This window comes from Coregonus clupeaformis, chromosome 2, assembly GCF_020615455.1.
Source record: "Coregonus clupeaformis isolate EN_2021a chromosome 2, ASM2061545v1, whole genome shotgun sequence".
NCBI classification, from domain to species: domain Eukaryota; kingdom Metazoa; phylum Chordata; class Actinopteri; order Salmoniformes; family Salmonidae; genus Coregonus; species Coregonus clupeaformis.
The window spans coordinates 25880788-26024966 of NC_059193.1; the positions used below are offsets into that span (position 1 = coordinate 25880788).

At 42.5% G+C, this 144179-nt stretch overlaps 6 protein-coding genes and 1 pseudogene across 13 annotated transcripts in view; 3 read left to right on the forward strand and 4 right to left on the reverse strand.

Moving 5' to 3' along the window:
- The first annotated feature begins 12810 nt into the window (after window positions 1-12810).
- Window positions 12811-17507, forward strand: LOC121532203 (probable G-protein coupled receptor 101). The gene is made up of 2 exons (XM_041837993.2): window positions 12811-13810; window positions 14561-17507. The coding sequence occupies exon 2, from the start codon at window positions 14671-14673 to the stop codon at window positions 16015-16017; it is 1347 nt and encodes a 448-aa protein (XP_041693927.1). The 5' UTR covers window positions 12811-13810; window positions 14561-14670; the 3' UTR covers window positions 16018-17507.
- A 7785-nt stretch (window positions 17508-25292) lies between these two features.
- Window positions 25293-54176, reverse strand: LOC121532210 (transmembrane 9 superfamily member 2). The gene is made up of 17 exons (XM_041838006.2): window positions 53904-54176; window positions 50360-50427; window positions 44643-44736; window positions 44270-44397; window positions 43859-43988; window positions 42618-42745; window positions 41988-42099; window positions 41790-41869; window positions 40900-41005; window positions 40082-40214; window positions 39770-39889; window positions 39468-39525; window positions 39188-39347; window positions 38821-38972; window positions 38565-38676; window positions 33272-33443; window positions 25293-26320 (listed from the first exon to the last, which is right to left on the reverse strand). Exons 1-17 carry the CDS (start codon window positions 54036-54038, stop codon window positions 26253-26255), a joined length of 1956 nt encoding a protein of 651 aa, XP_041693940.1. The 5' UTR covers window positions 54039-54176; the 3' UTR covers window positions 25293-26252.
- A 5460-nt stretch (window positions 54177-59636) lies between these two features.
- On the forward strand, window positions 59637-64811 carry LOC121532215 (RNA-binding motif protein, X chromosome). Of its 4 annotated transcripts, none has more exons than XM_041838020.2 (10): window positions 59637-59736; window positions 60465-60590; window positions 60914-61020; window positions 61120-61273; window positions 61466-61606; window positions 61717-61831; window positions 61958-62074; window positions 62167-62258; window positions 62809-64538; window positions 64671-64811. In XM_041838020.2, the coding sequence occupies exons 2-9, from the start codon at window positions 60482-60484 to the stop codon at window positions 63123-63125; spliced, it is 1152 nt and encodes a 383-aa protein (XP_041693954.1). In that variant the 5' UTR covers window positions 59637-59736; window positions 60465-60481; the 3' UTR covers window positions 63126-64538; window positions 64671-64811. The 4 variants fall into 4 exon arrangements, with proteins under 4 accessions (XP_041693954.1, XP_041693981.1, XP_041693973.1 ...); XM_041838047.1 differs by having other exon boundaries at window positions 64450-64538; XM_041838039.2 differs by having other exon boundaries at window positions 61493-61606.
- A 343-nt stretch (window positions 64812-65154) lies between these two features.
- LOC121532234 (rho guanine nucleotide exchange factor 6) lies at window positions 65155-101208 on the forward strand. 5 transcript variants are annotated; one of them, XR_006661989.1, is made up of 23 exons: window positions 65155-65564; window positions 68222-68305; window positions 72127-72211; window positions 83458-83576; window positions 83884-84088; window positions 84234-84286; window positions 84433-84527; window positions 86274-86369; window positions 87065-87187; window positions 87949-88087; window positions 88368-88427; window positions 90945-91091; window positions 92003-92089; window positions 92197-92278; window positions 93068-93183; window positions 93469-93657; window positions 94619-94639; window positions 95720-95813; window positions 96667-96753; window positions 96981-97080; window positions 98271-98325; window positions 98502-100862; window positions 100907-101208. XR_006661989.1 is itself a non-coding variant. In XM_041838059.2 (22 exons), the coding sequence occupies exons 1-22, from the start codon at window positions 65400-65402 to the stop codon at window positions 98622-98624; spliced, it is 2325 nt and encodes a 774-aa protein (XP_041693993.1). In that variant the 5' UTR covers window positions 65155-65399; the 3' UTR covers window positions 98625-101208. The 5 variants fall into 5 exon arrangements, 3 of the variants coding, with proteins under 3 accessions (XP_041693993.1, XP_041694001.1, XP_041694010.1); XR_006661988.1 differs by having other exon boundaries at window positions 98502-100848; window positions 100888-101208; XM_041838059.2 differs by having other exon boundaries at window positions 98502-101208.
- Window positions 101209-102499: 1291 nt separating this feature from the next.
- LOC121532251 (CD40 ligand) lies at window positions 102500-108562 on the reverse strand. The gene is made up of 5 exons (XM_041838087.2): window positions 107593-108562; window positions 106700-106834; window positions 106561-106582; window positions 103572-103658; window positions 102500-103181 (listed from the first exon to the last, which is right to left on the reverse strand). Exons 1-5 carry the CDS (start codon window positions 107773-107775, stop codon window positions 102814-102816), a joined length of 795 nt encoding a protein of 264 aa, XP_041694021.2. The 5' UTR covers window positions 107776-108562; the 3' UTR covers window positions 102500-102813.
- A 15493-nt stretch (window positions 108563-124055) lies between these two features.
- LOC121585927 lies at window positions 124056-132814 on the reverse strand (annotated as a pseudogene).
- Window positions 132815-142163: 9349 nt separating this feature from the next.
- LOC121536608 (transcription cofactor vestigial-like protein 2) overlaps window positions 142164-144179 on the reverse strand; it is a 2714-nt gene continuing 698 nt past the window's right edge. Inside the window, exons 2-4 of the mRNA XM_041844013.1 lie at window positions 143428-143639; window positions 142706-143101; window positions 142164-142434 (exon numbers count right to left, since the gene is read on the reverse strand). Of these exons, the coding sequence (XP_041699947.1) occupies window positions 142397-142434; window positions 142706-143101; window positions 143428-143620 (627 nt within the window). The 5' untranslated portion in view covers window positions 143621-143639 and the 3' untranslated portion in view covers window positions 142164-142396. The remainder of the gene's footprint in view (window positions 142435-142705; window positions 143102-143427; window positions 143640-144179) is intronic.

The window sequence follows — 144179 nt, forward strand, 5'->3', positions numbered from 1 at the left end:
CCAAAGATTTTCTATTGGGTTCAGGTCTGGAAACGGGCTAGGCCACTCCAGGACCTTGAGATGCTTCTTACGGAGCCACTCCTTAGTTGCCCTGGCTGTGTGTTTCGGGTCGTTGTCATGCTGGAAGACCCAGCCACGACCCATCTTCAATGCTCTTACTGAGGGAAGGAGGTTGTTGGCCAAGATCTCGCGATACATGGCCCCATCCATCCTCCCCTCAATACGGTGCAGTCGTCCTGTCCCCTTTGCAGAAAAGCATCCCCAAAGAATGTTGTTTCCACCTCCATGCTTCACAGTTGGGATGGTGTTCTTGGGGTTGTACTCATCCTTCTTCTTCCTCCAAACACGGCGAGTGGAGTTTAGACCAAAAAGTTCTATTTTTGTCTCATCAGACCACATGACCTTCTCCCATTCCTCCTCTGGATCATCCAGATGGTCATTGGCAAACTTCAGATGGGCCTGGACATGCGCTGGCTTTAGCAGGGGGACCTTGCGTGCGCTGCAAGATTTTAATCCATGACGGCGTAGTGTGTTACTAATGGTTTTCTTTGAGACTGTGGTCCCAGCTCTCTTCAGTCATCTTATTGATCAACATCTCAACAAACCCAATTATTACCCAATTATCCAAGATGAAATTAGGTGGTGTGCCCAGTGGGTACATTCAAAACGTTGAGAGGATATACTCAGGAGTTTAATACTGCAGCAATGAATGGAAGGTAGACTGGATTTGTCTACCTTCTGCTACTCTCAGCCACAATTGATCTCTCTGCGAATGTGTTTATTTTGCTTGATAAAGACAAAGCGATGGGGTTACAACCATTGATGCAGCAAATCCAAAACCTCCTTCCCCTTGTCCGCCCAATCAACCATTGATAGCATCCAGAGGTGGGACAAAGTCATTGTTATGCAAGTCACAAGTAAGTCTCAAGTCTTTGCCCTCGAGTCCCGAGTCAAGTCGAGTCAAAGATGAGGCAAGTCCCAAGTCGAGTCAAAAGTCAAAGCCATCAAGTCTCAAGTCGAGTCCAAAGTCCTACATTTTAGTTTCGAGTCATTTCAAGTCCTCTTAGCAAGCCTTTGCAAGTCATTACAAGTCCTCGTAGCAAGTCTTCTCGAGTCATAAGGCGCAAGTCCAAGTCAAGTCACGAGTCATTGATGTTAAAGTCCAAGTCGAGTTGCAAGTCTTTGTACATTTTGTCGAGTCGAGTCTGAAGTCATCAAATTCATGACTCGAGTCTGACTCGAGTCCAAGTCACATGACTCGAGTCCACACCTCTGATAGCATCTCTCTCTCTCTGGCCCTTCTCTACAAACGCAGAGAGCTGGGCCATTACTCAATGATGCCAACTCTACAGCCCTCCATAAGGCTACATGCACAAGGTTAAGGAACACAGTTACACAGATATTCAAAGTGCTTTTACCCTGCATTTGTTTCAAGAGGAAGGAATAGGGAAAAACAGCAAACTGTAATCCACTCTAAATACCTCAACGGGAGAATACTAAGACATTTTAGCGTGGGCTGCGGCTGTTAAACATATGCATACATAACATATTGGGGCTGGGGACCCCCTGCCAGGGCCAAGAACCACAAAGCCTCTCTAACAGGAATACCTCTGGGATCGCTAATGATTAATTAGCTTGTGTCATTAAGTCAGGCAAATGTCAACCTAGCTTCCTGGGGAAACTGTCACACCACGTGCACTACTCTGCAAGCACCGGGGAGCCGAGCCCAGTTAACAAGGCAAACTCTGACATCTAGTGGCCAAATACTAAACTACATCTGTTTCTGCCAGCTCTCATTCACGTTGCGCTGTAATATGGTTACACTCAGTCCTCCGTTTTCCTACTACATAGAAATTCTACCAAATGTAAAAACTACAAGCCATATGCACTACAATGCAGCAGCAAGAGAGACACAGATGCACCCGCTGGACTAATCTGGTGGAAAGAAGCTTGCTACAGTTAACATGAGGAGCAGGTGACCTTTGACCTGGAAGCGCCACTCACTCCTACAGTGACGCATTATTACTGTTAGACTGGGACCAACAGACACATAATGGTGCTATGTGGTGAGCCTGGCACTATCATAACATTAATAATACATATTACTTATACACTTAAGCAAATATATCAGGATTTTTTTGGGCTAAAGCTTATGTCGATTAATGGAACAAATAAATCCAAATATTTTTTGTTAAAGTACAGTAATGTTGTGTTTAAATCCAGAGCTTATACTGATTGTTCTTGAAAGTATTCTTACCAGGTCTCCAAAATATCAGCTTGGTTTTGAGGTTCTGCATTTGAAGACTTATCCAGGGTCTGAGTTGAACTGCCAGTGGACCATTTGAAAAAGTTACCGATATTCATGCACCAAGGCCTTTCTTTCTATCTACTAGCATTGGACCTGTTTCGATCTGTCTGCTCTACCCATTGTATCCCTATGTCGCTATGAGCTGAACTGCAGGCTGGTGCTGGCCGTCTGGCCTGCTAAGACTGGAGTTCAACAGAGTGTGAGAAGATGGCCCCTCGTTTCTAAAACATGGCGAGGGGTATGAGGAGGTAGCTACGGAGAGGCATTAAACATACAACTTAGACAAGCTTAACTGGGGACACACATCCGCCCACGCGTACACACACACCACTCCCTCATGCACACACACGCCCCTCTCTCTCTCACACACACACACACACCTCTCTCTATCTATCTCTCTCTCTCACACACACCCCTCTCTCTCTCCCGCTCTCTCTCTCACACACACACCTCTCTCTTTCTCGCGCTCGCTCTCACACACAAACACCATTCTCTCCCTCACTCACACACACTGCTCTCTCTCTCTCTCTCGCTCTCTCTCTCTCTCTCTCTCTCTCTCTCTCTCTCTCTCTCTCTCTCTCTCTCTCTCTCTCTCTCTCTCTCTCTCTCTCTCTCTCTCTCTCTCTCTCTCTCTCTCTCTCTCTCTCTCTCTCTCTCTCTCTCTCTCTCTCTCTCTCTCTCTCTCTCTCTCTCTCTCTCTCTCTCTCTCTCTCTCTCTCTCTCTCTCTCTCTCTCTCTCTCTCTCTCTCTCTCACACACACACACACACACGCCGCATGAACACACATGCACATACAAAGGCACACCTGTCAGTGCCTTTCCACTGCGTGAGCACGAGCAAAGAAGTCTGGCCCTCCCTCGGGCTCTCTGTATGAGGTCATCTGTTTTATATAAGAAGAGCAATTCAATCCCCCCCTTTCTCATCTACAACCCTGAAATAATGGCATGAGCAATTTCACATTTATGCAATGCATGCAGCATGGATTGTTTCTCTCTTTCTCTCTCTCCCCACTCTATTTCTCTCTCTCACGCTTCTCTCTTTCCCTCTCTCTCTCTCCCTCTTTCTTGCTCTCTCCCTCGCTCACGCGTACACAGAAGCTTAAAAAATGCAGGAGCCTGAATCTGACCCATGTGGCGTCGGTGTGGCCACAGTCCCCGATCTGTCTTTGTGACTCAGGCAGGTTAAAGCTCTACCATGGGTCTATAGATGCAGAGAATGCATTTTCTCTGTCATCCATTTGTTGCTGCTCGTAGTCTAAGAGACCTCCTGAAGTCAGGAAGCGTAAAGTGGAACGTGTGTCCTCAGTGTGCTGTTTGTGTGCATTGGTGTTATGAAAGACAGCAGTCTACACTGAGTGTACAAAACATTAAGAACACCTGCTCTTTGCATGACATAGACTGACCAGGTGAATCCAGGTGAAAGCTATGATCCCTTATTGATGTCACCTGTTAAATCCACTTCAATCAGTGTAGATGAAGGGGAGGAGACATGTTAAAGAAGGATTTTTAATCCTTGAGACATGGATTGTGTATGTGTGCCATTCAGACGATGAGTAGGTGCCAGGCGTGGAAGTAGGTGCCAGGCACACCAGTTTGTGTCAAGAACTGCAAAGCTGCTGGGTTTCACACGCTCAACAGCTTCCCAGGTGTATCAAGAATGGTCCACCACCCAAAGGACATCCAGCCAACTTGGCACAACTGTGGGAAGCATTGGAGTCAACATGGGCCAGCATCCCTGTGGAACACTTTCAACACCTTGTAGAGTCCATGCCCCGACAAATTGAGGCTGTTCTGAGGTCAAAAGGGGGACTGAAACTCAATATTAGGAAGGTGTTCCTAATGTTTGGTACACTCAGTGTATATCCATTTTCTTGCTAAGTCTCTGTGTGTGTTTCTTGTGTGTTTCTTGCTCAAAGGGGGCGGCCAGAGGCCTAGCCAGGAGACTGCTCGTTGTGCTGGTGTGTTGGTCTGTGACGTCCATTTCCAGGGAAGTCTGTCAGATAGAAAGATTTAATTAAAGAGCCCTTTGCTCCAGAGTGGTCCTCTCTTTGGAACCCTTCCCCACAACACTGTTTGTCTAAAATTAATTAGCTTGGTGCCTTTGGTGGCGGAGCGGGCGGATCCTCAATGGTCAATGGGAAGAATCGTCTGTCCGTGAATGGAGGCCTCCCATCTAAGAGGACACTTTATTTTTCTACACTTGAGGTTTGTTGTCTTTTGTGACCATTATCCCATTCACCATTTGCTTTCATGCAGCTGTGGCCCCACTAAAAAACTCTTTGTGCTTGCTCCATGAATACGGCGAATGTGTCCATGGCAGGTAGCCCTTATAGCAAGTTAATCTCCCGAAAGAGCCCCATACAAGTACTTTTAAATTCTCCCTTGGCCACCGAGGGCCGTCATCAATCGGGCACTTCTCTCCTTTGTGGGCAGGGCCCACTTGCGTGAATGTGAAGCGCGGCCGGTGACAATGGCTGCCAAGTGTGGCGAAGTAATCACCTTCTGGGGAAAACACAAGTAATTACTTCTAAACTGTTTGGGCTCTGGAGACAAACGCCATTGTGGTGAGCAGAAGAAGTGAATGGGTCCTTTTCAGGGGCAGTGGTGTGACGGTCGCTCTGTGAATCTCCTGATTATCTGTTTGCTTATAGATACAGCTCTCTTTAGCCACAGCCCCTCACAAACACTGTAATGTGTGTGTGTGTAATTGGGTAATTTAGAGTGATCAACTTAATGTTTAGCATATTTGGAGTTTCTGTAATAAACATCATTTGCAGTGTTCTATTTGTGACCAATCACATCTGATATTTTTCAGAGCTGATCTGATTGGTCAAAATACCAATTAGTGAAATAAAAGATAAGAATTGGGCTGCCAGTGTAAACGTCGCTAAGGTGTGAGTTGATGGTCACTAGACTTGAAGCTGAATGTTATGGATTATTTTCATGAGACGACACTGGCACAGGTTGAGAGCAGTTAATGACGTGTCCACAATAATCAGCTTTCCAAATGTAGATCTGTCTTTGGGTGATGTTCCCATTTATTGCATATAAAAATATACATAGTTCCAATACAAGATATTACCATATAAAAGGTGATGATGAGTAATCTATAAGCATGTTCCTGTGGGACAGTAAGAACCATATGCCCTTTCCTCTCACGTAATAATAGATATACAGTGGGGAAAAAAGGTATTTAGTCAGCCACCAATTGTGCAAGTTCTCCCACTTAAAAAGATGAGAGAGGCCTGTAATTTTCATCATAGGTACACGTCAACTTTGACAGACAAATTGAGAAAAAAAAATCCAGAAAATCACATTGTAGGATTTTTTATGAATTTATTTGCAAATTATGGTGGAAAATAAGTATTTGGTCACCTACAAACAAGCAAGATTTCTGGCTCTCACAGACCTGTAACTTCTTCTTTAAGAGGCTCCTCTGTCCTCCACTCGTTACCTGTATTAATGGCACCTGTTTGAACTTGTTATCAGTATAAAAGACACCTGTCCACAACCTCAAACAGTCACACTCCAAACTCCACTATGGCCAGGACCAAAGAGCTGTCAAAGGACACCAGAAACAAAATTGTAGACCTGCACCAGGCTGGGAAGACTGAATCTGCAATAGGTAAGCAGCTTGGTTTGAAGAAATCAACTGTGGGAGCAATTATTAGGAAATGGAAGACATACAAGACCACTGATAATCTCCCTCGATCTGGGGCTCCACGCAAGATCTCACCCCGTGGGGTCAAAATGATCACAAGAACGGTGAGCAAAAATCCCAGAACCACACGGGGGGACCTAGTGAATGACCTGCAGAGAGCTGGGACCAAAGTAACAAAGCCTACCATCAGTAACACACTACGCTGCCAGGGACTCAAATCCTGCAGTGCCAGACGTGTCCCCCTGCTTAAGCCAGTACATGTCCAGGCCCGTCTGAAGTTTGCTAGAGTGCATTTGGATGATCCAGAAGAGGATTGGGAGAATGTCATATGGTCAGATGAAACCAAAATATAACTTTTTGGTAAAAACTCAACTCGTCGTGTTTGGAGGACAAAGAATGCTGAGTTGCATCCAAAGAACACCATACCTACTGTGAAGCATGAGGGTGGAAACATCATGCTTTGGGGCTGTTTTTCTGCAAAGGGACCAGGACGACTGATCCGTGTAAAGGAAAGAATGAATGGGGCCATGTATCGTGAGATTTTGAGTGAAAACCTCCTTCCATCAGCAAGGGCATTGAAGATGAAACGTGGCTGGGTCTTTCAGCATGACAATGATCCCAAACACACCGCCCGGGCAATGAAGGAGTGGCTTCGTAAGAAGCATTTCAAGGTCCTGGAGTGGACTAGCCAGTCTCCAGATCTCAACCCCATAGAAAATCTTTGGAGGGAATTGAAAGTCCGTGTTGCCCAGCGACAGCCCCAAAACATCACTGCTCTAGAGGAGATCTGCATGGAGGAATGGGCCAAAATACCAGCAACAGTGTGTGAAAACCTTGTGAAGACTTACAGAAAATGTTTGACCTGTGTCATTGCCAACAAAGGGTATATAACAAAGTATTGAGAAACTTTTGTTATTGACCAAATACTTATTTTCCACCATAATTTGCAAATAAATTCATTACAAATCTTACAATGTGATTTTTTTCATTTTGTCTGTCATAGTTGACTAACAGGCCTCTCTCATCTTTTTAAGTGGGAGAACTTGCACAATTGGTGGCTGACTAAATACTTTTTTTCCCCACTGTATTTTATATAGCGCTTTTCATTACAAACAAGAATCTCAAAGTCTCTTTCAACACAAAATAAACAAAAAATGATTTAACCTGTGCCAGAGACGATGAGTCGAAGCGAGACGGTCGGCTACGCCCAAAATCTGTCCACACAGATTAAGCAGACTTGGCCCGCTTAACACTCATAGCTTTAAGCAGACCAAGTGAGGAGTTTTTGTATGGGGGGCAATGAGAGTGTCGAATTTGGTCAAGATAAAAGTGAACTGCTATTTTGAAAGGTGAGGCTTATTTGATCTAATAGAAGTTTCATAATATTTAGGTTGTTACGATTCTATTGATATGTTTTCTACAAAAGATAATTGGCGAGCTAGAATGTTCCCACCTGAACTCGCCTCCTCCCGTCTGCCTTTCGCCTTTGCAGACATGTATTTCCATTGTTAGCGCGGTCAGTTGACCATCTTGTCAATATAATAGACCATCTTTGCCTGTGCTAACCCTTCCTGGGCCTTTTCTCAATTAGATATGCTCAACTCCTGTGTCCTCTCTTCTCCGTCCTCGCTCGCCTCCTTTTGAAAACAAAGGTAATTGAGGAGAGGGTACGTGGACGAAAATGCGCCTGTATGAAATGAGACTCTCCTCCACTCACGCGTCATCAGGCAAATGACTTTTACCGTTGTGAATCCCAAAATAAATGTGTAAAGTGATAAAACTAATGAAGTTAGTTGTACAAGACATTTTATAGATAAAAGGATAAGTATAGCATTTTGTTTTTAAGCGTGTGCATGGTTTCCTCTTCCAATAAAACAAAAGCTGATTCAAAGAGGGTGTGGCACATTTCAAAACTCTTCCATGAAGGACTCAGGTAGGATCCAGATGACTATCCTCGATGAAAGGTGGCTATCGAGGACGAGAGGACACCCTTCCATTCACCTACTAACCAATTGACATCTACCCGACCACGGATTCCAGGTCACGGAGGAGAGAGGACGGAGTAGAGAGGGTGAAGGACTGACTTTTTCCCAAATGAGAAAAGGCCCTGGTCACCTGTGCTACCTATATACACGTGACCAGTGACCCTTGACCCAACATGTAGTGCCCTCTAGTGTACAAAACAAGTTAAAACATCCCTGGACAGACAACCTACACAACACATTAAATGACACATAAGAAAGCCAAACGGTTCCTATACCATATATCTGTTGATAGTGATTGACGCCAGACTGGATGTACAAGGACACACTAATTATTCACTGTTGTATTGTATTGAATATATACAAGAGGCTGGTGTTTACAGAACAGTTGGTGCTGTCTGATTAGGATATGAAGGGAGTGCTCACAAAGGGCTAGTTAGACTCGTAATAAACCGGATGGATGTTTGATTGACTTTACCAACGACTGCTCTCCTTTGTGTGTGTGTGTGTGTGTGTCTGTGCTCGTGTGCCTGACCCCCGATGAACAGAAGTTCATGGAATTTTCCAAGATGAGTAAAGCAGCTTTGCAATTCACTTCACACTACCTCACTTAAAATGTATGGGAACTTTTTCATACAGTACTTTTTCATTTGCTTTCCATAATTATATATTATATTTCTAGTTGTCCTAATGAATTGTCAATGTAAAATGTAACTTTGCATACAGTGGGGGAAAAAAGTATTTAGTCAACCACCAATTGTGCAAGTTCTCCCACTTAAAAAGATGAGAGAGGCCTGTAATTTTCATCATAGGTACACGTCAACAATGACAGACAAAATGAGAATTTTTTTTCCAGAAAATCATATTGTAGGATTTGTAATGAATTTATTTGCAAATTATGGTGGAAAATAAGTATTTGGTCAATAACAAAAGTTTCTCAATACTTTGTTATATACCCTTTGTTGGCAATGACACAGGTCAAACGTTTTCTGTAAGTCTTCACAAGGTTTTCACACACTGTTGCTGGTATTTTGGCCCATTCCTCCATGCAGATCTCCTCTAGAGCAGTGATGTTTTGGGGCTGTCGCTGGGCAACACAGACTTTCAACTCCCTCCAAAGATTTTCTATGGGGTTGAGATCTGGAGACTGGCTAGGCCACTCCAGGACCTTGAAATGCTTCTTATGAAGCCACTCCTTCGTTGCCCGGGCGGTGTGTTTGGGATCATTGTCATGCTGAAAGACCCAGCCACGTTTCATCTTCAATGCCCTTGCTGATGGAAGGAGGTTTTCACTCAAAATCTCACGATACATGGCCCCATTCATTCTTTCCTTTACACGGATCAGTCGTCCTGGTCCCTTTGCAGAAAAACAGCCCCAAAGCATGATGTTTCCACCCCCATGCTTCACAGTAGGTATGGTGTTCTTTGGATGCAACTCAGCATTCTTTGTCCTCCAAACACGACGAGTTGAGTTTTTACCAAAAAGTTATATTTTGGTTTCATCTGACCATATGACATTCTCCCAATCCTCTTCTGGATCATCCAAATGCACTCTAGCAAACTTCAGACGGGCCTGGACATGTACTGGCTTAAGCAGGGGACACGTCTGGCACTGCAGGATTTGAGTCCCTGGCGGCGTAGTGTGTTACTGATGGTAGGCTTTGTTACTTTGGTCCCAGCTCTCTGCAGGTCATTCACTAGGTCCCCCCGTGTGGTTCTGGGATTTTTGCTCACCGTTCTTGTGATCATTTTGACCCCACGGGGTGAGATCTTGCGTGGAGCCCCAGATCGAGGGAGATTATCAGTGGTCTTGTATGTCTTCCATTTCCTAATAATTGCTCCCACAGTTGATTTCTTCAAACCAAGCTGCTTACCTATTGCAGATTCAGTCTTCCCAGCCTGGTGCAGGTCTACAATTTTGTTTCTGGTGTCCTTTGACAGCTCTTTGGTCTTGGCCATAGTGGAGTTTGGAGTGTGACTGTTTCAGGTTGTGGACAGGTGTCTTTTATACTGATAACAAGTTCAAACAGGTGCCATTAATACAGGTAACGAGTGGAGGACAGAGGAGCCTCTTAAAGAAGAAGTTACAGGTCTGTGAGAGCCAGAAATCTTGCTTGTTTGTAGGTGACCAAATACTTATTTTCCACCATAATTTGCAAATAAATTCATAAAAAATCCTACAATGTGATTTTCTGGATTTTCTTTTCTGAATTTGTCTGTCATAGTTGACGTGTACCTATGATGAAAATTACAGGCCTCTCTCATCTTTTTAAGTGGGAGAACTTGCACAATTGGTGGCTGACTAAATACTTTTTTTCCCCACTGTATATGTTATATGCATGGACATCAAAAAGCTCTCTAAGTTATATGTATACTAGATATACTTAATATGCCTAATACATTTATGATGAGGCAGCGCAGTGGTAGATTTGACCCAATTGTTGAATAAGGTCATGTAGTTTGATGTATGAAGCATGTGGATTGGCAATGTGAAGGGAATGTTAATCATGATGATTTGGAGATCAGTGGTTTAGAAACAGAATGATGTGTGGGCTGTGTTTGTAACATTGTCACACACTTCCCTATGCATAAATTGTTTGATAAGTGCTAAGTTAATATTGGATATGAAATCTTTCGATTTTGGTCATTATTTGCATTAATCCACTGAATTAAGATGAATGTAGTGATGTATGGTGAAACAATTACTATAACTTTGAAATCAGTGAGGCCCCTCCAAGCCACACCAGTGTAACTCAAGCTAGCAATAAAACCAGATTAAAAACCAGATAAAATAACACCTTAGTGCACAAATAGGACTGTGAAGAGACACAACCATTTTATATATCTTGTATTGTAATTTTCACTGTATTATTTATTAGACCTAGATATTGTGTGTATGTACTGACATGTAGGCTATGTGTGATATTTTAAATGTATGTAGTTCAGTCCTTGACTAACAATGTTCTGTACTATGTATTATGTCATGTTTCATGTGGACCACAGGAAGAATAGCTGATCCTTTTGCAGCAGCTAATGGGGATCCTAATACCAGAAATACCTTAAATCTGATGAAATGTCTCAATTTCAGCACTAGATGGCAGTATAAACCCACACTGTTATGACGGTTCAAAATCAGTAGTATCACTAAATGAATGGTGCACTCAAAATCTGTTCCTTCTTTCCAACTGTAATAAGACATTTCCTCACATACTACCCACTCACCATGGTTGTAATGTTTGACAAGCCATTACTACACAGAACCTTTGATGACTCAATCTTCATCTGACAAAAGGCCGGGGCTCTGTGACCAAACACAGACCTTGATCCACACCATACATAGAGGTAGATTCATTTTTTATTCACTCACCTATTTGTTCTTTACACATCCAAAGGCAGTAGCAGCTGAGCCTGGTCTGAAGTATCATGAGTGCCCAGCCTCTCCCTAATATAGCTCTACCTCATCAGACCGGTTCACATGACATCTTGATTTGATCTCATCAAGGAATCCCTTTCAATGGCTGATCAATAGGTACATTAGTTCTTCAGATCAACAGTATGCATGTTGGGGACTAAATATCTTTCATCTCCTCTCTCTCTTCTCGCTGTGGTTCCCTCTTCCAAAATGATCCTCTTAAGGTTATTTTTCAACACTGTGACTTTCTCCTTTGAACCGCCTCCTCACCGCCAAAGGTTATAATGAGCACTAGTTAACAGCTTGTGTGCGAGAGAGAAATAATCTTAGGGGCCCCACAACTGAGTAGTATTGGCTGGGGGGCTCCAGGGAGAAGGGGGCCCTTCCTGCGCAGTGTGTGAGTTGCTCTTGAGGGTGTCCCTGACAGAGCCACAGGACCAGGGTGTAATCCCACAGGCCGCTGCAGGTTCCGCAGGACTTCCTTGGAACCAGGGGCCATTGTGCCTTAAGGAGGAAGATGAGGAACGTCTTCCTATGGCCACCAGCATTTAATATGCAGTCAAATCTAACAGGGAGTGCTTACTCAGCACTTCAAAGGACTCAGCACTACCTCTGAGCTCTACGAACAATTATTTCAACCTCAGCTTGGTTTTTGCTCCGACATGCACTGTCAACTGTGGGACCTTACATAGACAGGTGTGTGCCTTTCCAAATCGTGTCCAATCAACTGAATTTACCACAGGTGGACTCCAATCAAGTTGTAGAAACATCAAGGATGATCAATGGAAACAGGATGCACCTGAGCTCAATTTCGAGTCTCATAGCAAAGGGTCTGAATACTTATATAAATAAGATATGTTTTTTATTTTTAATACATTTGCAAACATTTCTAAAAACCTGTTTTTGCTTTGTCATTATGGGGTATTGTGCGTAGATTGATGAGGGAAAAATGTCTTAGGATTTTACTATCAAACCATTTGGCAATGATTCAAATAATTAAACATAGATACAAGGTTTATAAACTGATATACAAAACAACAATTGACACATCAATCTGTTCTTTTCAATTTAAACTATTATATAAAATTCTTGCCACAAAAATAATACTCAATACATGGGCTATTGAACAGTCAGCCCTGCACCGACTCTGCGACGAGGAAACAAAATCAATAGATCTCTTTTGGTACTGTCCTTCGGTGGCTCGTTTATGGGGTCAGGTCCAGGAGTGGTTGTTAAGTCATAATGTCTGTGTTCTGATGGACCTACAAACAGTATTGTTAGAAGATTAAAAAAAAAAAACACCATAAATCAATGGGAAACATGACTATACTCTTAGGTAAAGTATTTGTTTTTAGGGCAATCTCTGTAGAAATGGTACAAATAGAGAGCTTCAAGACCCTCGTAAGACATCACAGTAAAATAGAAGGATGTATTACAAAAGGAAATAGTAAAAGGGTTGTATGCTGGGAAAGATGGGTTAGTCTGTGGACATCGGAATGTTGGAATTAAGATTAGTGTACTGTATATGTGAGTGGAAGTGGCTGTAATTAGCAGCAGAAGAAGTGTTGTTGTCAGTTAGTTTGCGCCAATCAGGGGAGGGGTGGTAGGGTTGGGGGAAAATAAATAAACAGGGTGATTAAAATTGAAGCAAACAATTAGTTTGATAGAACCCAAAATCTATCTGGAATGTTGAAGCTGATCTATGCAAGATGCAACTGTGGATATTTCTGAGGGGTGCAGGTTTAGTATAACTTTATTCCAGTAAATTACTAACGTCTGATTAATTACTTTTGTCTAATGAAATTACTGTCGTCTAATTTGGTCACAGGAAATTAACATTTAGAGTATAATGCTCAATGAAACACTGAACTACAATACCAGGGAAAAGCCTGTTTGATACTTTGATCTAAATCAGGATTGCATTATGAATGTAGGTGCTCTTGGGGGGGACTTGTAGCTTCAAAAATAGCCCACAGTGTAACCAAAAGTCTTTGCATTTTGCGCAAAGAGAAAAATTGGGAAATAAATGTTGCTGATTACAGATGAACAGCTCTCACAGCGCAGGTGTCGTCCGTTTCATGACAAGCTCGAATAGACTGTGTGTAGGCTAACCAGAATTCCATAGCCCATTACATAAGGAATGCTTGATCTGTCATGAAAATAAACGGTAAAGGGCTGTGGAGATTATTCTTGTCCAAATAAAATGCCCCTGCTGAGTGATGACAAGAAGCGTATTCCGCTTGAGCCGTAGTGGGGCTGCTGCCATTGACGATACCGCGGTGCCTAAAATGGGAGCGCGGCGAAGCGATGAGAATCGAACGGTAGCAATGGGGGAACCAGCGCACTGGTGCTGAGGAGAACGGAGCATCATCACCGACCAAAACACCGCAGCCTTCAGCATCTAAACCAAACCCGCCCCCAAACAAAGGAAAGATGGCCATTTCAAGGTAAAATGTTTGTTTTGGCAACAGTGAAGAGTAGACGATACAAAATCAATTGATTGGGAGCATCAGTGAGCAAAGATGAACAATGGAATTTGAGATAAAAAATAAAATAATCATTTTCCTTCTCCATTTCAAGTCGCCTATGTAAAATACTGTTATATTTATTTGCAATGGAAGTGGGATATCAATTAATAACACTGTCGTTAATTTTGTGAGAACGTGTTTGGTGATTGGGGCTCAAATTTGCACAGGTTTCTGTTGACAGATAATGAAATGCACAGGTTTCTGTTGACAGATAATGAAATGCACAGGTTTCTGTTGACAGATAATGAAATGCACAGGCACTCATACTCTCTTTACTGGTCTAATGCAGCTGTTACAAAAGAGCCATGGCCATAGGTATACAATGCAGCTACAGTGGGGTCTGAAATGATTGACACACTTGATAAAGATGAGCAATAATGAATGTATAAAATACATTATTCAAAAACGGAGCTATATTGTATGCAAAAAAAAAAAGAAGGGAAATTAATGTTATTTTATACTAGATTTTGTTTAACAAGTAATCATTATTTTCTCAAAAAGGTAGGGGTCAAAATTATTGACACCCCACTGTAAAATGAATGAATTGATAGTGAAATGAATCAGCCTGAACAATGTAGTCCTCTAGAATTAGAGCGTACATGATGTTTAAAAGCAGACAAACCTCAGTTTGAGCTTGTGCTTTTGTCTTCTTTCATCCTCTCCTTCAAGATGAAAACCGACTGACAGAAAAAAGGACCTGTGAGACATCTGGTGGAAACGGTAAAGGCTGTCAGAGCTACAGTCACGCATGCTGTCTCCCCCACCCTGCCAGCTTCAGCATGCCCACCTCCGAGGCGCAAGGTGTGGGCAGTAACTCCAGCACCGTGCCATGGGATCCTGGTTCCTCTGGTCCTCCTGGCCCCACAGACTGGCCGTCGGTGGCCAACAGCGTGGTGAAGATCGTGCTGATCTCAGCCATCGTGTGTGTGTCTCTGTTTGGTAACGTGGTGGTGTTGTTGGTGTTCCAGAGGAAGCCTCAGCTCCTCCACGTGGCCAACTGCTTCGTGCTCAACCTCCTCCTGGCAGACCTGCTCCAGACCGTGCTGGTCATGCCCTTTGCCATCGCTGCCACCGTACCCGGTGTGTGGCCCCTGGACGCCCGCTTCTGCCAGGCCCTGGTGGTGCTCATGCACCTGTTTGCCTTCGCCGGGGTGAACACCATAATCGTGGTGTCGGTGGACCGTTATCTGGCTATCATCCACCCGCTGTCCTACCCTACCCGCATGACCCCTCATCTGGGCACCAACCTAATCGCCTGCACCTGGGTGTTGAGTCTGCTCCAGAGCACGCCGCCCCTCTATGGCTGGGGAGCCATAGACTTTGACCGCAGGCATAACGTGTGTTCTGTGGTGTGGTCCTCCAGCCTGTCCTACTCAGTCCTGGTTGCCACGTTCTCCTTCGGGCTGCCGGTGCTCATCATGCTGGGCTGTTACTGGATGGTATTCAGGGCAGCTAGGAGGCAGAACGCCCTGGTGCACCCCATCCAGACCCACTCTAAGTCCCAGTCCAACCTGCCTCCGGATCCCCAGGCCCCCTGCCCTGGCAGCCCCCAGCGCCCACCCCAACAGGCACCCCCACCCCTGGACTCCTTCTCAGCCGGGGGGTACCCCATCCGTGGCAGGCACAGACGTTTCCACTACCACTGCAAGGCAGCCCGGGTGGTGTTCGTAATCATGGCCTCGTACATCCTGAGCATGGGACCTTACAGTGTTCTCAACACAGTCTCCATTCTCTCCAGTGCTGCTGTGCCTTCATGGCTGGCCTCCCTAGCCCTGGTCCTCTTCTTCTTGCAGTGCTGCCTCCACCCATACATCTACGGCTACATGCACCGCAGCGTGAGGAAGGAGTTCCTGGCCCTGCTGTGTGGTCCACTCTGCAGGCAGGGCCATCCCTGCCACACCTCCGCCCAGGACAGCTGCTTCACCATGACCGACGGACGCTCCACGCACCACAACCTGCCCAGCCTGGCCACCCGTGTCTGCCCCCTCCGCACCTGGGAGGAGGGCACCACCACGGAGGCTACCTCCTCCTCCCCCACCACGGATAGGAGGTCCAGGGACAGCCGCAAAGAGACCACCAGCCTGAGCTCTGAGAGAGAGCTCACCGTTCACACCACCACCAAGTAGAACAGTCTACAGAGAAACAGCCAGGGAGATGGGTTGACTTGTCTTTCATGTGGCAGTTTTCCCCTCCAATGAAGACATCATGGTTAAACTTGAGATGATCTGCCTTCTAGTCTACTGGGTTGTCCATTCTGACATTGTCTGTTTGTTGTGATACGGGGTTGTTGTATTTTTGATGGCTAGATTGACCAAGTAATGATTATTTGCCATACACATGGTTCCAGGAAAGGAATTGCGACCTGAGTTGCAGTATTTTCCTTGAAAAGCCATTGTTGGTTCTCCTATTGTTAGGTTCAGGTTGACGGGTCATTGAAAAACATGTGTCTACTGTTATGTCTACGAGAGTACTAGACAGGGTCACCGAAGTGTATTTATTGAACATTTTGTGCATTCAAAAGTATTTTTTTTAGATGGTATTAGCCGTTGAGAAATATAAAGGGGGGGTTTCTAGAGGGAATCTCTGTCAAATTGCCACGAAATAGATCAAATATTATCATATCAACTTGAAATAACATGCCACAAATGTATGTGACTGTGTATTTGACTGTTGTAAACGTTGCTACAGAACACAGCTTAGTATGTGTATCTTCTGTGGGGAGCATTATTAGAATGTGCTAACCGTTACCACTCACCCTGCCCATAGTGTATAACACGTGATGTCAAGGAAGAGATGACAGAGGGACCAAAATGACCAGTGATTCATGAATCCGAATCACTAGTTTAGCACCAGAATCATCACCACTAGCTACCCATCATAAGCACAGCTGCCTTTCCTCTGCCTTTCCCAAACAGCATCTCATCTAGCTAATATCCCCCATTGATCTGTGCCCCATGATTCAGTCAGTCTAAGCAGCCTGCCAATCCAGCCAATTAATTCAGGGTGTTATGGGGACTGTGCACTGTGGAGTGACCATGCCTGTCCTTGAAGCCTCTTGAGCGGGTGAACACCACTCTCTCTGCCCCTGAACCATCTGGTTCCCTTTCAAAACACCTCATTAGTTGAGCTGTGCAGTGTCTCATTGACTGTTCCCCTCCACTACCAAGTGGATGGCTCTACCAAGCCTTCTGAAAGCTACACTGTTCATGTTTGCCTTAGCCAGTTTTGCCCTCTCATCTCAGAGTTTCAAAGGAGGCTGAGAGCTCTCACAAACTCCTGTTACCTGTACGCGGCCATGCATCTTGGTAGGGCTCCACTGACTCCATATCAGCTCACTTAGCTTCTGTAAAGCGTAGATAGTATTAGAATACCATATCGGTATAGGTGTTACGTTATCTTTTCACTTTATCAGAGCATAGTGCATGAAGGTCAGACTACTAGTCGATATGAAACAGGTTACAGTGTACTGTAAACCCAGTACTATAGCTACACGTTATTCATTTTGAGACCTCTGAAAATACTGATGGTCTAAAACTTTCAACATAGTACATTTACATACAATGCATTCGGAAAGTATTCAGACCCCTTGACTTTTTCCACGTTATGTTACAGCCTTATTCTAAAATGGATTCAATTGTTTTATATCCCTCATCAATCTACACATAATACCCCATAATGAGAAAACGAAAACAGGTTATTAGAAATGTTTGCAAATGTATAAAAAAACAAAAACAGAAATACCTTCTTTACATACAGTGAGGGAAAAAAGTATTTGATCCCCTGCTGATTTTGTACGTTTGCCCACTGACAAAGAAATGATCAGTCTATAATTTTAATGGTAGATTTATTTGAACAGTGAGAGACAGAATAACAACAAAAAAATCCGGAAAAACCCATGTCAAAAATGTTATAAATTGATTTGCATTTTAATGAGGGAAATAAGTATTTGACCCATCCGCAAAACATGACTTAGTACTTGGTGGCAAAACCCTTGTTGGCAATCACAGAGGTCAGATGTTTCTTGCAGTTGGCAACCAGGTTTGCAAACATCTCAGGAGGGATTTTGTCCCACTCCTCTTTGCAGATCTCCTCCAAGTCATTAAGGTTTCGAGGCTGACGTTTGGCAACTCGAACCTTCAGCTTCCTCCACAGATTTTCTATGGGATTAAGGTCTGGAGACTGGCTAGGCCACTCCAGGACCTTAATGTGCTTCTTCTTGAGCCACTCCTTTGTTGCCTTGGCCGTGAGTTTTGAGTCATTGTCATGCTGGAATACCCATCCACGACCCATTTTCAATGACCTGGCTGAGGGAAGGAGGTTCTCACCCAAGATTTGACGGTATATGGCCCCGTCCATCGTCCCTTTGATGCGGTGAAGTTGTCCTGTCCCCTTAGCAGAAAAACACCCCCAAAGCATAATGTTTCCACCTCCATGTTTGATGGTGGGGATGGTGTTCTTGGGGTCATAGGCAGCATTCCTCCTCCTCCAAACACGGCGAGTTGAGTTGATGCCAAAGAGCTCCATTTTGGTCTCATCTGACCACAACACTTTCACCCAGTTCTCCTCTGAATCATTCAGATGTTCATTGGCAAACTTCAGGCGGGACTGTATATGTGTTTTCTTGAGCTGGGGGACCTTGCGGGCACTGCAGGATTTCAGTCCTTCACGGCGTAGTGTGTTACCAATTGTTTTCTTGGTGACTATGGTCCCAGCTGCCTTGAGATCATTGACAAGATCCTCCCGTGTAGTTCTGGGATGATTCCTCACCGTTCTCATGATCATTGCAACTCCACGAGGTGAGATCTTGCATGGAGCCGCAGGCCGAGGGAGATTGACAGTTATTTTGTGTTTCTTCCATTTGCGAATAATCGCACCAACTGTTGTCACCTTCTCACCAAGCTGCTTGGCGATGGTCTTGTAGCCCATTACAGCCTTGTGTAGGTCTACAATCTTGTCCCTGACATCCTTGGAGAGCTCTTTGGTCTTGGCCATGGTGGAGACTTTGGAATCTGATTGATTGATTGCTTCTGTGGACAGGTGTCTTTTATACAGGTAACAAACTGAGATTAGGAGCACTCCCTTTAAGAGTGTGCTCCTAATCTCAGCTCGTTACCTGTATAAAAAAGACACCTGGGAGCCAGAAATCTTTCTGATTGAGAGGGGGTCAAATACTTATTTCCCTCATTAAAATGCAAATCATTATATAACATTTTTGACATTCGTTTTTTCTGGATTTTTTTGTTGTTATTCTGTCTCTCACTGTTCAAATAAACCTACCATTAAAATTATAGACTGATCATTTCTTTGTTAGTGGGAAAACATACAAAATCAGCAGGGGATCAAATACTTTTTCCCTCACTGTAAGTATTCAGACCCTTTGCTATGAGACTCGAGATAGAGTTCAGGTGCATCCTGTTTCCATTGATCATCCTTGAGATTTTTCTACAACTTGTTTGGAGTCCACCTGTGGTAAATTAAATTGATTGGACATGATTTGGAAAGGCACACACCTGTCTATGTAAGATCCCACAGTTGACAGTACATGTCAGAGCAAAAACCAAGCCATGAGGTTGAAGGAATTGTCCGTAGAGCTCCGAGACATGATTGTGTCGAGGCACAGATCTGGGGAAGGGTACCAAAATATTTCTGCAGCATTGAAGGTCCCCAAGAACACAGTGGCCTCCATTCATAAATGGAAGAAGTTTGGAACCACCAAGACTCTTCCTAGAGCTGGTCGCCCGGCCAAACTGAGCAATCGGGGGAGAAGGGCCTTGGTCAGGGAGGTGACCAACAACCCGATTGTCACTCTGAAAGAGCTCCAGAGTTCCTCTGTGGAGATGGGTGAAACTTCCTGAAGGACAACCATCTCTGCAGCACTCCACCAATCAGGCCTTTATGGTAGAGTGGCCAGACGGAAGCCACTCCTTAGTAAAAAGGCACGGCAGCCCGCTTGCAGATTGCCGAAAGGCACCTAAAGACTCTCAGACCAAGAGAAACAAGATTCTCTGGTCTAATGAAACCAAGATTGAACTCTTTTGCCTGAATGCCAAGCGTCATGTCTGGAGGAAACCTGGCACCTTCCCTACGGTGAAGCATGGTGGTGGCAGCATCATGCTGTGAGGATGTTTCTCAGCGGCAGGGACTGGTAGACTAGTCAGGATCGAGAGAAAGATGAACGAAGCAAAGAAGAGAGAGACCCTTGACGAAAACCTGCTCCAGAGCGCTCAGGGCGAAGGTTCACCTTCCAACAGGACAACGACCCTAAGCACACAGCCAAGACAACGCAGGAGTGGCTTGGGGCAAGTCTCTGAATGTCCTTGAGTGGCCCAGCCAGAGCCCGGACATGAACCTGATCTAACATCTCTTGAGAGACCTGAAAATAGCTGTGCACCGATGCTCCCCATCTAAATTGACAGAGCTTGAGAGGATCTACAGAGTAGAATGGGAGAAACTCCCCAAACACAGGTGTGCCAAGCTTGTAGCGTCATACCCAAGAAGACTCGAGGCTGTAATCGCTGCCAAAGGTGCTTCAACAAAGTACTGAGTAAAGGGTCTGAATACTTATGTAAATGTAATATTTTAGTTTTTATTTTTAACAAATTTGCAAAAATGTCTAAAGACCTGTTTTTGCTTTGTCATTATGGGGTATGATATTTGTTCCCTTTATTTTTTTGAGCAGTGTACAAATGCGCACATATCGATTCGGAAATGTATTGCTCAAAGCCATGGGATGAATGTACAGTCAGGCCCTATAATAATTATTGGCACCCTTGATAAAGGGCCGCCTGGAGTTTGATAAACGGCATTGGATCTTGGTTTGGAACTGGTGCTATGACCAGATGACATGAAAATAGAGCTCTGGTTACGCACACCAGTGGTGGGTTTGACGTTGGAAAAACAGAAACATATGCAGAAAAGTACCTCATACCTATGGTAAAATATGGTGGTGGATCTTTGATGTTATGGTGCTATTTTGCTTCCACTGGTCGTGGGGCCCTTAAGGTTAACAGCATCATGAACTTGACCAAGTACCTGGACACTTGGCTGCAAGTGGATCTTCCAGCGAGACAATAACCCCAATCAGTAATCAAAATCTACAAATAAATGGTTAATTGACCACAAAATCAACTTTTTGCAATGGCCATCTCAGTATACGTACTTGAACCCCATTGAAAACCTGTGGTTTGAATTGAATAGGACAGTCCATAAGAGCAGACAAAGGATATCAAGGATCTGGAAAGATATTGTATGGAGGAATGGTCTAAGAACCCTCCCAACGTGTCCTTCAATCTCATAAAACATTTTAGAAAAAAGTATGTTGTTATCCTCGCAAGCAGAGGGTGCTAGATTATTGAAAACAGGGATGCCTTTATTTTTGTTAATTGTATTAGTATAAAATAATTTCCCAATGATTTTAACATACAATATAACTCAGTATTTTGTATTACTTATTTTATACAGTCTCTCTCCCTCCCCCCTTTATCAAGGGTGCAAATAACTATGGACCTTTTGTTGTCAGCAAAAATGTCTAAAGACCTGTTTTTGCTTTGTCATTATGCGGTATGATATTTTTTTTTTGGGGGGGGGAATCAATTTTAGAATAAGGCTGTAACGTAACAAAATGTGGAAAAAGTAAAGGGGTCTGAATACTTTCCGAATGCACTGTAAATACACTGCTCAAAAAAATAAAGGGAACACTAAAATAACACATCCTAGATCTGAATGAATGAAATAATCTTATGAAATACTTTTTTCTTTACATAGTTGAATGTGCTGACAACAAAATCACACAAAAATTATCAATGGAAATCAAATTTATCAACCCATGGAGGTCTGGATTTGGAGTCACCCTCAAAATTAAAGTGGAAAACCACACTACAGGCTGATCCAACTTTGATGTAATGTCCTTAAAACAAGTCAAAATGAGGCTCAGTAGTGTGTGTGGCCTCCACGTGCCTGTATGACCTCCCTACAACGCCTGGGCATGCTCCTGATGAGGTGGCGGATGGTCTCCTGAGGGATCTCCTCCCAGACCTGGACTAAAGCATCCGCCAACTCCTGGACAGTCTGTGGTGCAACGTGGCGTTGGTGGATGGAGCGAGACATGATGTCCCAGATGTGCTCAATTGGATTCAGGTCTGGGGAACGGGCGGTCCATAGCATCAATGCCTTCCTCTTGCAGGAACTGCTGACACACTCCAGCCACATGAAGTCTAGCATTGTCTTGCATTAACAGGAACCCAGGGCCAACCGCACCAGCATATGGTCTCACAAGGGGTCTGAGGATCTCATCTCGGTACCTAATGGTAGTCAGGCTACCTCTGGCGAGCACATGGAGGGCTGTGCGGCCCCCCAAAGAAATGCCACCCCACACCATGACTGACCCACCGCCAAACCGGTCATGCTGGAGGATGTTGCAGGCAGCAGAACGTTCTCCACAGCGTCTCCAGACTCTGTCACGTCTGTCACGTGCTCAGTGTGAACCTGCTTTCATCTGTGAAGAGCACAGGGCGCCAGTGGCGAATTTGCCAATCTTGGTGTTCTCTGGCAAATGCCAAACGTCCTGCACGGTGTTGGGCTGTAAGACAACCCCCACCTGTGGACGTCGGGCCCTCATACCACCCTCATGGAGTCTGTTTCTGACCGTTTGAGCAGACACATGCACATTTGTGGCCTGCTGGAGGTCATTTTGCAGGGCTCTGGCAGTGCTCCTCCTGCTCCTCCTTGCACAAAGGCGGAGGTAGCAGTCCTGCTGCTGGGTTGTTGCCCTCCTATGGCCTCCTCCACATCTCCTGATGTACTGGCCTGTCTCCTGGTAGTGCCTCCATGCTCTGGACACTACGCTGACAGACACAGCAAACCTTCTTGCCACAGCTCACATTGATGTGCCATCCTGGATGAGCTGCACTACCTGAGCCACTTGTGTGGGTTGTAGACTCCGTCTCATGCTACCACTAGAGTGAAAGCACCGCCAGCATTCAAAAGTGACCAAAACATCAGCCAGGAAGCATAGGAACTGAGAAGTGGTCTGTGGTCACCACCTGCAAAACCAGTCCTTTATTGGGGGGTGTCTTGCTAATTGCCTATAATTTCCACCTGTTGTCTATTCCATTTGCACAACAGCATGTGAAATGTATTGTCAATCAGTGTTGCTTCCTAAGTGGACAGTTTGATTTCACAGAAGTGTGATTGACTTGGAGTTACATTGTGTTGTTTAAGTGTTCCCTTAATTTTTTTGAGCAGTGTACAAATGCGCACATATCGATTCGGAAATGTATTGCTCAAAGCCATGGGATGAATGTACAGTCAGGCCCTATAATAATTATTGGCACCCTTGATAAAGGGCCGCCTGGAGTTTGATAAACGGCATTGGATCTTGGTTTGGAACTGGTGCTATGGCCAGATGACATGAAAATAGAGCTCTGGTTACGCACACCAGTGGTGGGTTTGACGTTGGAAAAACAGAAACATATGCAGAAAAGTACCTCATACCTACGGTAAAATATGGTGGTGGATCTTTGATGTTATGGTGCTATTTTGCTTCCACTGGTCGTGGGGCCCTTAAGTTTAACAGCATCATGAACTTGACCAAGTACCTGGACACTTGGCTGCAAGTGGATCTTCCAGCAAGACAATAACCCCAATCAGTGATCAAAATCTACAAATAAATGGTTAATTGACCACAAAATCAACATTTTGCAATGGCCATCTCAGTATACGTACTTGAACCCCATTGAAAACCTGTGGTTTGAATTGAATAGGACAGTCCATAAGAGCAGACAAAGGATATCAAGGATCTGGAAAGATATTGTATGGAGGAATGGTCTAAGATCCCTCCCAACGTGTCCTTCAATCACATAAAACAGTTTAGAAAAAAGTATGTTGTTATCCTCGCAAGCAGAGGGTGCTAGATTATTGAAAACAGGGGTGCCAATAATTTTGTTAATTGTATTAGTATAAAATAATTTCCCAATGGTTTTAGCATACAATATAGCTCAGTATTTGTATTACTTATTTTAATAATAATAATAATAATAAGCCATTTAGCAGACGCTTTTATCCAAAGCGACTTACAGTCATGCGTGCATACATTTTTGTGTATGGGTGGTCCCGGGGATCGAACCCACTACCTTGGCGTTACAAGCGCCGTGCTCTACCAGCTGAGCTACAGAGGACCAGATTTTATACAGTCTCTCTCCCGCCCCCCTTTATCAAGGGTGCAAATAACTATGGACCTGTCTGTACATGTACTCTGACCCTGGTCTTAAGGAACCAAGACTGTTTAAAAAAAAAAAAAAAAGTACTTCAAGTGTAATTGTTAAATCTAAAGCAAATTCATCTGAGAGCTCATCACAGAATTGTTGGCTAACAAACTGGAACACGGTGCCGATATAGTCGTTACAGTAGTGTTATTTTCAGCAGTGGTTCATCTCTGCTGTGAGTGGAAGTCCTTCAGCAAGTGTGATCTGTATGCATGTTGTTGAGAGCCTGAAGTGTGTTAAGTATGAGTGAAATAGACTTGAATGCTGAGAATCTCAATTTTCAGCCATTTTGTTTAAAGGTAATTGACCTGGAGTGCTAGTTGACAATCAAACATCAAAGGAAGGCAAGAATCATCACCGACACCATTGTAAAGTATTGTGTGATATGTTTCCTGTTGAACATGTAATATAGTGACACTAAAGTAAATAACAGAATGTTTTATATGCAGTACTTCTTTAAAAACTAGACATTTGTGAATATTTCTATTGTGCTTAAAAAAACAAAAACATTTCCAACACGGTCCGAGGATGCTTGTGTACAGTTCATTTATAAAAATTAATAAAGCGTGAGTTTCAACAATGCTGATCAGAACTCCTTCAATGCAACGGCAGTGAGATTGATGCTTTGCCTTTAAAAGGGGCAATCCGGGATTTGAAAAACAACAAAGCGGTCACAACGCCACTTATGTTGGTAAACAGCTGGGCATGTTATATTTAAGCAATAAGGCCCGAGGGGGTGTAGTATATGGCCAATATACCACGGCTAAGGGCTGTTCTTAGGCACAACGCAACGCGGAGTGCCTGGTTACAACCCTTAGCCGTGGTATGTTGGCCATATACAACAAACCCCTGAGGTGCCTTATTGCTATTATAAACTGGTTACCAACTTAAATCAGAGCAGTAAAAATATATGTTTTGTCATACCTGTAGTATAAGGTCTGATATACCACGGCTGTCAGCCAATCAGCATTCAGGGCTCGAACCATCCAGTTTATAATCTTCAATAATCAACGGCTGTATCATAAAAAAAATTATGGATGTACCAATCCCGGATTGCCCCTTTAAAGGTGGGAAATTATTCAATGATGTCAGTCACCAAGTTCCATCTGAGAGTATAGAGAACGTGAAGATGCATTAGCTTTAGTTTCCAGTTAAATCAAATGTATTTATTTGTAAAGACGTTTTCACCTTAGGTAATGACCCCGCACTAATAAATAGAAAAAGCAGCAGGATTTTTAGATCTAGTTACAGTAAGTTACCTAATAAGAAATAAACGTCTAAACGGTTATACTGTAATGCATATGTATCATCATCATCCACCAAGGTGCTTTCTCCTGTGCCATGTGAGATGTTACAATACATACAAACAAATCATATCAATGAGTCATAAGCTTGGCCTTAAATTTCCACTGTTATAGCAAATTAATCTACCATAAAGATGTGCTTCTAACTAGGTTCTTATTTTCATATAAACCAAAATATAGCCATAAAAATAACAAGAACAAACAGATTTCATCATGGCTGGGTCATAGTTATACAGTATCCATTGCTGTAAAACGATAGTACAGGTCATTAATGGTTAGGATTCTACAGCCCGTCTTCACCTCACAGATATAAAAACAACAAACCCCAAACATATAAAGGACAGTTCCATATAGCTGACATTCTTTAAATATCAACATTTATATATTCTCAATACAGCAGAGTTGGTGAAAAACAAAAATAGACGTTTGGGTTTCTGAGAATATAAAAGCTAAATAAAATAAAGATCTTTTTTTTTTTACATTAGAAATGGAAAATAAATGCATTTCGGTTCATCCTTCACCACCTTCCCCTAACCAGTCGCCCGCTAACTTAGATCTTTGGAACTCACCTCGGAGATCAAGGTGCAAGTCAAATCAAAAACGTCAATTAATGTTAGACAGACGGTAAAAGCTAAAATAATTACGACAGCAACATATCAAGTTTGAGGGCCTCTCCTCTCCAGATATTTTCTGAGATATGTGATGTTTCAAGTCATTCAAAAGGGCTTCCTTTCCTCAAAGCGGTCACTGTAGAAGCTCTGCACTGTGAGAGCAGGGAGTCCGGCCCTCCATCCGTTAGTCCACCTTGACCACGCTGTAGATTTTACTTACAAACCAGAAGCAGGCAAAGAAGCCAATGGTGCCTGAGGAGGAAGATGGGGGGGGGGATTCTTAAGACACAGTACTGCTGTATACAAAATAAACACTGTACATTACACACTCAGTATAATACAGTGCCTTCAGGAAGTATTCATACCCCTTTAATTATTCCACTGCTGTAACAGCCTGAATACAACATCGATTAAATATATATATATTTTAATCTCACCCATCTATACACAATACCCCATAATGACAAAGTGAAAACATGAAATACAGACATCTCATTTACATAAGTATTCACACACCTGAGTCAATACTTTTTTCATTTTTAATTTAATCTTTGTAGAAGCACTTTTCGCAGTGATTACAGCTGTTAGTCTTTCTGGGTAAGTCTCTAAAAAGCTTTCCACACCTGGATTGTGCAACATTCCCGTATTATCCTTTTCAAAATTCTTCAAGCTCTGTCAAATTGATTGTTGATCATTGCTAGACAACCATTTTCAGGTCTTGCCATTTATTTTCAAGTCGATTTAAGTCAAACCTGTAACTCGGCCACTCAGGAACATTCAGTGTCTTCTTAGTAAACAACTCCAGTGTACACTAGATTTGGCCTTGTGTTTTAAGTTATTGTTCTGCTGAAAGGTGAATTAATCTCCCAGTGTCTGGTGGAAAGCAGACAACCAGGTTTTCGTCTAGGATTTTGCCTGTGCTTAGGTCCATTGTTTATCCTGAAAAACTCCTCAGTCCTTCATGATTACAAGCATAGCCATAACATGATCTATGGAGAGTGGTACTCAGTAATGTGTTGTGTTTTGCCCCAAACATAACACTTTGTATTCAGGACCAGAAAAGTATTGCTTTGCCAAAAAAAAATTCAGTATTACTTTAGTGCCTTGATGCAAACAAGATCCATGTTTTGGAATATTTCTGTGCAGGCTTCCTTTTCACTCTGTCAATTAGGTTAGTCTTGTGGAGTGCCTACAATGGATGTTGATCCATCCTAAATGTTCTCCTATCACAGAAATTAAACACTCTTTTAAAGTCACCATTGGCCTGATGGTGAAATCCCTGAGCGGTTTCCTTCCTCTCCGGCAACGGAGTTAGGAAGGACGCCTGTATCTTTGTAGTGACTGGGTGTATTGATACACCACCCAAAGTGTAATTAATAACTTCACCATGCTCAAAGGGATATTCAGTGTCAGCTTTTTTTTTTTTTTTACCCATCTATCAATCGAGCCCCACAGTGGAGGTGTCATAATACCCATAAAACCTAGCAGTCAAACAGGGAAATGGCTCTAATCATTTTCCCACCATTAATTTTTCCCCATAGGGAATTTTAGAAACACTTAAAATACAGGACTGTGTTTTGTGTAGGCTTACCTTGGCGTGCCGTTTTGATAAGCATGTAAATCTTTCTCGGACAAGGTGACTTATCAATATAGTCGGCTCCATTTACTCTATGCTTCAAAAATGCTAATTAGCGTCAAAGTAGACATCACGCAAGACTACAAATCCCTGCAAGCTCCTGCACATCATCTAGCTGACACCTTAGCTAACACATAGTGTACATTTAAAACATGCACAAGACAGTTCGCATAATTGTCAATTTAAAGAAATGTTGCCAATTTATTCATTACTAAATGTATCTAACATTGGATAGTTAATCCAGAGATTCTTAACTTTGCCTCGATTCGGCAGTCTAGTCCAGATCATCATGTCATTTGTAGTTCTTTATGATAGCCACATTAGCATTTCATTTTTGGGAGGCAAATACATTGATAAAAGACCTTGTCCTAGAGAGATTTACACGGTTATCAAAATGTCACGCCAGGGTAAGCCTACACAAAACACAGCACTTTTTTTCTCCAGTGTTTCTAAAATACCCTATGGGAAAAATGAATGGTGGAAAAACGATTGGAACCATTTCCTTGTTTGACCGCTAGGTTTTATGGGTATTATGACTCATACTGTGGTACTCTATAGGTGGCCTTCTTTGCGAGGCATTGGAAAACCTCCCTGGTCTTTGTAGTTGAATCTGTGTTTGACTGTTCAGCCTGTGTTTGACTGTGTTTGATCACTGCTCAACTGAGGGACCTTACAGATAATTGTATGTGTTGGGTACAGATTGAGGTAGTCATTCAAAAATTGTTAAACACTATTCATGCAATTTATGTGAAATGTTTACTCCTGAACGTATTTAGGCTTGCCATAGCAAAGGGGTTGAATACTTATTGACTCAAGACATTTCAGCTTTTCATTAATTTGTGAAAATGTCTAAAAACATAATTCCACTTTGACATTATGGGGTATTGCGTGTAGGCCAGTAACAAAAAAAAAACTACATTTCATCCATTTTAAATTCAGGCTGTAATTTAGCAAAATGTGGAAAAGTAAAAGGGGTGTGAGTACTTTCTCAAGGACTGTACATACATTGCACATTACACCCATGTCATACAAACTGTACACGTCTTTTACAGCCACATACAGGTTGCTGCCAAAATAAATGGAAACACTTGAGAAATTACGGATACAAAGCAGATGCTTCCACAGAGGTGTGGTTCCTGAATTAATTAAGCAATTAGCATCCCATCATGCTTAGGGTCATGTATAAAAATGCTAGGCAGGCCATTATTTTGGCTACCATGGCAATGCCCCCCCATAGGATGACAATGACCCCATCCACAGGGCACGAGTGGTCACTGAATGGTTTGATGAGCATGGAAACGATGTAAGCCATATGCCATGGCCGTCTCAGTCACCAGACCTCAACCAAACAGAACACTTATGGGAGATTATGGAGCGTCGCCTGAGACCGCGATATCTATCACCAACAACAAACACCAAATTATGGAATTTCTATAGGAAGAACGGTGTCACATCCCTCCAATAGAATTCCAGACACTTGTAGAATCTACACAACATGACCAAAGGTATGTGGACACCTGCTTGTCGAAGCTGGTCGAACATCTCATTCCATAATCATGGGCATTAATATGGAGTTGGTCCCCCTTTTGCTGCTATAAACAGCCTCCGCTCTTCTGGGAAGGCATTCCATTAAATGTTGGAACATTGCTGCGGGGACTTGCGTCCATTTAGCCACAAGAGCATTTGTGAGGTCGGGCACTGATGTTGGACGACTAGGCCTGGCTCGCAGTCGGTCTTCCAATTCATCCCAAAGGTGTTCGATGGGGTTGAGGTCAGGGCTGTGTGCAGGCCAGTCAAGTTCTTCCACACCGATCTCGACAAACCATTTCTGTATGGACCTCGCTTTGTGCACAGGGGCATTGTCATGCTGAAACAGGAAAGGGCCTTCCCCAAACTGTTGCCACAAAGTTGGAAGCACAGAATAGTCTAGAATGTCACTGTATGCTGTAGCGTAAAAATTTCCCTTCACTGGAACTAAGGGGCCTAGCCCGAACGATGAAAAACAGCCCCAGTCCATTAGTCGTCCTCCACCAAACTTTACAGTTGGCACTATGCATTGGGGCGGGTAGCGTTCTCCTGGCATCCGCCAAACCCAGATTCATCCGTCGGACTGCCAGATGGTGAAGCGTGATTCATCACTCCAGAGAACGCGTTTCCACTGCTCCAGAGTCCAATGGCGGCGAGCTTTACATCACTCCAGCCGACGCTTGGCATTGCGCATGGTGATCATAGGCTTGTCTGCGGCTGCTCGGCCATGGAAACCCATTTCATGAAGCTCCCGACGTACAGTTCTCGTGCTGACGTTGCTTCCAGAGGCAGTTTGGAACTCGGTAGTGAGTATTGCAAACAAGGACAGGCGCTACAGCACTCCCGTTCTGTGAGCTTGTGTAGCCTACCACTTCGCGGCTGAGCCATTGTTGCTCCTAGACATTTCCACTTCACAATAACAGCACTGACAGTTGACCGGGGCAGCTCTAGCAGGGCAGAAATCTAACGAACTGACTTGTTGGAAAGGTGGCATTCTATGACAGTGCCACGTTCAAAGTCACTAAGCTCTTCAGTAAGGCCATTCTACTGCCAACCTTTGTCTACGGAGATTGATTGTGTGCTTGATTTTATACACCTGTCAGCAACGGGTGTGGTTGAAATAGCAGAATCCACTAATTTGAAGCGGTGTCCACATATTTTTGTATATATAGTGTATGCCAAGGTGCATTGAAGCTGTTCTGGCTCAACGCCCTATCAAGGCACTTTATATTAGTGTTTAATTTATTTTGGCAGTTCCCTGTACATACATTATACGGTACATACACCGAGTATACAAAACATTAAGAACATGACAGACTGCCCAGGTGAATCCAGGTGAAAGCTATGATCCCTTACTGATGTCACTTGTTAAATCCACTTCAAAATCAGTGTAGATGAAGGGGAGGAGACAGGTTAATGAAGGATTTTTAAGACTTGACACAATTTAGACTATCGTGTATGTGTGCCATTCAGTGGGTGAATGGGAAAGACAAAAGATTGAAGTGCCTTTGAACTAGGTATGGTAGTAGGTGCCACGCGCACCGGTTTATGTGAAGAACTGCAACTCTTATGGGTTTTTCACGCTCAACAGTTTACCGTGTGTATCAAGAATGGTCCAACACCCAAAGGACATCCAGCCAACTTGATACAACTGTGGGAAGCATTGGAGTCAACATGGGCCAGCATCCCTGTGGAACACTTGACACCTTGTAGAGTCCATGACCTGAAGAAGTGAGGCTGTTCTTGAGCGCAAAAGGGGGTGCAACTCAATATTAGGAAGGTGTTCCTCATGTTTGGTATCCTTAGTGTATATTGCACACTGCCCTTTCAAGAGTCACGTAAGGACACTGAACTGGTAAAAACTTTGTGAATTTGTAGTCGTGCAAGCATCCACATCAGCCTATTGAAACACCTGGGTAACGCAGAGGACATGGGCCCGTGGCTTTTGAACGTGCTGCGGTTTCATTTACACAGGGATGATTTCAGCAGTGAGGCACACGAAACAAAGGAGAGGACCAGAAACAAAGGAATAAAAAACTACTGAAAGAGCACAGGAGGACAGGCTCACAAAATAACCCTGTCTTACAGCCACCCGGCTCCCTATCACTCAACACCACCAAATTGAGCTCCTATTGAAAGAGGGGGCTGGAAACAATCAGATGAAACCACAAGTCTGCCAAGGCAGTAGGCGACAACCATGAAGACCCTGAGCGAGAGAATGAAGATATTTTTCATTGGATTTCTTTTCGGTAGCGATGATCTTCTGCCAGCCCATCCCAATACTGCATATCCCAGTCTTAAGACAGGGGCCGACACTGCTCCGCCGATATAGGCTACATCTGGCCCTTAAGACTGCAAATGCCTATGATTTTGACTTGATTTATTAGGATCCCGCTGCTATGAGAATGTCACCATAAGACCATAGGTCTATATTATATTTCGGGAGAGAGAGAAACTCATTGCTTCAGTGGTAGTTTTGTATTGACTTTCTTTAAATTGTGTCCTAGGTCACGTTGTGTGTGTGTGTGTGTGTGTGTAAGCAAAGGCCAGACGGGGCCAAAGAATGTCATTACCACGTCAACCCGGTCCACATCACAGTAAGGACAGAGGGAGTGAGGCAGGTCTGTTCACAGTAGCCTTGTTGTTGTGTGTGGATGCCCAGTAAACGCCCACATTGCTCTCCTCCTGGTACACAGCTATATATTTCGAGTGCCGGCGAGGGGAAGTTGCCATAACAGCCGTAGTCAGGGATGCTGGTGCATCTATTAGAATCCATGGCAACCGGTAAATTGGGCGCTGCCTCACGTTTATTTTCTAGGAGACGAAAGCTACCCCTCTCACTAAAACCGATACCTATAAGAGGGCTAACCATAAATCAACTAGTACAAGCAGCAATGCCTAAATAAGTCTGGTATTCGTTTGCTGATGACCTAAATCACACGCGTGCTCCGTTTTAACAGCGCTAATAATAGCTCAAGTCCAGTCAAATGTCTCACTGAGGAGACCGGGGGAGGGTCTGCTGACCTGGAGCTTAACTAGAATGTATTGAATCAGGTTTGATGAACACTATCCATGAACATATATAATTTATGAGCAGGAACATGGAGAGGTGGCCAGAGAGCATGGCTGAGTGCTGTTACGCCACAGCTCCTATGACCAGCTCTTTTCCATGAAGCAGAGTGGGAGGAGTTTACAGTGTGTAACACGGTCTGTCTGGCCTTCCTCCCTCCTCTCAGCATATGAATGAGCTGCTCAGTGCCAAACTTGGCACAGGAACCAGGAAGAGGGAAAGTCACTAAATACAACCGATTTAGAAGACTGATTTGTATTCCTCTGCCGTATAAATTACCACATTAAGACTACAAACTACCGTTCATTTACCATTAAGATTAAGCAAAAATAATAGCCTTTATTTGGTCTCAGTTTCAAGGATCCACTCCAGCATCTCCAATGAGACCTCTTTAAGATGATGCTAAAACAGGTAAAAGTCTGTTTAAGTGCATTAAGCACAGTGCAGCTGTACTGCCAGTAAAACTAGAGGAACCAGAGGTGCGACACCTGTCACGGGGGGGTTGAGCAAACAACACTTGCGCAATACTAGTGTATTCCTAGGTCCATGTCGTCACTGGAACAGGATAGTAAACATTTACTAGCATTCTAGTAAATGTGTACAGGGATGGCTGAGCAGTCCCTTCTGATGTTAATCAACCAGCTTCTTCAAACACTAAGCGATTTCCATTCCGATCCCCACATCCTTCTCCCTCTGGTATAGTCTTTACAACACAATGCCTCTGGGACAGATCGCTACTCCAGAGGATTTGTCACCGCCATTCATAAAACTGCAAGCAGCATGTTCCCACCTACTGTAGGTACTTAGCGTTGAAGGATGGGTGGGTTAATCTCTCGTAACCATAGTCCATGAACAAACAACAGGACGGGTCTTTGCAAATAATACAAGCCAATGCCATTGAGATGTACACCGACCTGTTTTAGTATCACAGTCAAAAACCTTGCTTACGCAATGTTCCCAGTTCACTCACCTGTGAAGAGGAAGAATATGAGCACCATGATGGCGGTGTAGCCAAAGTAGAGGATGGTGCTGGCAGCTCCAACGATCTGCAGCTTAGAGAAGAAGTAGTGGACTGCGTAGACAAACAGGTAGACCGCCGTGAAGCCGCTGGTCAGGAATGAGCGCCACCACCAGTGATAGTCCTACAGGAAACACAAGGTTAGGCTACAGACATTCTGACTGACATTCTGATTTTAAAATACTTTCATTACTTTTGCCATTATGGTTGAAACAGTTACCCTGGAAAATGTTTGTAATGGTGTTTTATTTTTATTTATTTTTTTTATTTTTTTTCGGGGGGATGGATCAGCTTAATATTGCAGATAGATTGTATCTTCTATCAATGTAATTGTCTGCATCACTTCCAATCCCCCATGTTTTTTTTATTTTTTATATATATATATATATTCCCCTTTATTACTTTTCAACCCCACCATCCTTTCCCTACTTGGAGTAAATTAGTGAACAACAACGTCCAGGCCTCTACTTCCGGTCTATACTTACTATCTACACCTTATGGACAGAGTTAATTTTACAATAATTCTATATCTATATATATATATATATATATATATATATATATATATATATATATATATATATATATATATATATTTATTTATTTTTTTGCTCCTGAACTTCTTCTACTCTCAACCTCTCCGATCATTTTCATGATGTCCATCCGGTTTGCTTCTAAATGCCATATCTTTCTAACTGTGCTCTTTCCCAAAAGCTCCCAACATACAACCTATATACTTATTATGGACACAGTATGCTTACATTATTAGCTATCTTTGTTATTATTTGTTGTTATTTGTTATTAGTCCCATCCTTCAACTCTATTCAATACCTCCCATCTATCTCTTAACACCATCCATATAGGATTTCTATTTGCCATATATATTTCAACCATACTGTGATGTTTTACAAAAGTTCTGAACCTTTCTATTCTCATTGCTTCTACAGATTGTGAATTAAAAATAAACATTTTTGCTAAAAGTATTATTATATTATTGATTGATTGACTATGACTTTTCAGATCACCCAGTAATGCTATCTGCAAGGTTAGTTCCAGGTAAATATTGCAATCCTTTAGCCATTCCTGGACCTGTGTCCAAAAACAAGCTACAAATGGACAGAACCAAAACAAATGATCTAATGATTCTATCTCTTCACAGCAAAATCTGCAGAGCTGGGAAGATTGTATCCCCCATATAAATAACATTCTATTGGTAGCAAGAATTTTATATAATAATTTAAATTGAAAGATTCTAATTTTTGAATCCGGTGTCGTTTTTTGCGTGTCAGTTCATAAACACTATGCCATGGGATCGGTACGTCAAAGATCTCTTCCCAACTATTTTGCAATCTATATGGGACTGCTGTCAATCCTTTGGTCCTTAAGTGAAACTGATATACTTTTTTATTTATCACAGTTTTCCTTAACCAATTATGTTCTTTAATGCAAGGCCGACAGACAAGTTCCTTACTTTCTCCCCCCTTCAACTTTCCTCTTCCACTTTTGCGGTAAGGCTGCAATTATTTGGTTGTAATTTTGGGTAGAGCAGACATTTCCATATGTTTTTGTTAGCTGCATGTGCGACATAACTCCACCAGTCCTACCGATGATATCATTTACGAAGATTATACCTTTTTTAAACATTCTGTCAAAAAATAAAGGTTTTTTGTCAATTAGTATATTTGAATTTAACCACAATATTTGTTGCATTATTTGTTCTGTCGTTTCTGGAGGATTAAATTGAAATTGCAACCAACTTTCTATGGCTTGTTTTAGAAATAGTGACATTTGGGAGATTATTTCCTTTTCAAATAACTGAAAGTGAGAGGTTGTAATCTGAATAAAGGGAAAAAGGCCTTTCTTGAACAGTGGGTGAGACAATCTTACTAATTTGCTTGAGAACCAGTTCGGATTTAAGTATAACTTTTGGATGACTGAAGATTTTAGTGATAGGTCTAATGCTTTAATATTTAATAATTTCTGTCCTCCGAATTCATATTCATTATATAAATATGCTCTTTTAATTTTGTCTGGCTTGCCGTTCCAAATAAAATTGAATATTTTTTTCTCATATAATTTAAAAAACTGTTTGCTAGGCGTAGGCAAGACCATAAGCAAATAGGTAAACTGGGATAATACTAAAGAGTTAATCAGGGTGATTTTTCCACAAATTGACAGGTATTTTCCTTTCCATGGTAGTAAGATCTTATCTATTTTTGCTAACTTTCTATTAAAATTTATTGAAGTGAGATCATTTATTTCCTTTGGGATATGTATTCGAGTATATCCACATCACCATCAGACCATTTTATTGGTAAACTACATGGTAATGTAAAAATTGTATTTTTAGTGATCCAATACGTAATATAGTACATTTGTCATAATTTGGTTTTAATCCAGAGAGGTTAGAAAATGTATCTAGGTCCTCTATGAGGCTGTGGAGGGATTCTAGTTGTGGATCTAAAAGAAAACATGAATCATCTGCGTACAATGACACCTTTGTTTTTAAGCCCTGTATTTCTAATCCTCTGATATTATTATTGGATCTGATTTTAATAGCTAACATCTCGATGGCCACAATAAATAGATATGCCGATAGTGGACAACCTTGTTTCACTCCTCTTGACAGTTTGAAACTTTCTGAGAAATAGCCATTATTTACTATTTTACACCTAGGGTTACTATACATGATTTTGACCCATTTTATAAGAGATTCTCCAAAATTGAAATGCTCCAGGCATTTATATATAAATTCCAGTCGAACTTTATCAAATGCCTTTTTCGAAGTCTGCTATGAATAGCAGGCCTGGTTTCCCATATTTTCCATAGTGTTCTATTGTTTCCAATACTTGCCTTATATTATCTCCAATGTATCTTCCATGTAAAAAACCTGTCTGATTAGAATGAATAATATCCGACAATACCTTTTTAATTCTATGCGCTATACATTTTGCTAGGATTTTTGCATCACAACACTGAAGTGTAAGGGGCCTCCAATTTTGTAAATGGACTGGATCTTTATATTTTCCACTTGTATCCTGTTTCAGTAATAATGAGATCAGACCTTCTTCTTGAGTGTCAGATAATCTACCATTTACATAGGAGTGGTTAAAACATGCTAATAACGGTCCTCTTAGTATATCAAAAAGGTTTGGTATACCTCGATTGGTATGCCATCCAACCCTGGAGTTTTCCCAGACTTAAAGTCTTTAATTGCATCCAGAAGTTCCTCCTCTGTAATTTCACCTTCACATGAGTCTTTCTGTGTGGCTGTTAATTTGACATTATCAATAGGAAAAAAATCTCTACAATTAGCTTCAGTTAGAGGAGATGGAGGCGACTGAAAAGAAAACATATGCTTAAAATACTTTGTTTCTTCCTTCAAAATATCATTAGGTGAATTATGGGTGACTCCGTCAATTGTAACCAGTTTCATTAAGTTCTTTTTGGTAGCATTCCTATGTTGAAGATTAAAAATGAATTTTGTGCATTTTTCCCCATATTCCATCCAGTTTGCTTTATTTTTATAATATATTACACTTGATCTTTCTTGAATAAGTTTTTCCATTTCTTTTTGTTTTTCCTCTAATTTATTCTGAGCCTCTATGTTACAGTTTTTATTGCCATCTATCTGTTCTGTTAGACTTTCTATTTCCTTTCTTAGTATAAACTCTTTTGACCTAAATTGCTTTTGTTTTCGAGATGAGTACTGAATTGCATGGCCTCTAAAAGGCACATTTAAAGGTGTCCCATACAATAAGGGGATTCGCTGTACCTATGTTATGTTGGAAAAAGTCAGTTATAAATTCCTTTGTTCTAATTATAAATAAATTATCATCTAATAGGCTTTGATTAAATTTCCAATATCCTCGCCCACGTGGAAATTCAGTCAGAGTAATGTATATGCCTATTATATGATGGTCCGACCGCATTCTGTCCCCTATCAACACTTTTTTTTACTTTTGGTGCCAACGAGAATGAGATAAGAAAGAAGTCAAGACGACTAGCTTGATTCAGTCTCCGCCATGTATATCTCACTAGATCAGCATATTTAAGCCTCCATATATCTACTAGTTCTAATGTATCCATGACATTCACAATTTCCTTAAGAGCATGTGGGTGATTGTTTGTGGTGTGATTTCCTTTTCGGTCCATTGAGCTATTTAAAACAGTATTATAATCCCCCACCATAATAATATTGTCTTGAGTTGCTTGCAGGCTTGATAATTTATTATATATATTGTCAAAGAATTGTGGATCATCATTATTTGGTCCGTAAAGGTTAATGAGCCATATCTGTTTATGGTCCAATACCATATTTAAAATAATCCATCTACCTTGCGTATCTATTTGGACAATTTGCACATTCGGATCGAAATTACTATTCATTAATATCATCACCCCTTTTGAATTTCTTTGCCCATGGGAGAAGTATATTTCCCCCATTCTTTTTTCCACGCTACTTCATCTCGAATTGTTGAATGAGTTTCCTGTATACAATAGATATTATATTCCTTCTCTTTGAGCCATGTAAATATTGTTCTTCTTTTGTTATTATCAGCTAAGCCATTACAATTATAACTGGCTATACTTATTTCACCATACACCATAATGAGATACAAGTTTCAAGTCTATTTATCATTATATATGTTTGTAAATTTACCAATAAAAAATAGCGTAATGATTGAGTGTCCATATAGCTGTACCGTGATATTTGCATTGCTACGGAGTAACCCTTCAATTGTTCTCCACTAATTCCCCCGCTAAAGCCCCTCCCCATCCCAAGTTGAGCCGTCATCCCAGTGATCAGCATCCCCCCCACGTCCCTCCGTATCCCTAAGGCCCCGAGAGGCCAGGACCCATCCATCGAAAACAGCACACAGTGCCACCCACAAAACAGAAGCAGGTTAACCGCCAAAAGCATTTCCAATGCTTTCACCTCTATATATATATATATCTATATAACTATTTTTTTATTTTTTATTATGCATATCCTATTTTCCATCATTATCAATTAATATGCGTAATAATGTCGGCAGTTCACGCATAGGATTCTAACATATAACCAGGATTGCCATTGTATTACATTTAATTCATTGACAAGCAATTATTATCCTAGCAAATAATTGTTTGTAATGGTGTTTCCTAGTACACCATAATCCACATTTCAGTAATTTACACCTATACGTTTCAGTAGGTCATTATTCTGAGAGAAGGCACCGGGAATAGAATAATTTCCTCTCACCTCTGCACACAAGTGGAAGTAGCATAGCAGGATGGTGGCCTCAGAGCAGGTGATGAGGAGGATGATGAAGACCAGGAAGAGGAAACCAAACATGTAGTACATCTGGTGAGACCTGGAACAAAAAGATACAACATTGAACTAACTATTACATCAAATCAACGTAGTCAAACAAGACTCCCAGTAGGCGAGTTGCTTCTACCAGAAAGCTAAGACGCAGACAGACGGTCGGACAGGTGACAGACACATGGCTTCCTACCAGATGCTATTGAGGATGAAGAAGAGCTGGATGAAGATGCTGCCGAAGGGCAGGATGCCCCCCATGACGATCCCGGGGACAGGCTTGGTGAAGAAGGACTGTTCTGGGATCTGTCTGGGGATCTGGTTGGTTCTCACCGGCTGCTCAATGGCCTGTAGAATGGCGCAAGAGAGAGGGGTGGCAACTCATCAAGAAATGGAAAATGGTACGCCATATTAGAAAGGGCTGACTTTTAACGTGGACAAAATATCAGGGCCCGTATTCATAATCCATCTCAAAGTATTGTGCTGATCTAGGATCAGTTTTGCCATTTAGATCATAATGAATAAGATTTCATGGACAGAGGGGGATCTGATTTTAGACTCACAGGTTTCTTGAAGCCGAAGTAGGCACCGATGAAGGTGAGGGGCACGGAGATGCCAAACCACAGAGCTAAGATGGCCACCAGCGTGCCAAAGGGGATGGCAGCCGACGACCCTTCCACCCACAAGATCAAGTTCATCAGGAAGAAGTCTGCAAACACAATCCTGGGGAAGGGAGAGAAGAGGAGAGGGAGAGACAGATGTGAAGCCTCTGTACATATCTCCCTGTTAAGGAGAATGTCAAACGAATGCAGCTTTGGATGTTACAGTATACAGCTGACCTACCCTGGACACAACAGTGCTGTCAACAGGACATTGAGCTTCCATTTCTCACCACCGAAAGCTGAGGACACACAGGGAAATAAGGGTTAAAATCATAAGCTATAAGCAGGGCATACAGAATAGAGTCTATTCAGGCAGAAATACATTTCTAACTGAATGGTTGGAGGGAATCTCATACTGTCCAGATAACTGTAGGCCTGAAATGACAATGATCTGATTTGCATTCATATCGTTCCTTTCTCAAACTCAATCTTATTAACTTAACTCACATGTGGCTCGTTGAGGAGTATGTAAATGGGGCTTACTCTTATAGAGGCGTGCTGACACGTATCCTGCAGGGGTCCCCAACAGAACCCACAGCACCACAGAACAGGTCATAAGAGCCCCCCGGTTAGCTGGAGACAGGAACCCCAGGCAGGCCAGGACTAGAGGAGTCAAACCGACGTCACCATCACTACAGAGAATGCTACCACTACAGTAATACTACCACTATTATAAACTCTTCCCGATAGGTCATGTAGACTTGAGTTCATGTTGAATAAACCATCTTCTGAAGATGCTGTAATGCATTGTGATTTTACGTTGCTTATTAAACCATCCGAGGAAGAGTTACTTACAGAGGGTGATGAAAGTCATGATGAAGATCTGGGTTCCCTGGCCGAGGAACACAGAAAGCATCATGCCCTTCGTAGGAGGCCTGAACACATCCCCGTGCACCTGCTTCCACCCAGACTCCTCCTGAGCATCATCCTGTTGGGTTAGAGTGCACCACAATCAATCAGAACCAAGAGAATGGTGAAAGTTATGCATATTCAAATTGCTTCGTTACGGATCAGCCAATCACCAAGAGTGAGTCATTATCCTATCTTCCAGCTCGTCTAACACCTGCTAGTGTAGCAAAAACCACATGAAGACACATGACGTTACCATGTTAGCCAATGGCTGTAAAATATGGTGCAGACATGAACTCTCAGTTTAGCCCAAATGCAGCTGTAAATGATGGCCTTCACTACACCACATTTTAAAGGTTTACAAGTTATGACACTTCAAGAGGTAGCTCCCAAAAATCACACCACCATTCCCCAGTTGTGCTCAAATGGCTTTCGATAAGCTTACATAGAATATTAATGTTCCTTGTGGTGGTGGAGCCTTTATCAAGTCTTTCTGTGAATGTGAAACGTTACAACAAAGGTTTCATGCTTGTGGTTCGGCAACATACAGAACACAAATGACTTTTGGCAGATTAATCCTCTGCCTTGTCTATCTGCCCCATTCACTCCTGAAGGATTCCTTTGCATACAATAGAACACAATTGAATAATCTGGTTATTTTTCTCTGTACGTGAACTTGGTTTCATACTATCCTATAGTTTGACAGTCAGAGAAGTGAGATGGTAAGTGAGTGTCTCAAAGAGCTGCTGTGTGTGTTTCTTTACCTGGTCCACCTGGTTGTACCTGGCGATGTCCTTGTGCAGGGTCCTCAGCATTATCATAGCCACCATGCCAGACAGGAAAAGCACGATGACTAGAGAGTTCATGATGCTGGAAAGAACACAAGCCATACACCATTAACATGACTCACAGCAGCAGAGGAGCACCATATTCTAATCTACTGTATAACAGCACTGGAATGGGAATATTTAACATGACTAAAGTTCCTATTACATTTAGAGTGATCAACACAATGTTTAGCATATTTGGAGTTTCTGTTACACACATGATTTCCAGTGTTCTATATGTGACATTTAAGGTGCAGGTTGATGGTCACTAGACTAGATGCTGTATGTTATGGATTAAAATCATATCTGTTGATAGTGATTGACTGGAGGTACACGGACCGAGGACTTTTGATTATTATTGTATGACACACTGATTCTGTAGCAGCTGACAACGTCACTGCCTTTTGGTTTTGACTTCATACAAGTCTCTCAGGCTGGTGATTACAGAACAGTTGTCTGCTGATTAGGATATAAGGAAGGACTTCCTCAGAGAGGCTGGTCTTTACAGAACAGTTGCCTGCTGATTCGGACAGAAGGAAGGGCTTCCTCAGAGAGGCTGGTGTTTACAGAACAGTTGCCTGCTGATTCGGACATAAGGAAGGGCTTCCTCAGAGAGGCTGGTGTTTACAGAACAGTTGCCTGCTGATTCGGACATAAGGAAGGGCTTCCTCAGAGAGGCTGGTGTTTACAGAACAGTTGCCTGCTGATTCGGACATAAGGAAGGGCTTCCTCAGAGAAGGCCTGTTAGACATTCTCTACTTCTGTGCTGTAAGTCCCTTAACAGGGCTGAGTGTTGCGAGACCTAACGTACCTGAGACCTAACATACCTGAACCACTGGATGTTGGTGTGAGGCATGGAGACCAAAATGTAGTCCCATCTGGAGGCCCACTTGATGGCATTGTTTTCCTGTGAATTAAGAAATTATTATTTGTGAAAGAGACTACTTTAATGCTTCTATGAACTATGCCATTTCCCAAACACATTCATATGGTGTACTTGTACGTGGTTAAATATTCTAACGTACCTCGAAGGTGACAGAGTAGGTGTAGGTGATTTTCACGTCACTGTTAAACAGTACAGGAACCTCCATGGGACGGCCTTCACATGTCGGTTTGTCAGCACCAGCATTGTTGAAACTGTCAATCACACATAAGATCACTAGCTACAACACAAAACCCTATCAAAAAGTATTATAAAGGTGGGGGCCTTCCAGTGCTTCATATGAAACTCTGCTTGTCTATACAGATGAGTGCTAAAACTGAGAATTAAATCAAACATATTCATAAATCTGGTTTAATGGATTGGATAATTGCCTGAAGTTTGGACATTTGGAAATCAGGCCATAACAATTGAAATGACAACTCATTTACCAAATGATGCTTGGCAAATTTAATTTATGCATGCCAGATACAGCAGTGCAAAAAAGTAGGAGTTTCGGCCTCCTCTGGTGAAATGTGGAAATTACACTGATTAACAATAAAATGAAACAAACATACGTGGCCTACAGTTGTTCAATGAGTATAGAACAGTGCATATTCATGGACACCTATGGAAGCACCAGCGACAATAAGTTAAAGTGCTGCTAATGAAAATGGAATAAATCTGCTTATACATCACCCGATTTACACTCCATCTGCCCATCTGAAATTCTTACCTCTTGGGCTCCAGTGTGGCTGCCACCAAGCGAGCTCCTCTCCACCCCTCCCCCTCCCCATTGTGGTAGGTAAGTTTGATGTCCACGTGGTTGAAGACGTAAAATGTGTCCTTCTTGTTGAACTCACCCTGAAAGACATAAGATGCCAGTCAATTACCCCAGATTACATAGTGCATACATGCCCTCGTAAAACTGACTATCCTACCGATCCTTGACTTCGGCGATGTTTTTTACAAAATAGCTCCCAACACTCTACTCAGCAAATTGGATGTAGTCTATCACAGTGCCATCCGTTTTGTCACCAAAGTCCCATATACTACCCACCATTGTGACCTTTACGCTCTCGTTGGCTGGCCCTCACTACATATTCGTCGCCAAACCCAGTGGCTCCAGGTCATCTATAAATCACTGCTAGGCAAATCCCCGCCTTATCTTAGCTCATTGGTCACCATAGCAACACCCACCCGTAGTATGCGCTCCAGCAGGTATATCTCACTGGTCATCCCCAAAGCCAACACCTCCTTTGGCCGCCATTCCTTCCAGTTCTCTGCTGCTAATGACTGGAACGAACTGCAGAAATCTCTGAAGCTGGAGACTCTTATCTCCCTCACTAACTTTAAGCATCAGTTGTCAGAGCAGCTTACCGATCACTGCACCTGTACACAGCCCATCTGTAATTAGCCCACCCAACTACCTCATCCCCATATTGTTATTTATTTTGCTCATTTGCACCCCAGTATCTCTATTTGCACATCATCCTCTGCACATCTACCACTCTAGCGTTAATACTAAATTGTAATTATTTTGCACTATGGCCTATTTATTGCCTTACATCCATAACTTACTACATTTGCACACAGTGTATATAGATTTTCTATTGTGTTATTGACTATGTTTTGTTTTATCCCATGTGTAACTGTGTTGTTGTTTTTAAATCGCACTGCTTTGCTTTATCTTGGCCAGGTCGCAGTTGTAAATAAGAACTTGTTCTCAACTGGCTTACCTTGTTAAATAAAGGTGGACAAAAATACTAAACACAACTACATCCAAAGCAGGTTATCATTAGTGCTATTATAAAACGGCACAGCTCAGTCATGGTCCAACCTAATGGTGTTATTATATTACCATTTCACAACACAGCCTGGCTTGAACTAGAATTGGCATAGCTGCAATCTCTGGTGTTATCAGATAGATGTTGGGCAACCATCCTGTGTGTGAGATATTGTAACAGTATGGCTCACATTGATGACACAGGCATCTTTAGGCCGCCCCTCAGAGGTGATGAGGCAGCCAATGGGAAATCCAGGATTGCAGTATTTCTGACTGTCTTCCACCTCATAGCACCAGGTGACTGGCATGTTGTCAACAATCCTGAAAACAAAAACACACACATTTTGTTAAACCCAGTTAAAAACACACGCTCTCTAAATAAACTGGAAAAGCCCTGCAAGTGATTTAGTTGAAACAAATCTGTCTCCCGTTCATCCATCTCGGTCTAACCAAATGCTGTGCAAAAATAGTGTTAACATGTTGTATAGGATTCGTATCATGCTAAGGGGCCCTACCTATGCTTGGGGGTAAGCAGACCCATTTCTGTAGAATTACCTACAAGTATCTCAACCTATTGATGAGAAGGAGAATGATTAGCTCACCAATGGTGCTGGTAGTTCAACTGCATTCCTCTCTTGAGGAAGTCCAGCATGTTCTTATCCTCGGTTTTACCCTTCACATAGGTTTTGGTGCACAATTTCTGGCATTTCTCGTCTTTTTTGAATGAGAACTGAGGGAAAGTGAAGAATTAAAACTCTTGACACTGCCATGAAGAGTAAGACATACTGGGTATAACAGGAAGAACAGGGCAGTCAAGACAGATTGAATAGCCGGTCTTGCCTGGAGAGATTGAGCAACAGAAAACAATGGAATACAATACCTGAAAAGCTGGGCCCAGAGGACCTTTAGGGTAATTAAATCCTGGTGGTAAATGCCAGACTATCAATGAAACCTGTGATGACAGAGGTCCCCTACCTTGTATGGCGAGGTCTCAATTCTCTCGCCAAATAGCACCTGGCCCAGGTTCTCAGACGGTCTCCTCTCCACGTTATCTGTGCAGAAGTCAAAGCTGTGAAAAAAATTGTTGAGAATGAATGTGCAATGATCCAACAAATGTAAGATAAGGTAAAGACAGAGGCCTGTACCAGTCAGAGCTACTACCAAAGTTTTTATAGTAAATGAAAACGGAAATAAAAAATGTAAACTAATCATGAAGATAATTTTGTACAATTTAATAACGAACAAACCCGTTTGAAAAACTGAAACTATACTGAAACTATTATCTTGGACTCCAAAACTAACTCAAATAAAAAACATCATAATTACGTTCAGTTTTAGTATTTTCTTTTAACTGTGGCCAAAATAGAATGGGGTTTTGAAGCTTCTTTGGGTTGTTCCACCATTTCGGTGCCTTTTAAGTAGTGTAATTTGTTAAAAAACAACATTTGATTTCACCTAATTTTAACATTGTCAAAGAGCACATGCTCAACTCCATTAAAAAAAATTATTACAAGAGGTTAAGAAAAAAAAAGAAGACTAGTAGCATAAGTGCCTATTAAGTGCCAAATAAAGTAACAGGGTTGACGATTTCATCTTCAAAATCAGCCATAAATCCCCTTGGAAGCTTATTGTGTGCAACAGTTAAGCTTCATAAAAATATACAAAACTTAAAACATTCTATGGGTAACAGGGTTGATCTGTTATGCTCGACCCACTTAGTTTTCTACCACAAAATGGCAAAAAGAGTAGAACTAGCTCACCTGTTTTTACTCAATAATTTCACTATTAGATGTTCAATGTTTCTTTTGGTAAAAAATATTTTTACCATATTAAAACAAGAGTTCAGTTCACGTAAAAGGATTGTCCTTAAAATGAGGGGCAGATCATGAAATCACTAAATCACATGAAATAAATAATAATCTTTAGAAATTACTGTCAAAGCAACAAAATAACTAGGGCTATACAAAGATGGTGTAAACTTGGAGAAATTTACATGGGTTAAAATCTTTCTAGAAGTAACAGAGGGTGCATGGAGGGACATGTCAAAATGCTGAATTTTGGCACTTTAGCAAGTATTTATTCATATTAAAAATATTTATTGAATTCTCAATGTGGTCTATATTAAATGGCACTTCATTTAATATAACAGGCTTTTAAATTCAATATTGGTGAACAATTTCTACTTAAAATATCAAAAGGGACACAAAAACCACTCATCTCGTGGAACGGCCCTTTTAGGGATTTTCAAGCTACTGAATCTAGCCGGTAAATGCTGCCTGGAGATGGCGGCGATGTTTCAAATAGGACTAGTTTGTGAATCACTATCACTAGCTAACAGGAAAATGTGTCTAGGTAGCAAACTTTATTTATTTTTTTATTTTAGGGGGGTAGATCAGCTTTAATATTGCAGATAGACAATTATCCAGGCTCTGTCATAGCCGGCCGCGACCGGGAGACCCATGGGGCGGTGCACAATTGGCCCAGCGTCGTCCAGGGTAGGGGAGGGAATGGCCGGCAGGGATGTAGCTCAGTTGGTAGAGCATGGCATTTGCAACGCCAGGGTTGTGGGTTCGATTCCAGTATAAAAAATAAAAATGTATGCACTCACTAACTGCAAGTCGCTCTGGATAAGAGCGTCTGCAAAATGACTAAAATGTAAATGTAAATGTACATTGATGGAAGCCACAATCTGCATCATTTCCAATCATATATAAACACACACTACAGTGCAAAAGTTTGGGGTCACTTAGAAAGTTCATTGTTTTCGAAAGAAAAGCAATTTTTCTGTCCATTAAAATAACATCAAATTGATCAGAAACACAGTGTAGACACTTATGTTGTAAATGGCTATTGTAGATGGAAACGGCAGATTTTTTTATGGAATATCTACATAGGCGTACAGAGGCCCATTATCAGCAAACATCAGTCCTGTGTTCCAATGGCACGTTGTGTTTGCTAATCCAAGTTTATCATTTTAAAAAGGATAATTGATCATTAGAAAACACTTTTGCAATTATGTTAGCACAGCTGAAAACTGTTGTGCTGATTAAAAAAAGCAATAAAACGGGCCTTCTTGAGACTAGTTGAGTATCTGGAGAAACAGCAATTGTGGGTTCGATTACAGGCTCAAAATGGCCAGAAACAAATCACATTCTTCTGAAACTCGTCAGTATTTTCTTGCTTTGAGAAATGAAGGCTATTCCATGCGAGAAATTGCCAAGAAACTGAAATATTCCCTGTCTTATGTCAGTTAGGATCACAACTTTATTTTAAGAATGTGAAATGTCAGAATAATAGTTGAGAGAGAATGATTTATTTCAGCTTTTATTTCTTTTATCACATTCCCAGTGGATCAGAAGTTTACATACACTATATACTCAATTAGTATTTGGTAGCATTGCCTTTAAATTGTTTAACTTGGGTCAAACATTTCGGGTAGCCTTCCACAAGCTTCCCACAATAAGTTGGGGGAATTTTGGCCCATTCCTCTTGACAGAGCTGGTGTAACTGAGTCAGGTTTGTATGCCTAATTTGCTCGCACACGCTTTTTCAGTTCTGCCCACAAATGTTCTATAGGATTGAGGTTAGGGCTTTGTGATGGCCACTCCAATACCTTGACTTTGTTGTCCTTAAGCCATTTTGCCACAACTTTGGAAGTATGCTTGGGGTCATTGTCCATTTGGAAGACCCATGTTGCTTCAATATATCCACATAATTTTCCTTCCTCATGATGCCATCTATTTTGTGAAGTGCACCAGTCCCTCCTGCAGCAAAGCACCCCCACAGCAAGACACTGCCACCCCCGTGCTTCACGGTTGGGATGGTGTTCTTCGGCTTGCAAGCAACCCCCTTTTTCCTCCAAACATAACGATGGTCATTATGGACAAACAGTTATATTTTTGTTTCCTCAGACCAGAGGACATTTCTCCAAAAAGTATGATCTTTGTCCCCATGTGCAGTTGCAAACTGTAGTCTGGCTTTTTTAATGGCGGTTTTGGTTTTGGAGCAGTGGCTTCTTCCTTGCTGAGCGGCCATTCAGGTTGTCGATATAGGACTCGTTTTACTGTGGATATAGATACTTTTGTAACTGTTTCCTCCAGCATCTTCACAAGGTCCTTTGCTGTTGTTCTGGGATTGATTTGTACTTTTCGCACCAAAGTACGTTCATCTCTAAGAGACAGAACACGTCTCCTTCCAGAGCGGTATGATGGTTTCGTGGTCCCATGGTGTTTATACTTGCGTACTATTGTTTGTACAGATGAACGTGGTACCTTCAGGCATTTGGAAATTGCTCCCAAGGATGAACCAGACTTGTGCAGGTCTACAATTTTTTTTCTGAGGTCTTGGCTGATTTCTGTTCATTTTCCCATGATGTCAAGCAAAGAGGCACTGAGTTTGAAGGTACGCCTTGAAATACATCCACAGGTACACCTCCAATTGACTCAAATGATGTCAATTAGCCTATCAGAAGCTTCTAAAGCCATGACATCATTTTCTGGAATTTTCCAAGCTGTTTAAAGGCTCAGTCAACTTAGTGTATGTAAACTTCTCACCCACTGGAATTGTGATACAGTGAATTATAAGTGAAATAATCTGTCTGTAAACAATTGTTGGAAAAATTACTTGTGTCATGCACAAAGTAGATGTCCTAACCGACTTGCCAAAACTATAGTTAGTTAACAAGACATTTGTGGAGTGGTTGAAAAACAAGTTTTAATGACTCCAACTTAAGTGTATGTAAACTTCCGAAATCAACTGTACATATACACACACACACACCACACAGTGCATTCAGAAAGTTCAGACCCCTTGACTTTTTTACAGCCTTATTCTAATATGGATTAAATTGTTTTTTTTCTTCTCATCAATCTGTGCTGTTGAAACTTGTGAAACACAGACATCTGTTCCAGAACAAATTTGAACCAATCATGGAGGTCTATGTTTGGGCCAAAATCACTAACTGATTGGTAGGTCTACCACTACTTGTTCCTCTGAACTTACATTATGCTCCCACCCCATGGGGGAGAGAAATTAGAAAATATCTTAAAGATATGTGGGTTTTTGTTAACGGAATTTCAAGGCACAAGGCAATGTTTCTTCAACTTACAGAAGGCAGAAAATATTATCCTGAACTAAATAGAAGTGTTGCTGGATTTTTCATTAGGAAAATGTGGAGCTGGACATTTAACAGGCAGTCTGGGCTCTGGCTGGCCCACTTAAGGACATTCAGACCCCTTAACTTGTCCCGAAGCCACTCCTGCGTTGTCTTGGCTGTGTGCTTAGGGTTGTTGTCCTGTTGGAAGGTGAACCTTCACCCCAGTCTGAGGGCCTGAGCGCTCTGGAGCAGGTTTTCATCAAGGATCTCTGTACTTTGCTACGTTCATTTTTCCCTCGATCTTGACTAGTCTCCCAATCCCTGCCGCTGAGAAACACCCCCACAGCATGATGCTGCCACCACCACACTTCACCGTAGGGATGGTGCCAGGTTTCCTCCAGACGTGACGTTTGGCATTCAGGCCAAAGAGTTCAATCTTGGTTTCATCAGACCAGAGAATCTTGTTTCTCATTGTCAGAGTCCTTTACGAGCCTTTTGGCAAACTCCAAGCAGGCTGTCATGTGCCTTTTACTGAGGAGTGGCTTCCGTCTGGCCACTCTCCCATAAAGGCCTGATTGGTGGAGTGCTGCAGAGATGGTTGTCCTTCTGGAAGGTTCTCCCCCGATTGCTCATTTTGGCCGGGCGGCCAGCTCTAGGAAGTGTCTTGGTGGTTCCAAACTTCTTCCATTTAAGAATGATGGAGGCCACTGTGTTCTTGGGGACCTTCAATGCTGCAGAAATTTTTTGGTACTCTTTCCCAGATCTGTGCCTCGACACAATCCTATCTCGGAGCTCTACGGACAATTCCTTCGACCTCGTGGCTTGGTTTTTGCTCTGACATGAACTGTCAACTGTGGGACCTTATATAGACAGGTGTGTGCCTTTCCAAATCATGTCCAATCAATTGAATTGACCATAGGTGGACTCCAATCAAGCTGTAGAAGGATGATTTAGGATGATCAATGGAAACATGATGTACCTGAGCTCAATTTCAAGTATCATAGCAAAGGGTCTGAATACTTATGTAAATACGTTATTCTATTTTATGCAAAAATTTCTAAAAACCTGTTTACACTTTGTCATTATGGGGTATTGTGTGTAGATCGATGAGGGAAAATTTTAATTTAATCAATTTTAGAATAAGGATGTAACGTAACAAAATGTGGAAAAAGTCAAGGGGTCTGAATACTTTCGGAATGCACTGTATGCCTTAATTTCGAAAAAATATAGACTCTTAGCTTTTATTTGACATGCTCTCATGATCTGGAAATGACCTCCCACGCATGCTTTCGGTCACGAACACTAACACTAAAACTGAAACTAAATAAAAAATAGCCAATCAGGTCTTTAAACTGAAACTAAACTGAATTTCAAATAAAAATCAAAGATTAATTAATATTAATATGTCATTTAGCAGACGCTTTTATCCAAAGCGACTTACAGTCATGCGTGCATAAATTTTTTGTGTATGGGTGGTCCCGGGGATCGAACCCACTACCTTGGCGTTACAAGCGCCGTGCTCTACCAGCTGAGCTACAGATAGAAAGAAAAACTAATACAAAAACACAAAACTATAATAACATTGGCTACTACTTACACGTCATATTCATATGGCAGAACTGATTCCACTGAGTCCAAGCGATTCACAAATAGCTGGATGAGAGTCTGTAAGGAAGGAGAGAGATGGTCATACAGGCATGTTGCCTAATAAATCAGAGTGATATGACTTACTGGGATACAGTCAAACAATGCACTGCAAAAACCTGGAAAGTTTCCATACAAGCAAAAGTGTTAAATAAAATTATATTTGAACTTACTCTGCCGATTGTCCATGGGGTTGATCCTTAAGATGGTCGAAATTTGAGACAAAATATCCACAGGAAAGTATTATTTACCTGACTTTTTAGAGGGCCGGTGCTGAAGTTGAGATTTCAATTAACTGGCGCATGCACTAAACCATATAAACACCTGCAAGACTACGGCTAGTATGCATTGGTCATGTTGATAAACTATTATTTCTTCACATTATAAGCGCAGCAATACGCACAAGGCAGTAGACTATGGGCGAATGTTCGGCCCATAATGCAATTAGTGGGAAAACAACTGTCAAAAGGGCACCGCACATGCAAGTCATGTAATCACATATATATGTGCAATCGGCAGAGTAAGTTCAAATTTTTTTTTTTTGTAAACATTTGTGACAGACAACAGACGTTTCAGGGTTTTTTCTATGTAAATGCCACAATCGGGACTAATAGGCATACTACAGTGCAATGACAAGGGGGTCGTTCCACTTCAAAAAGCACAAGAAAGAGGATTTCGACACCCACCATCTCAGGGGGTCCGTGGGTGGCTTTTGGACATTCTTTTGGATTCCAAATGTCTTACTCATTGATAGGAAGAAGTTTGGTCCTAATCGGATGTTGGATACTATATTTATTGAATATTATCTGAATCCTGTACATTTCAATGGCCAATTTAGGTGCAATCAATTAGCTTAATTTCTCAAAGATCAAATTAAAAGTCAACAAAATAATGTTTCAGGAATGCCAATCTTACCTGTTCCTAACTACAGAAATGATTTCAGAACAATCTGAGATGGTGGGTGTCATGGCTTGCTGAAATAACATGGAACTACTCAAGTGAAGACGTGGATCATTACTGGGTTGTCAGTATTGATATTGTTGTCAACCATTATAATCTGTATCATTATAAACTACATAGGGGCCTGACCTTCCAACTAAATAACTTACAATATGTATTCCATTCATTATTCTAGCTACAGACTCTGCTAGTTACCTATAGCCTAACTCAGTGTTTCCCAACCCTGGTCTTCCAGTACCCCCAACAGTACACATTTTTGTTGTAGCCCTGGACAAACACACCTTAAATCAGCTCATTGAGGGCTTGATGATTAGTTGACATGTTGAATCAGGTGTGCTTGTCCAGGGTTACAATAAAAGTGTGTACTGTTGGGTGTCCTCGAGGACCAGGATTGGGAAACACTGGCCCTAACTTACGTACAACCAGACAATCTTAACAGACTTGTTCGTCAACCTTATGTAAAGATATGAATGCATTGCATGTCTCATGTTTGTGTAGTACAGGGGTAGGCATCCCTGTTCCCAGAGTGCCGTGCAGGATTTTTTATCCAACTAGGCACCAAGCCTGACCAACTGAGCTAATTGATCAGTTCAGTGATTGCCTAAATTCAAACACACCTAGTCTTCCAGGTCGGTTCAATCAAAAACATGAAGTGCCTGTGGTACTCCAGAACCAGGGTTGCCTACCCCTGGTGTAGCCCATTCATAGATGCTAACTACCACTAGCATCTATTCATAAAGGTATCCACTTGCCAGGGAAGTTTTGTTAAGAGCCGACACTTGTTCTGAAAGTTAAAGGCCCAATGCAGACATTATTATCTCAACATCAAATCATTTCATTAAAGGTGCTACACATAGGATTTTTTTGAATCTTTGCATTGTTATTTCAGAAAATGTCCATAATATATGTGGTGCTAATAGTGGATTGATAGTGTTTCACAGTATTACTTATTGTGATTGGCTGTGAAATTTGCCTATTGATCTCTCCCGCTGGCATCGGTTGTCAAACTGGGAAAGCTGTTCTGACTTTGTGGCCGTGTGTTATCTAGTGGAAATCGCTCTACACTGTTCTCTCAATTTCAGTTTATGTGAGACAACAAGCACTGAACAGTGTAGGGAATCATTGTACCATCTTTTCAATAACAACAAATATCATTTTTACAGCTGTTTGAAGCTGGTGAACCAAAACGAAAGTTACCAGTGGTTTTGGCGAATATCATGGCCAATCACAACACTGGCGGTCAAGTAATATTGTGAAACTATCGTTCCACTATTAGCGCCAGATACATTATGGACATTTTCTGAAATTGCAATGCAAAAATTCAAAAAGAAACATGTGTAGCACCTTTAAGTACCTTACTGTGATTGTTTTTAATCAAAATTGTCAAAAAATAGCTTCTTAGTTAGAGCAATTTCTCAAGCAAGAATTTTCCTAGGACTGTCTGGGAGTGGACTGAGTGGTGAGGGGAAAACTGATAATTAGCTGTTATTGCCAGAGAGGTTAGGAACTCTCTTATTGGTCTATTAACTAATTTACCACATGGTGATGTCACCATGGAAGGCCAAAACTCGATCCCACCAAAACAGGCTGAAATTTCAGGCAGACCTTTGAAACAGCTCTTACTTACACTAAAAGTGCATAACATTTGCACAGTATTATTCCAACCTCAGTGTGGTGATAAACACAGGAAAATCACGTTTCTGACCGCACTAGGCCTTTAACACGCATATTTTGCTGTATGGTTTTGGAAACATAAAAGGACCTTCTTTCATATCAGCCAGAAATAACTTTCTAAAAACAAAAAAGGTTAAATTACTACACACCCTTTATAGGGGTTATGGTTCCCACATGGTCATATCTCCATGTTACAGTGCTTGTTTAAGGAAGACAGAGGCGACCGCCTGTGTTAATTAGCCATCTAGCATGCGGAAACACCTGTACCCTTAGCATAACTGGGGAAGAAGTATAGTTCGTCGGCTGGAGGTACACAGCCATATGATATCGATCTGTACAAACCTGCTACAGTAACGTTAACTGTATATTTTTTATTTCTCACTTATATAAACTTTAAATTCCATATGTTTCGAAAACGTTATCGCAAGTGGTGATTGACGTTTCTAAACGTTAAAACAGAGTATCGGGATTGTAGTTCACATGGTCCCACCGATAAGCGGTTCTTATAACTGAGAACCCTTGGGATAAGGCAGAATGCCTTGGGTTCTCAAGAGTAAATGTTTTGTAGCTAGCTTACTAGCCAGCCGTGACGCACAAGTTGCTAATAATGTGAACAACTTCAAATCAAGACTAGTTAGCAAGCTAGCAACAATTGGTACGCTAAAGTTTGATAGTTTAGCTAGTGAATAGTTTTGGTGCTAGCGCAGGAGTATCTCTGGTGTCACATGACTAGCAACTAACCCCCTAACTAGCTAGCCAGTAGGAGTATGAAGGAAATAGAACTAAATACAAATGTAACATTAAAAACTTCCATCTGAAAAGCGTTAATCCTTCGAAGAAAACCACAAAATGTGTAAATGTACCTGACAATCGTCACCTCCTTTACCGTCTTCACAAAAACTCACTGGGGCTATACCCGGAAGGTAGAATCCTGAACAAGTACTGAAGGCAACTAACGTGAACACAAGTACAAAATCCGTGTCTATCCGCGTCTTCATTATCCCAGTTTTGTTGGTAATTTCAATTCACCCGGTATGTAGCTAGTTTCGTTTTTGTTTCTGCGAGGAAAAATAACGTTAGCTAGCTTGTCGGCCAATTGATCTTAGATAATTAGCTAACATCCAACACGTCGTCGTCTTCTTCTTCTATGATATATAATGGCGGTCCGCAAACCAACGTTAAAGGTGCATGCCGCCACCTACTGTGCTGGAGTGTGGTCGATTACGGTTTACAACATTTCTAAATCCTCCTACCTAACTCAGTATAATATAATAATAATATGCCATTTAGCAGACGCTTTTATCCAAAGCGATTTACAGTCATGCATGCATACATTTTTGTGTATGGGTGGTCCCGGGGATCGAACCCACTACCTTGGCGTTACAAGTGCCGTGCTCTACCAGCTGAGCTACAGAGGACCAGTACTTCTGAGAAAATAAAAAAGAGCCCTACTAACTTCTAATAGCCCATCCCCCAAATCCCTTCCAAACCCGTCCAACCTCAATGACCCTACACTTCAATCTTTCCCTCTCTTCAACATACTTACAACAATATACAGTCATGGCCAAAATTGTTGGCACCCCTGAAATTTTTCCAGAAAATGAAGTATTTCTCACAGAAAAGTATTGAAATTACACATGTTTTGCTATGCACATGTTTATTTCCTTTGTGTGTATTGGAATAACACAAAAAAAAACAGGAAAAAAGCAAATTTGACATAATTTCACACAAAACTAAAAAAATGGGCCGGACAAAGTTATTGGCACCCTTTCAAAATTGTGGATAAATAAGTTTGTTCCAAGCATGTGATGCTCCTTTAAACTCACCTGGGGCAAGTAACAGGTGTGGGCAATCTAAAAATCACACCTGAAAGCAGATAAAAAGGAGAGAAGTTGACTCAGTCTTTGCATTGTGTTTCTGTGTGTGCCACACTAAGCATGGAGAACAGAAAGAGGAAAAGAGAACTGTCTGAGGACTTGAGAACCAAAATTGTGGAAAAATATCAACAATCTCAAGGTTACAAGTCCATCTCCAGAGATCTAGATGTTCCTTTGTCCACAGTGCGCAACATGATCAAGAAGTTTGCAACCCATGGCACTGTAGCTAATCTCCCTGGACGTGGACGGAAGAGAAAAATTGATGAAAGGTTGCAACGCAGGATAGTCCGGATGGTGGATAAGCAGCCCCAAACAAGTTCCAAAGAAATTCAAGCTGTCCTGCAGGCTCAGGGTGCATCAGTGTCAGCGCGAACTATACGTCGAAATTTGAATGAAATGAAACGCTATGGCAGGAGACCCAGGAGGACCCCACTGCTGACACAGAGACATAAAAAAGCAAGACTACAGTTTGCCAAAATGTACATGAGTAAGCCAAATTCCTTCTGGGAGAACGTCTTATGGACAGATGAGACCAAGATAGAGCTTTTTGGTAAAGCACATCGTTCTACTGTTTACCGAAAATGTAATGAAGCCTTCAAAGAAAAGAACACAGTACCTACAGTCAAATATGGTGGAGGTTCAAAGATGTTTTGGGGTTGTTTTGCTGCCTCTGGCACTGGGTGCCTTGACTGTGTGCAAGGCATCATGAAATCTGAGGATTACCAAAGGATTTTGGGTCGCAATGTAGGGCCCAGTGTCAGAAAGCTGGGTTTGCGTCCGAGATCATGGGTCTTCCAGCAGGACAATGACCCCAAACATACTTCAAAAAGCACCCAGAAATGGATGGCAACAAAGCGCTGGAGAGTTCTGAAGTGGCCAGCAATGAGTCCAGATCTTAATCCCATTGAACACCTGTGGAGAGATCTTAAAATTGCTGTTGGGGAAAAGGCACCCATCCAATATGAGAGACCTGGAGCAGTTTGCAAAAGAAGAGTGGTCCAAAATTCCGGGTGAGAGGTGTAAGAAGCTTATTGATGGTTATAGGAAGCGACTGATTTCAGTTATTTTTTCCAAAGGGTGTGTAACTAAATATTAAGTTAAGGGTGCCAATCATTTTGTCCGGCCCATTTTTTGAGTTTTGTGTGAAATTATGTGAAATTTGCTTTTTTCCTGTTTTTTTTGTGTTATTCCAATACACACAAAGGAAATAAACATGTGCATAGCAAAACATGTGTAATTTCAATACTTTTCTGTGAGAAATACTTCATTTTCTGGAAAAATTTCAGGGGTGCCAACAATTTTGGCCATGACTGTAACAACACATGCTCCACCATTTCATCGACCATACACTCCAGACAAACCATTCACATGCTTGGCACCAGATGTAATGACGAGTTCAATGTACAATGTCCTAAACGCAATCGAGCAAACACCACCTCTTCCTTCCTAATCTGACCTTTGAATCTTGGTCCACCAACCTTTCTTTGGATGGCATATAAATGCTGGCCCTTGTGCTCAGAGTCCCATCTCTTCTCCCACACATCTATCAAAATGGCTCTGGTCTCACATTTGGCTTCACCTCTACCCAGAGGAACATTAACATCAATTATATCTCGTTTCAAAGCTCTTTTGGCTAACTGGTCTACAATTTAATTCCCTTCCACACCCGAATGTGCTGGGACCTAGCAGAAGCTCACTACTACATTTACATTTACATCATTTAGCAGACGCTCTTATCCAGAGCGACTTACAAATTGGTGCATTCACCTTATAGCCAGTGGGATAACCACTTTTTATTTTATTTTTTATTTTTTTTTGGGGGGGTGTAAGGGGGGTGTAGAAGGATTACTTTATCCTATCCCAGGTATTCTTTAAAGAGGTGGGGTTTCAAGTGTCTCCGGAAGGTGGTGAGTGACTCCGCTGTCCTGGCGTCGTGAGGGAGCTTGTTCCACCATTGGGGTGCCAGAGCAGCGAACAGTTTTGACTGGGCTGAGCGGGAACTGTGCTTCCGCAGAGGTAGGGGGGCCAGCAGGCCAGAGGTGGATGAACACAATGCCCTCGTTTGGGTGTAGGGACTGATCAGAGCCTGAAGGTACGGAGGTGCCGTTCCCCTCACAGCTCCGTAGGCAAGCACCATGGTCTTGTAGCAGATGCGAGCTTCAACTGGAAGCCAGTGGAGTGTGCGGAGGAGCGGGGTGACGTGAGAGAACTTGGGAAGGTTGAACACCAGACGGGCTGCGGCATTCTGGATGAGTTGTAGGGGTTTAATGGCACAGGCAGGGAGCCCAGCCAACAGCGAGTTGCAGTAATCCAGACGGGAGATGACAAGTGCCTGGATTAGGACCTGTGCCGCTTCCTGTGTAAGGCAGGGTCGTACTCTTTGAATGTTGTAGAGCATGAACCTACAGGATCGGGTCACCGCCTTGATGTTAGCGGAGAACGACAGGGTGTTGTCCAGGGTCACGCCAAGGCTCTTCGCACTCTGGGAGGAGGACACAACGGAGTTGTCAACCGTGATGGCGAGATCATGGAACGGGCAGTCCGTCCCCTGGAGGAAGAGCAGCTCCGTCTTGCCAAGGTTCAGCTTGAGGTGGTGATCCGTCATCCACACTGATATGTCTGCCAGACATGCAGAGATGCGATTCGCCACCTGGTTATCAGAAGGGGGAAGGAGAAGATTAGTTGTGTGTCGTCTGCGTAGCAATGATAGGAGAGGCCATGTGAGGATATGACAGAGCCAAGTGACTTGGTGTATAGCGAGAATAGGAGAGGGCCTAGAACTGAGCCCTGGGGGACACCAGTGGTGAGAGAACGTGGTGCGGAGACAGATTCTTGCCACGCCACTTGGTAGGAGCGACCGGTCAGGTAGGACGCAATCCAAGAGTGAGCCGCGCCGGAGATGCCCAACTCGGAGAGGGTGGAGAGGAGGATCTGATGGTTCACAGTATACCATACTACACCCATTCTCTCAATTCTCCATAATAACATTAATACCTCTAATAGTAGGTCACTCCTATTAGATTTACCAGATGATAAACTATTCAATACAGACAGAGAATCTGAGCATACTATAATTCTAACAGGTTGTACGTCCTCCACCCACTGAAGGGAAACAATTATCGCCAACAGTTCAACTGAGTATACTGACAGTTCATCTGTTAGTCTTCTACATATCTGCACATTCAATTCAGGAACGTAAACGCCTGCTCCTGTGCGCCCACTATCTGGGTCCTTGGATCAATCTGTGAAAAGTGGTAAAAACGCATAAAACTTCTACCAATGTAATTGTCAACCAGTTTCCCTATTTCATCCGCTATCATCACAGAAGGGCCAACCTCCAACTCCTCAACCCACTCTATCAGCAACCTGTCCAACAAAAACCACTGCCTTGTCTACTAGTATACATCCAACACGTCATTAATTTGGTTGTCATTTCCCCCTTCTGATAACCAGGTGGCGAATCGCATCTCTGCATGTCTGGCAGACATATCAGTATGGATGACGGATCACCACCTCAAGCTGAACCTTGGCAAGACGGAGCTGCTCTTCCTCCCGGGGAAGGACTTCCCGTTCCATGATCTCGCCATCACGGTTGACAACTCCGTTGTGTCCTCCTCCCAGAGTGCGAAGAGCCTTGGCGTGACCCTGGACAACACCCTGTCGTACTCCGCTAACATCAAGGCGGTGACCCGATCCTGCAGGTTCATGCTCTACAACATTCGGAGAGTACGACCCTGCCTTACACAGGAAGCGGCACAGGTCCTAATCCAGGCACTTGTCATCTCCCGTCTGGATTACTGCAACTCGCTGTTGGCTGGGCTCCCTGCCTGTGCCATTAAACCCCTACAACTCATCCAGAATGCCGCAGCCCGTCTGGTGTTCAACCTTCCCAAGTTCTCTCACGTCACCCCGCTCCTCCGCACACTCCACTGGCTTCCAGTTGAAGCTCGCATCTGTTACAAGACCATGGTGCTTGCCTATGGAGCTGTGAGGGGATCGGCACCTCTGTACCTTCAGGCTCTGATCAGTCCCTACACCCAAACGAGGGCATTGCGTTCATCCACCTCTGGCCTGCTGGCTCCCTTCCTCTGCGGAAGCATAGTTCCCGCTCAGCCCAGTCAAAACTGTTCGCTGCTCTGGCACCCCAATGGTGGAACAAGCTCCCTCACGACGCCAGGACAGCGGAGTCACTCACCACCTTCCGGAGACATTTGAAACCCCACCTCTTTAAGGAATACCTGGGATAGGATAAAGTAATCCTTCTACCCCCCTCCCCCAAAAAAAAAAAAAAAAAAAAAGATATTGTAAAGTGGTTATCCCACTGGCTATAGGGTGAATGCACCTATTTGTAAGTCGCTCTGGATAAGAGCGTCTGCTAAATGACGTAAATGTAAATGTAAAATGTCATTAAGAAGTGGGCGGGACGATAAGTTTGATTGGTCAGTCTTCCAGACTCTTGGCAAATATATTTATTACTAACCCTCCTTGTTCTATCTGTGCTCTTGGTCTTCTCTAACGTCATGTAATTATAAATTTTGCAAGCTACCTAGCTATAACATTATTACTGTTCCATGCTGTCAATGTTCTATATTTGTATGCTCATTAGAAAAAAAACAAAAAAATATATATATATTTTTTCTTTAAACAGCAGGAGGCAGTGGTTTTACTCTTTGCTATGTTGATTTTTCAGACCACCATAGAAGAAAATACATGGGTTGCCAGCTACTTCCGGATGCGTGATAGCGCGTGATCATTATAAATTGACATCCATCGTTTCGAATTTTTATTGATGCGCCAGCGCGTTGTGGAATTCGGAGGGGTAGGTGTCAGACACTACTCAAATGTGTTTTGTGCACAATGGCTTGTCTGTTTTGCAGATAGTAAATAGCCAACTCACGTTAATGTCTGATAAAACGCGATACATTTATGCATGCACGTATGTTTTACCGACCGACTAACAGCTAGCTAGCCTCAAATGAACCAGTCGCCATTTTGAGTTTTGTTGAAAGAATCCACAGTTTCGTCCGGTTATTTATTGTTAAATGCGTGGTTATTGTTCATTTACTAATAATGCACTTGGACTGACATAGTCCCACGTGGTTATTTTTCTGCAAACTAAATAGTTTGTAAAGCAGCTAACTTGCCAGGTAACTTGAACTAGCATAACTGATGTCCTGGCTGGATGGAATGGGCGGAGATACTTTGTTTGAAAATGTTAGCTAGCCATTCATTCCCATTTCGACGCCATTTTGTGCTGCATGTTAAAGCTTAACCAAAGATACGTTTCACTTTCTAATGTACAATGTTATTGTAACTTAAGTAGTTAACGATAGCTACACAACCATTAGCTTGCTAGGCACCACGTAGACCTGAATGAAATATTAAGCTAACCAAAATGGCTAACGTTAGCTAGTTAACTGTAAGTTTCGAAACCGAGGTCAGGAGGTAGGACACAGTTTTCCCAAACATGCTTTAGTCCAAGCACGCTCATTTGTGTTGCACAACCAGTCGATCTGGTGGCTCAAAACTATTATTTTCTCTTATTAGGTTAAACCGACGCAAATATGGCAGAGGCCGACCGACCAGGGAAGCTCTTCATCGGAGGCCTGGACACTGAAACTGACGAAAAGGCCCTTGAGAAGTATTTCAGCAAATATGGCAGAATAGTAGAAGGTACATCATTGTTTTTAAAGATGTTGGCTAACTATCAAGAATACAACTAAATGGATTGGTGTTACATGACAATAGTTATGTCCTGATGAAGACATTACTCTTGCTATAGTATGAGGACTGTTATATTCTAGAGCACATAACTTGTGCGTATCGGAACCGCTTGGATCTCAAGTATAAGCATTTGTGAATAACATAATGGTTTTGATAATCAATGAGCTGGAGAAAACACCAATACCTCAATTCTGAGCATCAGTTCAGATTAATATTTTGTAATCTAGTAGACTTTCTGTGTCTGCACTAAATATATATATTTTTCTTTCCAGTTCTGTTGATGAAAGATCGGGAAACAAATAAATCAAGAGGTTTTGCTTTTGTGACCTTTGAGAGTCCGGCAGATGCAAAGGATGCTGCGCGTGAAATGAATGGGAAGGTATACAGTTGTGCATTATGGTGTTTTTATCTACTTAAATGACCCTAGCGTCTGTAGCTTGTGTACACTTCTAATGTTCACTAAAATCTCTTTTAAAAGTCGCTTGATGGTAAGCCAATCAAGGTTGAACAAGCTACGAAACCTACGTTTGGACGCGGCCCACCACCCATGCATCCACGCAGCCGTGGTCCCCCTAGAGGCCCTCGAGGATCTAGAGGAGCACCAAGCGGAATGAGGGGTCCACCATCCAGAGGTACCTTTGCAGAAGTACTCACAGCAGTTGTTGTATTTGGAATTTATGAATAGTCTTATTGAAAAACCACTTACATTGGGATATGTACGTAGCCTATGAAACTGGCATTGGTGTCTTTTGAATTGACTTTTTCACATTGTTTTGTGAGTGCTGAGCTTGCCATTAATATTTGCATTTCTTGTCTGCCAAAAGACTACTATGATAACATAGGGATTGTAGAACCCTTTTTCAAAGGGATTTCATCCAGAGGACCCCCACCACTGAAGAGAGGACCTCCGATTCGTAATGGAGGCCCCCCACCCAAGAGACACGCTCCTTCTCCTATGGGTAGACGTAAGTGTGAAGATCTCTCTTGAACTTATTGGTATGAGGACTGACTAACCATGTAGTGCCACAAAGACTTCTGTTCTCCTGATGATTACACAGGATCTTGTTTTCTTTAGCTCCCATGTCCAGGGACAGGGACCCCTACGGCCCACCCCCTCCCCGCAGAGATTCGATGTCCAGAAGGGATGATTACCCATCACCAAGGGATGAATATTACAGCACAAAGGACAGGTGGGTTTGCCCATTCAACAAATATATTACTACCCGTTTGTGGTTGGCCACACATTCTTAATGTTACTTTTTAAAATTTGTTGCATTGCTTATTTACTCAAGTGGCATGTTTTCCCATTTTGACAGCTATTCTAGCCGGGAATATACAAGTTCCAGGGATACAAGGGACTATGCACCACCACCAAGGGATTATCCCCAATCCAGTTCCCGCGATGAGTATGGGTCAATGTCCAGGGGCTACAGGTATATTTATGACTTGTGACTCTAAAGATTGGGTTAGGTTTCCGTTGACATGAATATGATGTAACGTTACACCATTCCATTCCTTTCACCAGTGAGCGTGATGGTTATGGTGGAGGCCGGGAACCTAAAAGCTATATGGAGCGCCCTAGTGCAGCCGCCTATCGAGAGCCCTATGGTGGTTACGGTAAGATTGACCACTTAAGTATAATGGAGAAAAGTTGCTATAGTCTCCCACAACCTACTCAATGTGCCCCTGGGAGCTGGAGACCTTACATGCACCACAAGAGTCGATGGAAACGTCCAACAAAGCCTCTTAACCATTCAATGATCATTCTACAGTGTCACAAAATACTCCCTCAAGGAGTCATGCTCATAAATCTGTTTTTGTAGGGTGAAACGACCCTCACAAAACCATCAAGACCTCACTGAGAAACTGTTACCAATGTGCGATTCTAACAACTGGAATTCTAAAAGGAAAAAGCAGCTACTCAACAAAACCATGGCATGCTGAAAGGGGTTTCATTGCGTATTTTATGTTCCCCCAAGCTTGGATAAATAATCGCAGAAAGCACCTAAATGTTCAGTGTTATGTTCAGATCCCTAGCATATTGGAGATAAAAACATATAGTTGCAATTGATAGTCATTAAGAAATACTCACGGGAAACATTGGCTCATAATTCAGCAAAATGTGTGAAGTGAAACTTGCCAATTACCTGACCCATTGACCCTGCAGGTAACTCACGCAGCGCCCCACCCTCAAGGGCCCCCCAACCATCCTACAATGGCAGTGGCGGAAGCAGTCGCTATGACGACTATGGCAGCAGTTCCCGGGATGGCTATGGCAGTCGTGAAAGTTACCCCAGCAGTCGGAGTGACCCATACCCCCCTAGCCGTGGTGAGCGAATGGGCAGGCAGGAGCGGGGGCCAGCACCCCCAATCGAGAGAGGCTACCCTCCTCGTGACGCGTACAGTGGCTCAAGTCGCGGGGCGCCCCGTGGTGGCCGCGGAGGCTCAAGAGTCGATAGAGGAATTGCCCGCAGCAGATACTGAGATGGACTTGGATATGACATCAAAGCGACCGTTACATAATGCGTGCTCAATCACTACTTGTATAGTGGGTGGAAAGTTGGAGAGGGCGAGAACTAGTGATGTCAAATTCCATGGACAAGCTTAGGTTTTGAGATGTTTATCCTCAGCCTGTCAATTAATTTTTGTTTTAAGTGTTAAAATTACTTGTTTTATATTTCCCCAGCCCATGTGATGGTATCATTGCCAAGTGATGCGTGTTTAGTTTTCGTACATTTAGTGCTGTTAAGTCCTGCTATGCCCTTGGATATGGCTTTCCTATACTAATAAAGTTTTTAACCAAAGTTATTTTCGCAACACTAATGGATGTTCAGACAAACTATTACATGAATGTACACCCAGCGCACAGCTACAAGTTCTGTCCACTATAGAGATCAATTGAGATGCAGACATTTCAACTGTGACGCTTGTAGATTACATTTAACAGGCCTGTACTTTGCATTGTCCAACCAGTTGTCGGAGGACAACGCAAATGTCAATATCAGTGTAGGTTTCCCTCAGTGGAAATGGAGCCATCGCCATAAAGCCAAACAATGCTGGCTTGCAACGACCTTACCAAAGACCAACAACCAAACGCAAGAGTCTTTTCAACCCGACTGATAGTGTCAACAGCTGGTAAGCAAAGCAAACCTATTTGTTTCTCGTCTGTTAAATGAATTTCTCATTACCGTGAATTGCAGTCTGCCCAAATGGTTAGTGTGGAAGACTGGATGCCCCAGGGAATGAAACGAATCAGCGTAGTTCAATTGAAGTAGCTTTTTTTTTTAAAGTATAGTCTTTCGTCTACCAAATTTTAATTGCAGCAACTTAAGGAATTATATCTGGCTTGATAAATAACGAATTTGCCACTAAACCTATGTTACGGGTCAACATCTAACTTCTCAACAATGCGCAGAATCACAAAAGGAGATCACCTTTGCCGGATTTTTTTTTTTTTTACTCATCCCCCAAAATGTTTGGCAATTACTTTTTTTTTTACTGAGGGGCAATGTTCATAATAAGGAATCTTACATGTTTTTGTGTACAGTGGATTTCATTTTATTTTTCTAAGTGCCATAGTCAAAGATGAAGCTTGTCTCAAATGTCAAGCTTGTCCCAATTCTCAAAAATGGAGACGACTCGGAAGAGCAGCCATGTCCTAACAACCAAGCTGGAAAGTGAATGGGAGCGAGAACCAAATCGGACCATTGCCTTATTTGAAGGGGATACTGGAGGATTGGGGTATACCAATTATTTTATGTAATCTAAAAGAAATGGCGGGACATTAATTTATATTTTCTTGTTACAGGATGAGCAAACTTCTGGAACTATTGCTGATTTAAAGCCTTCCTGTTGGATCCAAGTTGACGTTGGACCATCGCACAGAGAACCGAACGTGTATGTCCAGCAGACCACCACCAATTCAGTGATCAAGAGTTAATAACTTGTGAACATATTTGAATATGGATAGCTATATGTAACATTTTAAAACTTTGCTTAATAGTTGGTGTATTTGCTTCACTGTTCCAGGTACCTGTGTTGAGCATGTGATGGCACCGCTACAAGTAGAACCAAGAGTGGCGAGCGGATGCATGGACAGAACTCTGGCTGAGAAATAATACTTGAGACTCATACTATCTCTTTTCGCCAATAAAAATGTTTTACTTGGAATTTTGTGTTTGTCATTTAGATTTTTGTTTGTCATTTGCAGAGGTGTCATTTGCAGACTGTCCTGAACAGAGATGGTTAGCCACTGAGTGGTTAGAGATTATATGGTCCCCAAAAGCAAAATAACTTTATTCCTGGAGTTTTGGGAGTCCATGGAGATGTTGGACAATAAATTTAATGCAGATTCCGTTCTGTTTGCTGAGCCACTATTGTGGTCGCCATTTCCTACAGCAATCTATTGACTATGGAATGTGTCCCTTGCCAAATATGGTGACGCCCATCAGATAACATGATTTGTCTGTTTCCTGATGTTATTGCAGTGGAATTGGAGGCACAAAACACTCAACCATAGCTCAGAATTCACCGCCAATGTCTCGTGTGGACAGACGATAAATGATTCCATAGGATGGTAACCCCCTTCATCGATATAGGTATTGCCACAGTGCTTGTTATTAACCAGTAGGGGAACCCAGTACTAGTACAAACGGCGTTTTGACAAGCAGAAGTGTGATACGGATGTTAACATTTTGATACGGAGTTGTGGAATTTGGCGCCTTCGGTGGGGATGCATAAGGAGGGTTAATTGGAACCATGAACCCAGAGGAGCAGACAGTAACGTGGCTGATATCGTTAGGGGTGCTTAATTCACCCAAGAAGAACATAGCTGACCCAGAGGAATTTCTGAAAATCTCTCTGAAAGATGGGGTCGTCTTGTGCAAACTCATGGAGCGGCTCGTGCCCGGCTCTATTCCAAAGGTAAGCACATTGTTACTGCGCTATTATCAGTGCGACATTGTAACAGTATGATAACGGAGGAGAAAAGTAATATTTACAAAGTCAACAACTCTCTTGAACGGTGAGAAGAAAAAACACTGGCAACGCCTCTCGAGGGCAAGGGAGGGGTTGTTTGAATAAATTACCAATATTCGTTGGAGAAATTGAATGTGACTTCAATAGTCTAATTTGTTAAACACGTTTGGAATACATTAATGTGCAACATGCAACTTTACGATGAGAAATGTATCAATAATGTAAAAGACTGCTGAACTCATAGGTTTGCATGCATTGCTTACTTCCTGTGAAGTGAAAAGTGTTTCTGCGTTTTGAAAATGACTAAACAACTCAGTTTAGCAAACTATAATGTTCCAAAACACAAAGATAATTATGTAACCAAAGATGCTTATATATTCAGGTTAATGCACATTATACTATACAAAACCTGTGCATTTTTAGCAGGTAGATTTTTTTACACTTCGGGTACCAGACTGTACCAGAATGTATTTTGTACAGATCAGCTGAATCCCAGCTGTAAAACAAAGGAACACAATTTAACAGGCTACATTAGGCGGATTTTTTAATTTTTTAATTTCACCTTTATTTAACCAGGTAAGCCAGTTGAGAACAAGTTCTCATTTACAACTGCGACCTGGCCAAGATAAAGCAAAGCAGTGCGATAAAAAAAACAACACAGAGTTACATATTGGGTAAAACAAAACATAAAGTCAAAAATACAACAGAAAAATAGAAAATATATATACAGTGTGTGCAAATGTAGCAAGTTATGGAGTTACGGCAATAAATAGTCTCTCTTCCAAATTAATTGTAGGCTATCCAATTTAAAACTGATGTTTGTCACTGACTATTAAAAAAAAAATGTTTGCCATCACATTCGATTAGGCTGAGCCGCGGGGCACCGGTCTATGAAGTGAACTGGGAAAAGCTGTGAAGGAGGAGCGCCTTTCTCAAATCGAACGGTTATCTGCGCTGTTCGGTCATATTGTCAACAAGGCAGCGTGGTGAATGGTCCAGAAACATATATACTTTAACATAAAAGCAATCACTTTTACATGCGAAAAGAATCCTACTCATTACACCACGTGCTTAATTAGGTCACTAATTAGGTTCCGACTTCGGCTTTGAACGGGGCACCTGGCTCACGCCCGGGAGGCAGCCCGGTTCCAAAACGAATGCAATCAACTTTCACCCAGTGCAAAACACCCCTACCCGGGCGGCCGGGCCAGATTGGCCATGTACTCTTATAATCTCCACCCGGCACAGCCAGAAGAGGACTGGCCACCCTTCAGAGCCTGGTTTTTCCTAGCCACCGTGCTCCAACATCTGCATTGCTTGCTGTTTGGGGTTTTAGGCTGGGTTTCTGTATTGCATTTTGTGACATCTGCTGATGTAAAAAGGGCTTTATAAACACATTTGATTTAATTGATGGTTTCCACTATTTACCACAGCCACAAACTCAAAATTGGCTAAATCGTTTTAAAAAATCATTCGAAAACATAAATACGCATTTTGGTCTTTGTTTAAGGTTAGGCATAAGGTTATCTGTGTGGTTAAGGTTAGGTTTAAAATCACATTTTAAGAAAATAAGTTGTACAAATAGGCGGGGTTTATGACTTTGTGTTTGTGGTAACTAGTGACGTCCCAGATTAATCGATTCCCCTCATTTGAGATATATCCGAGAGGAAGAGGCGAAGCAACAGGTATAACTGGGCCCAAAATCTGGTTTCCCCAGCAGGTGACGTTTTGGTTTAGTTTTTTTCGCTCACCAAGCGAGTAGTTTTTGTATGGCGGTCAATGAGTGTCGAATTTGGTCAATAAAAAAATGTAATGCTTATTTACTACGTGCTGCTTATTTGGTAGAATAAAATGTTGTTACGAGTGTACATCCCCGCAACTCTAAGAAAAAAACACTTTATATCGGCGTTGTGCCTGTTGTTCACGCACGTATCTGCCCTCTCATTGGCTAGAATGGTCCCACCTGATCTTGCCTCCTCCCAATTACCTTCCATTTTTAAAGATATTTATTTTCATCGTTAGAGCGGCCACCTCAGTATCTGTTCAATATAATGGATAATCTGTGTGTATAAATGAAATGCAGCGAGAGGTCATCGTCACTTCCTCCTCAAAGGTTTGCTTCCTGGTGCGAGTGCGAGTGGTGGGTTTATTGCTGCGTTCAAGACAACTGGGAACTCGGGAGGGAAAAAATATAGTCAAATCGTGACGTCAGTGATATTTAGATCGAAAAGTCAGAGCTCTAGGAAGATGCGAGTCGGATGACCATTCAAAGCAAAAAAAAATCCCAGTCAGGGCTCGTTTTTCCGAGTTCCCAGTTGTCGGGAACGCACGGAAGTTCGATTGAAAGATTTCCGAGTTCCCAGTTGTCTTGAAAGCGACACAATATGCTTGAAAGAGAGGCGTCGGAAGAGTCCACCTTTACTTTGTTAAACTGTAAGATATCAACATTCGAAAGGATACAGTGGATTGTGACTTAGTTTATTTTCCTATCTTGAATTGTCATTTGCGTCAACGCCTATACTAGTATTTAAATTTTTAAAAACGTTATCTATATCTCCAAGGTAGGCTATATTTTTATATATTTATTTTATGTCTGTTTTTAGTACTGTCAGGATCCGAGAAACGAAGCCGACTGCATCGCCAATATCAATGAGTTTTTGAGAGGATGCACATCCTTGAAAGTAGAGGTAAGTCATTTCAAAGCGCTTGGTTGGTGATGATCGTTTCATCTCTTCTATATTGCAATGTTTTGCTTTGTTTTATGATAATGTGTTTGTTGTGGACATTTTGACTTGAGTTCCTTGCTGAATTCTTGTTTCTAGCTTTAGTAAACCGTTTCGTACAAACAACAATAATACATTGCAGTAAGGGTTTACTTATTTGAGAACTGGTCTCATAGCTGAGAATTCTCAACTCCACGATGTACATATCTGTCAGCTGAGCAATTCGAAGCCGTGATTAGAAAATAATACTGCATGATTGTGGCAATAAAGTCAACACAGGTTTCAGTCAACAAAATCTTAACTTTCCTAGAATTGTTTTGCTGTGACTTCACCATAGATTGTTTTCCTCTGCAGGCAGTATGTTTTTGTGACATGGATCTTGATTGCCATGAGGAGTGGGTTGCCCTCTTAAGCAGGCATGCTGTCAGTCAATCCCACAGAACACACAGACAGACGGGGTTGTTGATGGGCCTCAACTAAGACTGCTTATGGCTTGAATAATGCCGCGTTCAAGTGCTAGTCGGAACTAGTAAACTCGAAAATGTCAGACTGGTTGAATGTGGCACGTGTATAACTACAACTAGTTAGCAAGTCGGACATTTCAGTCTCCTAGTTCTGACTAGCACTTGAACGCTGCATAAGGCTCCACTGTCTACTACTGATTGAGCAGTGTGCATTGAGCAGTATGCATCACATTGCTTGGTAAACAGCAATAGGAAATCTACCTGTTCTCCCTACCTTTTTTGCAAGCGAAAATTAACCCCACTTCAGCCACGTGACATTGATATTTACAGTGCATTCGGAAAGTATTCAGACCCCTTGACTTTTTTCACATTTTGTTACGTTACAGCCTTATTCTAAAATTGATTAAATTAAACATTTTCCTCATCAATCTACAAACAACCCCATAATGACAAAGCGAAAACAGTATTTTTGATTCGAAATTGAGCTCAGGTGCATCCTGTTTCCATAGATCATCCTTGAGATGTTTCTACAACTTGATTGAACATGATTTGGAAAGGCATACACCTGTCTATATAAGTTCCCACAGTTGACAGTGCATGTCAGAGCAAAAACCAAGCCATGAGGTGGAAGGAATTGTCCATAGAGCTCCGAGACAGGATTGTGTTGAGGCACAGATCTGGGGAAAGGTACCCAAAAATCTCTGCAGCATTGAATATCCCCAAGAACAGTGGCCTCCATCATTCTTAAATGGAAGAAGTTTGAAACCACCAAGACTCTTCCTAGAGCTGGCCGCCCGTCCAAATTGAGCAATCGGGGGAGAAGAGCCTTGGTCAGGGAGGTGACCAAGAACCCGATAGTCACTCTGACAGAGTTCCAGAGTTCCTCTGTGGAGATGGGAGAACCTTCCAGAAGGACAACCATCTCTGCAGCACTCCACCAATCAGGCCTTTATGGTAGAGTGGCCAAACGGAAGCCACTCCTCAGTAAAAGGTACATGACAGCCTGCTTGTAGTTTGCCAAAAGGCACCTAAAGACTCTCAGACCATGAGAAACAAGATTCTCTGGTCTGATGAAACCAAGATTGAACTCTTTGGCCTGAATGCCAAGCGTAATGTCTGGAGGAAACCTGGCACCATCCCTACGGTTAAGCATGGTGGTGGCAGCATGATGTTGTGGAGATGTTTTTCAGTTGCAGGGACTGGGAGACTAGTCAGGATCGATGGAAAGATGAACGGAGCAAAGTGCAGAGAGATCCTTGATGAAAACCTGCTCCAGAGCACTCAGGACCTCAGACTGGGTTCACCTTCCAACAGGACAACGATCCTAAGCACACAGCCAAGACAATGCAGGAGTGGCTTCGAGACAAGTCTCTGAATGTCCTCGAGTGGCCCAGCCAGAGCCCAGACATGAACCCGATCGAACATCTCTGGAGAGACCTGAAAATAGCTGTGCAGCGACGCTCCCCATCCAACCTGACAGAGCTTGAGAGGATCTGCAGAGAAGAATGGGAGAAACTTCCCAAATACAGGTGTGCCAAGCTTGTAGCGTCATACCCAAGAAGACTTGAGGCTGTAATCGCTGCCAAAGGTGCTTCAACAAAGTACTAAGTAAAGGGACTAAATACTTATGTAAATGTGATATATCAGTTGTTTTTATTTTTAATAGATTTCTAAAAACCTATTTTTGATTTGTCATTATGGGGTATTGTGTATAGATTGATGAGGCAAAAAACAACAATTTAATCAATTTTAGAATAAGGCTGTAACGTAACAACGTGGAAAAAGTGAAGGGGCCTGAATACTTTCTGAATGCACTGTATGTCTGCATTTATTATAGCATATTCTGCAGAAACCACAGTAAAGGATTCTCTCCCTCAGGCTTAATAACATATTTCCAGCACTATGAGTGATGATGCAGATAATAAGAGAGTGATGGAAGTCCTTTCCTTTCCTATGCAGTACAGTGACTGCCGCGCTGGACAGTCAGTCATGCATTTTCCTCCCCAACCTTTAGAAACAGTCCTTTCTGGTCTTGAATCACATAAGTTGGTTTGTTTATTTTTTTAAAAAAGTAATTGAGTCAGCTGCTTCAAGTCAAGTGGTTCGGGGGGAGAAACGCTGGCTGGTCTGTTATGGTTTGGGAGGTCCCTTCTGCTTTCATGCAGCGATCGCACTTCTCCTCCATAATTAGGCTTTGCGGCAGTGCAGGAGCTCACGTCCGTAAGGATTTGGAAAGCCCCTGTACAATGTGTCATCTTGACTTTTTCCGGACCATTGCAGTTCATACTCTGGCCAGTCACCCTCTCTCACTCCATTTTTCTTAACCATAGCCAACATATGCACATGGGGCTGTCATGTGACTGGACAAATACTACATTCACACAACTTTCACTTCTGTTCCGAGATGCAGAAATGGGAAGCAGCAGCGATGGCTTGAGGGCTAACTTGACGAGTTATGGTCGACTACAGTATAGTTGAATTTATAGAGCCTGAGCCTATAGTATTATTATTTTTATAGACATCTACAGTAAGATACAGTTATAAAGTCTGCGTCACATACTAACCAGGCCCACAAGTTTGATTCCTGTCATATGTTAGCTTTAGATGTCAGATTGTTTAACTTTTATGTCACTGTTTTAGTGTTTTTATCCATGCTTTATTTCTCTGTAGATGTTGTTGTCAAAAATGAACAAGCAACAGATTGATACATGTCAATATCACACACTGCCTCAGTCTGTCGTCTTGACATGGTTACCAGAGAGGTAAATGTATTGTGATGGTCTTTTCAAAGCTGAAGCGTGGCCTATGCATGAGTCAGTCATGGTCGCTTTGGCTCTGAATGGCTAGATGGTGAACAGATGCCTCGTGCCCTGCTACCCAAACTCTATATTTAAGATGTTTTATTTAAAATGTGAAACCTTAGCCGCTAGAGGAAAGTGGATAGCTAGCTGTCTGTGAGGCCGGGAGACAGAGAGCGAGCGAGCAAGTGCTCGGTGTGCATCGAAGGACAAATGAGGAGAGAACAGTCTGTTTTGTTACCAAAACCACTTGGCCACGAAAAATATGGGTCACATTCAACATGTCTGCTTTTATCTCCGTCTTCTTGTGTGTAAGTCACATCCCATTGCGTGTTGTTGCCGGGCTGCAGTCAGGATTCTGTCTGTCTGTGTGATAATCAGCCAGGCAGTATCTCCTACATCTGTTGCTAATTATTTTATACCTACTTCTTTTCCTCTGCTGTTTTTAGTCAGTCATATGATGAGCCAGGCATTTTGCTTTTGAATTGAACGTTTCTTCTTTGTCGGTCTCCTCTCCTGCCAGGGATTTGAACCAGAGTGCCTGTACACTGGGGAGAACTTTAACAAAGTGCTGACCACTCTGCTGGGAGTCAACTTCGCCACCCAAGGTAAGTCTAATGACTGTATTTATCTGCTCTGGGTCTTATTCAGGAGGATGCAGAGCCACAAAACAGTCGGATAGAAATGCACTGTGTAAAACAGACATTCATACTCTACACATTATCTCTATTTCTATAGTTATGGTTGTAAAAGTTGTACCCCACTGAATAAGACCATAATGGGCTTAAGGTTTAGGCACAAATAATATTTACTCACCTGCCTTCATTATCATGCAATATTGTAATCATTGACATGTATGCTACGTTTACATGACTAACCTGTCCTCTGCCCTCACACTGTAAGCTCTAGTAGAAAACTGAAGCATTGTACAGCTACGTATTAGTGTGTCAACTGTGCAGTGCTGAGACTCAGAATGACCACATTCAGCATTGTCGTTTAAAATACTGTCTGTGTGTGTGTGTGAACTGAACATGCGTGTGTCATTTTTAGCTGGATTGCTCCCAGTAGGCCTCGTGAATCATAAAAGGTGCCCTGTTCAGACAGCTGGCATGGCTGTGTCTCTGTTTCTATGGGCTTCCTGCAGAGTGCCATATTTACTATGATGTTTACCATGGCTGTGTCTCTCTGGTTCTATGGGCCTCCTGCAGAGTGCCATATTTACTATGATGATTACCATGGCTCTCATGTCCTACTGAACAGGCCTTTCTCTTTTCTGTAACATTGCATTAGAAGACACCTGGCTGAGCTTGAATAAGACAGTTGTAAAAGGGGAATTTACATGGCAGATAGCTCATTATCAATATGATGAAATGGTATCTCACGTCAAAGCAACAGTGCAGCAAGGCTATAAGACATTCACGTGCTAAATGGCAACCTGACACAGTCACTCCAGTCCATACGCTGTTTGTGTATTTTTGCTAGCGCAAAGCTTTTGCTGCTAATTCCAAAAGCTGTCAATGTCTTCAAAGCCATCACTTGACTGTATCCATTAGTCTCGTTATCAGTTTGAAGTTGTCTTAGCGCCAGTCCTCATCAGAGAGCGTCGATGCTACAGGCCACAGCATGAAGATTGGACCAGAATTTCTCGCTCGCTCTCTCAGCTTGATATGGAAATCGAATAGAGTCTGAGAGGGCCAGAGGCCCTTTGCCAATCTTCAAAATGTCTAGTGCTGTTGATTTGGACTGGGTTAGTCACACGCTCTTTAATGGGTACAAGAAGAGGATTCTCTCTGTGTTTCTGCTTATCATGATCCTCAGTACTGTGTGTGTGTCTATCTGTTTCTTTGTCTCTCTCTCTCTCTGTGTGATTGTGTGCACGTTCCGACAGTGCAGCTGCTAGAAGCATTGGTGGCCAGGTCAAGAGGAGGGAGCTGCTGACTACAGTACAGGGCTTGTCTGGGCATCTCACTGCATGTGTAAAGAGATGTGGAGTACATGAGAACCACCTTACCGCTAAGAGAAATACAAGCACTTCTACTATACTGGCCTGCCGTTTTCGCTCATTTGTCCCATCTGCAGTTGTAAAGTGATTGGGAATGAGGGTGATATCAAGGTTGGCATTGACTCTTGGCGGTGCTCTAGAAATAGTTGGCTGCACCAATATGGATATACAGTTGAAGTCGGAAATTTACATACACTTAGGTTGGAGTCATTAAAACTTGTTTTTCAACAACTTCACACATTTCTTGTTAACAAACTATAGTTTTGGCAAGACGGTTAGGACATCTACTTTGTGCATGACACAAGTAATTTTTCCAATTGTTTACAGACAGATTAATTCACTGTATCACAATTCCAGTGGGTCAGAAGTTTACGTACACTAAGTTGACTGTGCCTTTTTAAACAGCTTAGAAAATTCCTGAAAATGATGTAATGGCTTTAGAAGCTTCTGATAGGCTAATTGACATAATTTGAGTCAATTGGAGGTGTACCTGTGGATGTATTTCAAGGCCTACCTTCAAACTCAGTGCCTCTTTGCTTGACATCATGGAAAAATCAAAAGAAATCAGCCAAGACCTCAGAAAAAGAATTGGAGACCTCCACAAGTCTGGTCCATCCTTCGGAGCAATTTCCAAACGCCTGAAGGTATCACGTTCATCTGTACAAACAATAGTACGCAAGTATAAACACCATGGGACCACGCAGCCGTCATACCGTTCAGGAAGGAGACGCGTTCTGTCTCCTAGAGATGAACGTACTTTGGTGCGAAAAGTGCAAATCAATCCCAGAACAACAGCAAAGGACCTTGTGAAGATGCTGGAGGAAACCGGTACAAAAGTATCTATATCCACAGCAAAACGAGTCCTATATCGACATAACCTGAAAGGCCGCTCAGCAAGGAAGAAGCCACTGCGCCAAAACCGCCATAAAAAAGCCAGACTACAGTTTGCAACTGCACATGGGGACAAAGATAGACAAAGATAAACAAAAATATAACTTTTTGGCCATAATGACCATCGTTATGTTTGGAGGAAAAAGGGGGTTGCTTGCAAGCCAAAGAACACCATCCAAACCGTGAAGCACGGGGGTGGCAGCATCATGCTGTGGGGGTTCTTTGCTGCAGGAGGGACTGGTGCACTTCACAAAATAGATGGCATTATGAGGAAGGAAAATTATGTGGCTATATTGAAGCAACATCTCAAGACATCAGTCAGGAAGTTAAAGCTTGGTCGCAAATGGGTCTTCCAAATGGACAATGACCCCAAGCATACTTCCAAAGTTGTGGCAAAATGGCTTAAGTCAAGGTATTGGAGTGGCCATCACAAAGCCCTAACCTCAATCCTATAGAAAATATGTGGACAGAACTGAAAAAGCGTGTGCAAGCAAGGAGGCCTACAAACCTGACTCAGTTACACCAGCTCTGTCAGGAGGAATGGGCCAAAATTCATCCAACTTATTGTGGGAAGCTTGTGGAAGGCTACCCAAAATGTTTGACCCAAGTTAAACAATTTAAAGGCAATGCTACCAAATACTAATTGAGTGTATGTAAACTTCTGACCCACTGGGAATGTGATGAAATAAATAAAAGTGGAAATAAATCATTCCCTCTACTATTATTCTGACATTTCACATTCTTAAAAAAAAGTGGTGATCCTAACTGCCCTAAGACAGGGAATTTAAACTAGGATTAAATGTTAGGAATTGTGAAAAACTGAGTTTAAATGTATTTGGCTAAGGTGTATGTAAACTTCCGACTTCAACTGTATGAATGGAGTGCCCTCCAATTGTTAAAGGAGAACTCCGAACCCCCAAGGCACACCTGTCATTCTATATTTGGACACGGCTTTCTTGTAGCCTACATGGAAAATATGTATTATCAGGTCTAAAAGGTTTAATAAAAACATGATCCTGGTGCTTTTTCCCCCAGTAATTTCCAGACACTAGCAATACCTCTGCCAATCTCTCTTGATCAATTCTCATTATAATATCTAGCTAATCCTGCCTTCCATATGGTTGGTTCTCTATCAAAACATGTATAAATAGCTTGGTGAGATTAAATAAAGGTCTTACTTCGGGACACTTTCCCTCCTTGGAAAGTGGATTTAGACTCGGTACCAGCCGACAAGCATGCACAGGTATCATGTAAAGTCATGTGTTGGCTCATTTAGAAAGTATTCGCTGTCACCTCCCAACATCGATCCAAGTATTGATCTAATACTGTGTTGGCTCAGTTGTAAAGGATGGCTATGGGTCCACATATACTGAACAAAAATATAAATGCAGAATGCAACAACTTCAAAGATTTTACTGAGTTACAGTTCATATAAGGAAATCAGTAAATCAAAAAATTTCTTCTTTTTTTTTTTCTTCTCCCCACCTTTATTTAACCAGGTAAGCCAGTTGAGAACAAGTTCTCATTTACAACTGCGACCTGGCCAAGATAAAGCAAAGCAGTGCGATTTAAAAACAACAACAAAGAGTTACATATGGGGTAAACAAAACAAAGTAAAAAATACAACAGAAAATATATATACAGTGTGTGCGAATGTAGTAAGTTATGGAGGTAAGGCAATAAATAGGCCATAGTGCAAAATAGTTACAATTTCGTATTAACACTGGAATGATAGATGTGCAAAAGATGACGTGCAAATAGAGATACTGGGGTGCAAATTAGCTAAATAAATAACAATATGGGGATGAGTTAGTTGGGTGGGCTAATTTCAGAATGGCTGTGTACAGGTGCAGTGATTGGTAAGCTGCTCTGACAACTGACGCTTAAAGTTAGTGAGGGAGATGAGTGTCCAGCTTCAGAGATTTCGGCAGTTCGTTCCAGTCACTGGCAGCAGAGAACTGGAAGGAAAGGCGGCCAAAGGAGATGTTGGCTTTGGGGATGACCAGTGAGATATACCTGCTGGAGCGTAGACTACGGGTGGGTGTTGCTATGGTGACCAGTGAGCTAAGATAAGACAGGGATTTGCCTAGCAGTGATCTATAGATGACCTGGAGTCAGTGGGTTTGGCGACGAATATGTAGTGAGGGCCAGCCAACGAGCGTACAGGTCACAATGGTGGGTAGTATATGGGGCTTTGGTGACAAAACGGATGAAGTCAAGGATCGGTAGGATAGTCAGTTTTACGAGGGCATGTTTGGCAGCATGAGTGAAGGAGGCTTTGTTGCGAAATAGGAAGCCGATTCTAGATTTAACTTTTGATTGGAGATGCTTAATGTGAGTCTGGAAGGAGAGTTTACAGTCTAACCAGACACCTAGGTATTTGTAGTTGTCCACATACTCTAGGTCAGAGAGAGTAGTGATTCTAGTCGGGTGGGCGGGTGCAAGCAGCGTTCGGTTGAAGAGCATGCATTTAGATTTACTAGTGTTTAAGAGCAGTTGGAGGCTACGGAAGGAGTGTTGTATGGCGTTGAAGCTCGTTTGGAGGTTTGTTAACACAGTGTCCAATGAAGGGCCAGATGTATACAAAATGGTGTTGTCCGCATAGAAGTGGATCCGAGCGTCACCAGCAGCAAGAGCGACATCATTGATATACACAGAGAATAGAGTCGGCCCAAGAATTGAACCCTGTGGCACCCCCATAGAGACGGCCAGAGGTCCAGACAACAGGCCCTCCGATTTGACACATTGAACTCTATCTGAGAAGTAGTTGGTGAACCAGGCGAGGCGGTCGTTAGAGAAACCAAGGCTATTTAGTCTGCCAATAAGAATGCGGTGGTTGACACAGTCGAAAGCCTTGGCCAGGTCGATGAAGACGGCTGCGCAGTACTGTCTTTTATCGATCGCGGTTATAATATCGTTTAGGACCTTGAGCGTGGCTGAGGTGCACCCATGACCAGCCGGAAACCGGATTGCATAGCGGAGAAGGTACGGTGGGATTCGAAATGGTCGGTGATCTGTTTGTTAACTTGGCTTTCAAATACTTTCGAAGGGCAGGATGGATATAGGTCTGTAACAGTTTGGATCTAGAGTGTCACCCCCTTTGAAGAGGGGGATGACTGCGGCAGCTTTCCAATCTCTAGGGGTTGCGACAATTTCGGCTGCTAATTTTAGAAAGAAAGGGTCCAGATTGTCTAGCCCAGCTGATTTGTAGGGGTCCAGATTTTTCAGCTCTTTCAGAACATCAGCTGTCTGAATTTGTGTGAAGGAGAAGCGGGGGGGGGGGCATGGGCATGGGCAAGTTGCAGCGGAGGGTGCTGAGCTGGTGGGGGGGGGCATGGGCATGGGCAGGTTGCAGCGGAGGGTGCTGAGCTGGTGGCCGGGGTAGGGGTAGCCAGGTGGAAAGCATGGCCAGGCGTAGCAAAATGCTTGTTGAAATTCTCGATTATTGTAGATTTATCGGTGGTGACAGTGTTTCCTAGCCTCAGTGCAGTGGGCAGATGGGAGGAGGTGCTCTTATTATCCATGGACTTTACAGTGTCCCAAAACTTTTTGGGGTTAGTGCTACAGGATGCAAATTTCTGTTTGAAAAAGCTAGCCTTTGCATTCCTAACTGATTGTGTATATTGGTTCCTGACTTTCCTGAAAAGTTGCATATCGCGGGGGCTGTTCGATGCTAATGCAGTACGCCACAGGATGTTTTTGTGCTGGTCAAGGGCAGTCAAGTCTGAGGAGAACCAGGGCCTATATCTGTTCTTAGTTCTGAATTTCTGAATGGGGCATGCTTATTTAAGATTGAGAGGAAAGCACTTTTAAAGAACAACCAGGCATCCTCTACTGACGGAATGAGGTCAATATCCATCCAGGATACCCGGGGCAGGTCAATTAGAAAGGCCTGGTCGCTAAAGTGTTTTAGGGAGCGTTTGACCGCGGACCCATTACGGACGCAGGCAATAAGGCAGTGATCGCTGAGATCCTGGTTGAAGACAGCAGAGGTGTATTTAGAGGGTACATTTGTCAGGATGATATCTATGAGGGTGCCCATGTTTACAGATTTAGGGTTGTACCTGGTAGGTTCGTTGATAATTTGTGTGAGATTGAGGGCATCTAGTTTAGATTGTAGGTTGGCCGGGGTGTCAAGCATATCCCAGTTTAGGTCACCAAGCAGTACGAACTCTGAGGATAGATGGGGGGCAATCAGTTCACATATAGTGTCCAGGGCACAGCTCGGGTCTGAGGGGGGTCTGTAGCAAGCGGCAACAGTGAGAGACTTATTTCTGGAAAGGTGGACTTTTAGAAGTAGAAGCTCAAACTGTTTGGGCACAGACCTGGATAGTACGATAGAGCTCTGCAGGCTATCTCTACAGTAGATTGCAACCCCACCCCCTTTGGCAGTTCTATCGAGACGGAAAATGTTGTACAGTGAGGGGAAAAAAGTATTTGATCCCCTGCTGATTTTGTACGTTTGCCCACTGACAAAGACAGACATGATCAGTCTATAATTTTAATGGTAGGTTTATTTGAACAGTGAGAGACAGAATAACAACAAAAAAATCCAGAAAAACGCATGTCAAAAATGTTATAAATTGATTTGCATTTTAATGAGGGAAATAATTATTTAACCCTTCTGTAAAACATGACTTAGTACTTGGTGGAAAAACCCTTGTTGGCAATCACAGAGGTCAGACGTTTCTTGTAGTTGGCCACCAGGTTTGCATACATCTCAGGAGGGATTTTGTTCCACTCCTCTTTGCAGATCTTCTCCAAGTCATTAAGGTTTCGAAGCTGACATTTGGCAACTCGAACCTTCAGCTCCCTCCACAGATTTTCTATGGGATTAAGGTCTGGTGACTAGCTAGGCCACTCTAGGACCTTAATGTGCTTCTTCTTGAGCCACTCCTTTGTTGCCTTGGCCGTGTGTTTTGGGTCATTGTCATGCTGGAATACCCATCCACGACCCATTTTCAATGCCCTGGCTGAGGGAAGGAGGTTCTCGCCCAAGATTTGACAGTACATGGCCCCGTCCATCGTCCCTTTGATGCGGTGAAGTTGTCCTGTCCCCTTAGCAGAAAAACACCCCCAAAGCATAATGTTTCCACCTCCATGTTTGACAGTGGGGATGGTGTTCTTGGGGTCATAGGCAGCATTCCTCCTCCTCCAAACACGGCGAGTTGAGTTGATGCCAAAGAGCTCGATTTTGGTCTCATCTGACCACAACACTTTCACCCAGTTCTCCTCTGAATCATTCAGATGTTCATTGGCAAACTTCAGACAGGCCTGTATATGTGTTTTCTTGAGCAGGGGGAACTTGCGGGCGCTGCAGGATTTCAGTCCTTCACGGCGTAGTGTGTTACCAATTGTTTTCTTGGTGACTATGGTCCCAGCTGCCTTGAGATCATTGACAAGATCCTCCCGTGTAGTTCTGGGCTGATTCCTCACCGTTCTCATGATCATTGCAACTCCACGAGGTGAGATCTTGCATGGAGCCCCAGGCCGAGGGAGATTGACAGTTATTTTGTGTTTCTTCCATTTGCAAATAATCGCACCAACTGTTGTCACCTTCTCACCAAGCTGCTTGGCGATGGTCTTGTAGCCCATTCCAGCCTTGTGTAGGTCTACAATCTTGTCCCTGACATCCTTGGAGAGCTCTTTGGTCTTGGCCATGGTGGAGAGTTCGGAATCTGATTGATTGCTTCTGTGGACAGGTGTCTTTTATACAGGTAACAAACTGAGATTAGGAGAACTCCCTTTAAGAGTGTGCTCCTAATCTCAGCTCGTTACCTGTATAAAAGACACCTGGGAGCCAGAAATCTTTCTGATTGAGAGGGGGTAAAATACTTTTTTCTCTCATTAAAATGCAAATCAATTTAAAACATTTTTGACGTGTTTTTCTGGATTTATATGTTGTTATTCTGTCACTCACTCTTCAAACCTACCATTAAAATTATAGACTGATCATTTCTTTGTCAGTGGGCAAACATACAAAATGAGCAGGGGATCAAATACTTTTTTCCCTCACTGTAGTTGGGGATGGACATTTCTGAATTTTTGTTGGCCTTCCTAAGCCAGGATTCAGACACTGCTAGAACATCAGGGTTGGCGGAGTGTGCTAACGCAGTGAATAACTCAAACTTAGGGAGGAGGCTTCGGATGTTAACGTGCAAGAAACCAAGGCTTTTTACGGTTAGAGAAGTCAACAAATGATAACGCCTGGGGAGTAGGAGTGATACTGGGGGCTACAGGGCCTGGGTTAACCTCTACATCACCAGAGGAGGAGTAGAATAAGGATACGGCTAAAGGCTTTAAGTACTGGTCTTCTAGTGCGTTGGGTACAGAGAAAAAAAGGGGCAGATTTCCGGGCGTTGTAGAATAGATTCAGGGCATTATGTACAGACAAGGATATGAGTACAGTGGAGGTAAACCTAAGCGTTGGGTAACGATGAAAGAGAGAGCATCACTGGAGGCACCGATTGAGTCGGTCTCCGCGTGTGTGGGGGGTGGGACAAAGGAGCTATCTAAGGCAGGTTGAGCTGGGCTGGGGGATCTACAGTGAAATAGTACAATAAGAAATAACCGAAACAGCAATAGGCAAGGCATATTGACATGGGAGAGAGGCATAAAGCAATCACAGGTGTTATTCGAGAGAGCTAAGACAACAGCTGGTAATGGCGACAAAGTTTGGGCTGAGGCTAAACATAAACAGGATGCGGTACCGTATAAAGGAACAGTCCAGCAGGCATCAGTTGTATAGCTGAGGTATCATAAGGTCCGGTGAACAGCAATAGGAGAGTTCGGAGGTATTTCGGGGGCTGCTACAGCACTGGCGAGCAAGAGGCCACGGCTTGCGTGTGCTAGCTGGCCAGGGCTAGCAGATGGATTTTCGTGGTCGACGTCGTAACGGGAAGCCTGTTGAAACCACATCCAGACGATTTTGTCGGCGGGGCTCCGTGTCAACACTAGGAGGTCCAGTCTGGTTGACAGAGAGGTAGATCGCCGGGAGATGGGCCTGGCTCGAGGCTAGCTCAAGGCTGATTAGCCAACAACAACATCCATTTGGTTGCAGCTAGCTAGTTGCGATGATCCGGTGTTAAAGGTCCAGTGATTCCGGCAGAAAAACCAATATGTTCTGGGTCGATAACGCGCTGTGCAGTCAGTGCAGACTGGCCGATAATAGTCCAGGCTAGAGCTGGCTGGTAGGTAGTGCAGGCCACGGACAATGGTGAAAAACCGCTAACAGTGGCTAATAGCAAGTAGCTAGTTAGCTGGCTACTCCCTTCCGGTAGACAGAGGTAGATAGCCGGGATATGGGCCTGGCTCGAGGCTAGCTGGTGCTTGCTTCGGGTCAGTGGTGATTAGCCAACAGCAACATCCATTCGGTTGCGGCTAGCTAGTTGCGATCCGGTGTTAATGTCCAGTGATTCAGTTATTCCGGCAGAAAATCCGATGTTCTGGGTGAAAACCTCTAACGGTGGCTAATAGCAAGTAGCTAGTTAGCTGGCTAGCTAGTTTCAACTGGAGATTCTAGATAAAAGGTAAGTCAATAATATAATCCGTTCCACATTGAGTGAGGCGGGTTGCAGGAAAGTATATTTTGTAGAAGGGTGAAAAGTGTGATAGGGAAGTATGTATGAAAAATACAAAAAACAGGCTATTTACACGGACACACAACAAATAAATTCAATAGACCCTAATCTATGGATTTCACATGACTGGGCAGGGGTGCAACCATGGGTAGGCCTGGGAGGGCATAGGCCCACCCACTGGGGAGCCAGGCCCAACCGATCAGAATGAGTTTTCCCCCACAAAAGGGCTTTATTACAGACAAATACTCCTCAGTGTTTGAGATAAATAATATTTTTGTGCATATAGAACATTTCTGGGATTTTTTATTTCAACTCATGAAACATGGGACCAACACTTTACAGTTGCGTTTTATATTTTTGTTCAGTTAAGTTGTTGGCTTAGGTTTAGCAGCTGGCATTGGAAGAGGTTGTGGCAGAGACATGCCCAGCTCTGTGGGTACTGCTGGGGCTAGAAGGCTGTTTGTCTTATCTCTGTGAGTCAAAAGGAGCTGATGCATCACTGTGCCTGCAAGGGAGTCCTCTCACAAGACTGCTGCCAGGTAGTTTTTCAGTATTCGTCTGTGAGTCCCACAAGGGTTTCCTCCTGTCTGAGAATACTGAGAAGAGTTTTAGGCAGCTCTTTGAAAATTATTTTGTCTACCTGCCAGTGTTATTGTCCAACTCGAACTACCATACACAGTATCTATTTACTTGAGCACATTTGAGGTATAATGAGTCATTACGCCATTGATGTTGGTCAATTATAATACACATCAAGGTTTCTCAGCTTGTCTGTGTTAGATTGCTGCTCTGAGCTGGTCTGGGATCAGTGTGTGCTAGTTGAGGTGATGTGAGGTGATTCTGTCAGCTAGGCTCTGCAGAGCCAACAGCCTGCACTGAAACACATTATCATCAACAAGCTGCTAGCACTGCACAGCCCAATGCTTCAACAGTCTGAAATCCATTCAACCTAACGACTGAAGTAAGTGTGTGTGTGTGTGTGTGTGTGTGTGAGAGAGCGACATTTCTGTCATATCCTCTGTTTTGAGTAGTGTAATTGTAGAAATGAGACAGTGATTTTGTACTTGATTAAAAAAGTTATGTAAGTGGTCGTATTCATGACTGACAAGGACAGTCTCACAAACATCTATATAACCTCCGTTACCTCAGAGTCCTTTGCAATCACAGTGCTACATGGTGCCTTGTAGCTCAGTTGGTAGAGCATGGTGCTTGCAATGCTAGGGTTGTGGGTTTGTTTCCCACGGGGGGGGCAGTATGAAAATGTATGCAGTCACTAACTGTAAGTCGCTCTGGATAAGAGCGTCTGCTAAATGACTAAAATGTAATGGTGGATCATAATGAACTATTTAAAATGTCTGTGTGTGTATGTTTTCCTCCACAGACTGTGGCACTGAGAGGTCATGTCCCCATTCCGGCACGCCCGCTCCTAGCCAGTCCACCACCTCACACACACACGCCACCTCCAGGTCCAAGTCCCTGCGCAGACAATCCAAACCAGCGGTAAGGTCGCGCACATACACACACACACACACACACACACAAATACATACTCGGTCACATGAGTCGTTTGTATGTCATTCTGTTTTTATAAAAGGGAAACCCTGACAGTGAAACTGACCTATTTGGAACATTTTATGAAGCATGTGCTGTTAACCAGTAATTACAAATATATTCACACTCCTGTACGCCTGTCCTGAACGGCTTGTACACTCAGCTCACAAATGACATAAATGCATAATAAATCAAACTTTCCTGATTGGTTAGATTGTATACCAGTCAGTAACTGACAACTATTCTATGCAACCAGGAGATGTCGGAGAACGGCGGGGGCGGGCTGGTGCTGGTGAAGGCGCGCTTCCAATTCAAGCAGAACAACGAGGATGAGCTGTCCTTCAACAAGGGAGACCTGATCAGTGTGTTGCGCCAGGAGGAGGGCGGTTGGTGGGAGGGCTCGCTCAACGGCAAGACGGGCTGGTTCCCCAGCAACTATGTCCGCGAGGTCAAGCCCTGTGGTGAGTAGGGCTGGGAAAGAGTGTGTGTGGTACCATGCTGGACAAACACTAGACTAGATTATTATGCTTAGAAGAACTCCACCACTCATTCTGTGTGCCGTTTGCTGCTCCATAACTCCACCCCCTACTACCTTATATCCTGCAGATAAACCTGTGTCTCCTAAAGCAACTCAACTGACCAAGAGCTACTACAGTGTGGTGAGTGGGCCCTCTCCCATTGGATCTCCCTTTTCTACTGCTCCATATGCGCTGGGCCACTACAGCTTTGCTTAGGGGAACAGTTTAGGCTGTGTCAGCATTTCTGTCTCGAATAGGATGTGGGTTATTTAAATGATCTTTCTCAGGTGGTTCAGGACATCCTGGAGCATGAGAGGGAGTTTGTCAAGGAGCTGCAGACAGTGTTGAGCTGTTACCTACGACCCCTAAAGGCCAGCGACAAGTAAGCTCAACAAATAAGAATGGGGGTCAATTCATTCAGATGCAAACTGTTTAGATACATTTTGAAATACCAGTTACTAAAGAGCCTTGTGGCATTGTGAATCTCTCCGAATGACCCATGCACCATGCTGTTGTTTTTAATGGGTATATCTGTTCTACTCATTGTAATTATATGTACAGTACCAGTCAAAAGTTTGGACACACCTACTCATTCCAGAGTTGTTCTTTATTTTTACTAGTTTCTACATTGTAGAATAATAGTGAAGACATCAAAACTATGAAATAACACATATGGAATCATGTAGTAACCAAAAAAGTGTTAAACAAATCAAAATATATTTTATATTCTTCAAAGTAGCCACCCTTTGCCTTGATGACAGCTTTGCACACTCTTGGCATTCTCTCAACCAGCTTCATGAGGAATGCTTTTCCAACAGTCTTGAAGGAGTTCCCACATATGCTGAGCACTTGTTGGCTGCTTTCACTCTGCGGTCCAACTCATCCCAAACCATCTCATTTGGGTTGAGGTCGGGTGATTGTGGAGGCCAGGTCATCTGATGCAGCACTCCATCACTCTCCTTCTTGGTCAAATAGCCCTTACACAGCCTGGAGGTGTGTTTTGGGTCTTTGTCCTGTTGAAAAACAAATGATAGTCCCACTAAGCGCAAACCAGATGGGATGGCGTATCACTGCAGAATGCTGTGGTAGCCATGCTGATTAACTGTGCCTTGAATTCTAAATAAAGCACCAACAGTGTCACCAGCAAAGCACCTCCATGCTTCACGGTGGGAACCACACATGCGGAGATCATCCGTTCACCTACTCTGCGTCTCACAAGGAACCAAAAATCTCAAATTTGGACTCATCAGACCAAAGGACAGATTTCCACCGGTCTAATGTCCATTGCTCATGTTTCTTTGCCCAAGCAGGTCTCTTCTTATTATTGGTGTCCTTTAGTAGTGGTTTCTTTGCAGCAATTCGACCATGAAGGCCTGATTCATGCTGTCTCCTCTGAACAGTTGATGTTGAGATGTGTCTGTTACATGAACTCTGTGAAGCATTTATTTGGGCTGCAATCTGAGGTGCAGTTAACTCTAATGAACTCATCCTCTGCAGCAGAGGTAACTCTGGGTCTTCCTTTCCTGTGGCGGTCCTCATGAGAGCCAGTTCCATCATAGCACCTGATGGTTTTTGCGACTGCACACATTTTCCGGATTGACTGACTTTTAGATCTTAAAGTAATGGACTGTCGTTTCTCTTTGCTTATTTGAGCTGTTCTTGCCATAATATGGACTTGGTCTTTTACCAAATAGGTCTATCTTCTGTATACCACCCCTACCTTGTCACAACACAACTGATTGACTCAAACGCATTAAGAAGGAAAGACATTCCACAAATTAACTTTTAAGAAGGCACACCTGTTAATTGTAATGCAATCCAGGTGGCTACCTCATGAAGCTGGTTGAGAGAATGCCAAGTGTGCAAAGCTGTCAAGGCAAAGGGTGGCTACTTTGAAGAATCTCAAATATAAAATATATTCTGATTTGTTTAACACTTTTTTTGGTTACTACATGATTCCATATGTGTTATTTCATAGTTTTGATGTCTTCACTGTTATTCTACAATGTAGAAAATAGTAAAAGTAAAGAAAAACCCTTGAATGAGTAGGTGTGTCCAAACTTTTGACTGGTTCTGTATATCTGTTCTACTCATTGTAATTCTATGTTCTCTGCTGTGTGGTGTCCAGGCTGAGCATTACAGACAGTGGCAGTCTGAGTGGTAACCTGGAGGAGATCCTGACCTTCCAGCAGGGTCTGGTTCTTGCTCTGGACGAGTGCACCAAGTAAGTGTATGGGAGAGTAATGAGGACACAGTCTAGGGTGGGGGCAACTGAAAATGGTCCAATCACATTACCCTAACCCAATGTCTAATCTGTGTCACTACACTTTCTGCCTACTCAGCTGTTTCTATCAGATATTCTGGGGATAATTGTGATGTACACGTAACTGACATAATAATGGAAACACTTGAGTAAATGAGGGATAAAAAATATATTGAAAGGATGTAAACCATATGCAATGGGCCGTCTCCAGATATCAACCCAATTGAACAGTTATGGGAGATTCTGGAGTGGCTCATGAGACAGCGTTTTTTTTCTTCTCACAACCATCAACAAAGAATGGTGTTGCATCCCTCCAATAGAGTTCCAGACACTTGTAGAATCTATGCCAAGGCACATTGAAGCTGTTCTGGCGGCTCGTGGTGGCCCAGCACCCTATCATGTTGGTGTTTCCTTTATTTTGGCAGTTACCTGTAGCTGTAGGCCGTCATTGTAAATAAGAATTTGTTCTTAACTGACTTGCCTAGTTAAATAAAGGTTAAATAAATCAAATAAAAAAGCTCTAGATGGGATGGCCTCAGGTTACTGTGCTCCCTCTAGTGGTCAACATCTAGAATATAATCTGAAACCAAACATACAGGAACAACCCAACTGTTGTCCTAGTAACTAACACACCCACTTCTCTCTGTGTGTTGCAGGGTTCCAGAGAGCCAGCAGCGATTGGCTGCCTGTTACCTCAACCTGATTGGTCAGATCAGGACGCTGTACCGATCCTACTGCTCCAGTCACCCCTCGGCTGTCTGCGTACTCACTGACCACAGGTCAGTCCTTACGGGTATCTCAGTTCTGCATGACCTGCATCTGCATTTGATTGACATTTCACTGCAATTAAACATGTCGGTCAGTATAATAATGCAAGTAAAATGGCATGTCTTTGTGGATAGCCATAGGCTATGAAAGAGTAGTTGCAGTTTCTCTTTGACCCACTAAGTGTCATACTTTCTCTGGAAATGTAGAGGCGCAGCAGAGTGGCGTCGTTCTCATCAGTTGTGAGTGAGTGACCTTCAGTTTGTAGCCTCCTCACTCATATCCCTCACTACAATCAGCCGGGCGCTGAGGCTCTGTGAACAGTTAATCACAGTGCTGTCCATCACACACAATGTAGTAGTAATGAAACCGAGCAATGAATCAAGCGGTTGTGTAATTATTATGTTAGTTACGCAGTTAATCATGTACGCTATTGTGCAACTGGTGTTGTTATTTTTCTACTTCTCCCTGGTCTCTTGCTGCGCAATTGTTAATGTGATAACATGCACTGCATAGACAAGAGAACACAGTCATGACACACACACACACAGGAAGCTGCACACAGGATATCTATAGTTGTGGTTATGTTGTTCCAGGCAGGTGAGGCACTTTCGATTTCACACTGAACTAATTGGCATCTTTCCTACTGTGGGATTCTTTTCAGCTTTTTCCTCCACTACCAAACACATTCAACAAATCTAGATTTTTTCCATGGTAGAATGTTTTCTCTCTTTACATGGCCACCCAGCAGTATAACACTGTGTGTGTGTTGTAGTGAGGAGCTGGGTATGTTCATGGAGAGCCAGGGGGCCAGTACGCCAGGCATCCTGACCCTGACCACCAGCTTGAGTAAACCCTTCATGAGGCTGGACAAGTACCCCATCCTGCTGCAGGAGCTGGAGAGACACATGGAGGTACAGTAGGCCTCATCTGGAGCCAACATGGAGGGCAGTTGCTTAACTCTCTATAGGCCCATCTATGGATCCATATGCAACTGAGATTTAACTCACCTCCACTGTTCCAGATAACACTCCGCTACAATGCTCAAATACCATTGATATACCATGTTTTGATATCCCTCCCAAACGCATTAATGTAGTTTGGTTATATATTTTTGTACATCCACCTTAATTGGGTATTGTGTGTAAAATTATACATTATTCAACTGTTCATAATTTGTTGACTATCTTGCAGGAGGCCCACCCGGACTACAGTGACATCATGAAGGTGACGGTGGCCTTTAAGAGCTTGGTGGTAGGTACAGAACCCCTGTGGTTCCTCATGAAATGTTTAGGTAGACATGGTCCATAGAGATTAGCCATGTGCACTGAATACTGTATCAACTCACTAGTCTAGAGTAGCATAATCTAGTCTATATTACCTAACACTACCGAGAACTGTCTGTCTTGATGAAAGTACACTTAGTGATTTTCAGTGCATGAAACTAATAAAGACAGTCCTTCTCTGAAAATTGGAGCTGTTGCTTGTATCTAGTTCTTATGTTGCCAAACTGAGTCGATGGAGCATCACATAAAAGACAGTCTTCCATGAGAGCAATAGTCTTCCATGAGAGCAATGCTCAAGGTGATACGCCCATCTCAGCAGTTTTAATGAAAAAAATATCTTGCTTCCTATGTAATATGTCCTCATTGAAATGCTTTTTCCTATGGTGGGTTGTGGACTGAAATAGCAGCATCTGTTGGAGCAGTAGTTTGAGAGGCATTTTCTATAGTGTGGCTGAGAGTTTGGAGTTTGCGGGGAAGCGTTGACTCACACACTCATCCTGTGGTAGTCTCTTGAGGTGTGTGTGTGTGTGTGTGATGTATGTTCAGGTGTGTATTTGAACATTTCCAAAGGTTAACTTGTTATTTTGGGTCTGCCAGCCCTATTTACATGAACCTGGTTGGTGTTGCTTTGTCATTTTGTATTTGTGAGAGGGGGGGAATCCCCCTTTTTGGTCCCGCTAAACTGTTCTCTCTAACTCACCTTTGCACGATGCACAGTTATTTTATACCTGTTGCAGTGCTGCCATATCATGGACATTTTTATATTACAGAGTGCAAATGCTTACTAAACCAGGCTTAAAACAGCTACAGTGGGGAAAAAAGTATTTAGTCAGCCACCAATTGTGCAAGTTCTCCCACTTAAAAAGATGAGAGAGGCCTGTAATTTTCATTATAGGTACACGTCAACTATGACGGACAAATTGAGGAAAAAAAATCCAGAAAATCACATTGTAGGATTTTTAATGAATTGATTTGCAAATTATGGTGGAAAATAAGTATTTGGTCACCTACAAACAAGCAAGATTTCTGGCTCTCACAGACCTGTAACTTCTTCTTTAAGAGGCTCCTCTGTCCTCCACTCGTTACCTGTATTAATGGCACCTGTTTGAACTTGTTATCAGTATAAAAGACACATGTCCACAACCTCAAACAGTCACACTCCAAACTCCACTATGGCCAAGACCAAAGAGCTGTCAAAGGACACCAGAAACAAAATTGTAGACCTGCACCAGGCTGGGAAGACTGAATCTGCAATAGGTAAGCAGCTTGGTTTGAAGAAATCAACTGTGGGAGCAATTATTAGGAAATGGAAGACATACAAGACCACTGATAATCTTCCTCGATCTGGGGCTCCACGCAAGATCTCACCCCGTGGGGTCAAAATGATCACAAGAACGGTGAGCAAAAATCCCAGAACCACACGGGGGGACCTAGTGAATGACCTGCAGAGAGCTGGGACCAAAGCCAAAGCCTACCATCAGTAACACACTACGCCGCCAGGGACTCATCCTGCAGTGCCAGACGTGTCCCCCTGCTTAAGCCAGTACATGTCCAGGCCCATCTGAAGTTTGCTAGAGTGCATTTGGATGATCCAGAAGAGGATTGGGAGAATGTCAGATGAAACCAAAATAGAACTTTTTGGTAAAAACTCAACTCGTCGTGTTTGGAGGACAAAGAATGCTGAGTTGCATCCAAAGAACACCATACCTACTGTGAAGCATGGGGGTGGAAACATCATGCTTTGTGGCTGTTTTTCTGCAAAGGGACCAGGACGACTGATCCGTGTAAAGGAAAGAATGAATGGGGCCATGTATCGTGAGATTTTGAGTGAAAACCTCCTTCCATCAGCAAGGGCATTGAAGATGAAACGTGGCTGGGTCTTTCAGCATGACAATGATCCCAAACACACCGCCCGGGCAACGAAGGAGTGGCTTCGTAAGAAGCATTTCAAGGTCCTAGAGTGGCCTAGCCAGTCTCCAGATCTCAACCCCATAGAACATCTTTGGAGGGAGTTGAAAGTCCGTGTTGCCCAGCGACAGCCCCAAAACATCACTGCTCTAGAGGAGATCTGCATGGAGGAATGGGCCAAAATACCAGCAACAGTGTGTGAAAACCTTGTGAAGACTTACAGAAAACATTTGACCTGTGTCATTGCCAACAAAGGGTATATAACAAAGTATTGAGAAACTTTTGTTATCGACTAAATACTTATTTTCCACCATAATTTGCAAATAAATTCATGAAAAATCCTACAATATGATTTTCTGGATATTTTTTTCTCATTTTGTCTGTCGTAGTTGACGTGTACCTATGATGAAAATTACAGGCCTCTCATCTTTTTAAGTGGGAGAACTTGCACAATTGGTGGCTGACTAAATACTTTTTTTCCCCACTGTATTATCTTGTGGTTAATCTATTCACCACACACTAACAGTGTTTCAATTTCTCATATGAACTATACAGTAATGGGCACCTCTCCTTCCAGACCCAGTGTCAGGACCTGCGGAAGCGTAAGAACCTGGAACTACAGATCCTGTCAGAGCCAGTGAGAGGCTGGGAGGGAGACGGCATGAAGTCTCTGGGTCACGTGGCCTACATGTCCCAGGTCCACATGCAGAACGGGACCAATGAGGTGAGAGCAACAGGTACAGGTGTCCCCCAATATTAAGTGTTAGGATTTGGGGACGGTAAGCTGATCCTAGCTCTGTGTAAGGGCAACTACCCAGAGAGAGTGCTACAGACCACCTCAGAGAAGGTCAAAGTTCAAAATAACAATGTTTTGAGCAGCATGAACGTGTGGTTTGGCAAATAACAAGAAAAGTGAGGTAGACCATTTACATTCTCTGCTTGACAACCAGGAAATAGAATTGTTGCCTGTTTGTTCACTCACAGGCTTAGAATTGATACAATTCTGGGGAAATATGTCCTTGTATCAATTCTAAGCCTGTCGATAGCATTTCCAAATGACTAAACGTGCCATTACCACACTACTTGGAGCAGATTGTTTCCGTCCAACACATTCTGGAGATGAGTCCTATATGCTGATTGCCACCCCATCTCATACATTAGGCCTGTGAATCTAAATTCATTATGAATCAGAAACCTCAGACTGGCCAAATATAGAGTGGAAAGCCATCCCCCCTGTAGTGTGGTTTCTGTGTAGGGGTTGACTATGAGGATCTGAAGGCTGAGAGGAACAAATGTCTGGCTGTGTTTTGGTCAGATTGAAGCACCACCTAACGTCAATCTAACGTCTTTCAAACCTATTTCCTGTTTTCTTTACCTTTTAACTTAGCTGAAATATTGTGATTTGGGATTCACATTCGATGTCAAATCAAATGTATTCGTCACGTACACAGTTTACAGCAGGTATAAAATGTGCAGCGAAATGCTTTTGGGCTAGGTCCCTCAACAATGCAGTACATGTGACAGTGATTTTCATGTCCCATTGCCCCAGTTCCCAGACGCTCACCTGTGGGTGTCAATGTGTGTGTTTGACATATCTACGTCTGATTCTGTGACGCTGAATGTGTGTTCCCATAGGAGAAAGAGGAGCGCTACCTCATGATGTTTCCCAGTGTGCTGGTCATGCTGTCTGCTAGTCCGCGGATGAGCGGCTTCATATACCAGGTAACCTAATGAGGACCAGGTGCGTGTCCTCTGAATGTGTCCCAGGTATTGCACTCAATCTGGGGTAGTGTGTCACCCCCCCCTCTCTTTCTCTTTCTTCCCCCCAGGGAAGGCTGCCACTGACAGGCTCCACAGTCTCCAGACAGATGGCGGACACAGAGAACGGCCACTACACTTTTGAGATCACAGGTACCGTAGGTTAGCGAGGGAGCCTTTTTTAGTAATTTAGCGGACGCTCTTATCCAGAGCGACTTACAGTAGTGAGTGCATACATTTTCATACGCTTTGGTATAGTCTGCAGTTCCATCAAATAGATGAATTATGGTGATTTCCAATCAGTGTCAGGGATTGGGTTTCCTGTGAAAGGCCTATATCTTAACACACTGGTCCTGTTGAATAGATTGGAGGTCACCGGTCCATTATATTCTACACATCAGTGGGTTGAAGGTCAGTAATGCAGTTGTGCCTAATTTTAGCGAACCAAGGGAGGATTTCCTATAGAACATCCCTTTGATAAAATAAAAGCAAGCTGCTCTAACAGTCATTCTCATTCCAAACGCTGGCTGTGTAAACCTTGATTCATCTCGGTTTTAATGATGCAATGACTCGTGACATTCACTGAGGGAAAGGGAAATGATACTACATCAATGAGTTATGTGAACTATGCATCATAGCGTTTATGCAATGCTATCATTAACATGACAGGTCTGCAGGGAGAACCACTCATCATAGTTGTCTTATTTACTTGCCGCATGACACAGGCTATGATTGGCTAACTGGTTTTGTAACCATGACACCATAATCCAGTCCCGACTCACCAGCTGTCATGGTGGACGTTTATGATTCATGCCAGGTGCCTATATGTGGGCTTTACGAAACGCCTTGCAAACAGTTCTACCCACACCTAACTCTAGGTAACCTAGCCTGAAACTTCCCTGCAAAGTGCAACCCACTGAAGTGTGTGTGTGTGTGTTGCAGGAAGCACGATGGATCGCGTCACAGTGTTCTGCAGTAACCCCCAGGAGCTGCAGGAGTGGCTGGACCATCTCCATGCCTACACCGAAGGAGCAAGCCCAGTGGGCCCCATTATCAAGGTAAAGACATGATGGCACACTGTTCATGATTTCTTTTTTCAAAGATTCAGAAAGTGCCGTTGTGTAGAGAACGTTCACTAAACAAAATGGCCGTGCTGTATTTCCCTCTAGACTTGGTCATAGTGTGAAAACATTCACACCACTTCACATATAGCTAGAACTCGCATTGCACTGAACCATTTGAACATCCACCGCACTTCACACATGGCTGGCACTTGCATTAAACTTGCATTGAACCTCACACATCCCATCTGACTGTCTTTCCTCTGTGTATGGACTATGTAGAACGAGTTGGGAAAGCCGGTCAGTATGGTGGGCACCCCCACTCACCAATCCCACCTGCCCAGCTTCAGCACCCCCAGCCAGGCCAACCGGGGACCCCTGGAGCCCCCCAAGACCACCAAGCCCTGGTCCCTGAGCTGCCTGCGCCCCGCCCCACCCCTCAAGCCCTCCGCTGCACTGTGCTACAAGGAGGTAGGCCAACCCAGACCTACAGTATATCCATCTATCTCTTTGTGCTTCACTCTTGATACTGGAGAGCTGCAGTGTGTGCAGGGTTTTGTTCCAGCCCAGCACTAACCCTCTAGAGTCTGGAGCTATTCAGCTTCTTGATGAGTAGCTGATTACTTGAATCATGATATAGTGCTGGGTTAGGACAAAAGCCTACACACACTACGTTGATTCAGAGCCTGGGGTAAAGGGTACTGCTTTACGTCTTACAGTAACATGACTCTAACAGGCCCAGGGAAAAACCCTGTCAGATATAGCTGTTTGTGTGGGCAAAGCGCTTAGCAGATGAGTAGGCAAACGGTGGTCCCAGAAGCTATATAAAAACAGTGTATAGACAAGGTGGGCGGGGGGGGGTGTATTGGTGATAAGTAACTACATTCATTCCGGTACAGACCTGTGTTTGAATGGTGTTTGTCTGGCAGTCAGGTTGACCTGGTGGTGGACTGCACCAGCTGCTACTCCACAGGCTTGGGAAGTGGTCAGTGTATGGTGAGGTCGAGCTAGGTCACTGGCCGTTTATTTCGCCAGAATAGTCCTCTTAAAAATGGTTATAGTTTTGCATAGATCCATGAAAACATTGACAAAAATACGTTACATACATTGACGTAGGTTGAAAAAATGTCATTTGTGGTGAGATTTCACGATATTCTAAAGCGCAGCAGTTCAACTCTGAGCATTACCCACCATGCTCTCTGCCCCCAGGGTTAAAGAAGCTATTAGCTAGGATCTCCTCTACCTCTCTGGAGAATGCATCTCCCCTTTCCCTCTCTCTTTCTCTGTGGAATCATCACTCTGTTTTCTTCACACTGCCGGATGAAGGGGGGGAGATATATTGACATTTTCACTGTTCACCCTCTTCTAATTTCTCACACCATTTCTTTTTTCTCATACACCTCTCTCTCTCTCTCCATACTGGCTGCTGTAGAGGATGTCTTATATCTTGAAGGTAAGGCTAGATATATCTCTATCTCTCTCTTTCTGTGTGGATGTGTGCGTCCATGTGCTGAAGTGGCATGTCATTGCTCTGTTTGCCTCTCCCTCTTCCTCTGCTGTAAGCTGTTGGTTTCCTGTGTGCTCTGCTGCCTTGTCTGTCTTTTATCCCCTGTACTCACCAAGAGCCTCTGGCAGACGGTCTACCTGAGATCTCTATCTGTTTTCTAGGTAACACAAAGCTACTTCTAGGTAACAGATACAAGTGGAATTTGATGCAGAAACACTCGTCCCCCTCAGCTTTTATAAAGAATCATTGTCATAGGCTTACATTTTGAAAATGGGGAAAATATATAGTCCCGCTTTTGAATAGGTCTGTTAGGGAGCTTTATTGAGATGGACACATTGTGCATAAATGAACCGGTGTGTGCTTTATTTTCAACGAAGCAGCTTCTTGTTGCACTTTGGCTAGCATATGATCAAATAAGAATGAATAAATGCCAATTTACAGGTTTAAATTGAAATTTTATTTGTCAAATTACAGGTTTGAAAATGGGAGGGTTACATATAAGAGGGTTTAAAATAAATTATTCATTATTTTAATAATGATCTCGTTAATGGTAAAGGTGATTCATTATAGCAGACGTGATGACATCATCGGCCACATGGTTATGCTAAAAACAAAATGTGTTAATTAATGACTCGGAGGGGACACATTTTGTTTCTAAAAGTAAACTGTTTAAAATAACACCAGGGTCGTGTTCATTAGGCACCAAATGGAAGAAACCTGACTGAAACGGGGAGTGGCTACTTAGAATTGTCCAATAAGAAATGATCATTTTTGTTTCCTGTTGCGTGCCCTAATGAACATGACCCAGGTTTCTTTGGTTACTGCTGTCCCATGCTTGTGGAACATCTAAGACTTTGTCGCCGTGTTTGTTTTTGTCTATGGAGGCAATGTGTGTGTGTGTGTGTGTGTGTTACTGTAGGCTTGCATTTACCATGATGTTTTTCCCCCTGGCTTGAAGGTGTGTGTCACTGTGTTGGCTATGACTCTGTGTACAGTACCCTCCTAACAGTTCTGTCACTCCTACAGGACTCCAGTAAGAGCCCGGGGCCCATTAAGAAGTTCCTCCCAAAACGCAGAGCAGAAAGAAAACATTCCGACGATGAGTTCCTCTTGCGGAAAAGTAGGTTTGATCATTGCACTCTAGGAAATGATAGATAAATATGTTGCCACCAAGGAAAGCACAGATTCACACTCGGCGTGGCAAAATCCAGTCACCGCCTAACCAATGACCCTGTTTCTCTCACTGTGAATCAACACTCCAGTGTAATTCACTGCACATAACGCATATCTCACGTGGTTTATGGTACCTCACACATTCAGTACCATCGCAAGGTGAGCGTGAAAATCAATTGCTTTTCAAACACATCCAGCTCCTAGTATCTGTCACAACTGTCCAGTGAAATCTCACTTTTAAAAGTTCATAGTCTGTTAACTCATACCCAAATAATGTTGTTGACTCATCCTATACTCATATTTGTGGCCAAAGTGTAAATAAAATAAAAAACACTTAAACACCTCAAACTTGTATCTCAAATGCTTGCTGTTTCCTCATTTAACGTGATGTCAAGTTGGCTCATTGGCTGAGCTGGCCAATCAGCTGTTTACGTGCCATGAATATTTTTTATGACCGGTATACGCCCACACAATTCTGTTGTACGTCCATACCATTCAAACACAGAAAAGCTGCTTTTAAACATACTTCATTACCATTTATTGGAAGGGAAACAATTTCACTCATATTGTAATTAATTATTGGTCATATTTAATAGAAATCTGGAAACACTGGACAGTCACTTTAAATTACCTGGAACAATGAGAGGGAAACAGACCATCTGTAACAGTTACCATAGAGATGAAGCAGCTAAATCAGTTGTCTGTCTGTGTGTCAGTTGAACGTTGGAATTTCAAAGTCTGTTTTTGTGGTTCAGAAGGCTCCTGACTCCCGGTTTCCCCTGTGTGCCTTTGATTGACAGGTACAGCTGCTCTGGAGGAGGATGCCCAGATTCTGAAGGTGATCGAGGCCTACTGCACAGGGGCCAGCCAGCATCAGACCAACACAGGTGAGCCGAAGTGTGTGTGTGTGCGTTCACGCGCACTTGTATGCATCTGTGTGTGAGTGATGTATTTGTTTCAACCTGTCATAGATGTGTGTGTTATACAGACAAATCGTTTATTTCTACAGGTCCAAGGTGTGTGTGTGTGTGTGTGTGTACCACACCTTTAATGGCCCATAGATAGGCATGGGAATGACTAAGGCTTACATATGTGTTATTGTGTGTGTCTGCAGCGGTGAGGAAAGAGTCTGTCCCTCAGGTCCTGCTGCCGGAGGAAGAGAAGATCATGGTGGAGGAGATGAAGAACAACGGTCAAACAATCATAGAAGAAAAGTAAGATGGCCATCACTCAGGAGAATATACTTTTATTAAACCATTACAACACTGTGTATTAGGGCGAGGCGGTATACCATATTTTACTATATACCGCTATTGATGCATGGACGGTTTGGGTTTTTACTTCTATACCTTCTATAACGGTTTTTCAATGTTTGGTTTGTTAAATGTGATAGGCAACTCCAGCGTGTGTAACTCCGTTATCTACTTGAGTCCTCTTTCTCCCATCTGCTGCATGCCACTTTCCACACCAAGCCCTGCCCCCTGTCACTCAAGGAGAGAGCATTTGTTCGACCATGGAGGAACTAAAACTTTATTGCCCTTCACTCTGCAGTCTGCATGGTCAGATGCAGAAAGATGTTGGTGACAATGATGCTGCTTTCCACAAGCGTTCTATAATTACACTATTAATTTGTCTATCTTACTGTCTGCAAACTACTGTCTGCTAGTTAGTATTTTCTTAGTAAGTTGTGGCTAAAATAACTATTGTTAGCCGCTAATGCTAATTGCTAGTTAGCTGGCTAAGAGTCAGAGGAATCGTAGATGGCTAATACAGCCTGGTACCAGTGCCGGGGTAGGTCTAGATAAGCATGTTTGTGCAATTTTATCTTAAATTAGAGAGGAATAGGTGAAACATGAATATGTTAGCTAGCTGGCTAGCTACATGACGTAAGAAAACATGGAATGTAACATCTAATTAGGGTCCCCTAGAAACTTTGGCTCCTACCCTGTCAATAATTCCCATTTGAAATCGCTTATAATTTGATGCCCCCTAAGATCATGAACTACTCATAAAGTATACTTTGGATCATAATATGATATTTTGTCCATATCGCCCAGCCCTACTTTGTATGCACATAGATCTGCATTTAGTTTTGTTTAGGTGGTCGTTTCAGCACATCTAATATGAGGCTTGTTTAAGTCTACTGTAGGACACAATGGTATTTATTGATCCATTTAAATTAAGAAATGTATTTCTTTACATAATGACTTTAAGGTATTAGCAAGTGGTGGTTTTGCCTTGAACATTGAGAAGCAAGAAATTGTCTCGTCAATATTTGTGAAATTGTTATGTTCGACTGCCTGGAACACTCAAATTCCAAAGCCTTTGTCAAGGAACATAATGTGACATTAAAAGAATATGCTATTGTCCCACTTTCTGATAACCTTTGTTTCTTGACTGGTAGGAGTCTGGTTGATGCGGTGTATGCTTTAAAGGATGAGGTCCATGAATTAAAGAAGGTAAAACAGTAGATTAACTATTAATGTTCACTCTGACAAATGTAAAGGCTGACAAGCCATTTTGTTTAGTAGTGGGTAATTGTGGTTTGTGTTGGTGCATACTTGTGGGTGTAGGTGTGTGTGTTCTTCTCACACGTCTGTGCTGTGTAATATTGAACTTGTATGTGTTTCGTCAGGAGAATAAGTGGATGAAGCAATGTCTGGAGGAGGAGCAGAAGTCTCGTAAGGAGCTGGAGAGAGTGGTCAGGAAGCTGGCCAAGCAGAAGAACGACTGTGCCTGGGAGGATGGAGGTTACTGAACAACTCCCCACACCTACCCAACTACCTACCTACCTATCCCGTGTGTGTGTGCGACTGTTTGTGACTGTTCAATCCCTACAACACAGAAGGGTTGGATTCATGTATCTGGACCTTGGTTAGAACAACTCTCTGTTCTGATGCTTGGCCTCACATGCTGAACTCTTCATTATCTAACCAGAAGCGAAAATTCTGATTGGTTGCCTCCTGTCTGCTGGCACTGTGATTGGTCAACTCTGATGGAACCATTTCGGACAAAGGAGAAATAGCTAGTGCTCTAGTGTCACCAGCTGCATCGCCACTCTGGACTACTGTGTCTACATTTCAATAGGAAATCTAATGGGAGCGAGAAGCCATCTTTTAGGTTTAATGGGTGTTCTCTTGCATGCACTTGTTTCAGCAGGAGAGCAACTCCCTCCGCCATAAGTAGGGCTCATCTGTCCCACTCTATGTCTGTTACAGCATTGTTTGTTTATTTCGGTGTTGAGGACACCCCCCGCAGCCTTGTCGGGAAAGAGCGTGGCTTGCATCGAGCTTTAGTGAACATGATTGGCATTTTGTGATTGCACATTCTAGACGTGAGACTCTGTGTCTCCAAGCAATTTCGTAGGCCTAAAAGCTTTAGCTTTTCATTTCAGATGGGTGAGACCTATCCATGGACTATCAAACAGTCTTCTAGTTCATGGTGAGTGGATTTCAATACTGCTCATATCCAAGCTGGTATTAATATTAGCGAATAACGTCCTTGACTGTGTTTCTTACAATCTGCATGGATGTACAGTATTTTTAAGGTATTGTTACTCATTAGACATGTGATGATCAATATATATATATATATATAGGCCAAAGCTATCAGGGATATAGATATATAACAAATAGAAAATGACATGGTGTATTGCGCATAGAATAGAATAGAATAGACACATGTAAAGATGATGACAATTATGTCGCCTATACTTTCTTACCGAAACGATATACCGATAACAATTAAATACATGTACTAATAATACATAGCTTTGCGTTATTCTGGGGTTAAAGAACATATATTGCTTATTTATTTTCCATTAAAACATTTCATTATGTAGAAACGTGTATATTGTATGTAGGCTATATGGTACTGGGAACCCACTTGGGGCAGTCTGGGTTTCTGCCTTAAACCAACCCGCACTGCAGAAACCACCTCTACGGAATGATAACCTAAGGAAAAAATGGTTTTAAGTGATCTTATTTATTTGACATTGTCCATTGGGGAAGACAAAACACAACCCATTTTGATTTTAAGAATTTGGTACTACAGGAACAATGTTATTTGTACGTAGTAAACTGTCCCACAATGTGAGTTGGGGTTACATTCCTGTGCCGTTTTCACAGAGCGTCTGAGTAGGATTGCTGTTCTAGGATCAGGCCCTCATGTCCATTTTGATCCTTACTAATTATGGTCTAAAAGGGAACAAAGATGATCCTTTTCTCGGACGCTTTATAAATATCGTCCCTGGTCTGACATTTTCATGCTTCTTTCTCATATTAGTTAATGCAGATGGCGCGATGTCCCCACTTTGATTGTGTTGATGGAGAGTGTAAAATGTGTGTAGTGCAATCAAGTGCCTCCTGATCCCAGTGGATTAAGTTATGAGGTACAGAGGAAGTGGGTGGGGATTTACATGCACAGGTTTTCTGTCATGTTTTGTCACATTTCAGTGGGACTGATGGCACTGTTTAGACGTTCATGGGGACAGGTAAGGGTCGGGTAACGATTCCATGTGGAATCAGGCTTTGACGCCTTATGTCAAGGCCTTAGGTGAAAGATGATTCAGTTGAATCACAGCACTTCCTCCCAGGATGACATGTAGTGCATGCACTGTAAAAGCTGATGTCAACCTCATACTGCAGAGTGACAGTAGGAAGTTGATAAAAATGCAATGTGACCGCTCCAGTTTGACTGTTTTTACTTTACAGTGTCACTCTGAGACAGTCAGTTGGGCAGTAGACCAGAATGTGTAAAGAAACGTATCTCGGTTAATGTACAGTGATGACTCCTCCACGCCCTTAACCAAAATGGGCCTATTGCCTTGTTCCTGTTTCCTGGCCACTGTGTGTTCTCTGTAGTCCTGATGTATAGCGGTATACTGTTACAAGCTGTTGTGTTCCAAGTCCCACGGGCTATGTCAGGTCCCACGGGCTATGTCAGGTCCCACGGGCTATGTCAGGTCCCACGGGCTATGTCAGGTCCCACGGGCTATGTCAGGTCCCCACGGGCTATGTCAGGCCCCACGGGCTATGTCAGGTCAGGTCAGCTCCACATGTTTTGTCATCTGTACAAATGTCCTTCAATATCATTTTCATGTTTTATTGCTGAGATTATTATTTTTACCATCAATGTTTTTTTTCTTCATAAAGTATCTTATAGTTTTCAATGCCTGATAGCGTAAGCGAGCACTTAGAGGGTCGGCAGACCACTCCACGTGTATCATTTGAAAAAGTATCTTGATTCAAAATTATAACTATTGTAAGGCTTTTTTTTTTGTAGCGGCTGCATACTTTCATGTTTTCAGTATGGTCGTTCTTTTAATAAAAATCTTAACTTGATCCGTTGTTATTCATCAGTTTTCATTCATGCTGGAAAAGTCCATTGGTAAATTACATTCCACCTGTTTTCCACTTCTGAGTGATTGCACAGGTCCATAGAACATGCTACAGTGACTGGCGTATGTTGAGAGACCCACGACGGGATGGAATGAGTGAGTAGAGATTACATCCTGTGAAAGCCACTTCTCCTCGCTTCACCTCTTGACAGGGTACACTGCACCTCCATGCTGTAGACTTACTCTTTCCATGCCGTTCAACAACTCACTCTACCTCTGGAGTGGAATGGTGTATATGACGGCAGGGCTGTGTGGAGTTTGTTGCCATACATGGAAAATAACCGTTCATACTGTTTTTATAAACCCGATAGTCATTGAATATATCCTTGAAATTCCAATCTGGACCTGGAAGCCAGTTTCACTGCTCTTTTCATTATTCCCCTCTAATCAGGACTGATTTAGACCTGGGACAAGATGGTACAATTCATTATCAGGTAGAACAGAAAGCCAGCAGTACTCCGGACTTCGTGGGGCAGGGTCTCCCAAACTCTGTCCTGGGGACCACGAGGGGTGCACGTTTTGGCTAGCACTGCACATCTGATTAAAATAATCAACTCATCAAGCTTTGATTATTTTTATTAATCGGCTTTGTAATGCTGCAGAAAAAAAGAAAACGTTCACCCCTTGGGGTCCCCAGGACCGAGTTTGGGAAACGCTGTCATAGGGTAAGATTTGAATACCCCTGGAATAGATGTTACTATACAAAATAGCTTACAGTCTGTGCACTGTGTTAGGACCTCATATTGCTGTCACAGCATCATCATGAAATGCACTGATTTTGATTAGACCTGTCTGTGTGGTTTTCTTGCTGTGGTGCTAATTCTAGAGGTTACTGCATGATGTTTGTTGTGAGGGGATGCAACGTTGCTGCAGAAGGTTTGCAGGGTAGGCACCTTTTTTATTTTTTATTTCAACTTGGTTTCATAAGTTGTGTTGGGGACCATAAGCATAAAGTACATTACATTTGTCTGTGGTGATGAGTCGTGTTCTAGAGCCAAACAACAAACCATTAGTTTGATAATTACGCTTAGCAACTCACAAAACTGCGGGGAGGGGAGGGGGGCTTGTGTATATGGGTTTCACAGGTTGCATCAGTTCCAAGCACTGAGCCGATACTGTATGCAATAAACCAAGTGGAAACTTAGCACAGAGATATATGGTTATATTTCATTAAATAATCAAGCAATTTTTTTTATTAAAATATAATAATTTATTAACTATACAGACACCATCCGTCAAAATAAATACACAGTCATTGCCATATTCCTAGAAATGAATATTAATATCTAACATTGTGGGGGCAGGGATAGTAGGGTATCCAATCAACAGCAATAAATTACAGTTCCAGGGATTAGTTTCACCTTGGGCTTTTTAAAAAGATCCACATGTTCAAATTGGTCTAGTCCATGTGTAGATCCATTTAGCAGATCTGTTATCAGTCCTGTCCCAAATCCAACAGCATGCATGGCCTTGATTCCACCCATCACTCCAATAGTCATAATCCAAAGTAACTCAGTCCATCCTCTCCATACTGTAGGTGATGTCTAGCCTACAGTTTATATAATCCAAAGGTGGTAGTCCCCTCCTCATAGTTGACCAGGGTGGGGTCCGTCACCCACACAGAGAGCTGGTCTTTAGGTTCCAGACTGAACACTCCTCCCTGGAAGGCCGTACACAGGTCTGTATGATTCTGGTCCCCCAGGCTGCAGTAGGATGTCATGAGGTCCTTCTCCTGTCCAGCCTCCCCCTTCCTCAGTTTCACGCGGCTGGCCAAAAGGGTTTTGGGGTGCCATTTGGAGAAGGCCACCTGGGAGTAAATTATGTAGTCTCCAGGCTGCAGAACCTTCAGCCAGCTGGACTTGAAGTACTGGACGTTCCTCAGCACTGAGTGGCCTATGTTCCACTCCAGATACTTTGCTGTACAACCAGACAATATTTTTAAGTATTTGTATTTATTATGGATCCCCATTAGCTGATGCCAAGGCAGCAGCTACTCTTCCTGGGGTCCAGCAACATTAAGGAAATGTACATACGCTTCAAACGTTACACTTCACAACACATTATTACCCACTACTACAACATATCTACAATACATAATCGATGTGTACGTGTGTTAGCATGTGTATGCAGTATGTGTATGTAGTCATGGCTCTACGTAGTACTGTGCGTTTCCCATCGTCTGTTCTGGCCTTGTGGACTGTAAGTGCGTTTTAAAACCTTATACTGAATCTCTTATCTTGAATTGAGGCTACAATTATGTAGGAAAAAAAGAAACCAAGAATGATCATGATAAGTCAAATCTCTTACATGTAGGAGGTCTGTCAGCCACAGGTTGCTTGACTATCACGCGTGCCATGGCTCCATACGAGGGCACACTCCCAGTGAGTTTGGCAGCTGAAACGGAGAACAGACAGTCAGTCAGTCAGTCTTCACCCTCTCAGAATAGGAGGTTCTCTGCTGACAGGTGAGCTTGGTAGAGTGGCAAGTAAAGTAAAGAAAAATATACAAAGAGGTCCAAAGGTATTGGGGCAGTGACACACTTGCTGTTGTTTTGGCTCTGTACTCCAGCACTTTGGATTTGAAGTGATACCTTGACTATAAGGTTAAAGTGCAGACTGTCAGCTTTTATTTGAGGGTATGTTCATCCATATCGGGTGAACCGTTTAGAAATGACAGCACATTTTGTACATAGTCCACCCATTTTAGGGGATCAACATTTTTGGGACAAATTCAGTTTACATACACCTTAGCCAAATACATTTCAACTCAGTTTTTCACAACTCCTGACATTTAATCCTAGTAAAAATTCCCTGTCTTAGGTCAGTTAGGATCATCACTTTATTTTAAGAATGTGAAATTTCAGAATAATAGTGGAGAATTATTTATTTCAGCTTTTATTTCTTTCATCACATTCCCAGTGGGTCAGAAGTTTACATACACTCAATTAGTATTTGGTAGCATTGCCTTTAAATTGTTCAACTTGGGTCAAACGTTTCGGGTAGCCTTCCACAAGCTTCCCACAATAAGTTGGGTGAATTTTGGCCCATTCCTCCAGACAGAGCTGGTGTAACTGAGTCAGGTTTGTAGGTCTCCTTGCTCGCACACACTTTTTCAGTTCTGCCCACAAATGTTCTATAGGATTGAGGTCAGGGCTTTGTGATGGCCACTCCAATACCTTGACTTAAGCCATTTTGCCACAACTTTGGAAGTATGCTTGGGGTCATTGTCCATTTGGAAGACCCATTTGCGACCAAGCTTTAACTTCCTGACAGATTTCTTGAGATGTTGCTTCAATATATCCACATAATTTTCCTTCCTCATGATGCCATCTATTTTGTGAAGTGCACCAGTCCCTCCTGCAGCAAAGCACCCCCACAGAATGATGCTTCCACCCCCGTGCTTCACGGTTGGGATGGTGTTCTTCGGCTTGCAAGCAACCCCCTTTTTCCTCCAAACATAACGATGGTCATTATGGCCAAACAGTTCTATTTTTGTTTAATCAGACCAGAGGACATTTCTCCAAAAAGTACGATCTTTGTCCCCATGTGCAGTTGCAAACTGTAGTCTGGCTTTTTTATGGCGGTTTTGGAGCAGTGGCTTCTTCCTTGCTGAGCGGCCTTTCAGGTTATGTCGATATAGGACTTGTTTTACTGTGGATATAGATACTTTTGTACCTGTTTCCCCCAGCATCTTCACAAGGTCCTTTGCTATTGTTCTGGGATTGATTTGCACTTTCCGCACCAAAGTACGTTCATCTCTAGGAGACATCTCTAGTCTCCTTCCTGAGCGGAATGACGGCTGCGTGGTCCCATGGTGTTTATACTTGCGTACTATTGTTTGTACAGATGAACATGGTACCTTCATGCGTTTGGAAATTGCTCCCAAGGATGAACCAGACTTGTGGAGGTCTACAGTTTTTGGCTGATTTCTTTTGATTTTCCCATGATGTCAAGCAAAGAGGCACTGAGTTTGAAGGTAGGCCTTGAAATACATCCACAGGTACACCTCTAATTGACTCAAATGATGACAAATAGCATATCAGAAGCTTCTAAAGCCATGACATCCTTTTCTGGAATTTTCCAAGCTGTTTAAAGGCACAGTCAACTTAGTGTATGTAAACTTCTGACCCACTGGAATTGTGATACAGTGAATTATAAGTGAAATAATCTGTCTGTAAACAATTGTTGGAAAAATTACTTGTGTCATGCACAAAGTAGATGTCCTAACCGACTTGCCAAAACTATAGTTTGTTAACAAGAAATTTGTGGAGTGGTTGAAAAACGAGTTTTAATGACTCCAACCTAAGAGTATGTAAACTTCCGACTTCAACTGTATGTGTATTAAAGTAGTCAAAAGTTAAGTATTTTGCCCAATATTCCTAGCACGCAATGACTACAGTACATCAAGCTTGTGACTACAAATTTGTTGGATGTATTTGCTGTTTGTTTTGGTTGTGTTTCAGATTATTTTGTGCCCAATCGAAATGAATGGTAAATAATGTATTGTGTCATTTTGGAGTCACTTTTATTGTAAATAAGAATAGAATATGTTTCTAAACACTTCTAGATTAATGTGGCTGCTACCATGATTATGGATAATCCTGAATGAATCGTGAATAATGATGAGTGAGAAAGTTAGATGCACAAATATCATACCCCCCCCAGAAAAATGCTAACCTCCACTGCTATTGTAATGGTGAGAGGTTAGCATGTCTTGGGGGTATGATATTTGTGCGTCTGTAACTTTCTCACTCATCATTATTCACGATTCATTCAGGATTATCCGTAATCATGGTTGCATTTATATTAATGTAGAAGTGTTCAGAAACATATTCTATTCTTATTTACAATACAAGTGACTCCAAAATGACACAATACATGACTTACCATTAATTTCGATTGGGCACAAAATAATCTGAAACACAACCAAAACAAAAAGCAAATGCATCCTACAAATGTGTAGAGTCACAAGCTTGATGTAGTCATTGTGTGCTATGAATATGGGACCAAATACTTAAAATGGTACTACTTCAATTCACATAAGGGAATTTGTCCCAATACTCTTGGTCCCCTAAAATGGGCGGACTATGTACAAAAGGTGCTGTCATCTCTAAACGGTTCACCCGATATGGATGAAAATACCCTCAAATTAAAGCTGACAGTCTGCACTTTAACCTCATAGTCATTGTACCATTTCAAATCCAAAGTGCTGGAGTACAGAGCCGAAACAACAAATTATGTGTCACTGTCCCAATACTTTTGGAACTCACTGTATGTAATTAAATATTTGAACATACCTTTTCCTTCCACTTGTGAGACCTTGAGAGGAGAGAGAGAGAGCATAGTATTGCTTAATTATCTGTTAAAACTGGATAGTTTTTATTCTACAAATTTACTCATAAAACCTTAATTTGAGTCTCAGCAACCTCGGCTTACCTTTGCCATGATGTTTTTGTATTTCTCCACAAGCTCCTTACAGTCCAGCACTGATTGGCTGTCTTTCTCACACTCCCCAAGTCTCCTCAGGACGATCATGTCATCCAGGTACTTGTGTTCAAAGTCCTCCTCATACTGAGCCCAAACATAGCAGGAATTAATGTTAACCCTATATTTAATATCAGCACTGCTTAAGGAGGATCACACTTCAGTCTTTCAAGTTCACATCAGGACAAGTTCATGAAGCATGTTAGGACTATGCCGTTTTGCATGTGCTGTTTCTAAATGTTTCTGTTGAATGTTTATTCTGATCATGGAAAATGTCCTCATGAACCCATTTTAATTGTTTTATAACTGAGGTTCAGTGTTTCCTGTGCTTGAAGAATAGTAGGCCTAGGTTGACACTGAAATACTTTAGATGTCGAAAAAATACGCTCTTGCTTAGTAAACCACATCGCTCTTTGAAGAGACACTTTACTATGTCACGTTTACTCGACGGCTGTCAAAGTCAAACAATATCTCACTCTCTAGCAGAGTCCAAGATAGATTTCAGCTATAAAATAATTAAACGGGTCACACTTTATTTGGATAGTCCGGGTAGTTCATCTGTAGATGCTCTACAGATGGTCATACAATCTGTTGATAAGCAACTGGTTGCTAAGGTTAGGGTTAGGTTTAGAATAAAGGTTAGGATAAGGTTTAGAGCTAGGGTTAGTAGAGTCTGTAGAGCACTTACAGATGGACTATCCAAATAAAGTGTTACCAACAAATAGACTGCATAACAAAAATAGACTTGTATCCATGACCTATGATAGTTTTGAACTTGGCACTAAGAAACGTGGCACAAAAAAACGAATAAACATATAACCATATCTAGAAAGGTGAGTTCTTACCTCGTTTTCCTTGTGGTACAGGTAGGTGAATCCCCCCAGTAGCAGCAGCATTTGGAGCACTATCATACCAATGAGGAAACCGAGGAGAGGTTTGTTGTGGCCCGGTCCTGGTGCTGACTTGACAGAGTCTAGCCGTGGGGGGATCGGTGGTGGAGGCAGGCTGGTCTGGTACATGTTGATCATGGTAGTGCAGAGAGATCTAGACTGGGGAGATCTGGCTGCCTTCACACACCATCCACTTCTGAACAGCTACTGTCAGTCGACTGTCACTAGCTAGTGTGTTCTTCTGAGGCCACTTCCCAGAAGTGTGTCTCTGAGTGCATGTCTGTGTGTGTGTGTGTGTGTGTGTGTACAGTGTGTCTGAGTTTGATTTGAATGCATCAACCTCTCCAGACAACCCCATTTTTACCTGTTGGCTTCCCCAGTCCAAGTTTGCCCAAGGATTGATTCCAAAAGGTTCCTTTCTTGAAGTGGTTGGTGTGTGATATGATAGAGCATAGTAGAAATACTAATGGTAATCCCCCAAATAATAGTTTGAATGTTGCACAATCAGTGCATTTGTTGACCAAGGCTTTGTGGCTGAAATAGAAAGAAAATGAAACCAGGGTTACAGCACCTAGAGATGCATCTATATATTTCAGTTGGGCATGCTAGATTTTTCAATTGAATCAATCGTTTTCACAGGTTTCCAGTTGGAATGATAATAAGAGAAGATACTGAAGTTCCTGCAGTGCAGAGAGTGAGAAGTGTCTCACATCAGGCAAACAAACTTTCCCACAACTTTAGAGAACATTCCCTTAAGAGTGTCATTAGGTCGTTACCAAACGTTTTCATAGGAATGTTCCAGTGATGTTTCCAAGAGACCATTCCCTTAATGTCAAACAGAACTTACCCAGAACATGGTTACCATCTTCTCCAAATATTCTATATTCATGTTCTAGGCACGTTTCATTAGAACATTGCAAGAATATTCCAGTGTCCAGTTTTCTGAAGGTTAGGAGAATATTCCATCAACGTCACACCAAACATACACAGAACATAGTTGCCATGTTCTCATAATATAATATAATATAATATAATAATATTCTTGTGTCCAATGAGGTTTAAAACATAGGACGTTCTGTCATGGTCCCCTGGAGGATTTTGTCTAATTCCCAGCTTGTTCCAGGGACAACCCTAAATAAGCTTTTAGGTCATCACCCAAATATATATATTTTTTACTGTTTCAGATCCCATCAAGGTCCTGATTGGTGAACCACTGATCCATTCACAGCTCTTTGTCTGTTGTCAAGGTTAGGGACACCCACACAAACAGTGCTTTTAATATACAATGTTTACAACTTACATATTTGACACACTTTAACATACATGATTACATTGTTCATGTTCATTTATACAGTAATTATTATTATATTATTATTATGTCCTCACCTGAGATTTGGACTAACAACCTCTTGGTTCATCCGATCTTCCTGCTATGCCACCACGTTTGTTTTAAACGTCATTGGACAGGAATGTTCTTGCAACATTCCCATGAAACATGTCTAGAACATTAATATTGGATATTCTGAAAACATGGTAACCATGTTCTGTTTGACATTAAGGCAATGTTCTCCTAACTCTAATGCCAAAACATGCTAAATAGGTTCTCAGGAGGTTTTTGCTAACATACATAGAATGTTCTCATAACTAATGGAAAAAATGGACACTCAAACATCAGGAGAACATTATGGGTAACATTACAAAAACGTTCTCTCCCCTTTGATTTGTTAGCTGGGTTGTTTATCACATACTGCAACCTGCGATGAATGTGGAAGTGAACATTGGTGGCTAATCTTTCTGACCATCTCACACAGGATATGATTCATAGCGTTTAAAATGTGTCATTTCTCTTTTATACTTCCACTGAATCAGTTGATCCAAAATAATAGAGCAAAGCTATGGATATACACATTTTAACTGCATCATCAAATTAGTTTTAAAACCTCTTTGATGTTAAGTCCACTGTTTAGGGTACCTGCGTGGTTCTGGTACCGGCCGTCATATTTGTTTATAAATAGATCTGTGGACACTGAAGATCGAAATGGCTTGCATTGAGCGGTAGCCCTGATTCTCACAGACACAGGAGTATGTCTCTCCTGCCTGTGTGAAGCAGGATGTGAAATCTGACACCACTTGAAGCTGGGATGTCCCTCCGACCATTTTGTTTGCTCTTCCGATTGTCCATCAACTCCTGGCTGAGCCCTACGTCACAGCCACTAACAACGCATATGACTGGAATTCTTACATCGTAACGCAGCAGGAGAGAGTGGTTTCGTTGCGTGTAGCACATTCATAGATTTTAAACAGAAACCACGTTCTGTTTGTCATAGACGGACAAGATTAACATGAGATGAAAGGCAAGTTCCTAACGAGTTCAGGAAGCCAAGCTAGAGCTCTGTGAGACCTTCAAAGTGATGGAGGCAGATGTTTTGATCAAGAAAGACTTTTAGAAAATATGCAATTTTTCTCTAACACTAAATACAGTGCATTTGGAATGTATTCAGTCCCCTTGACTTTTTCCACATTGTTACGTTATAGCCTTATTCGAAAATACTTATTTCCCTCATTAAAATGCAAATCAATGTATAACATTTTTGACATGCGTTTTTCTGGATTTTGTTGTTGTTATTCTGTCTCTCACTGTTCAAATAAACCTACAATTAAAATTATAGACTGATCATTTCTTTGTCAGTGGGCAAACGTACAAAATCAGCAGGGGATCAAATACTTTTTTCCCTCACTGTAGCAAAGGGTCTGAATTCTTATGTAAATAAGGTATTTTTGTTTTTAATTTTTAATAAATGTGCAAACATTTCTAAAAACCTGTTTTTGCTTTATCATTAAGGGGCATTGTGTGTAGATTGCTGAAGAAAAAAATATTGAATCAATTTTAGAATAAGGCTGTAACGTAACAAAATGGAAAAAGTGGAGTCTGAATGCTTTCCAAATGCACTGTATACAAATATGTATTTTACAGTTATAAAAAGGTGAAATCTTGGTCGTTTTATAAATGGATTATACTATATTTGTAATAAATGTAATTTCAAGCCTTATTCATAAAGTTTTGTTGAATAGGAAATACATATGAATTATTTCATATTTGTATCATATTTGTACTGGGTATTTGAGCTTGTGTCCTCAAAAGTGACTGCACTTCAGCAATTTATAACACTTTTTTCCAGAAAGGTGAGATTTCAACCTTTCTTTGAGTATACAGCATTAGTAGTTATTGTTTATGGCCCTGGATAAATAATTACTTTTGGGGATTACCTAGATACCGTTTTAGATTATATTTAGTTACATTTAAGAGGTTGGTAACCCACTGGACACACCACACCATTTCAACGTGGATAATTGGATAGTACTTGGTTGAGACCACAGGGGGCACCTTAATTGGGGAGGATGTGCTCATAGTAATGTCTGGAATGGAATAAATTGAATGGTATTGAACACAAACACGTGGTTTCCATATGTTTGATACCATTCCATTCAATCCATTCCAGCCATTATTATGAGCCTTCCTCCCCTCAGCAGCCTCCTGTGGTTGAGACGTTGATCAATGAGATCACAACCTATATTCACCCACTCAAAAAGACAGCCAAAAGTTAGTTGAATTTCCAATATGTTATCACTATGCTTTCAACCATCTTAAAGCGCAACCAAATTCCAATGTAAAAACAATGTCTGATTTTTGGTTTAGTTATCACCCAAATGTCTATCACTGCGCTTTCAACCATTTAAAAGCACAGCATAGTTCAAATGGGAATACAATGTCAGATATTTTGTTTACTTATCGGACAGATTAATGTGTTATCACTGTGCTTCATCTAATAGCAGAACCAAATGACCTGGATTACAGTTGAGATTACAATAAAAGTACATGGTGCAAATGATCAATGCCATTCAACCTTCTGCGAGATTATTACAGCCATTGGATAGTTCCATCTGTGCCACTCACTTAGTCTGGCTTTAATTCCAGTTGGTCTACAAATTAATAATTTATATGTTGGATTCATGTCTCCATCTCAACCAAAAATGTAAGTTAAAGAACAGGACCAAATCAAACTTTATATGCACTTTAAATAAAGTTTTATTTGATTTAGTCCTATTTTTTTTAACCTCGATTTATGGTTGAGATGGAGATGTGAATCCAACATATCAATTATAAATTTGTAGACAAACTGGAATTAAAGCCAGACTAAGTCAGTGTGGCACAGATGGGTTGAATTGAAACAATAGCTGTTGATTACTTTACAAATGCTTTATAGACCTAAATAGCATAATTGATGATATACTGTATGAGTGATAAAGTACAGTCACATTTCATTTTCTCTGTTAAACCTACCTTTTGGAATGACTTCGATAGCAACAGTGAATCTATTTAGTTTCTTTCAACAATCATTCTCATGATAGCACATTGGTAATAGTCAGTGACAAATATCATAGCTAAGCAGGGCTGGGCTTGGTTAAAACCTTGGATGGGAGACCAAAGGCTAGCTGTAGATAGATCAATTCTCCAGAAGGAGGTGCTGCCCAGCCTATAATTTTTTCCCTGATAGTGGATATAGATCTGTTGTTGTTTTAAAGGTACAAATTCAATATACACTATATATACAAAAGTATGTGGACACCCCTTCAAATTAGTTGATTCGGCTATTTCAGCTACACCCGTTGCTGACAGGTGTATAAAATTGAGCACACAGCCATGCAATCTCCATAGACAAACATTGGCAGTAGAATGGCCTTACTGAAGAGCTCAGTGACTTTCAATGTGGCACCGTCATAGGATGCCACCTTTCCAACAAGTCAGTTCGTCAAGTTTCTGTCCTGCTAGAGCTGGCCTGGTCAACTGTAAGTGCTGTTATTGTGAAGTGGAAACTTATAGGAGCAACAACGGCTCAGCCGCGAAGTGGTAGGCCACACAAGCGACCAGAATGGGACCGCCGAGTACTGAAGCGCGTAAAAATCGCCTGTCCTCGGCTGCAACACTCCCTATCGAGTTCCAAACTGCCTCTGGAAGCAATGTCAGCATAAAAACTGTTCGTCGGGAGCTTCATGAAATGGGTGTCCATGGTTTAGCAGCCGCACACAAGCCTAAGATCACCATGCGCAATGCCAAGCGTCTGCTGGAGTGGTGTAAAGCTCGCCGTCATTAGACTCTGGAGCAGTGGAAACACATTCTCTGGAATTATGAATCATGCTTCCCCATCTGGCAGTCCAACTGATTAATCTGGGTTTGGCAGATGCCAGGAGAGTGCCAACTGTACATTTTGGTGGAGGATGAATAATGGTCTGGGGCTGTTTTTCATGGTTCGGGCTAGGCCCCTTAGTTCCAGTGAAGGGAAATCTTAACCCTACAGCTAACTTTTACATTGTAGACGATTCTGTGCTTCCAACTTTGTGGCAACAGTTTGGGAAAGGCCCTTTCCTGTTTCAGCATGACAATGCCCCCGTGCAAATAGCGAGGTCCATACAGAAATGGTTTGTCGAGATCGGTGTGGAAGAACTTGACTGGCCTGCACAGAGCCCTGACCTCAACCCCATCTAACACCTTTGGGATGAATTGGAACGCCGACTGCGAGTCAGGCCTAATCACCCAACATCAGCGCCTGACCTCACTGATGCTCTTGTGGCTGAAAGGAAGCAAGTTCCTGCAGCAATGTTCCAACATCTAGTGGAAAGCCTTCCCAGAAGAGTGGAGGCTGTTCTAGCATCAAAGAAGGCAACCAACTCAATATTAATGCCCATGATTTTGAAATGAGATGTTCGACGAGCAGGTGTCCACATACTGTTGGTCATGTAGTGTATGTTAAACAAGGTTTGTGTATGGTTGAAATTGCACCCTCAAAATAATTTTTTTCAAATCCAATGTATTTTCCACGTTGATTCCACACCACAATACGTTGACAAATTACATTGAAACTATGTTGATTTAACCAGTTTGTGCCCAGTGGGAAGACGTTTTTGGAAATCCGCCCCTCTTTCAAGTATAGGTGACCAAAAACCCACACTGTCAGATTACAGAAAGAATTAGTCAGCATCAACCACACCAACGCTTGTGAGGCCAATGCTGGTTGGTTTTCATCAGAATTCTGTAAGTTGCTGTAAGAGCCACCCCCAGCCTCCTCTCACAGTGATGCATTTGATTTGGACCACAGGACTAGTGAGAATGGAAAGACTGCTAGCTTGAAGACATGTTAATATACATAGGGTTTTCGGGTTTGACTGAAAGTGTAACAGTGTTCCACATTCGCATTCAACATTTCAAAGGTGGGTTTTGGGCACAAAGTCAACGCCTGTGGCTTGCCTTGAAACAGACCCCAGAGTTGGTTAAAGGTGCACCATGCAGAAATCGCTCTACCATTTCCTGGTTGCTAAATTTCGAACAGTTTGCCTAATTTCAGTTTGTGACAAAACAAGCAAGTATAGTGTAGAGAATCATTGCACCATCTAAACCGCTGTGAAATATATTTTCCATAACAAAAAATATAGTAAATATTGAATTTTCAGCTGTTTGAAGCTGGTGTTCAAAACCAAAAAACCGAAAGCATAGAAAAAAGCACACATAGAACAGATCTACCGCTTCTTAGACTTGCTTTCAATGAGAGTGACAGATCTATAACTCACATTTCTATGTTAATTTGGTCGGGTCGCCCAAAAAGTTACATATTGCAGCTTTAAGGGACTGCAGTTGTTGTGAAGCTTTTTAACACAACTGATTTTTGTATGAAAACATATCATGATACAAATACAAAGACACTCGCTCGTATCTCTATTCTTTCACTTACACATGCGCACACACACAAACAGACTTCCCTTTTACTGTATGAATCTTCTACTCTCTGTCTATGCGGCATTAATTTCATTAATCTGCCTTTAAAATTGAATGAGTATTTTTACACCAGCGTTTCTGAGCATCTTTTTTACATTTGTGCTAATTCAAACCTTAATTATGTAATTTAATTTGGGGGGGCTGTCCTGTTCAGCTCTGCTGGAGTTAAATCAGCCATTTGTTTGGCCCAGTTGCAGTAGAGAAAATGACTGCTTGCACTCCAGGCACCGTAGTAAGATGTACTTGAAGCACACTCAAGTCTTAATTTCCTTCTCTAATAGCCAATGCAAGCAGGATGCTAACAATGAGTCATTACTTGACATCCCCCATGGAACCAAAGTTAAAGACAAACATATAACACTTTCTACTTGGTTGTCCCTGAATTTTTACCCCTGGGTGCAAAAGAGAAGTCTCTGTTAGTATGTGGGCGCGTTTGAGTGGTAAGGCTACATCAACCGACCGTAGACGAAAGTCGAGGAGTGAAGTCGGGGAGGTGCCTCTGCGACAGCCGAAAGTCAGACACTATTGTGGTTTTCCAACAAGGCTCAGAGTAACATGGCAGTGTTGCCATTGTTTACAAATGTTTTTCTTTGTGATGTAAAAAAAAAGTATCCAAACCTCATATCACACCCACAAACTGAAATCCTGTGTGTGTAACATGGTATAATCAGCCTCAAATATCACATTAATTTGTAGCCACTGTATGAATCTTGCCAAAGTTGGTTCCTGTTTCTGTCATGTCTTTGGTCACATTCGTGTGAGACAATAGAGCCTCCCACAATGCAGGCGATTGCTGCAGGATGAAGTTGGTGAAGAGCAACTGCAGAAATCTGTAGTCGACTGCAGTCAAAACTTCATGACCTTTGATCACGAGTTTTGTAAAGTTCATGCAGTCGACATGTAGGCACAAGTCTGACAATGTTTATCCCCATAATGCAACACACTTTGAAAGGCGGTGACCAACAATGGTCAACGACTTCCGAGTGTCGCAGCGGTCTAAGGCACTGCATCTCAGTGCTTGAGGCGTCACTACAGACCCCCTGGTTCGATACCAGGCTGTATCACAACCGGCCGTGATTGGGAGTCCCATAGGGCGGCGCACAATTGGCCCAGCATTGTCCGTGTTTGGCCGGTGTAGGCCGTCATTGTAAATAAGAATTTGTTCTTAACTGACTTGCCTAGTTAAATAAAAATATATATATAAAAAAGTGATCGGTTCGAACGTGCCCTGTGTGTTGGGTTTCATCGTGTGAGGGGGGGCCTTATGCATCATGTCTCATACATGCCTCTTTCTCTCTCATATCTATGTGTGCGTTCCTCTGCCCAGCTAATGCATGCCAGATCTTACAAGCCTGGATAGGTATTTTACATATCATATGTTGCAGGGCAGTTCAATGTCGGACCTAGAGGGCCGAAACACTTCTGGTTTTCATCTTCTCCTTTTAATCAGCAACTAATTGAGACCTGGGACAATTAACTACCAGGTAGAGAGAAAAAGTGTTTCGGCCCTCCTGGATCGGAATTGGACAGCCCTGTAAATTTGGTGCCCGACGGCTTTATCTTGGCCAGGTCGCAGTTGTAAATGAGAATTTGTTCTCAACTGGCTTACCTGGTTAAATAAAGGTGAAATAAATAAAAATAAATAAACAGTCGATGAAGTGGCACGTGACCATTGATTGATGCATGCAACGTCTGAGCAGGGGAACACAACCTCTCTCTCTCTAACACACACTCACGGTAGAGGAATCACGATGTGGAACTCAGAGCAAGGGACGATTATGTCTCCCGAGTGGCGCAGTGGTCTAAGGCACTGCATCGCAGTGCTAGCTGTGCCACTAGAGATCCTGGTTCGAATCCAGGCTCTGTTGTATCCGGCCGCGACTGGGAGACCCATGGGGCGGCACACAATTCGTCCAGGGTAGGGGAGGGAATGGCCGGCAGGGATGTAGCTCAGTTGGTAGAGCATGGCGTTTGCAATGCCAGGGTTGTGGGTTCGATTCCCACGGGGGGCCAGTATGAATAAAAGTAATGTACTCACTAACTGTAAGTCGCTCTGGATAAGAGCGTCTGCTAAATGACTAAAATGTAAAATTATGGTCAAGTCGGGGTTTCTCAGTAAATGGAAATATTCTAATTGAGTCAAGCAGTTTCCATAGAATTTCAACAGCAACCTATTCCCTTTATAGTGCACTACTTTTGACAAGAGCCCTGGTCAAAGGTAGCGCACTATGAAGACAATAGGGTGCCATTTTGGATGTAGACTACCACTAAATGTATTGGGTTAACATTCACTCTGCACTAGCAGTAAAATAGGACTTAAGACAAACTAGGGAAAAAAACTAAACTTTCATTTTCATAATCCACATTGCTGAACAGAGAAATGGCTCACAATTTGAAGTGTTCCATTACTAAATGCAGCCTTGGCAACAGTTTTAAAACAACTACAAAAACACGCTGTTTTGGCATCAGTTTAGTTTCCTTGTATCTAAAATATGAACAATGAAATACACTGCAACAATATTGAAACTAATACAGCAGCATATTAACATGACTGGCAAGCTGTCTAGACAAAGTTCATCAATACACAACTGCCGAAGCACTAAATTCTACATTATAGGCATAAGGGAAATACACATTTATATTGAGTATGGCCATCAGTAACATAGACCAGGGCTTCCCCTAGTGGCATACATATGAATATCTCTGGTGGTATGCCACTTGAGATCTATAGTATGTGTTTAACTGATGATAAAGGGGTTCGAATCCATGTATAAATCTCAAGTTAGGATTCAGCCCTAAATGCAGTAGGCATGTCTTTGGTCATGAGAATGAAGATACAATAAGGCTAACGCTAACAATGGAGCTGGAATGCTAACGCTAAGAATGGAGCTGGAATGCTAACGCTAGGAATGGAGCTGGAATGCTAACGAAGGTTGGAGCTGGAATTCCCAATCCAAAGCAAGTCAATGGTACCCATATTAGCATTTTTGCGCTTCATGTCCAAATCATCTATAAGTAACTTTGAGTTATACAATAAAAACATTCGACATGAAGTGCGAAAATTCGATTACGGGTAGCCTACCATTGACTTGCATTGGATTGTGCCATCAATGCTAAAATGTTAACATTTGAAAGGTAAACAAAACCAAAGCACGGATTGCTATCATACCTTACCCACAGACTGCTTACAGGGTAAGGAAACCAATATTTCATTTTGTATTTTGGGTGAACTATTCCTGGGTTGATTTTGCTTATCTAGTGGGTCACAGGGAAATCCAGAAGGTTCCACAGTAGAATGCAGGCGGCCAGCTTTTCTCTTGAGCCTCTCTCACCCAATGAATGGACAAAGCCTTCAATCACGTGACACCATTTGTTCCTATGTAAAGACTCAATAATGCACTGAAGCCAAATGAAGTGGGTTAAGATGGCCTCTCATGGAGACATCTGGAGGTGAAAGAAACACACCTATTTAGACGAGGTGCTGACTAGCAGAGTAGAACACTTGAAAAAGAAAAGGAGAGCCACACAATAATTTAATAACCAACGTTTGGACAGACAAGCTGTCTTCATCAGGGTATAATGACAAACACTGCGGGTCACTAGTTTATATAGTTTGAAAGGACACACAGGTGTCTGTAATCATGGGCAGCTGTGGCTTGATTTCATTGGTTGATTTAGCGATATAAAACATTTAAAAAAGCATGAATGGATAACATAAGATCAAAGATACAATTTGGCTACATAGGCCTACAAACATTATTAACAATGGATAGTAAAAACACAATCACAAGAATGGCTTCAGATCAAACACTACATTGAGACCTAAGGGAGCAAGGGTATTTACATTAAAGATCCAGGTGGCCTCTTGTTTTAACAATAAATTGTCAAGGTCACCCCCTCTCCCAGGGAGGGTGATGTATTCGATGCCAATATAGCGAAGGGACGAAATAGAAGGGAGGAAATAGAGTGGTTTGCTTCCAAAAATTGGGCCGCAACTGGGTAAGTCGAGTTTTTGCACCTCAGAGACTCTTACATTTAGTTCGCGCTTTGTTTTGCCCACACAATCTTTACCACAAGGCCAAGTTATTTATCTTATAACTGCCTTAGTGGAGCACGTGATAACACCTTTGATCTGGATCCGTTTCCCTGTTTGAGGGTCTTTGAAGGATCTACATTTGGAAGTGCCATTGTATTTAGCGCAGCCATTACACTTGTAGCTTCCATCCGGTAGATGCGCAAGGAGACGTTGTGCGGGGTATTTTAGGGTGATAAATCAGAGTTGACCAATTCATCTCTGAGATTTCTGCCCCGGGGGGAATACAACCAATGGAGGTCCGAAAACACATTACCGATACCGTCATCGGATCTTAAAACATGTCAATGTTTGTGAACGATTCCCTTAATTTGTTCAGAGCACTTTGAATAGGGAGTACGCATTACCGGGGACAAACTACCCGCCCTCAAGGACACCTACAGCACCCAATGTCACAGGAAGGCCAAAAAGATCATCAAGGACATCAACCACCCGAGCCACTGCCTGTTCACCCCGCTATCATCCAGAAGGCGAGGTCAGTACAGGTGCATCAAAGCTGGGACCGAGAGAATGAAAAACAGCTTCTATCTCAAGGCCATCAGACTGTTAAATAGCCATCACTAGCACATTAGAGGCTGCTGCTGCCTATTGAAATCACTGGCCACTTTAAGAAATTGAACACTAGTCACTTTAATAATGTTTACATATCTTGCACTACTCATCTCATATGTATATACTGCATTCTATTCTATAATATTCTACTGTATCTTAGTCCATGCCGCTCTGTCATTGCTTGTCCATATATGTATATATTCTTAAATCCCATTCCTTACTAGTTTTGTGTGTTTTAGGTATATGTTGTGAAATTGTTAGATATTACTTGTTAGATATTACTGCACTGTCGGAGTTGGAAGCACAAGCATTTCTCTACACCCGCTATAACATCTGCTAAACACGTGTATTTGATTTGACTTGATTTGAAGAACGCAAGAATGCTTCTTTTTATGAGACTGTCCTTGAAAGAGATCGTGTCTCGATTTGTTTTGGATTTTCTCAACGGCAGTATTGATCTGACCATTTTTGTACCCCACTTTCCTTGAAATGTATTTCCATCTCGTTTCTGTTGAAATCTGATTGTTTTTGCAAATTATTTTGAAATTGACAGAATTGGCTGTAGGGCAAACTGTTTTTTAAGGGAAGCGGGTGACAGCTATCTTCTTCTATGATATCATAAGTTGAATGCACCAATTTATAAGTCGCTCTGGATAAGAGCGTCTGCTAAATGACGTAAATGTAAATATCATGGCGGTCCGCAAACAATCGTTTAAATGCATGCCGCCACCTACTGTGCTGGAATGTACGATCAATCATGATCTGCTCAATTCTGTACTACCATGAAAATAAAATTCTAAACCAAAGAAATCCCTAACTTCTACCACACCCTCCCCTCCCCAACCCCATTAAACTTTATCTATATCATGCTGAAACACTCCACCCTTAGGATTGTTCAGCATGTCAACAACCATTTCAACAGTAACATCTGTTACCCCCAATATCTATTTTGCCACAATAACCTTCAACCTGGCATTTCTGCTTTCCACAACCCGAGTCGTATTGATAACTTTACCAATAAAAGCTATGAAGTCAACATTATTCATTATCAAAGTGGCCTTTGACACCACACATTCATGCGCACAAGATTTCTGAACAGGTCTCAAAACCATGCCAGGACCATCAGAAGCACCAGCCCTGACAGTAGGTCCACTTACTACAGGTACATCCATGTAAGGTCCATCAGTCCGCACTGTAGTTTACCAATCTGTTTTATGGCCTCTGCATATGATACATCATGACTGATCCTATTTCTCTGAGCATCTCTAGCCTCTCTCTGTACCCGGTATCCACCAAATGCTGCACTGTGTTCTCCCCCACAATTACAGCACTTAACCTTCACATTGCTTCCACATTCACCGTAATCAAGTGCTCCTCCACACTTGGCACATATGTTATTTCCTTTACACTGAGCAGCTACATGTCCCATTCTTTGGCATATTTTAACAGCGCAGTGCAAATGGGGCACATTCTCTAACATTGAAACTAAGGAATCCTATTTGTACTTTTCCCAGTAAGACTTTCTCAAACATCAGCATCACTGATAAGCTTTCACTTCTTTGACCCTCTTTCCTACTGATCAACCTTTTAGCCTCAATCACTCTGCCTCCCTTCACATTTTCTTTAATATCATCTGTGGACATAGATATTGGGACCCCAGTGATGACTCCCCTCAATCTAGCATAAGCACCAGGTACATGCCTTTTAATCTTCATCGCATTAAGTTTTTCAATTCTCAAAATATTCCCTTGCTGAGGCTGGCTGCCACACAATCGTAACAATCTACCATTTCCAATGAACCGAGCTAATTTCACATCACCTACCTCTTTCTCTACGGCATTAGTTAGTCAGATAGGGTGTAAGTGAGCCACTGTGGTCTCATCAAACACTATCACCACTTTCCACTCCAACACATCATTACTCTTGCTTCCTACCTTGGCCCTCTTTATGATTTCTATACTAGACGCTCCACTGCTTTCTGTATCATGATCTCTCTTCTTCCTATGTCTTTCCACTACCGACCATTCCGGTCCTTGACCCTCATCCTCCCGCTCCATCAGAACTGACAGCCATATTGTTTGCATTCCAGCACAGCTGTTGCGTCACCAACTTTTTCTCAATTTCCTCTGCCCTACTCGCCGCCATTTCCCATGAACCGCTTACCACATTTCTGCAATAGCGAAACAAGATTCAACGATATCAAACAACTCTCACTTGTGGTCAAACAATCGGTCTCATTAGTTTCTAAATGCCTCCTTACAGTTTAACCAAGAACATGTCTCTCCTCCTGTCACGTGGGCAGTGACAGCTATCAGCCCTCAACAAACTGTTACGATCAGTGTATAGAACATTATCCTCACACAAAATCAAAATATCAAGGAAACTGATTTGACGTGTGTCAGATTGCATAGGGAATCTCAGGTGCTCTGAACAAGAGTTAAGAAAAGCTTGGAACGCCTGGAGCTGTTTTGCATCACCCCTCCATAAAACAAAAATATCAATGTACCGTTTCCAAATCAGTGTTGCCAACTCCTCAGTAAGGAAAGTAGCTATTGGCTGTCCTAAAAGTCGCTAAATGACGCCATCACCTAATTTGCATAATTGGCCATGTGCATGTAATTGTGATGGACGCTGTAGGAGAGAGGAATAACGTTGTGGGAGAGACAAAAAGTGAGTAAAAAACACCCTACATTTACATCCCGCCCTGAATGTAAGCCAGGGCGGGATCAGCCAGCGGCGGCTTCCCGCATGCGCGATGCATTTGCAGTCTGGACGCGGAGAGGTGAACATCTCCTGCTCTGACTGCAGCTGGGAGGGACTGCTGCGCGAGGACTGGGCCGCCTGTGAGTGCTTTGGGACGGGGGTAACAAAGCACCCGCTGCTCGTTGAGAAGAGTAAGAAAGATACGTGCTTTCACGTCAGAGTCTCCAATAACACCAGAAAAAGTCGCTAGATTTGTTGCTAGTCGCTTTTTTGAAAATGTGTCCCTAGAGGGGTCTGAAAACGTGCTAAATATAGCAACAAAGTTGCCAAATTGGCAACACTGTAAATAATGTTAGGCACATTCTTTTGTTGTTGAGATTATTGATAATTGACTGTTTCTCCATGTAACCCACATACACATTCACATAGTTAGGAGCCATAGGGGATCCCATTACATTACCCTTCGTCTGGATAAAGAAATTGTTTTGAAACATGAAATGGTTATATGTGAGTACTATTTCAGCCAACGTTATAATGCATGCACTGGAGGGTAGTTTATTTGGGTCACATTGCAAAAGAAAATGTTCCATGGTTTCAATACCGCCCTCATGTGGAATATTAGCAAAGATTTTTATAAGTAAACAAAGATAGACCACAGCCTGTCGTTTCCAATGGGAACAAATTAGTCATAGTGGAAAGAACAAGCAAGGAGGTGGGCAGAGCCAAGCATGAGCTCGCGAGATCCTATTGGCGTTTTCTAGCCTGCCTCTGCATATTTCCGTTAGGGAACGCCACCTATGTGAAGTGCGTGTGTGCAATAACTCAATTCAGCTTTCACTCCTAAACAAGGCGATTAAAAAAAACTTTTGCAAAGGGTAAAGTCTACTAAACTTAGTCCACTTTGTTCATAACATTCTAGTTTTGGGAAGAGAAAACTGTATTGAGATCAAATGTTTAATTGATGAGAACATTTGCATAATGTCTGCCAAAATCCATCTCGTTCCATCTTCTCCCACTGCCGACCAGTGGGCTTCCTCTCGCTACCATATTTGGTAGTGAGTGGAAACGCCAAGCGGCTGCTTCACATTTATACATCCAGTGAAATATCTCTCATATCGTTCTGTGATAGTTACTTTTGATGTTGAGTCGTTATACACTAACAAAGTATTCTCAGGGAGAGGATAACATACCAGGAAGTGACGTTGCGGGCTAACTCAGTGTTGCCCCCTCTCATCATGTAGCTGCCAATGACTGGAACGAATTGCAAAAATCTCTGAAGCTGGAGACTCTTATCTCCCTCACTAACTTTAAGCATCAGTTGTCAGAGCACCTTACCGATCACTGCACATGTACACAGCCCATCTGAAATTAGCCCACCCAACTACCTCATCCCTATATTGTTATTTATTGTGCTCTTTTGCACCCCAGTATCTCTATTTGCACATAATCTCTTGCACATCTAGCATTCCAGTGTTAATACTAATTGTAATTATTTTGCACTATAGCCTATTTATTGCCTTACTTCCATAACTTGCTACATTTGCACACACTGTATATATATTTTCTGTTGTATTTTATGACCGTATGTTTTTTTTACCCCATATGTAACTCTGTGTTGTTGTTTTTATCGCACTGCTTTGCTTTATCTTGGCCAGGTCGCAGTTGTAAATGAGAACTTGTTCTCAACTGGCTTACCTGGTTAAATAAAGGTGAAAAAAAATAAAAATAATTTGAGTAACTCAAGTTGAAGGCAGACTGGGGTACTGCAGGCTGCCATTAGCAACTAAACTATCCTTGTAACTTTTTTTTTTTTTTTTTTTGTGTGTGCAATTTTTAAATAATCGGTTCAAGGACATACATCTGGTGTATTCGAAGCAATTATTAGTATCATGATTGTCTTTGAAACATTTCTTTATTAATTGAAGATTGTACATTTTTGTGGTCATTTTTCCCCTTCACTATAATGGGGGATCCTGTTTTCTGCAAACATGGCCTGCAGTACCACGGTCGGCCTTGAACTTACTTGGTGGCTTCAATGAGAGGGGTCGTTCTCCCCTGTTCCCAGGTCATGGTGTTAGTTTGGATTTGTGTCGCTGTTCCTGTCCATTATGGTTTTGTATTTTGTCATGTTTTGTGTGGACCCCAGGAAGAAGAGCTGCTGCTTCTTCAGCAGCTAATGGGGATCCAAAATAAAAAATCATCCACCTCAGTGTGGTTCCCCCAGCCCAGTAGAGGGGGCTCTCAGGGGGTGTAGTGGACCACCAGAGACATGGTGTTCCACTCACTCCGCAGACCGCACAGGGGGGCATTGCTGGGGTTCCTGTAGCTCTGTGTGTGCGGAGAGCCGAGCGAGTGCTGTTTTGGGGCCAGGGAGGGGCATGAGAGGGCTGTCCCGGGGGTAGAGTTCTCCTCTCTGCTGCTATAATAATAATAATAATAAGCCATTTAGCAGACGCTTTTATCCAAAGCGACTTACAGTCATGCGTGCATAAATTTTTGTGTATGGGTGGTCCCGGGGATCGAACCCACTACCCTGGCGTTACAAGCGCCGTGCTCTACCAGCTGAGCTACAGAGGACCACCCTCTGCTGGGTGTTGAAGCCATACACAGACTGGGGCTCCCCTCTGCACCTCACAAAGGCCACAAAGCATCTGTAAAACTGACACACACACACACACACACACACCACTTTGAGAATCAATTTCTTTCACACACTGAAGCAATAGCATTTGACACAACTTCTCCACGAAAAGAGAGCACAGAGTGAACTTTAGTTTTCTAGTGTGTGTTCTCTATTAACAGGAGTTCTTTTTATATCCAGTCTGTGTTGATACTTGACTCCTCTTCTTGGCTCAAGGGCAGCCAGAGACAACAGATGGGATGTAAGGTGGCTATAAATCCTGTCTGCCTGAGCTCTTGTAGCTGCCAAACTAACTATGTCAGCCGGTCTGTTCTTAAGTGTCATTGGTAGCATCTGGAAGGCAGGATTGCAGAGGGTGATGAGGCACAAAGTAATTACTGGGAGTCAGTGTCCTCACAATACTGTGTCCCCTCAATGACAGGAGCCAGGGTGTCACTGTCAGTAGTCCTTGTGGGGACATTAGCAGTGTCACACCACCCAGCCCCTCTCTGCTCCTCACTGACAGGCACACAGGTGGGCTGTCACAAGCACTTGAACCCCCATTGATCAACCGAGCTCTCACAACAAGAGACATGATTAGCCTGTCAAGCTAAAGTCATCATGTCTATGAAACTGAACACAGGTTGTACAACACCGAACCTGAAATAGAGTATTTAGCAAAAACATGTCAACATGATAGGACAAGCCACATAAAAACGATCAATGATATCCACAGTATGGACTCTGAAAGGCTGTCTGTGCTTGTCTTCCTGACCTCACATGCCAGGCTGCAATAGAAGGCTGTCTAAGCTGCTATATAAGCGGCACCCCATTGCTGTAAAGGCTACGCGACAGGTGAACACCACCATTGTCCCTCTGGTCTGCCCTCTAGCGCCCCCTCTCACCTGGTTGTTGAACAGCACGTAGATGACAGGGTTGATGACGGTGCTGCTCTTGGCCAGGACGGCGGGCACCACGCTGGCCACGGGGGTGACCACCAGGCCATGACGCAGTAGAGCATCCAGCACAGCAGGTAGCAGGACACCATGGACAGCACCATGAGCAGGATGTGCTGCTCTCGCCTCCGGGCCGACAGCAGGTTGATCTTAGCCACCTGGGAACAGGAAGAGGAGAAGAGTTGGACTGCCAGAAAATTGTCTGGCAAAGTTTTTCATTAATCATACTGTTGTATTATTGTTGCTATTACCAATGTGTAGCACCCACTTGTAATGCTGGTCATGTACAGTACCAGTCAAAAGTTTGGACACACCTACTCATTCCAGAGTTTCTTTATTTTTACTATTTTCTACATTGTAGAATAATAGTGAAGACATCAAAACTATAAAATAACAAATATGGAATCATGTAGTAACCAAAAAAGTGTTAAACAAATCAAAATATATTTTATATTTGAGATACTTCAAATAGCCACCCTTTGCCTTGATGACAGCTTTGCACACTTGGCATTCTCTCAACCACCTTCATGAGGTAGTCAACTGGAATGCATTTCAATTAACAGGTGTGCCTTTTTAAAAGTTAATTTGTATTCTACTGCTGCCAAGACATCAAACGGGCTCCATGTGTATTGCCTGGTACATTCTTTAATCTATTCCAGTCCCACAGTGGAAGCAGGTACTGTGGAGCTTCTAGCCTGGAGGCTCAGGCTGATCTAGTCAGGAAATGGATAATGGTCATTTGTGACACCAGGGGATTTGGCCATGCAATGGAGTAACACATTTGGATGCATTAGTAACATGTGCACTATATTTATAGTTAGGCACAGTTGTGGCATGATAACTCTCACAGTGATGTAAGACCATGGGAGAGCCTTTCACGACCAACAGCGTGCCTGGAATTAAGATCTGCAGCGAGGCCCAACCATATAAAAAAATAAATCACACCCTTGACCCATACTGATTCTCTTCATATTAATGTTATTTCTCTGTGTGATGTGTCATTGCATGGTGGATTGTAAGACACGGTAACACTTTGACACCCAGCGTCATAACACAACCATGTCATAATATGTCATAACTGCCGACATAACTGTCATAATATGGTCATAATACATTTACACCTGTTGACATATTGCGTTATTTTATGGCTGATTGACACCTGCATGAGTGTCAAAACCTACTAAATCTACCACAAGCCAAACCATTTCATTACACCATAGCTTACTTGTAAACAGTATGTTATATAACATTTTCTGAAATGGACCATAAAAAATTATCATTGTAATTGCGCACACATTGATGTCAGACATGTATCAACCCCAAAGCTCTCTTACTGGTGACTGGGATGAATGCAGGAGCAGAAAGTGTATTTTCTTAGTCCAAGTAAAGTGACACAGGATGCTCATAATGCTTCTTGACAGTGTCATAAGGTGTATTTTCTTTGTCCAGGTAAATTGACACAGGATGGTCATAATGCTAGATGACTGTCATAAAGTGTATTTTCTACAAGTTATTCAAAAAACAACTTTAAAGAATTCCTTATAACAAAGGATTTAACTCTAAATCGTATTATTTATTCAAATGCCTTTCCCTGCAAAGACGTTTCCTCTTTCCTTTTGTTTGAAAGTTTGTTTCTGCGGCCTCCCTCAGGTCTTCACCTCCACCCCTGGATGCAATCAATCAGCAGATGCATTACTTTCTCTGAAAAATATAAGTAAAGAACAGAAATCAGAATAGAGCATGCTGCAACTAAGAAAAGTTGAAAATGAAAACTTCATACCAAATATATTACGGCAATAGCAAACACTTTCACACGTTCTCAAATACATTACAATCCCATTCTCAATGTTTTGATAACATAGATAACACTAGCTCTCAACTAGTCATGTAGCTAGCTAGCTAACAGTTAGCTACCATTACATCTAGTTAGTGTTTGTTTAACTGACGTTAGCTACCCTATTACTAAAGATGGTTGTGTGTAAAACAACCAAATACAACAGATACATTGTTGATGCAACAGTACATCTGATTCATTCTATATATACACACACAGTGCCAATTGTACAAACAAATTATAGAAGATACCTGTGTATTAAATATAACAAAAACCCATGGACAGCTAACAACAACAAGCTAGATATGGTAAGCTAGCTAGCGCCTAGCGCTGAGTTAACTAACGCTAGCGGTTAGCATGCGACCATTAAATGCAACTGTATAAAATATATATAATTAGCGTGGTTCATATGTACTCATGTAAATACACTTAATACGAGCCATCGTTTGTAAAACAAATTAAAACATTTAAGAGCCAAAAACGAAATATCAGAGACGCCATCTTGTCTCATTGACTTACAAAGTTAGGTAGCTATCTTAGCTTGGCGACACTCACGAAGTGAAGGGAAAATCTTACTCGTTTTTCACTCGGTCAAAACACCTAATTTATACATCAAAATGACGAGATAACTTGTATCCAAACTGTGATGAGTTCTCTAGATTTAAAAAACGAAACCATGCTTATAAAATGTTACAAACCTGAACAGGATGAATAAGGAGACCGACAATTAAACATTTCCCACCGTGCTTCTTATCCTGCTTCTCTTCATCAAACATATGAGGCGCGAGCCTGCAGCTAACAGTTCGACTGTCTCCCCCTAGTGGTAGTGCTAAGTATACATGTATATAAAGCGGCAATTCTGAAAGTCTATCAGAATCAATCACAGGAATGTTGCTGTAAACAAGGCCTATGTCAGTCATAAGTCCCAAAGAGGGTGTTTTGTCCTGCTCTTGCATTCATCCCAGTCATCAGCGACAGAGCATTGGGCTAGGCATGTTTGACATCAATGTGTGTACAATTACAATGTTAATAAAATTGAACATTTGGGGAAATATTTACATGTAGAATGGAATGGTTTGCCTTGTGGTAGGATTTGTGGACTTTGACACTCTTATAACCAGCCATAAAATATTGCAATATATGTCACAACATGTCTAAATATGTGTTGTGACAGTGTTATGACAATTATGAAAGGTTATGTCAGCTGTTATGACCATGTCATAAACGTGTTATGACACTAGATGTCAAATAAAGTGTTACCTAAGTCACCTCTCAGATGACGGTACTGCTCCACAGGCTGGCACTTGCTTTCTAAGAAAAGCCTGGGGGCAGTTTCAGAATGGGAGGGCGACTGGTGGATCAACTAAGCCTGAATTCGCCAGTAATCAGGTCTGCGCAGGGGCGGAATGGGACCAGAAATTGGCCCTGGCATTTCTAACACAGATGACATGCAGACCGTTGTTTTTCTTCCTCGTGTTCCTTCTCTCGGGGCCCCCATTATTAGCCAAATAATGATAATTTGCACACAAAAAAACCAACAATTTAGACAGGTTCAGTGGGCTACGCATTTGCCAGAATTTCCCTATGGCCAGTCCAAGGGAAAATTAGCTACTTACATAGCTGGACTGTCAACAATAGTAACAGGCTACTTCCAGAGTCTAAAAATAGCTCCCAGGTAATTCATGGGGTGGCACTGTCGGGCGGTGTTAGCACGGTGAGGCGCGCAGTTGAGTCACAAAAACCTGAGGAGCGGTCATTGACCTGTTGAACACAACCTGGCCCGACCCCCCAAGGAGCCTGTTGAACACAACCAGCCAGACAGATATATCCAGGTAGCCTTTCTATTCCATTCACACTGCAAAGGGATAATAGATCAACAGGCACAAAGGCTGAGCTTGGCCTATATCTGTATAGAAAGGTGAATAATGGTCTGGCTTGAACCATTAATATGCATGCCGGCAGCCACTGCTCCCTGTCTGTGAACATCAAAAACAAAGCTATTTTGTTATGGATTCTAAAATTACCTGTATGAACTACCAATATTGTATGATAATTTTTATGTATATAATGTTTTGCAGTTACCCAGCAGTAGCACCGATGAGCTGTTAAGAATTTTGACCAGGATATACACTACCAGTCAAAAGTTTGGACACACCTACTCATTCAAGGGTTTTTCTTTATTTTTACATTGTAGAATAATAGTGAAGACATCAAAACTATGAAATAACACATATGGAATCATGTAGTAACCAAAAAAGTGTTAAACAAATCAAAATAGATTTTATATTTGAGATTCTTCAAAGTAGCCACCCTTTGCCTTGATGATAGCTTTGCACACTCTTGGCATTCTCTCAACCAGCTTCATGAGGTAGTCACATGGAATGCATTTCAATTAACAGGTGTGCCTTCTTAAAAGTTAATTTTAAGAAGATAGCCCTATTTGGTGAAATACCAAGTCCATATTATGGCAAGAACAGCTCAAATAAGCAAAGGGAAAACGACAGTCCATCATTACTTTAAGACATGAAGGTCAGTCAATACTGAACATTTCAAGAACTTTGAAAGTTTATTCAAGTGCAGTCGCAAAAACCATCAAGCGCTATGATGAAACTGGCTCTCATGAGGACCGCCACAGGAATGGAAGACCCAGAGTTACCTCTGCTGCAGAGGATAAGTTCATTAGAGTTACTAGCCTCAGAAATTGCAGCCCAAATAAATGTTTCACAGAGTTCAAGTAACAGACACATCTCAACAACAACTGTTCAGAGGAGACTGTGTGAATCAGGCCTTCATGGTCGAATTGCTGCAAAGAAAAGGACACCAATAAGAAGAAGAGACCTGCTTGGGCCAAGAAATGTGTCCTTTGGTCTGGAGTCCACATTTTTGGACAAACCGCCGTGTCTTTGTGAGACGCGGTGCGGGTGAACGCATGATCGCCACATGTGCATTTCCCACCGTAAAGCATGGAGGAGGAGGTGTTATGGTGTGGGGGTGCTTTGCTGGTGACATTGTCTGTGATTTATTTAGAATTCAAGGCACACTTAACCAGCATGGCTACCACAGCATTCTACAGCGATACGCCATCCCATCTGGTTTGGGCTTAGTGGGACTATCATTTGTTTTTCAACAGGACAATGACCCAACACCTCCAGGCTGTGTAAGGGCTATTTGACCAAGAAGGAGAGTGATGGCGTGCTGCATCAGATGACCTGTCCTCCACAATCCCCCGACCTCAACCCAATTGAGATGGTTTGGGATGAGTCGGACTGCAGAGTGAAGGAAAAGCAGCCAACAAGTGCTCAGCATATGCAGAACTCCTTCAAGACTGTTGGAAAAGCATTCCAGGTGAAGCTGGTTGAGAGAATGCCAAGAGTGTGCAAAGCTGTCAAGGCAAAGGGTGGCTATTTGAAGAATCTCAAATATAAAATACATTTTGATTTATTTAACACTTTTTTGGTTACTACATGATTCCATATGTGTTATTTCATGGTTTTGATGTCTTCATTATTATTCTACAATGTAAAAAAAAATGTCAAAATAAAGAAAAACCCTTGAATGAGTAGGTGTGTCCAAACTTTTGACTGGTCCTGTACATGTCATGTTAACTAAAGCCTAGAGCAGTACAGATTGGTCGGGCAGTGCTACTTTGTAACCAGCTGCAGAGTACACACTTCATTAGCACCAGAGTGCATGAGTCCCAAGAAGGCACCAGACACCATGTAGCCAATCACCAATGAGTAGCAGCACCACTCTTGAGTTGGGAGTCAATTTAGTAAAAAATAACTGAAGAGAATTTAAACTCAGTTCATGAATTAACGAAAAAGGACAATTTTCAATTCATACACTTCAATTCAATTCTGAATTGATTGCATTCAAAGTGGCCCTTCCCCCACCCGAGTCCCACTCACACCCCTGATGGCGACCAGTATCCTGCCGTAGCAGTAGACCATTAGCATGAGGGGTAGCAGCAGGCAGAAGATCAACAGGCAGACCACGTAGGAGACACTGGCCGGGGAGCGCTGGGTCCACTGGACAGAGCAGGAGGTACCGGCCCCCCCCGGTCCATTGCTGCTCCAGCCCATGAAGGGAGGAAGGGTCCATAGCAGGGAGTAGAGCCAGGATCCCCCCACACATAGCCAGGTCTTCCTAAAGTCAGACATGTTAGCCTTGGTGGACCGCTGCACAGTGGCGTAGCGCTCATAGGACAGAATAGACAGAGACACCAGGGACACGATCCCTAGGAGGGACAGAGAGTGTTATATAAGTGAAGTGTTAATGAAGCAGATACTCTTGGGGTCCACATAAAACACATGACAGAGTACACAACAGTTATAGACAAGAACAAAATAAGATAATATTAAATAAAACATATTGACTACATCAAAAGCTCATGAAAACAAAACATTTGCTTTTTGGTCTTAATTTAAGGTTAGGCATTAGGGTTAGCAGTGTGGTTAAGGTTCGATTTTATGACTGTGACTGCCCACTAGTGACCACTCTGCAGAGCTCCCTCCAGGGCAAGATTCATGACAATAAATGCCAATCTGCACTTATAATGGGGTTATGAAGACATTACACACATGCTTTTAATTTAAGGTCCTATGCAAAAGTCCTACATGTAATACATCAAGCTTCCATTCAAGTGCAAATGGTACGTATAAAGGTTTAATATAAATGCGTGCTGCTGAAGCTTTATGCAATCGTTTTTCATTAGTGTTCCACTATTTCTACATTCAAATGTAGGTTAATTAAAATGTTACAGAGACGACAGGAAGGCATGGTGGTTAAAATATAATTAATTATATATATATGAATTGTGCTCAGACTTTTCATAATGAGTCTGGAGGACTTATCTAATAATTGTTCAAGCAGTAGGCCTAATGATCTGAAGGGTTTGTATTAGCGTTTGACAGTAAAGTCGGCAGGTAGCTTAGTGGTTAAGAGCGTTGTGCCAGTAACCGAAAGGTTGCTGGTTCTAATCCCCGAGCCGACTAGGTGAAAAGTCTGTCGATGTGCCCTTGAGCAAGGCACTTAACCCTAATTGCTCTGGATAAGAGCGTCTGCTAAATGACTAAAATGTAGATTAGCCTAGCTCTAGGCTTTAAAATCGTAGGCTATAGAAATATTAGTTAGAAACTAGTCCCTGCAAAAAAACATGACATTGAGGTCAGCCTATAGTGTAGCCTAAGCTATATGGCTTTTGTTGCCTGTTGAAAAACGAATTGGCGAAACCGTACCACTTGCAGCCATGGTGTCCAATGAGCCAGCTTCCTTGGATACTCGCCGCGAAACTGAATGGAGTTCCGAAAATACACACGAGGAGGTCGCTCACGCTGATGTTCAACAGAAGGAGGTTGATGGGCGTCCAAAGCAACCAAAACTTTGCCAAGATCAGCAGGACAAGAAGGTTGCTGAGGAATCCCAGGACCAAAATGAGCCCAAGACATACTGCCACCACCGTGTGGCCAGTCCTGTTCAGGCCGAAGGAGTCCTGGGGCACCAAGGTGTCCCCATCACTGACATTGGTGCTTAGGTTGGAAGCCCCACTGTCAGTGGTGCTGAAATTCAGAACTGGTATGTGAACAACCATAACACCCTCAGCGCACGCGGGCTGACTAGGAACTCCTGGGGTCGAAACTGTCTCACTCGTTCAAACTCGCGTACAGCACACATGCTGGCCAACAGTCTCGGTAACAAACAAAGACATGCAGTACTCCCATTTATTATCTCGCTCTACACTGGGTGACCTCAGTGCATGAGAATGATGGGGTAGTGAGTGTCTTCGCGCCCCTAAGAAGTCAGGCAGGTTAGGTTACTTATCCAGTGCGCCATGTCTCTGTGCGTATGCTGCGTTCACACAGGCAGCCCAATTCTGATATTTTATTCACTAATTGGTCGTTTGACCAATCAGATCAGCTCTGAAAGATCTGATGTGAAAAGATCTGATGTGATTGGTCAAAAGACCAATTAGTGGAAAAAATATCTGAATTGGGCTGCCTATGTAAAGTTATCGAAAAATATTTATTGATTGAGGTCCACCAATGAGCTAAACCCAGTTTTAGCAGGGGGCAATCAGAGTGCAACATCAATAAACTGTTAATGATACCAACCTATTAGGGGAGACCGGGGGCAATTGTAAAAATATGTATAATAATGTATTTTATTCTATTGCTCAGAGACAACTTGAAGTAGGCGTAGTCATTTTTTTTAAATATTTGAAACGTACATGTCTCCTAATCATTCATAACATAAATAGGTCTGTACATAAGAAGGTCAGAGTACAGTATTGATTTTCACCCGAAAAGTCTGGATGTTATATTTGCCGCTGTGATAGGGGCAATTGTAATAGTAGCTGATGTCAAATGTAAAGCCTAAAAAGAAACCAAATGAACTCACTTAACTTCAGTAGATTTCATTGACACTTTGTTCAACTTTTTCAGCCTTTGTTTTATGACTTTGTTTTATCACACCTGGACTACTGCAGCACCATTCTCTACTGACTCCCCGCCAAAACACTGGACAGACTTCAACATATTCAATTTTCACCTGCACGAGTCCTCACACACACCAGACCTGGGGACCACATCACCCCCACCCTCATCAAACTCCACTGGCTCCCAGTTCAATACAGGATCATCTTCAAATAGCTCATGCTCACCTACAAAGAACTCAATGGACTGGCGCCCACATACCTTACTGACCTCCTGCACCCCTACACTCCCACCTGTTCACTATGCTCCTCTGACACTACTGACATCCTCACTATCTCTCGCACCAGGCTCTGCTCCATGGGAGACCAGGCTTTTAGCAGTGCAGTTCCCCAACTCTGGAACTCCCTCCCTCTCCATAGCAGTGCAGTTCCCCAACTCTGGAACTCCCTCCCTCTCCATAGCAGTGCAGCTCCCCAACTCTGGAACTCCCTCCCTCTCCATAGCAGTGCTGCTCTACAACTCTGGAACTCCCTCCCTCTCCATAGCAGTGCAGCTCCCCAACTCTGGAACTCCCTCCCTCTCCATAGCAGTGCTGCTCTACAACTCTGGAACTCCCTCCCTCTCCATAGCAGTGCAGCTCCCCAACTCTGGAACTCCCTCCCTCTCCATAGCAGTGCAGCTCTACAACTCTGGAACTCCCTCCCTCTCCATAGCAGTGCAGCTCCCCAACTCTGGAACTCCCTCCCTCTCCATAGCAGTGCAGCTCCCCAACTCCCGAGTGGCGCAGCGGTCTAAGGCACTGCATCTCAGTGCTTGAGGCGTCACTACAGACCCCCTGGTTAGATTCCAGGCTGTATCACAACAGGACATAATTGGGAGTCCCATAGGGCGGCGCACAATTGGCCCAGCGTTGTCCGGGTTTGGCCGGTGTAGGCCGTCATTGTAAATAAGAATTTGCTCTTAACTGACTTGCCTGGTTAAATAAAAATGTTAAACAACTCTGGAACTCCCTCCCTCTCCATGTCAGAACCTCACAATCCATACATATATTCTAGTCCACACTAAAGACACACCTCTTCAGACAGGCTTACCTGGATTCTCTGTTGTCTTAGATTTTATCCTCTGTCTAGTTCACTTCCCTGGTCAGTCTGTCATCATGTTTAGTATTCTCCATGGTTAGTCTGTCATCATGTTTAGTATTCTCCATGGTCAGTCTGTCATCATGTTTAGTATTCTCCATGGTCAGTCTGTCATCATGTTTAGTATTCTCCATGGTCAGTCTGTCATCATGTTTAGTATTCTCCATGGTTAGTCTGTCATCATGTTTAGTATTCTCCATGGTCAGTCTGTCATCATGTTTAGTATTCTCCATGGTCAGTCTGTCATCATGTTTAGTATTCTCCATGGTCAGTCTGTCATCATGTTTAGTATTCTCCATGGTTAGTCTGTCATCATGTTTAGTATTCTCCATGGTCAGTCTGTCATCATGTTTAGTATTCTCCATGGTTAGTCTGTCATCATGTTTAGTATTCTCCATGGTTAGTCTGTCATCATGTTTAGTATTCTCCATGGTTAGTCTGTCATCATGTTTAGTATTCTCCATGGTTAGTCTGTCATCATGTTTAGTATTCTCCATGGTTAGTCTGTCATCATGTTTAGTATTCTCCATGGTTAGTCTGTCATCATGTTTAGTATTCTCCATGGTTAGTCTGTCATCATGTTTAGTATTCTCCATGGTTAGTCTGTCATCATGTTTAGTATTCTCCATGGTCAGTCTGTCATCATGTTTAGTATTCTCCATGGTCAGTCTGTCATCATGTTTAGTATTCTCCATGGTCAGTCTGTCATCATGTTTAGTATTCTCCATGGTTAGTCTGTCATCATGTTTAGTATTCTCCATGGTTAGTCTGTCATCATGTTTAGTATTCTCCATGGTTAGTCTGTCATCATGTTTAGTATTCTCCATGGTCAGTCTGTCATCATGTTTAGTATTCTCCATGGTCAGTCTGTCATCATGTTTAGTATTCTCCATGGTCAGTCTGTCATCATGTTTAGTATTCTCCATGGTCAGTCTGTCATCATGTTTAGTATTCTCCATGGTTAGTCTGTCATCATGTTTAGTATTCTCCATGGTTAGTCTGTCATCATGTTTAGTATTCTCCATGGTTAGTCTGTCATCATGTTTAGTATTCTCCATGGTCAGTCTGTCATCGTGTTTAGTATTCTCCAAAGTTAGTCTGTCATCGTGTTTAGTATTCTCCATGGTCAGTCTGTCATCATGTTTAGTATTCTCCATGGTTAGTCTGTCATCATGTTTAGTATTCTCCATGGTTAGTCTGTCATCATGTTTAGTATTCTCCATGGTCAGTCTGTCATCATGTTTAGTATTCTCCATGGTCAGTCTGTCATCATGTTTAGTATTCTCCATGGTCAGTCTGTCATCATGTTTAGTATTCTCCATGGTCAGTCTGTCCTTATTTTTAGTATTCTCCATGGTTAGTCTGTCATCATGTTTAGTATTCTCCATGGTCAGTCTGTCATCATGTTTATTATTCTCCATGGTCAGTTTGTCATCATGTTTAGTATTCTCCATGGTTAGTCTGTCATCATGTTTAGTATTCTCCATGGTTAGTCTGTCATCATGTTTAGTATTCTCCATGGTTAGTCTGTCATCATGTTTAGTATTCTCCATGGTCAGTCTGTTCTTATTTTTAGTATTCTCCATGGTCAGTCTGTCATCATGTTTAGTATTCTCCATGGTTAGTCTGTCATCATGTTTAGTATTCTCCATGGTTAGTCTGTCATCATGTTTAGTATTCTCCATGGTCAGTCTGTTCTTATTTTTAGTGTACTTTTAAATGTTTACTTATTTAATATGTGATTTTATAGCTTTTTATCCTGCTGATTTTCTTGTGTATGTAAAGTGACTTTGGGTGTCGTAAAAAGCGCTTAAAATAAAATGTATTATTATTATTATATTCAATTACTTATCCTATGTATTCTATGATCAAAGTACATGCAACCAAAACACTGCAGCGTCCATAATGATAGACATGAATGTTTACCAAATTTTGTCAAAAGCCCAGATCTCATAATTCATGCTACAGTAGTTATTTAGTTTTTGAGTTTTTGGGGGTGGGAAGTTCTAGCTTGAAAGAAAGCTCATTGTGCCTGGGATAAAAATCTAGGCTAACAGTCCATCACCCACATTACGTTGCTAGAAAACATTATTCCAGTGGCAGCCATTAAATTCCTGATAGATGACTTTACCATTCTTTCCAGCTGTTTCAGCAGCAGCAACATGGCAACAATGCACCCATGTAAAGTTCCTATTACTAGAGAATGGCCGGTAGCCTAAGTGTGTCAGCACCATAGAAAGAGTCATACTTGCGCAACGTGTTCTGTTCTTCCCAGTAAAGTCCATCCATCAGACACTACCTCCTGCAATGCAACCCATCCTCAATGTGTCCGTTTTATTAACGACCACCTCAACTACCTTTGTGTCTTATCATCAACATTGTCATGGACACTGTAGCAGTTCTCTCCTCTCACCAGCCTCTCTCATTCTACCTGCTGTGCCACAACCCCCCAAAAATAACACAATCTAACGAGACCAGGGAGAGATGTCTGCCTTTCTGAATTCCGTGCCCCAATGGAGTAGTGACCTGTGTGAGTGATGTCAGTGCGTCCTGTCAGCCGGCCATCATCAGAGGAGATCACTGTAAATCTCAGCGACGTGCTGGTCAATGGTGTAGCTGCGCGGTTTGCACCTTCGCAGCTTCCCGCTGCCGTTATGACTCTTAATCCTCCTCTACTCCATCTTCAATCAGCTCCATTGGCGTGTGAAGGGCCGCTCGATAGCCGCTCGCCACGCCGGCCCCTCCTGGGGTGATTAGACCACACCCACGATGACTGAAACAAGGGGTAATGGAAGGGATAGAAAACTTGGGTAGGTGGGTGACTTGTCCGCTTCGGTTTCCTGGATTTTGTTAAACCATCCGAGTATTACAAAGAGCAGCGCGTCGCTTTTTAAGGTGTTCTTATATATTACAAAGAAACATTTCCTATTTTCATCTCATACTGAATCCCTGCTTGTTTAATACTCCTGGTCACTGACTTCCTGAGAATCTAAAAGCCTACGAGTCAGTGGTCTTCGTGACTTTACACATTGAAAACACTCTGTTGATTGACACCTACCCCTTTAGCAACATCTCAAACTGCTGAAACCTGTGGTTTTGGAGGAAATGTGTATTCAGGAATGATACTCTTTATTCACTCTCCACTGCTCTCTTCTGTCATTCACAGATGTAACCCCATGCTTGGCTGTTTGGACTCTCACTGAGAGTCATCTTACACCTGTCACCTCCCTATAGAATGGTCTATATTAGTGTCATAGGAGATGATCTGGTCTGTACATCACACCTATCCAACTGAATCCCTCTCCTAAGACTGTCATGATGACCAATATTGCTTCTCCAAACTATTCCCTTTATTGGCACTGACTAATATAACTACTTCTGTGGATTGACAATGTGGTGGAACAATAGGGGTTGGCTGAAACTGACAGTGGTGTAAAGTACTTAAGTAAAAAATACTTTAAAGCACTACTTAAGTAGTTTTTTTGGTATCTGTACTTTTACTTCATAATGAAAATAATTTACTTTTTACTCCATACATTTTCCCTGACACCCAAAAGTACTCATTACATTTGACAAGAAAATATTCCAATTGACGCACTTCTCAAGAGAACATCCCTAGTCATCCCTACTGCCTCTGATCTGGCGGATTCACAAATGCTTCATTTGTAAATAGCCCCTGGCTATCGGTAAATAAAAAAGAAAAATAAGAAAATGGTGCTGCATGGTTTGCTTAATATAAGGAATTTACTTTTGAAACTGAAATATATTTTAGCAATTCCATTTACTATTGATACTTAAGTATATTTAAAACCAAATACTCAAATAGTATTTTACTGGAAGGCTTTCACTTTTACTTGAGTCATTTTCTATTAAGGTATCTTTACTTTTACTCAAGTTTGACAATTGGGTACTTTTTCCACCACTACAAACACTCAGCAAAATGGCTCCAACGTGGCAGGAGAAAGGTCAGACTCAGAGGTCAGACTCAGAGGTTAAAAAAGGTGACCTCACCACATAGCCTATAGAAGTTATGTCACCTTTTTTTTTTTTTTTTTTTTTTTACTTCAGGCCTTAATTTTTCCTACCTGTGCCCTCCTTTTCCTGCCTTGCTCAAATCGTTTTTCTGAGTCATTACAGTCAGAGGTTAAAAGGTGAAGGCTGACTGAGGAGGAGCTATGAAGGCACACATCAGAATCAGAGAGTTATTTTAGGTTCCGTCATGTCAGTAAAATCAGATCATGGTGATAGAAGCCTTTTTCCACCACTGGAAACTGAGTTAAATGTTAGACAGATAGAAATGAAGATGGAGACCAGACAGAGCAAGAAGTAGAGTCCATTATTTTGGCCAAATGCCACCTGAAAAATCATAGGTCAGTTGAGAGTTTTTAGAGTGGAGAAAGGCATCGTCAACATGGTTTGAAGTGTCTTTGGAATTTATTTAGGTTATCTCACTAGAGCATGTCAAAAGCCTTCTTTCAACACACTGTTTTGGACTTCACAATGCTAACTGGCCAATGAAACAAACCCTTTGGTTACTAACTCTCTGGGTCCATCAACTTTGAAGGTATCCATGCAAGGTCAATCTATAACTTGGACAAACGATCAGGTTCTAAATGTTCTAAACGTTCTAATCGTCTTTGGGAAACTGAAATAACACATAACCAAAGGAATTATCTAGGTGACATTAGTGAATCTCAGGGCCATTATATTTTATTGTTCCACATTGAAATCCCTGTTTGTCTCTAACTAATTAGCTAAGGACGTAAGGTGTAGCACCACTGCTGTGGCTCCACCACTGGCCTCTGAGTCACTGATACACTGTTAATAAGGGAAAAGAGCGAGCCTTACAAACTGATTGGACGGCGGCTCTGTGACAAAGGCAGATTGTAGCGAATCAATCAAACTGCTGAAATGCCAAAGGATGCGGAAATTACTTTCAGCGTCTCCCCTCCTCTACTTAGAATGTCTCAACAAAATACATGAATTCAATGATTTTCTCAGAAAGGTTTTTCCATGTATTGAGATACAAAGACTATTTTGTTTAGATGCCCTCAGATGTCTGTTGGTGTTGAAGCCGAGGAACAAAGGCTCTTTGGTATCACCCGTGGTGACACACAGTTTAACCCAGGACAAACACATAGGCCACCTCAGCCAAGCAGGATGCTCTGCTGCTCAACAAGGTGTTTCTATACTACAGTGTGGACCTTACAGTGTTTAGCTACTACACAGATAACTAAGGAAGGAACCACATAGGATGTGTGTGTGTGTGTGTGTGTGTGTGTGTGTGTGTGTGTATGTGTTTGTGCATGTCTGTGCATTGTGTTGGATGATGAGGGGATTGCCTGGTTCTGGCATTGTCCCTTTTTCATTTGGACCGGGGTTGTTACAGTACCAGACGGGAAGGTACTAAAATGAGTGCAGAGCCATGGAGATGCAGTAGCTGTTCCTCCATCTGCAGCTTCAATGGGGGTCATAGTGAGGGGTGGACCTCATCATGCTTGCCAGTCTGATTAGGGAAGGAGTGGGTGTGGGGGAAGGCACCAGTACAGACCAAGCCCATATCTATTATCATGTGTTTCACAAGGGTAACCGCAATCTCATTACAATTGGATGCAGCAAAGAATGCCGAGGGAATTGTTCCAAGGTGAAGGTGGAAGTGAGAGCTTTGTTGTTGTGTTGTTCAGTTTCATCATTTTTTTGTTAATTTTTATGAATGACTCGGCAGGGCTGAAGAATCACACAAGAGCTCCTCCAGACGTGTTGCTTGATTGATTGAGGCTGACATACTTCCATTAGAATGAAGTAAACAAACATACTCACTGTGTTCCATGTACTCTCCATGAGCCTTGAGAGGTTTGAGTCCTATGCTACTGCCTCACCTGTCTGTCCTCTTCCTATGCTACTGCCTCACCTGTCTGTCCTCTTCCTATGCTACTGCCTCACCTGTCTGTCCTCTTCCTATGCTACTGCCTCACCTGTCTGTCCTCTTCCTATGCTACTGCCTCACCTGTCTGTCCTCTTCCTATGCTACTGCCTCACCTGTCTGTCCTCTTCCTATGCTACTGCCACACCTGTCTGTCCTCTTCCTATGCTACTGCCTCACCTGTCTGTCCCCTTCCTATGCTACTGCCTCACCTGTCTGTCCTCTTCCTATGCTACTGCCTCACCTGTCTGTCCCCTTCCTATGCTACTGCCTCACCTGTCTGTCCTCTTCCTATGCTACTGCCTCACCTGTCTGTCCTCTTCCTATGCTACTGCCTCACCTGTCTGTCCTCTTCCTATGCTACTGCCTCACCTGTCTGTCCTCTTCCTATGCTACTGCCTCACCTGTCTGTCCTCTTCCTATGCTACTGCCTCACCTGTCTGTCCTCTTCCTATGCTACAGCCTCACCTGTCTGTCCTCTTCCTATGCTACTGCCTCACCTGTCTGTCCTCTTCATATGCTACTGCCTCACCTGTCTGTCCTCTTCCTATGCTACTGCTGAAACACAATGCAACACCCCTCTAGATGTCGTTCCTCTCTTTTTAGTGTCACTGGATAAGGAATATGACAGTGAGGTTTGACACCTTTTAGCAAAGTACTGTAAAAAAAAAAAACGTAATGTACAGGGTGGAAGATGCTTTGTAATGGCCACTTCGTTCTAACCAACATTTTAACTAAAATGCTCTGCCCAGTTTGGAGGGGGGAAAATATATTTTATTTGTATTACTGAATATAATCCACTATACATAATTAAAATATCCACACATGAAAAATGAATGAGAAAACACAATAACATTATAATAGTCTAAAATTCATTTCAAGTGACATTTTATACATTTGGGACCTTTTCCCTGTTCATGTTTTCAGCCATATGGTGGCAGCATGGTCACACTTGTTCTAAATGGCTCGAGGTCTGTTCCTGTGAGAGTCACGTACACTTTCCAGGCGAGAGATATTTCATCTAATCCAGATCAACATGTTTTTGCACTTCATTAAGATATTACATATAATTTTTTATGTTTAATCCAAAGTCTTACATCTCAATTATTACAGTAAAATAGGTTTGTTTTAATACCTACAGTGCAATGTAGATTGTCTACTTCGTATGCTCAGCAGCAATCTCTGTAAAGCCCTTTTCATTTTCATGGCAATCATTTATAAGGATATCAACTGCATTTAATTCATTTGCTATGAGCAAAACATTAGTAGCTGGTTCCACATCACAACTGAAAATCACATCAAACCCCCTCCTACAGAAGTCCACACATCGAAGGAAACAACAGCTGTTCATTAACACCAATATTTCAATAATTGTTTGAAATTGTTAAATCGTAAAACATAACGAAGGAACCTGATGTAACTATGCACTGTAAACTTTCTCCCCCCACCCACCGGTCCTTGAAGTGAATTATGATCTGGTTTGCAAAACAGGTTAGTCAGAAAGTGTTTTGTTTCTGAGAGGCCGTTCCAGCTGTTGCATTTCAAGGAACTGATATCCTTCTGAGAGTGGCTGTGGAGGAGGCCTGTTAGGCAGGAAATTGTCTAATAACCAGAGGGGTGAACACAGCATGCATGTGTTGAAGACTCTTCTCTCTCTTCCCTGCGCAGTGACGCTTCATTTAATACCAATACAGGTCCTTTTTCTCCAGAACTATTCCTGAAAGAGGCAAGAATAGGTGTTGAATAACTCAAAACAGACCTTTTGAAAACCAACCAAACCATCAAATGATATGAAGTTGAGAAAAAGCACTGAAGCACAGGTGCTGTGAAACCTCCCTAATCTTCACAACATCCAATGGATTTTGGATTGTAGATTTCTCTGACAGTGATATAGGCTACAGTTCATTATCAAATCTATGTGTAAGAGAGAAGTCTCCCTCTCCTTACACATGAATAGTGATAAGGGATCTGTGTTGAGGCAGCCATACCTGAGTCAGGGTCCATGGGGTCTCTGAAGCCAGGGTGACCCGTCCAGCTAGGGAAGAGCTCTGGTTTGGAGCCTGAGGCCATGCCTGCAGCCACCTCTGACCGGTCACTGTGGAGGAGATTCAGCAGGGAGTTGGTGTAATGCTGTCCAGTGACCCCCAGGCCCTCAGGGGACATGGCATGGGGAAAGGCCATGGCGGGCAGGCCCAGACCACCATGTTGCCTGGAGGTGAAGGCCCAGGGGCTGGTGCTCTCTTCTGGGGAGTCGAGGGCCAGGGGGTGGCTGGAGCTGGACTCCTTGGTGCTGCTCAGCTGGAGGGAACCAGAGACAGGGGCAAAGTGGCCTTCGGACCAGGATGGGGTTGAGACACCCCACTGACAAGACGTTGAGTCAGACTCTGAAACAGATTGAGAAAAAGTATCTAGAATGTTGTTTAATTGTGTACATTTCACGTCAGTGAACACCTGTTTTCTTGTTCAGTGCACACAGCATCAGGATGTTCAGTGCACACAGCATCAGGATGTTCAGTGCACACAGCATCAGGATGTTCGGTGCACACAGCATCAGGATGTTCGGTGCACACAGCATCAGGATGTTCGGTGAATACAACATCTGGATGTTCGGTGCACACAGCATCAGGATGTTCGGTGCACACAGCATCAGGATGTTCGGTGCACACAGCATCAGGATGTTCGGCGAACACAGCATCAGGAGTCTGCTCACCAGATTTGACAGCCTTGCGGCTCTTTTTGCCCTTCCCGCTGGGGGCCTTGTTGTTGCTGGCCTTGCTGAGGGCACGGGTGAAGTGTTCGTCCACCATGCTACCGATGTCACCCTGGAAGTAGGTGAAGATGACTCTATCAGACTGCTCCTCTATCTTTACAACTTCTTGGGGGCTACCTGAACGTCCTGCCATCGCTGACTCAACTCAGATCCTGGGGGAACATAGTAGAGTACAGTAGAGTACATAGTAAAGTACAGCTGAGGGGAGGATGGCTCATAATAATGGCCGTAACGGAGCATATGGAATGGCATCAAACACATGGAAACCATTTGTTTGATGTATTTGATACCATTCCGCTCCAGCCTTTACCACGAGCCCGCCCTCCCCAATTAAGGAGCCACCAACCTCCTGTGGTAGAGTACAATGGTTAGAAGTTAGAGAACATTGATATTGTGAATAGCAAATCCATCTGTAGGCTAGGCTTCTCATACAGCATGTGATTGTTTCATTCATTGGAATTATGGCGTTTGGAAGTCCATCATTTGGGATATGGATAAAATATTTTAACTCTCTCGGTTTGGATTTGATTTCCTGACTTGGATGGATACAGTAGCATCCAGGGGAATTAACAGATCCTCTCACCATGAAGTAGTAAAAGGGTTATAGCCTAAAAAATAAAATACATGTTTCCTCGTAAAAAAGGAAGGTATCCAGGTGAGCTTATTTCAATCACCGACAGTTGAGAAATCCC

Excerpts from the sequence above, each read along its gene's own strand:
- LOC121532203 (XM_041837993.2), top strand. The coding sequence starts at position 14,671 with ATGCCCACCTCCGAGGCGCAAGGTGTGGGCAGTAACTCCAGCACCGTG.
- LOC121532210 (XM_041838006.2), bottom strand. The coding sequence starts at position 54,038 with ATGAAGACGCGGATAGACACGGATTTTGTACTTGTGTTCACGTTAGTT. Across the intron at positions 39,526-39,769 it reads GTCAGCACGCCTCTATAAGA|CTTTCGGTGGTGAGAAATGG; the intron begins GTAAGCCCCATT and ends GTGTGTCCTCAG. Across the intron at positions 26,321-33,271 it reads CATATTCTTCCTCTTCACAG|GCACCATTGGCTTCTTTGCC; the intron begins GTGAGTGAACTG and ends CTTCCTCCTCAG.
- LOC121532215 (XM_041838020.2), top strand. The coding sequence starts at position 60,482 with ATGGCAGAGGCCGACCGACCAGGGAAGCTCTTCATCGGAGGCCTGGAC. Across the intron at positions 61,274-61,465 it reads GAGGGGTCCACCATCCAGAG|ACTACTATGATAACATAGGG; the intron begins GTACCTTTGCAG and ends GTCTGCCAAAAG. Across the intron at positions 61,832-61,957 it reads TATTACAGCACAAAGGACAG|CTATTCTAGCCGGGAATATA; the intron begins GTGGGTTTGCCC and ends CCATTTTGACAG.
- LOC121532234 (XM_041838059.2), top strand. The coding sequence starts at position 65,400 with ATGAACCCAGAGGAGCAGACAGTAACGTGGCTGATATCGTTAGGGGTG. Across the intron at positions 83,577-83,883 it reads GCAGACAATCCAAACCAGCG|GAGATGTCGGAGAACGGCGG; the intron begins GTAAGGTCGCGC and ends CTATGCAACCAG. Across the intron at positions 87,188-87,948 it reads TGCGTACTCACTGACCACAG|TGAGGAGCTGGGTATGTTCA; the intron begins GTCAGTCCTTAC and ends TGTGTGTTGTAG.
- LOC121532251 (XM_041838087.2), bottom strand. The coding sequence starts at position 107,775 with ATGATCAACATGTACCAGACCAGCCTGCCTCCACCACCGATCCCCCCA. Across the intron at positions 106,583-106,699 it reads ACAAAAACATCATGGCAAAG|GTCTCACAAGTGGAAGGAAA; the intron begins GTAAGCCGAGGT and ends TCTCCTCTCAAG. Across the intron at positions 103,182-103,571 it reads GGCTGACAGACCTCCTACAT|CAAAGTATCTGGAGTGGAAC; the intron begins GTAAGAGATTTG and ends CTGGTTGTACAG.